Source organism: Python bivittatus, unplaced genomic scaffold (assembly GCF_059951505.1).
Source record: "Python bivittatus isolate LINGU-HERP-01145 unplaced genomic scaffold, Pbiv_v1 ctg000700_np1212, whole genome shotgun sequence".
NCBI lineage: Eukaryota > Metazoa > Chordata > Lepidosauria > Squamata > Pythonidae > Python > Python bivittatus.
Genome location: NW_028277098.1, coordinates 10,804,336 through 10,948,514, shown reverse-complemented (window position 1 = coordinate 10,948,514; position 144,179 = coordinate 10,804,336). Strand labels below are relative to the sequence as shown.

Genomic DNA, 144,179 nt, shown 5'->3' with positions numbered 1-144,179 from the left:
ATGCAACTGATGTAATTATGTATTTTCATCAAGATGTCTAATGCAAGAATGAAACACAATGCCATCATTATGCTCCTGTCATCATTTGCCCTCCCTTGTCCCCCCATGGATGTCTAGGGAATGTGGGGACTAATCCCAATCTCCAGACAATTAAGTTTTGGTGAAAGACATGTGGACAAACCAGGGTGTATGACTTAATTTATGAGCCACTCCAACTACTACAGTTGCCTGAACAGTTTCTGAAGCACCAAGCCATGACCAAACTATGTATTGTGGCCTAAGAGCTACTATTTTACCAGCTCCCAGCAGTTAAAGAAAGGAAAAAAAAAACCCTAGAAAATCCTCTTACTAGGCTACCATAAATATGCTGCTATTGTGAATGTGGATTGCATTTACCTACAGGAGTCATAGCCAACTCAGTTCTTCAATTTTAAATAATTTATAGAGGAATAACTGTGTTAGTCTGTTGCAGCTTGTTGCCTCTTAAAGACTAATGTGTTTTAGTACGGTGTAAGCTTTCCTAAGTGCGTGGCCAATTTTATACATGAACTATGATCTTCATTTGCCAAGTGATCAAAGGGAATAAGGAGCAAAAACCCAGAGCTATTTTACAACAGAACGAACATATTATAAACCCACAAAAGTAGTCCAATAAAATACTATGATTGATGGTAACAAAAGCTACTGTTCCTATTGAATTCTTGTTCCTGTCTTGATAGGATCATTCATCAGGGCAACTAAGGTTGTAGCAGGCTTGAACCTGGATAGAAATGGTTCCTAACTGCATGTGTCTACATAGTCTTTCCAACAACACACACAAAATTAAACTCTGTAATGTATAGACTAAACCAAGGGACTGCTTTTGACTGGTAAGTAGCAAAGTTAATAATCTCTATTAAATGTTATAAGCCTTCATCTTAAGTGCACGCTCCTTGGAAACTTGCTGAAATAAAATAATACAAAGAATGTCTTGTACTCTTATAAATCTATTCTCAGAAACTAACTTGTTTATTTTATTTTAGTTTTACAGTCAGGTGCCTCTCATAGAGAGGATGCAATAATATTAATGCTGCACCCGATGAAATAACCTCATAAGACACTTCAGTGCATCTTAGCACAAAAAAAATAAAATAAAAAGTCTACTCCAGAAGAATTCAATCCGTTCCTGGGAGAACTTTGTGATGTGAGGAAATAATTGAGTGCTTGACATCTAGCTTTATAGGTCAGAGCTTGAAAAGGCAATATCACAGCAATAAACTGAGATAAAATTGTGGAATTTCAGTTTAGGAGGTAGACTTGCATTCTGAAGACTAGACTGAATTTGTGACCTGGATTTCAGAGAGTGCTTAATTTCTCTACAGTAAGAAAACAACACTGAAAACCTAGGCTTCCAAGCATTATTTTAATGAGCGATGTAGCAAATGTTCAGGATCCAATTCAAAGAATGAGTAGTTTATATTTTTAGCTGCATAGAAACATCTCACATATAGAGATACACATAGGTTTACAAGCAGTTACTATGGGATCATACACAGGAAAAAAATAGGATATGGGCAATTAGTCCAATTTTGCAGAATACAGAAGACTGTTCAATAGTCACTTGTTGAGCATTTAAATCGGATGCTTTGAGGAGCGTATTAGATTGGATGGAGGCATAATAGCTGGATTTTGTTTTGAACAGAGAACATGATCAGCATAATATCAGACTACAAAGAGGTTGTTCTGTTTTTGTTTTTTAACTTGGAAGTATTTCTTTCTTAAGCAAACTCAAGATTATTGTTATTTATACACAGTACAAAATGCATAAACATTTATGTTCATTTATTTTATGTGATTTTATGCATTTTGTGCATATATTTTCTCAGGTCTGTACTTTTTCCTATTGGAAAAATGCAATTTCACGTACATTGCTTTCTACCATGCATATTAGTGTGGATATTTTTCCCTTACAGTATGTACTTATTTTCATATTATTCTTTGACCTCTAAATAGTGTCAAATTATCTCAGAAATGCACATTTTGACACCTGCATCTGAGCTTGCCAACTTACTCAGGAGATCTGAAATTAATATTTTGGTAAACTTGTCCTGCAGCAGTAAATTACTCATAGATCCCTAAGTAGTTTCAATTAGAATGATGATGTTGGTTTCCCTGACTTTCAGTTAGTATTGTGCCAGACCTCCACCACCCACATCCTTAAAACAAACAAACAAACAATCTTCACCTCCCTACTAAAGGATAAAGACTTTTTTGACCACTTTAAGGGGTTAAGCGCTTCTCTAAAATAAATCTGTTGGACTTCAGCTGCTGTGCTGCAAAGAATTACTTGGTCATTCTTAAGCAGAAACATGGAAATCAATGGGGCTGACATCATTAATGACAAACTTAAATCCCATCTACTTTAATGGTTCTACTCTAAATCTGACTAAACATTGATCTCATCTGCAATTTTTAATCAATTGCTTTTCATTGTCTTAGATGTTCCTTCATTAATGACATTTTCCATAATACACTATCATTCCAAAAGGTCTCAGGAGATTGTATAAGATGAAAGATTAAATACAGTATGGAGAAAAAAAAGATCTAAAGTTCTTCAGGGGCTTTAAAAGAATCTACGAAACAGAAGTAATGCTTTCTTAATAGTCTTTTGCTGTTTCCATCATCCACCTAATATTTGCTATATGGTCTCCTGTTCCCCTGTTCCTTTGGAAACTTGCTTCAATTGCTATTTTCTCTCCTATTCTGCAGAATCTTCAATAGTATCTTGCTGACATGTGACATTAGGACCCTTGTCCCACTGGAGTAGGAGTCAGCCAGGGCTGCATTCTATCCCCATACCTGTTCAAGCTATGTAGGCTGCAGTTGTTCCAGGAAGAACTAAAAGTGGGAGTCAAAATCAGTTGAAGAAGTATCAGTAACCTGAGATATGTGGATGACATTACCTGTCAGAAACTGAAGAAGACTTAAGAATGATCATTCTAAAAATAAAACAAGAGAGTGAAAAACAGGGCTTTTCTTGAGCATCAAGAAAACTAAGAATACATCAACTGGAAAAGTAGAAGAATTTAAGATAAACTATGAGATGATAGAAGTAGGTGACAATTACAATTTTAGGTTCCAGAATTGTAAACATTTTGTAAACTTATTCCAACATCCTAAAGCCATCAACAAACCCATAAGTATTCATTAACTTGTAAATATGGAAGAAAAGAATTTAGAATTGGAATGCTAGGGCATTGTTACATAAAAGTTCTGAATTTTCTTTGCATTTGGCAGTCAACTGTTGTGTTAACATTCCTCTCTGCAATAAAGAATCTAAACTACTGAGTCATGTCTGGAAGATTTCTATCTAAACTAACCAAGAACTGATTTAAATGCTGAGCATCTGAAAATCTGTGATTTACTTTGGAGCCTCAGTGTAAAGCTGACCAGTGAAATTAATAAAAAAAAGTAATAACAGCAGGAGAGAAGGCATTCATTAGTGAACAGTGGGGGCGGGGGGAGGTAAAATAGGGCTGTCCTTTGCCTTTGGATGTTATGCCAAGAACTGCACTCCAGAAAGTCTGCAGACGGGGTAGGACAAAATTTGATTTAATTAACATTTAATTAGAATAAAATAAAACACATGTCATATTACTTCCCACGTATTCAATAAGTTCCCCCTTCTTTCACATGAAAAACTGTCTGATGGCAACTTTGGGAGGCAGGGTAGAGATGCATGTGGCTTTGAGGCTCATGGCTTTCAGGAGCCATGTCTGGTTTTCAAGCTTCACAGTGTACATTCCTGTTTTATAAGGAAAGGAACAGGGAAATATCTCTTGTGGCTTAGAGGAATTTTAGTCAACAGGACCAACCAGCCTAGAAAGTAGACAGCTGGCTATAACAAAGGACAATACAGACAAGATTGCTTATAATAGGATTTGGAGAAAGAGCTACAAGCAACATCTGCCTTGAATGACATTCCAAGATTCTCAGAACTGCATGATTAGGCAGTGAAGAATGAAGAGCCAGTATTTTGACCCCTGACACACACTTTGGTTTTATATATATATATATATATATATATATATATATATATATATATATATATAATTTTATTAAGACTTTTGATTATAATAGTGAAATCTGATACAAACTAAACTTAGAAAGACAAGAGAAGAGAGAGAGTAAAAAGTGCAAGGGAAAGGGGGGGTAGAAAAGGAGGGAAAAGTAAGAATATAATAAAGAAACAGAAAAGAAATATGTAAAGAAATGACTTCCAACCTTCATCACAATAAGTATAAACAAATTTAGCAACTCTTCACCCCCATCTAAGATTACAAACAATTATCTTTTCAACCCATATCCCATCCCTTATCTATAGGCAAATCCATGAAACATCACCTTTTCAGTCCTGGTGTCAGCAGAAAGTCCATAAAGGGTTGTCAGAAGTAACAACATATCTTGTTTTAACCTTGATCAAACAAACCAACCTTGTATTCCTTCCTTTTACTTCTAAGTCTTAATCTTTAGTTCATTCAAATATTGTCATAGGATTTGATTTCTCTTCATTTCTTCTTTATCCCATCACACAGAGTTGTTCAGGTCTTTAACAAGGCTCATTTGTAAATCCAGTAAGAAAAAATTATCCAGGTCCCTTTCTTCGTTTATCATTTTTATTTCCCTTTTGATTTTTAAAACCTCACCTAGTTTCTTCTGTATATTCAGTGAGACGTCCTTTTCCAAGTTGTTCTTTTGGCCTGACAGTTGTAAACCCACTTACAATACCATCTCTATCTTGTCAGATAAAATTTGTTCTACATCTATCATTTCTTCAATAACATCTTTTGGACATAGTCTATCCATACAGGCAGACATCATGACTGACACTGTTGATATTGTGGCTATTAATTTTTGGCTCCATTCTTCAAAAGTTTCCTTTACTATTTTCAGTGTTATAACATTTTGTAGGTCCCAGTTAATTAACTTAAAAGGAAGGCTTCTGTTTTGTTTTGTTTTTTTTCCTGTGCCTAGAATCTTTAGTCCCCTCTAGTGTCCAGTTTTTAAAATCATAAAATTACTTATCTTTTTTATGTTTGCAAAAACCAAAACAGATCTATTTTCCACAAGAAGCTGTTTGTTCTTTATAATTAATTCCAAAATCTTATTGTAAAAGTTTCTCTATTCCAGATTGATAAACACATTATAACTTTCTAGATGAAGATCTTATTTAGCTTTTTGCTGTTTATTTCAAATTCTTTAAATAAAAAATTAAAGTTTTATTTCATTCAGGGCAAACTCACTTGGCATTTTTAAACTTTCTGTTCTGAAGGTCTCTAATAGCTTAAAATAAGCTATTAATAAGCAATTTCCAAAACTGATTAGAAAGTGAAGTTAGCAAACTTAGTGACCTTTAAAGGCACCAACCAAGGTTGTGAACAAGATGGCTGTTACTGTTGTCTCCCAACACTCACACCCATAGGAGACCGCTGTCCTGTGCTCTCCTCATGAGGAGCAGTTGTCCAGAGCACATGTGGGTGATCTCTCATCCTCTCTTTGTTCAGAGAGGTTCCAAAGAACTAGTCTACTAACTGGTTCTTTGTTCTTCATTGTGGTCATCAGCTCCACTTTCATGGAGATGTCTTCAATCCATGAAGCCTCACACTCCTTAGTTTTTTTACAAGAAGATTTAAAGATGATTTGGGCCCAGAGGACAAGGATGCACAGTCACACACTCAACTCTACATTAGTTCATAGTACAGGCCAGAATATTCAGTTCCACTTCTTTAACATTGTTCTAGGCAGTCATCATCATATAACTTCAGTCTGGTGCAATATAGCATTGACATGTGAATCTACTAAGTATAACCTTGAATAAATTCACTGACCGCAGAGGTTTTGAAGCTTCCAACAAAAAGTTTAAGAAGTAAACTTTTTAATAGATATTAAACATAGCAATATGAAAATAGTTTTGTGTTTCCACGAGAGTTCAAATCAAATCAAATCTTTATTATGGTCATAAACCAGCATAAACAGGGTGGGATACAGTCAATTAAAAAGCATAGAAAATACATCAGAGACTAAACATTTTCTTATGAAAAGCTAGAAGATATAAAAAATATATGTATTTTTAAAATATATATATATATAAAAAACGAGTCTAAAATAATCTAAAAGAATTTGATTTGTGGAGTCTTTGGTGCTCTCTGAGCTTGGTTGTTTGCTTGCAGACTTTTCATTACCCGACTAGGTAACATCGTCAGTGCTAGTGAGTGTGGGGTTTTTTCCCTGTCTATATACAGTAGCTTGCCCTGCCAGTGTTGGTGGGTGTATGGTTTTTTCCTTGGTACTTCCTTAATTAGAGCATTGTTTTCTGCTTGATTGTTTGCCTGGTGTTAATCCTTGCTTATCTGGGTATTGGTTGCTGGAGAGGATGTGTTCTGGTCTTTTTATTTCCTTCTTAGCTTTTTATTGTCTCTTTTGAATGGTGTATAAATGTGGTTTATCTCTGTGTCTATTGATGGCTGATTTGTCTGAATGCCAGGCTTCCAGGAATTCCCTAGCATTTTTTTATTTAGCTTAGTCTAGGATGTTCACAGTTTCCCAGGTGAAACTATGGTTGAGTCTGTCCATGTTTTGTGAGATTAAGGAGTTTTCATATCCATTTTGTTGGAAGATGTTTCCTTTTTCTGGTGTTCTGGGTTGCTGCAGTGCATTTTTACACATCTGAATAATGTTCTTACACAGCTCCTCTTGTGGGAGGCTGGGTTGTTTCCTTGGTAATGGAGCACTTGGTTAGTGTGGGTTGTTTTTCAATAGGCTAGTGTTTCTAATTTGCCATTGTTTCATCTGCTGATGACAATATCCAGGAAGGGTAGTGTGTTGCTGTTCTCGTCTTTCCTTGTAAATTTTATTCATTTGAAGATGTTTGTTGTTTCATGTGTCTTCTCTAGTTGTTCCTTTTTTATTATGACAAAGGTGTCATCTACATACCAGATCCATACTTTTGGTTGTGTGTGTGGGAGTGTGATAGTTTCTAGACACTGCATTATGGTCTCTGCTATGATTCTTGAGAGTGGTGATCCCAGGGTCTTCCTCTGATTTGTTGGTATATTTGTCCATCAAACTGAAAGTAGGTAGTGAGGCAGAGGTTGATGAGGTCCAAGATTCTAAGTATTTCGATCCTAGTGTATTTGGCTACGTTGGGTGTATTGTGCAGTACTGCTGCCATGGATTCTTTTGCTAGTTCTGGATCTATGGATGTAAAGAGTGCTACAACATTGACAGAAACCATAATTTCATCTTATTCTATTTTTAGGTCTTTGCTTTTCTGGAGGCACTATAGTGGGAATTTGATAGAAAATATGCTGCCCTCTGTGAGATGTCCAAGGTTTTTTGTAAGTTCTTTCATTATGCTGTATGTTGGGATCCCTGGTAACAATACAGTTGGGCAAAGAGGTATGCTGGGCTTGTGTATTTTTGGGCAAACACAGAGGATGGCTCCACTACTTTTCATCTACCATTGTTCTTCTTTTGTGATTTGACCTTTCTTTGTTAGGTCATTGAGGGTTTTCTTGATCAGGTTGTCTAGTTTCTGTACTGAGTTGTTGTTTACTGGGATGTAGGTTTCTTTGCCCTTCAGTAATTCTTTGGCTTTTTATATGTATTGTTTTCTGTCCATGATAACCATGTTTCAGCCTTTGTCTGCTGGGAAGATCGTGATGGTTTGGTCCTTCTTGAAGTTTTTGAGGGTTGCTCTGTCCTCTGCTTTGAGTTGGTTCTGATTCTGTGTCCTTCTAGTCTGTGGTACAATCTTCTGCCTTATGTTTTCTTGGGTCTCTGTGGCGAGTCCTGTGGTTTTAAATGCTGCTTCTAAGGCCACAAAGAATTCTAACTGATTATCATTGTCTATGTCGAGGACTTTCTGGAGGATATTGTGTTCTGCGATGGATTGGATCTCCATCCAAGAATTTGATTCGATTCCATCAGAGTTCTAGCTTTTTAAAAAAAAAATCTGACTCATTCCCTAAATCTTATTATCATTATGTGTACTTCCACTTATGTTCGGGGCTCAGTTGATACAAGAAACATGGGGGGGTGGTCTTCTTCCCATTTTCTGAGAAATCCACTTCCTTCCTTATAATCCTTCCTTATAATCTTCAAAGCATAATAGTTACATGGACCATCACAAAAGATAAAGGACCTCTGTCCTCTGCTCTATCGTTCAAGCTCTGTTACCAAATTATGATCTTCACTGAAAAGCACAAAAGACCATGCTAGATCTCCAGCCAGGCAAATCCAATACTGTATTGTGCTGCTTTGATCCATTCCTAGTGTTTAAGGTAATCTGAGTTCAGATATAAGGAAAATGCTGTTGTGACACTAACTACTGGGAAGAAGGCAATAAATTGAATCATAATGGTTCAACCATAATGGTGTTGTGTTTCCATGACTTGTCATAACTGATCGGATTAATATGTTAGTTAATAGCCACGGGCAAAGCAGGTAATTTCAGACATATATCAATGATAAACTGATAGGACCCTGCACCATCTGTTCCAGTGGTGATCATTATGGATGAATATCGCAAGAGACATTCACATGAATACATTTTCATTCACGGAATGGGATTCTGTCTTCCTTTTGTCCTCTGGTACATTCATGGAATCTGCTCTGGATGATTGGAGAATCTGGGAACTGAACTAAAGCTTCCGTTGATGGAATTATTCCCATCTTGATACATAAATTTCGTATTGAATGTGAATTTCTCTAATGAATACATTGGGAACAACTGCTAGAGAAACCAAAACTTACCTAGTCACGAGATGAACAAATGCCTATTCTCCATCCATATCACTTTAATGCATTCATTCACAAGTCCATTCCTTCCCATTCCCATATCACCATTAAATTTCAATTATTTTAAATGTGGTGTGTTTTTTTTTTTTACAGGTTAATATTTTGTATGCATTTACTGTAATCCTAAAACATATATATTTATAAGCATTTTCATATGTTTTGTGCTATGTCGTAAGGTCTAACTCAGCAATCCATGCTATCTTGCATATTTAAGCAACAAAAAATTAAAGATGTCTCTGAGCTGAGTTTGACTTCCAGTGATACATGGACACAGTAGGTTTGTACTTGCTTAGCCAGGTGCTGTCACCTGTAATACTTTGAGGAAATAGAAACCCACCAGTTAACAATGGACAGTTCTGTTTGTGGTTTGTGCCATTTAAACATCTTAGTACTATCTCCTTCCCAGTTCTTTCCATTTTTATATCAAACTGTGATATTGTTACACTTTATTTTATAAATATACCATTGGTATCGGTATTTTTCTTAGTTATATGTGTATTTTCTATCTAAATGTATAACTACAGAAATGTTGCTTTCAAATATTTAAATGCACATTTTGTATATATAGAAACTGCTAAGCACTGTCTTGCAATAGTCAGAGAAGTACAAAATCTGGTAGACAAACAATTTCCAATTTACAGAGTCATTTTGAGAGCTGATTATCATTTGGAGTTAGCATTTGCAAAAATCAAATTCCTCAAGTCTTCATGAACCACACAGATCAATTGCTGATGAACACCCTGTCCCTCCTAAAGGTTGTGCTGTTCACCTGGATACCTGTAAAATGTGTCATTCCAGACACTGGATGTAATGATCTTCTAGAAAGAATAAGGGGCTGTTAGGGAACCATGCAAATTACTTAGCTTGTAGCAAAGGAGAATCACTTATAAAAAGATGCTTGTAGAAAAAGAATATTATTAATTTAAATTAATAATAAAGGGAACATCTGTAATGATATATCTGCCTGATTGTCCCCTGACTATGAGCATTTTTAAAATTAAACATTCTGTGATGAATGATGTCAACCCTTCTGACTCAAAACTAATACATCACTGGTTTCACCACTTGCAGCTTTCATCGGAGGTGTGGGGCCTAGATTTTAGTCACAAAGTCCAGCCTTGCCCCATCATACCTAGATGTGTGGAAGCTGTAAAATACCTGCGTTGTTGAGGACATAACTCCACTTAGTAGCCATTCTCTAAGTTCACAGGTTTTTATAAATTGAAGACCTGAACAGACTAACAGAATAAAGAATCAAGACTTCCCTAGTCTGATTCTTGCTTATATTATAAACTCTGCGTGTGATCACAGCAAGACACTGTTTTTCTTCATTAGTTTCTGCACTTTATAAATGTTTAAGATGACCTCCTCCTCATTATTCTCATTATTTTAATCAATAACAAAATTGTCAGATTTATTTTAACTTCAACATCAGTTTTTCTGAATTCTCCCAGAACCTGAAAATTCACAAAGGTGATTTTGCAAAGAGAATATAGCAATGTAATGAATTACTGGGGAGGTGATTTATCAGGTGATGTGATCAAGACATTATGTTTCCTGGTTAGCTTCAGTTAATCTCTAGCTCTGTCACATTTGTGTGTTTCTCTGATCCCAAACCCAGATGAGAGGTGCTTAATATAATTACATTGACAAACTGATTTACTCCTACCACTTCACTCTTAACATACCCTGAAGTAAAACAGACTCAGAAAGAAGTGTGTGGGAGACAAGTTATCCATTGGATTTGACAGTAAGTTTGATAGGCAACTTAAACGTTTTTGTTACATTCCAACTTTTAAAAAATAAAACTATATTCAGTTAAAATGACACTTACCTATTGTGATAATTCCAGCTCACATCAATAGACACCCACATCAATTACTAGCTGGGTGTTTCTGTAGAATCAATTTTTTATTCCCAGCGTCCACCCACATTTAGCTGTGATCTTACATTTTAGAAGTACATAAAATCTTCACTTGAATCTTCAGCATTATCTCTAATACGCTGTACATTGTTTCTCTAGTTTTCATTCTATTTGATGAAAGAACATTTGCTTCTAAAATCCATTCCAACAAGACAATTTCCATTAACTCGTTGGGAACAGAGTATAGCATTGCACTCGTATAGTACGCAGTGACTGTGGGCTGTGTGTTAATGTCCAATGTTTCATTATAGAATAATTTCTCCACTGGTCTGTGCTACCTTGTCTTCCCATGTTGGAGTTACTGTATATCCCAAGTCATTTAGCTTTTGCAGAATAGAAATTGTGGGCAGCCAGGGAGACTACAGAGTGATAGAAGTATAACAGAAAACAACAACTCTATCAGGAGCGTCTTCTGCCATCTCCTACAATGAACAAACTTCAAAACATAACTGAGAAATCCAAAATTAATGTTCAAGCAGGCTGAAAAAGCTGAAAAACAGAAGTCTCTTTCTCAGAGTATGATATATCAGTGTAAGAGATAAGCCAAGAACTCAGGATGGAGATGTCAGTTATGTCAGCAACCAACAAACTGTCACCTTCAAGGCCATAAAATGCAAGGCAGAGTCCTTTGAAACATGGGAAAAGCAGGAAGAATAACTGAGTTTAAATGCTATGGGTACGAAAAGAAACTGCATCCTCCTACTGACACAAAGCAATCCATGATTTAATATGATTTCAGCCTCATTTGCAATAAAGATTTTTTTATCAGTCTGCATCATGTTGAAGGCATGAAAGAAGAGTTCTGCCATGTTCAAGGCTAGCAGCACAGTCAAGCCATGTGAAATTGGAGATTGGAGATTTGCAACTGACTCCTGATCTGGGGAGCCTGACAGCCAGCCTAGCATTGTGTTGTTGTTGTTTTTTCTCCTGCATGGGGAGAAGAGATACTGTATTGTCAGGTAAGCTGATGATACAGTATCACTACCACAGGATGAGTAGGAGATTCAGTAGAAATCTTGACCTGGGGGCAGGGCCTCGATGGGAAAAAACAGGCTCAAACACAACCCTAGCAAAATGGCTTCAGAAGCTTTCTGATTCAGAGAAGTTACCAAGTTTAGCTCTTGATGGGACTGTGTTTCCCCTGAAACAATAGGCTTGTAATTTTCAGCTCCTCCTGAATTCATGGCTCCTGCTGGAGGAGCAGATGGAGCCATGGCAGGAAAGCCTTTACCCAGCTTTGTCTGGGGTTTCAGTTGTGGCCTTTCCTTGAATAAGATGCACTAAAACAGTTGCTTATGCCCTCGGATTCCTGTACAGGTAGTCCTTGGTTAACAACCACTCATTCAGTGACTGAAGTTATGACATTGCTGAACAAGTGGTACTTACAACTGGTCCCCAAAGTTCTGGTCATCACACCACCCCCATGGTCATGTGATCATGAACTGGGCACTTGGCAACTGGCTTACACTAACAATGGTTGCAGCGTCCTGCAGTCACCTGACTGCCATTTACAACCTTACCTGCCGGCTTCCCACAAGCAAAGTCAATGGGGAAGCTGGTAGTGAAGGTTGCAAATCACTTTAAAATGCTTTAAAGGTGTCCTTTAAAAGGCTCCACCACAGCTGTGAGCATGATGACTGATCCTTTCATCTCTCAGCTCTTAGACCTGCAGGAGATTGTCGTCCTGCAGTCTCCTTGTGAGGTACAGCCATCCAGAGCACATGTAGATAACCTCCCATCCTCTCCTTGTCCAGAAAGTTTCTGAAGAAATGGTCTACTCACCATTCTTTGGTCTTTGCTGCAGTCAGCATCTCTGCTGTCCTGGAGACATGTTTACCTTGCTATACCTCCCCCAGAAGCCCCTCTGGATGTGATTCCATGACATTTATGTGTGTAATTTTCTGCAAAAAGCTTAATCCACCTATACAACTAGACTTGGCCACCCTCAATAAATAACTGATTTGCTAGCTTATTTCTTCCAGCTCATACTGTATAAAAACAAATAGGGTTAGACATGGAAGCCAGTGGTTTCTGCTTTGAGTAGCTGAAAGTAAGCAGAATACTTGTCAGAGCTGGAAGAAAGGACTGTGGAACTGCTGCAATTTGTCAAGGGTAGATGATGGTGATCAGCAGCAGCTACAAGGAAAACTGATACAACCTACTCAACCTTGGAAGAATCACACAGAAACCCAAAGCCTCTACTTTCAGCTAGGCACCTGCTAAACACACAAAGATCAGTTAATGGAGCAACTTGGTCCCTTGGAGATTTTTTTTTTTTCCTTAAAGGGAGCTTGTCAAGTCCTCAATAAAATAATGGTAAAATGTTTGGGTGGTTAGTATATTTAGCATAAAACAACAGGATGCACATTCATTTGTTATGCATTGCACACCATTGCACATTCAGCAAGGATATGATCAAGGCAGGCATGGCAAATTTGGCAATCCATAGCTTTGCATGATGAATCAAACAATGGTGGCAACCTACATTAAATATGTGATGTACAGATAGTTATTATAGACAGCACTATTTATTACAGCAAATTATCATTCAGTACAACATCCTGCGTTACTTTCTGTTGCACTATCCATGCCTTGCTTGACTGCATTTATAATATTTCGACCAAGTGGACCAAACCACTGAACTCATCTTTGCTAATTCATTCTTCATCTCATTGAATGACAGGACATTTATGTTTTCTACAAACATTTCCCTTGTGAGGAAATTTATTTCCATCCTTTAAAATAGCCAAAGGAGCTATTTTAGCTCCTAAGAAGCAGGCAAGCTCCTGGATACTGCTAGTGTTGAAAGCAACATCAATTCTACTGGAAACGATCAACCTATAATTGGTGTCTTCTACCCACCAGACTGGTTTCCTTTTGAGGCATCTATCAGTTCTAAATTATCCAAAACGCATAGACAGCACCAGACTAAGAACCCCAATGCAGCCATTTGGGGAGAGCACCATGGTATATGCTCAAAATTCCAAATATGTCCAGTCCCAAAGATTGCCTACCTGTAATGTCTGAAGCTGGTAAGATGGGAACTAATGATCCTCAGGACAGACAGAACCATTATAAAACCAGAAACAGATGTCTCTGAATCCCAAGGCTGAGTAAAAAGAGCTGAAAGTCCATTGATTCAAAACAACAAGAGAAAAAAAGGCCTAGAATTTCAGCACTGGGGCTGACACATACTCAGCATTTGATTTTTGTGTTCTGCAGCAGGCAGATCTTCTGCATAAATATGACTTCTTTTTTGTCTGTCATGAAATAACTTACCTACCTATATCAAGTTAGTGAAGCTTCTGTTGTTACTGAATGTGGGTTTGAGTTTTAAAAGAATTGGCATTGCTGTTCCTGGCATGGAGTCTGATGCTATCCTATTATAGCAATAATATCTACTATTTATTTGTTCTATTATTTTCTTATTACTAATGTGATCGATAATGTCATTGATGGAGAGAACACTGTTTGGATGCAACCCCCTAGCTTTTGTGTATGTGTGTGTGTGTGCGCGCGCACGTGCCTTTCAGTCGATGCTGACACCTGATGACTGCCCGGTCAGGTTTCTGCAATTTTCTTGGCAAGATTTTGGAAGTGGTTTGCCATTGCCTACTTTCTAGGGCTGTGAGAGAGTGACTGGCCCAAGGTCACCCAGCTGGCTTTGTGTCTAAGGCAGGACTAGAACTCACAATCTCCCAGTTTCTAGCCTGGTGCCTTAACCACTACATCAAACTGGCTCTCAACTTCCTAGCCTAGATGTGCTTAAATCTCTGCTTGGGCTTATTTTTCTCAATATGTAGGCCAGCTCAATACTCCTCAATATGCATCTTAATTTCCTCAATTTATAGGTCAGCTTTTCCTCATAAAAAGAGAAGATAAATAGTCAAAATTCAACCCAACTTGTGAAGCCATTCTAATAAGAAGCAGTTCAGGGCTCAGTGGCTTGAATCAATATACCACTGCTTGCCATATTCTTTCCTCTATTCACTAAGGATTCAAGAGTATATCTCAGATCTATTTGGAATTTCATCTGGATCATGTTTTGCTCAGCATTAAAAAGGAAGGAAGGAAGGAAGGAAGGAAGGAAGGAAGGAAGGAAGGAAGGAAGGAAGGAAGGAAGGAAGGAAGGAAGGAAGGAAGGAAGGAAGGTTAGCACAAGGATCCAAGTGGATATTAAACTCTCCATCTCTGTATTGGAACCTCAATATTAATTAAAATATTTCTAGGTTTCTTGTTAAGGCAAAATCCCTCCATACAATAGGTCTTCCATGGAAATAATGCAAAATATATGAGAAGCTCCACTTAAATGAACAGATTATTATACAGAAATAAGCAGAGACAAAGAATGTATGAATACAATTTCATCTAACCTTGGGAATATCACTTTTCTTTTACTGTACTTTCTTGCCCAGTAATAGTATAATTATAATTGAAGCTTTAAATGGTAGGCGAGGGAGGTTCAAGCTATATCATATAAGCATAATTAGAAACAGGGGTATTTTATACATCAGAACAACCGTTATCCATTTAACTCTTGGAGTGTTTCCCAGATACAGAATTAGCCTGTGTGGAATAAGTTAATTTTATGCACATTGCCTACAGCACATCTCAAAGCATTAATTCTGGAGTATCATCTCTTGTTCAATGATCTTAGTTAAGGACCCATTCAGATGAGAAAAGTCTTACCTCCTAAAGGAAAGCCCCACTCTGATTCTGGAGGCATACTTGGCATTTGTAGGGTGGTGTCTATAAGTAAAACTAATGTTTGCTTATGAAGTCCCTCAGACAATCTTTTCTGTCCCTCTGCCTCTGCTAGTGATGAACCATAGATGGTGAGATGACGTTTGTATGCTTTAGGCTTGTGGTATGTTCAGGACACTTTGAAGATGTGGCAGACAGTGGTGTGGCAGAGTCTACAATTACCATGTGGCTGCTCTTTCCATGTGATAAGTTTTGGGACCACTATGGTACAACTGCTAGTTATTTATATGCCAGGAACACATCAAGAAAGGGGGGGGGGGCTGAATCTCTGCAAGGGTTAGCCACAAAATAGAACACTGTAGTAATATAGCCACCAGCCTTAGTCCATAGATGGACAGATCAGCAATGTTTTCGGTGATTGTGTGGAGGGTGAAAGAGGGAAATAGCAGTACTGAGAAGCTGGCTGGGTAGAGGAGTAAAGGAAAAGAACTGCAAGGCCTCTTTCTCTTTCACATATTTCATTTTGTTTCTTTTATATTCCCCCCACCTTTTTTCACTTTCTCTCTTCCATCTACAGTTAGCCAATTTTAAGCCTGCTAATTTCCATCAGACTCAGACAAATATCTTCTTAATTACCACAGATGAATTTGGTGAGCTACAAAACTGCTTAATTCTGGCTGGATTATGCTGTCCATTCCTCTCATGTTATTCTTGCTGATGAACTCATGTCCTAGTTATTAACTGAGAGTAGCAGTTTAAATTAAAGTTCGTGAGTACTTTGTTCTCCTAGTCACCCTGACCCCTTTGGAATACTGCTTTGTTTTGAAGTACCAAACCATTGGCTTTGAGTCCCAATCATTACTCTTACTTCCATCTTCCTAGTTATAGCATTGTTATTGTCCATGAAGGACAAATTAGTAGCAAACCAACAAGCACATTTGTACTCCTTTAAAAAACAATATTGGATTGATTCAGGAGCTGGTGATGCATCATTACATCTGACAGGATATTTATCACCAAAGATATTTGGAACCAGAGGTAATGTACTGAATGTTGGAATTAGGAATCCTGTTCTCATTATAGACACAGGCAAGTCAACTCAAAGAATCCAAAACCCATTTGGCCAATCAAGGTTACAACATTATATGTAAGGTTTCAAGTTATCATCTGGTGAAAATAGTGTTGGCAGAAAAGTACTGCATTTTCTTTTTCCTACCAGTTCCCCAACAATTTGCACCAACTGCCTATTTCCAGTTATTTCTGGCAATAATACTACGTCACACAGAGTGGGCATGCTCTAGGTCCCTTCCCTGAGCCAGGGTCATCTTGTGGGACCAAGGAGAGGTGTCTCCTTTGGAATGAGCACCCCACTCCTTTAGATTCAGGCAACCCCAACCTTACTAGCCTTTCATAGAGCATGAAGACTTGGTTTTTCTTCTGTCCATTGGGCTAGGATGGTATGTGTGCCTGCTTCCTCCCTGACGAAAGAGAGTGGTTGTTATTCCCAATCTTAGCTATGTAAGTATGGCTGAGGTTTTTTTACATTGATTTTATATTTCTATGCCACACAGGGTATAAATTATAGGTTGGGTGCTCTTATAAATGCTTTGAATAAAATCAATTTCATGAAATAAATTGTCTTTACAAATTCTTCCAAAGGAGAAGAGAATTTCAGAAATCCTTGAACTCTTGATAGTGAAGAGGAATGATTGAATGTCCTGTCTTAAACTGTATGATCCTCTTTCTCTATGTCTACAGCCTCCCGGGTTTCCCACACTTCAAATTCAATATCAAGTAAAGATATCATGAAGCACTCATTCCATGTAACTTTTTTTAGTACAATCCTAAAAGGGAATGCAACTCTTGAATTTCTTTTTATCCTAGAGAAATTCAGAGAAACTATCCATTAAGATTTCCTGCCCACAAATCTGGTGAAGAATTTGAAAAGGATGTATACGTACAGCTATAAGTGATATAATAAACAAATCAAGAGGAGGACACAATAAATTGCTGACACTGAAACCATGTATTCCACATCTTATTATAGCTTTAAAATCTTTTTTCCCCCTAAATTAATAAAAGTATTTAGAATTTACCTGGGAAGTACAGATAAGCTAGGCTACCACACCTGGGTTGCCAAAATCTGGGCATCCAATGGATGGCAGGAAAACTTTGTAGTTATCTAATTGTCAGCCAGGCATTTGCAGCCTTGATTCAGATGTCTATATAAGTGCACTAGCCCTGTTCACTGCATATTTTTTTCCCCATGCAGAAGGCAAATGTTTGTAATGGCAACCTATCTCAGCACATGGAGAATCCTGGGTAGACAGGGACCCTGGAAAATCAGGATGTTTAATCATGTGGAAACTCTTCAGAGAAAGAGGAAGCTTTCCCTGTAGATCTTTCTTCTATTCCTGTCTCACTTGCTCAGTCAGTTGCTCTATGGGGCCTTGCTCAATCTTTCCTGCACTACAGCTAGAGATTTTCCTGATTAGTTTGCAGTTCTCCAATTCCATGTTACCACTTTGAAACAGGCTTCTTGACTAAACTAGAGGGACTCTTACATTTCTAATACTTTTTTTCCCCCTTATCCTATGTTTTAAGGATGCATTTATCAACTCCAAGGTATACAGTTCTATCAAATGCTTTTGTCTCTGCTCCGTTTATTTCTGATTAAATTTCACCTAGGGCTCAAACAGAATCTGGGAAAAGTGATATCTTTGGCAGAGATAAACTATTCCTTTCAAGAGGAGGAACATATTTGGCTATAGAATTTCTCATTGCTTTCTGCTACTGTCACTCTCATGTGATACAAACAGTAATAAACAATCATAGCAAACATGTAAATAAACAGTGGGCTAGCGGGAATGCAGCAGTCTCTAGGGTTTCCTTAAACCATAAACTAAAAGTTTTGTGACATTTCTGAGCAAACTCAGAAGTAAAATAAAATTAGACTTTGAAAACAAGCACCTCATTCTTAATAGCCTTCAGACTGACTTTAATTGACCAATTTAGTTTAGAGGGTAATTGCTGAAGATAATTTGAAGAAAAGTGTTGAGTAGTGACAGAGAGAAATGTTCCAGAAAACTGCAGCTGACAATATAGATAAGAGACAAGTGAGTTAGGTGGAATCAGTTTGTGACAACCTTAGGCCATTAATAGGTTATCACCTTGTTAATGCATCAGATCTATCCATATTTGATGTAGCTTGTTGATCAAGAAATTAACTATTACTGCTGTGATATAGAAACAGAGGTCACTGAAGTTCAGAGTTGACTGGCTTGATACATTTTTCTACATACATTTTCTACATCTGGCATATTATGAATTGTGCAGCATTTCCTACAAAGGGAGTAATTTTATTTTGCAACAAGGGTTCAGTATCTGGGAGCTGTCTACTAGGACTGGAGAACCATTTCTGAACCATTTCTGCATGAGTTCATTCTCCAGGCCCTTCTACACCATCACTGTTTTCATTCCTTAACCACTCAAAAACTATTCGAATATAGTCTGCAATCATCTTCTCTTCAACTGACCTTGTAATACTGAGAACCATAATCAAAGAATCACTGCCTTACAAATACAAAAGGTTATATGTGCAGTAATGTTACAACATACATTTTGCCTCCCCCCCCCCACCATTGCAGTTTATATTGGACACCTTTGTATTCATGAATGTGTTGATTCTTTTTTTTTTCCCCAGTTCCTGGAGTATTCTCCAACCAGACTGCTGAATTTTGGTGGAGTAATTGCTGATTTGGTGCTTTTTTACCATTTTGTGGGGGAGACAGATGGACCCTGTAATGTACACCCTACAACAGATTTTTAATGGAAAAATAAATAAATAAATATTTAATAAAACAGAACAAAGGAAAAAATAGAAAAAGAAAAGGGAGAAAAATAAAGCAATATATCAACATCTACCTATGGGCTTCTCATAGACTAAGGCTTAAACTGGTTTTAAAAGCAACACAATCCTCCCTAAGGCCACAACAACAAACATCTTGGCCTGTCCATTTCCCCCCTCATTCTACCCACTGCAGGTAAGGTCAGTGAGGGGTAGGTATCAGTGTCTTAATTACTCTTTCCTTATCACATGATGTACATAAGCAATGGAAATCCCCATGTGGGCCCTGGATCCATCACCACCAAGTCTCTCTGGTTCTTAACTTCATTATGGCTTAGAAAAAAGAATAGATTTCTGCTCAACAATCAAAAGGTGCAACTCTAAATCTAATGGACTTCCCTTTATATTTATCCCTAAAGAAAATCATTGTGAATTCAATGCACACTTCAATAATAATCGCTTCTACATGATTCAATTTATTTCTTTGATACAAGGAAATTAGTCTGTTAGACAAAAAGATTTAAAAAAAAAAAAGCCATTCTGGAACTTCATCAGTGTTGCTGCATGTTTAAATTATAAGAATGAAATGTGAATTTTAATATTCTATTTATACACACCATTTGAGTGTGCATTTTAAGAAGCAACTGTGTTTAAAGGCTGACTTCACTAACTTATGAATCCATATTTTCTTTCCAAATATATTGTATAAAATTCAGATTTTGAAGTATTAATTACGAACAATTTTTTGAAGTTAATCACTGTCTTAAAAAATATTATGGATCCTTAATGGTGGTTATTAAAGGTTTTTTGGAGTTCAACTCATTTAAGCAAACTTCTATAATCCTCATTTTCAATTTAAGTCAATTTGTAGGTATTCAAAGATCAAGCACATCATAAATAGCTGGAAAAATATCCACCAAATGTTCAAAACAGATGTGGAATTAATTTGTAATTACCTTAACGTGGCAGCTATCTTTGACCTTCTTCACAGTGAGATATTTTGGTTTCTAGATAGGCAGATGGGTATGACAATACAAAGTATACAGCAGTAGATGATGAAATTGTCAAGTCAGCATTTCATGTGACCTCTAGGTCTTGATTAAATTTCATTCAAGTTGGTTGCAAAAAATATTCATATATGAGGCATCATTGCTTTCAACTAGAATTCATAAGATGGGGAAAATCTGAAAAGTGGACATATATTATCTAAATTAAATAATAAATACAATTTTGCACAACATGAGGCAATCACAGAACCAAAATCCATTTTATTTAAAACAAAATCTTGTGGATGCTTTATGAGCTGGGAGGGAGGCAAACATTATTATGTCTGATCCATTTGCACAGTGTAGATATATTGAACTTTTGCCCATTTTTCTACATCTTCATCTCTTAGTCCACAGGACTTGTTGTGCGGGGGGGGGGGGGGGGAGGAGAGAAGTAGATTCCGTACTATTCCTGAAAGCCTATTTTGTTTCAGTGGTAATAACTATCCTTTGTAAACTTCAACCTCTACTTTCCATTTTAGTAGGTTCTGGTCACACCTGTCTCTAGCACTCTATCAGCTAGATTATAGTAATATGCTTTATAATGTGTCAGCCTTGAAAATTATTTTGATGTTTCATGGGATGAAGGAGGTATCACCATGACCTAGTCAAAAGAAGTGTCCTGCCCCCATTCCCCATGTTCTGAGGTCTGCACTGCTTCCTATATCTTTTTCAAAGACCATCTGAGATCAAACCCCATCCTTCTTTAACCTGAGCTCCCCCCCACTCACACACATGCTAAGAATTCTGGGAGTTGAAGATCACACAGCTGGAGGACACCCACATTAAGGAAACCTGATCTAAGATATAAATCCCTAATGAGTTAGCTCTAACATTGTCAGTCTCAGCCCAAGAACAACAGGGAAACAGTGCAGTTGAGTTCAGTTCCTATATTTGCTTACACCTTATAGACAGAATCTTGCCAAACTAAATCTATACCACAGCAATTGGTGGATATACCCTGGGAGATTCTAGGGAGTGGCTACTCTGAACTGCTTACTCTTCTCATGCTCCCCTTGTGGACTGTGTTGTCTTTTGTCTCCTTTCCCCTCCTGGAATGCAGCCGCTCCTTCCTGATAGCCTTGCTCTCCCATATTGCTCTCCTCCTCATTGTGATGGAATGGAATTATGAAGGCCAGGCTCAGGGAGAAACACATTTTCTTAGCTCGCCGGAGGAGCGTGGGAGATACAAGAGGATGAGACTGGCACCTTCCTGAAGAATTCACAATGTTGTGGCTGGCTTACTTGGGAGCTGGGGTTTCAGTCTGGGAAGATTGATGTCAGGCCTAGCCCAAGGAACTCCAAGAGACAATGCAAATTCAGTTCAGCTATGTTTATTAGCTACAACCTCTAGCAAGAATCTTCCCAGACTGAAACCCCAGCTCCCAAGTCAGCCAGCGACAACATTGTGAATTCCTCAGGGAGGTGCCAGTCTCATCCTCTTGTATCTCCCACGCTCCTCCAGCGAGCTAAGAAAATGTGTTTCTCCCTGAGCCTGGCCTTCATAATTCCATTCCATCACGTCATAGACACTTCCCATCACAAACATGTATTCTGACTCATCTCACAACAATGCAAGGAGGGGGAGGGTGCCATTTTAATAAACAAATTTGGCCACAAGAAGATGAATAAGGAAGTGGTAGCGTACTCTGGAGATTTAGAAAGTCCACCTTAACTCAAACGAGAAAATGTAAATTTCTGAAATATTTCCCAACTTGGAATAAAACCTGATCAAGTTCCCAATTCCCTTCAAATCTTTCAAAATCTTTCCCATCAATATTTACTCTTGAAAAAATGCTTATCTCTCTCATTATCTTTTAATAACTGACAGAATTTGTAGATGAGTAGAAAAAATGGCTAGCTTTTTACAAGTTTATCTTCTAGAAGGGGAAAAAAAAGATTGTTAAATTAATCTGAAGTGTGTTTTCAAAAACGTATCCATTGCTGTGGAGGTAAAGATACTCATAGCTTGATTACGGATTTGATAATTTAGCAGGAAATTAGTAACGAAAAGAAAAAGGGTACATGAGGCTGCCTTTGGGGACAGTTTTAAATGATTTCAAGATCCTGGCACTTCAGTCCCAGTGCAAATTTACGACTCTGTCTCTTTATATTGCCTTTACAAGGAAGAAAATGACTACCTGTTTCACTCCTTATCATTAATTATAGCAGTATTCCAAATTTAGGGCTTGTTGTAAGAATTTCTTCTCTGTGGTACTTTTTGACATACAGGCAAATGATTTTTCCATTATTTTTTCTCCTACTGTTCAAACCTATGCAGTACATTTAATGAAAACCATCTGTGAACAGAAGATTCTCTGAACTTATTAGAAGGAGACTGGTAATTGAAGCTTGCCTGTTAACATTCCAGAGAGTGGTTTAAGCATCCTTACTCTTCTCTCCCAAGCTGTTAATCCTACTTGTAAATCAACTCTTGACAGTTTCAGATTTCTACTTTGCATACCCGTTCCTCACAATTTTGCTCTGCATTCTATCATTCCAAAGATTGCTTATTAGAAAAGCTGTAGAAAATGATGTAATAAAAAGCATATAAATAAGAGACGGGGGAGGGGGGGAATAAAGAAAATACCTGAGAGTAGGAAACCGCGTCAGACTTAACTGGGACAGCACTGCCAGTAAGCGTAAGAATAGACTGTGATACTGAGTGTATAATGCAGTTTCTTGACAAACTTTCTTTTTCTTTTTGAATCACCAACTAATTATGGCTACTTCTGCTCCAAATATGTGAGATGGGAGCATCAGTGTGTGAAGATTTTCTTTGTCAGCTTGTTAATGTTTCTAGCCATCATGACCATAAAAGAATTAAGAAAAAATAAACACACACACACATCTATCTATCTATCTATCTATCTATCTATCTATCTATCTATCTATCTATCTATCTATCTATCATCACTGGTTGATGGCAACCGTTATTCTGTATCTACTATTTTTTTTTTTTTTTTTATCTGCGCTCAGTCGTTACCGACTCTGCAGTGACTGCTTGGACGAGTCCTTGCAGTTTTCAAGGCAAGTGTTTCGGAAGTGGTTTGCCAGAGCCTCCTTCCTAGAGCAGAGCCCAGCCGGCGAGCGCAGGAGGCGGGGTTTCCGTTGCTTTGCACCCTTTTTGGGCGCGCCCGGTTTTTCACGCTTACCGGCAACTGCTCCCAACTCCTTTTTGCAAGGCGCCGCCAGCATTTTTCCTCCCACCGGAGTGCGAGTACCCATTTATCTACTCACGTGAGTTTTCGAACTGTTGGGTTGACAGGAACTGGGGAGGAAACAGGAGCTCACCCTGCTAACGCGAAGGCTGGACTCGAACTGCTGAAGCATTGACCATTTCTGGCTGGCAACTTTCAGCGTCATTAAGCCGCTGCGCCACCGTGTCCCCCGTATCTACTATGTGTTTGTTAAATTTTGGCCAGTTTATATGTAAGATTATGATTATGATTATTTTTAATTCTATCACATTAAACTTATAATTTGGTGAAGGGGAATCTGCACTAGCTCAAACTGGTGGGTGTGATCAGGCCATCAAAGCCCTGCCCCTTTTTAATGTGCATTGTGCATATGTAAAAGGGGGTGTGGCTTCAATCTCTTGTTCACACTACCATTTTGAAGCTAGTGACCATCACGGTAGACACCCCTGAGTTAGTGACAATTTGAAGGAGCCACTCTGAAGGAAACATCCAAGGCTTTTGGAGATCAGGGTTGTGCATCTCTGAGTTAGTTAGGCAGAAACATGACAGGTTAAAAAGTTCTGACTCACAGCAGCTCTATACACTGAAAAAAAAATCAAATTAGAGAAGAGAGAACCTCACAAACATAGTTCCTACTGTGCAATTAATGCAATATCAGATAAAGCTGAAGTATACAAATGATCATTCTCAGAATCATTACATTTTAAAAGGGCTCTTTTTCCTCATTGCAAATTAGGGATTATTTTCCCTAATTAAATATAATTTGATTAAATCATTTCTTTTTCCCATGCTGCTGCAAAAACTACAGTCTTTTTTTCATACAGTAATGACATAATTAATTGGGAAGGCATTTGGCGGCTTAATTTATTACTTTTTTTTTAGATTGTATATCTTTTCTTTTAATATATCTTTTCTTTTACCAGTGGAGATGTTTACTCGCACCCAAATGATTCAGTTGTAAACAAAATTGCCTGTGATTCATTTATTCAAAAAATAATGTGCATATGGTTGTGCAGGTTTAGCAGTTACACAAACCATCAGCATAGTGTGACTGATTTGGTGATTCCTGTTGACCCAAGAATCAAAATTATCTGCAATCAAGATACATCCATACACACACATTAAGTTAGAATGACTGCAGTTATTGAGTTAATTTGGGTAAGCAACTAAAGTCCCAGAGCAATCTAGCATTTTTCCTATAACACAGTTCCTGTTTTAAAAATCCTTACGCCGAGCCCTTCATAAAAGTTATGCCACTTCTCAAATGTCCTTTCGCTGTTTGTTTGTTTGTGCCTTTGAGTCAGTGTTGACTCCTGGTGACTACCTGGACAAGTCCTGCAGTTTTCTTGGCAAGATTTCGGAAGTGGTTTGCCCTTGCCTCCTTCCTAGGGCTGAGAGAGAGGGACTGGCCCAAAGTCACCCAGCTGGCTTTGTGCCTAAAGAGGGACTAGAACTCATAGTCTTCCAGTTTCTAGCCTGGTGCCTTAACCATTATACCAAACTAGCTCTCCCATTAATCATTCCCATCCAAAAAGACCAGGAGAACTGCAAATCATTGGCAATTTATCCTTCCTTCAGGATAAGTCAGTGAATGCTACTTTGGATTTCCTCAACATGTATGCTGAAGTGCTATGCTGCTTTCAACTGCATTTGCTAACCTGAAATACAACTTTAAGGCTTCAGATCTGTGACAGTTTTATGGGAGTCATTATGACACCATAGAGATACCCTTGATGATACTAATGTTGACTTAAATAATCAAGTATTACAGCAATTATGGTCAACAGTAATTGTGCCTATATGACTCAGAGCAATAATATATCATAGGAAATAAGGGAATAACACCGGTTAGTCACATTCATAGAGTCAATAGGACTTCATTATCATCAGCCATTGCATCACTAATGGGGCTCATTTCTGGAACTTCAGAGTAAATATTATGTAAGAATCAATTATCACAATGCCATCAAAGGAAAGGAGGATTATAAATCTCATTTATCCATCTACGGATTGCTAACTTTTAATTTGTAGACTCATTAGCCTGAAGCAATATAACAACACAGTGAAAGGAAGAAGTACTCTGACCACTGGTGATCACGCTGGACTTCTTTTCATATTTTAACCATTAAATATGTAGTTGGACAATTGATAAATAATGCTGAATAGCCAATATTTCAGGAGTCATCCTCCTTCCATATTATACTCACTGACCTACTTTGATTCTTTTTTTAAAAAAAATTGAAAGCCCTTTTTTCCTTATTTAAATCATAATTCTAACATCATTAAAAGAATAGACTAGGCCATCTCATAAGGTTTTTTTTTTTTAGATTTTTTTTAATCCCACCTTTATTTTTATAATTTTTTTTTTTAGGCTGAAGTCTCTAAAAATATATGCCAAAATATACATTATTTTGAAATATTAACTGCTGCCTCCTCCTCCTCCTCCTCCTCCTCCTCAAATGTAAGTTTAAGAGTCCTAATAAAGGTCAGGACCAAATATGACAAGTAAGAACCATACACTTTTCCTTACACGCTTGCAATACCACTCCTACAACATGTCTGTAAATTGCATTGCCAAAATAAATAACCTACCTGTTCAGCAGTATTTATTTTCTTATTTGTTAGATTTATATCCCACCTTTCATATAGGAGTTCATACAAACCATTCCCTCCTCATTCTTTATTTTTTTCCCCACAAGAAGTCTATAAATTAGGTTTGGTTGATAGAAAGCGACTGGCCAGAAGTTGCCCAATGAGCTTATGTGACTGAAGGTGGACCAAGACCCAGGTTCTCCTATTCCCCACAACTTGCATCTTGTGGTGGTATTCCCATCTCCCCACCCCCTGCACCCACCAATCCCAAATCAGAACATGAGGAGGAGACTGCAGCAGAGGTTTGAAATATGGCTTTTAATTATTAATAAATCAAGCAATAAATACATAATATATATATATAAAAGCTCTCATGCAACTATCCCAACAGCCACGTATTGTTTTAGCTTACGCAGGAGCCTGAAAAAAGTTGGGCTGCTTTAATGAATAGCAGAGAAGCGCTATCTGTATGTCAGAGATGTTGACAGGAGAAGCGGGGTCAAAAAAATCAAGGTGCCTGTGATTCTGTAATCAACCGCCTTTTTTTTTTTTTTTTAATATGCTTTACTGGCTCAAAAGTGAAGGTTGAAGTCCTTATTCTGAATTATCTTCAAAGGCTGTACAGCCCTAATATGTGGGATCTTTTGTCAGAATAAATAGCATTGGCAAAAGATCTGAAAAGGTCAACCAATTCCTGGAAGTTAAGAATTTAGTAAAGTTGGTTTAGTGTTTTTTCTTTAAAAAAAGGCTGACAGAATCAGAGAATACCGGCAGAAACTTAATAAGAACACACATAAGAAGATCAACACCAACTACATTAGCTTCATCATCTAGTTGCTAGGCAACATGGAAAGTTGACTCCTAATTACCTCTGCATTCGGACTATAGTTCCATGACTTTAATGAGAAATTAAACCTTAACTGACTTTTTTGGTATAATTTCCTGCCAACACTATTTCAACAGGAACAAATACTTGATTCTGTGAACATTTTGCAACAGTATACTTCCATAAAGCATATAATCTTACTCTAAATAAGACTAATGGGAAGGAAGGAAGGAAGGAAGGAAGGAAGGAAGGAAGGAAGGAAGGAAGGAAGGAAGGAAGGAAGGAAGGAAGGAAGGAAGGAGCGAGCAAGCGAGCAAGCTTGATTCTATGACCAGGGTACTATCCAAGGATCATAGAGTTATGTACATTTTTTCTGTTCAGAAAAGAAGAGGGAAGTTCATCCTCAGAGGTATCTTTCAGATGCCACAGAAAGATGCAAAGTTAATCCTCTTTGGCCATTGATGCTCCAGTAGCAGAGAGGTAAGGAGGATGTTCTCAGACAATTATGGAGCTGAACTGGGTACCTAATTTAAAAAGGGATCAGTCAAAGGCCTGATGGGCATGTCTCTAAACTGTCATTAATCATATTTGCTCAATGGAGTCAGCATGGTCAGAAACTATCTCTCTGCAAAATAAACAAAGAAAAAATATATTTTTAAAATTCATAAAGATCATTGGCAAGGTGTGCCAAGTCATGTAAATATGAAAGCTATCAGTTTAGAGTTCAGCTGACTTCAGAGGCAACAGCCAAAATCTGTCCATACACTGTAAGTTTCTGTTTGTCATTTTATGTAACAGCCTCCCACCTGAGATCAGAAGTTTCCCTATCCTTTTAGCCTTCCAGAGGACTGTGAAGACCTGACTCTTCCCTCAAGCATTGGGCTAGGATGGGGGCTCAGTTATGAGAATGTTTGGTCTGGTGCCTACGAGGAAGGGCACCTTGGTTTTTAACTATGTTTTATGGATCATTGTGAGCCACTTAGAGTCCTTGTATGAGATAGACAGCCATATAAGTCCTGTAAATAAATAAATAAATGCCAGAAGTATAAAATCCTATTCCCATTTTATGCATTTGCAAAAAATATATAAAACAGGAGTTTATAAAATTCCATTCAAACTCAGTGGATATTTTGTCTTCATGGGCAACACTTCCTTCTATTATGTATGTATGTATGTATGTATGTATGTATGTATGTATGTATGTATTCATTCATTCATTCATTCATTCATTCATTCATTCATTCATTCATTCATTCATACATAGACTTATCCCCGCCCATCTCCCCACAATGGGTAATATCAAATTTGTAAGGCCATCCATCTATCTGACAAACTCTGGGTGGCAAACATACCATATAAAACATCAGCAACAAAACCAACAAACAAAAACCTGGGTCAAGGCCATCTCATTAAAAGCACAAGACACTTGTGCCATGCACCCATGCTGGAAGTTCCCAAGGTAACAACCTGGCCCCAATCCCCTATTAGTCTGTGAGACTGAGGGGGTACTGTAACTTAGCTCCAAAAAGTAGAAGCTTATTGGATTGTAGGACAGGTTTCAGGACAGTACTAGACTGTACCTTTGGCATTCAACCAAAGTTCCTTAAGTGGATGGATTCAGGCAGCGATTTGTCGGCTGCACCCAGGCCATCAGAGATGGAGTATTTTATTATCCTTTCTTGAACAAAACACCACTCTTTCTTAGCAAAAATGAAAGCACCTCAATTATTCTCCACATTCTGTAAAATGAAGGACAGCATGCAAAAGGAAGAGATGGACCACCAGCACCAGCAGCAGCAAGAAGGGCTTGTCTAACATTTACTTATTCATACATTAAGAGATTATCACTTTTGTATATGCACTGAACTTGTCAATTATTTAGGTTTTCTTTTTCAAATGCTGTTTCTTAAATCATTACACTGAACATAAATAAGATACACAGAGGTTTCTCTGGTCTTGTTAGGTAGACATCACTAAACCCTATCTTTGGGGTAAAATAAATACTCTGAAAATCAGTGTAATTCCCAGGATACTTTATATTTTCCATGGAATTCCTCTATGTATCCTCTATCTATCTATCACTGGAAAATATTTTTAAAATGTCAATATACTGTTTCATAAACTTCTATGGGGTTCTTCAATTCTTGAAGCATTTTTCAGAAAAAAATATGTAATCGACACTTAAATATGGGGTTCTAAAGTTAAATTATGCACACCTTTTGACTGGATCATTTAACTTAGTGGAAATTGTACTTCCTGGGCCCTTTTGGAATGTACATATATAAAACTTCAGTTATTTGGACTGTTCAAAATATAAGAGTTCTGCTATAACTCTAGTTGTTATTATAATGATTAAAAATTGTAGCAGATTATTTCTGGAAAAATGTGTTTTGATCCTTTTTCTCATGCTAAATTGATGCTATGGGGTAATCCATACCTTAAAATATGTTTGTTTGTTTTTTTTAAAATAAACAGTTTTAGAGAAGATTTGGATGGATGCTGGGATTCTTACATTAGAGCAATTAGTGGATGATAATAAAGTGTTTTTATTGTTTTCTGTGTTAAAGGATATCCCCCACTAACAATATTTACAATTACAACATTTATTGACATCTTGATTTGGACCACCAGCAGCATTTTCAACCTCAGAGACATCTAAGTTATTAGAAGGGATCATTCCCAATCACTCCTTTTAAATAACTGTTACTGATAAATCAATTTGATGTGCACATTTTAAAGACTGAGTGGAATAAAGAATAGAGTAACCCAATTTTTATAACCAATGAGAATATATATATATATATATATATATATATATATATATATATATATTTCTTAATACCAAAAACCTCACTAGATTTCCAATTATGGCTTAACAAAAGAATAGTACTTCGGAATTATTGAACTCCTTTTAATTGTGCAGAAAGGAAATGAGTAAGTCATTGTGTTACTGGAGATACAACCAAAATAATGCTTCATTAAAACACAATATCCTAAAATTATTATGTTCTGGGAAGAAGGAATTACATAAAATAATAGGATTTTAAGACAAAGTTTAATATTTTTGGATGCATACATTAATTTGACCTACATACCTGCTACATGGAAATTGACATGGATAACAGAAAGGGATTCTTCATGCCCTGATTATTCCCAATATATTTAATATTTGAAAGAAAAAATTGATGGCCCAATTACCCAGTTGAGGATGATGCTGATTTAGGAACAAATTGCCTTAAGACATAGTTTATGTATGAAAAATTTCAATGAAATATGATAATCGTTTATTGAAATACATACATATGTTAAATTTATTTTGTCACTATTGCATTTTTTTCTTTTTCTTTTCTTTTTATTATTCTTTCATATATATTTTTCTTTTATTATTACTTTTTTAATCTCCATTCGGTTTTATTAAACAAATAAACCAAAAATAACGCAGGTGATAAGTCACTAGTCAGCGGAGCTGACTGTGGTGAGTTGTTTTGGAATTTGATTCGTTTGATTTATGTCTTCCCTTGGTTTTCCTTCTTTCTCTTTGAAACCTAAATGTTTTTTTCTATTTGCCAGTTTAGCAGCATTGCCTTCATATGACACTTTCTCATTTCTTGAGAAAACAGCTACCCTTTTGTGTTTGAAAATTGGCATAAGGTTTGTTAGAGACCCAGTTTGGTGCAGAGATTAAGTCACCAGGCTAGAAACTGGAAGACCCTGACATCTAGTCCCGCCTTCAGCACAAAGCCATCTCAGTAGCTTGGTAGTTTTGGACCAGTCGCTGTTCTTTCAGCCCAAGGAGGAAGGCAATGGCAAACCAATTCAGAAAATCTTACCAAGAAAACTGCAGGGACTCATCCAGGCATTCACTGGGAGTCAATACCAATCTGAAGACACAAACACACACAAAGTTTGTTAAGTTCTATATTTCTAAGCATTGGGAAGGAAGACCCAAAATACCTTATTTTTCAGTTTTCCTAGGACTCAATTGAAGGGAGTAATCCTAGGTAGAAGATCTCAACTCTCAAGCTAGACAAACAAAGATATTTCATTTTGACTGGTGACTGCTTAGAAGAAAGGTTTTAAATTCTCTCTCAGGCCAGTTTGTGAAAATTCTAAAACCTTTGAATGTAAAAATGGGCCTAATTATTCTTGCCATCTAGCCACCTAGCCTAGAAAGATCTGCATCCCTTGGTCCATGCTTTTTGCCTCCCTACTACATGAGAAGTAAACATTTCTGTGTATGCTTCCCAAATGACAGCTTCTGAAATGACATGTATCCATACACGCCTCATACAATCTACCCTCCATAATGTCACTTCGTTCTCAAGGACCCCATTTAATATTTATTTTAGATATTTTGCAAATACCCTTTTATTACCCAGGCCGCTTCATTAACATAATTTTCTGTCACTCGTGAATGACAAAACTTTTGTGCCAATGACGATGTGACAGTTCTGAAGGATACCTTGTTCATGTGCTGCATATAAACATTAATGTAAGAAAATTGTTTTGCCAAGGGCAAGTCTTTGTTCTGGAATGAATGTAGCTATTACAAAGAGGGGAGGGAAAAACAGTTCTCTAGTGTTTTCGGTGTGATGTGCAGAATTTCCATTATCCAAAGGTCCATTACACATATCTCCAAGGTTACATGCTCTCGAAGGTATGTTGCTAAACATCCATAAGGTTTCCATTATCCTGACAGAAACAATTACAATGGCCATGCAAGAATAACTTCCCTCTGAGCAGCAAAGCAACCATCAGACAAATTCTTGGGTAAAAACGGTAAAAATGTTGAATCTAATATTGCCATTAAAATTTATTAATGCATAATAATCAGTTGCTGCCCATAATGACCAGAAGAGTAAGAAGAAAAATAATACTAGCAATAAGAAAACACATTTTTATAGGAAGGCATTTTGGCAATGCAGACACATATCTCCATGCCAACTCGTATGCTGTGCTACTTTTGGTGCAGTATCTATTGAGACATCAAGTCATCACCAAGTTCCAGGTTCACTTTCAGTTTTTAAGGCTGAAGGAGATGGACAAAATCTTGTAGCTGTCCAGATTTCCATGTGTTCTCTTAATCCCGCTCCATTCCATCTCAAGAGAGGGATTGTCTGGAGAGATTTGGTGAATGGTTAATTTATCATCAGCCTTAAAAACAAGGCGATGGTTTGGCCACACCTGGAAAATCTTTCCCTGGACAATATACAATACCCCCTTTTTTCAGTGTGTGGGAGGAGCAAAGTGCTTGGGAGGGCAGTTTCTGGGCAGCTGTTAACATTCATGAAGGATGTTGATTACCTCAACCCTCTCCAGACTGTGTTCAGACACAGTATGGGGACAGAATCAGCCTTGGCCATCTTGATGAATGATTTTATGACTTCCTATACGATAGGAATACAACTCTGTTGATGCTGTTTCACCTTTCCATGGATTTTAATAGTGTTAACCACAGTTTCTACTGAACTATCTCCATAAATTCAGAGTTGGCAACATTGCATTTCAATGGTTTCCACTCCTACCTATACAAGTGGATTCAGGGAGCTGATCTCTGTCAGCTGTATTGTGGGCCCCACAAGCACTGTTTGTCCCAATGTAGAATTTTACATCTATATGAAGCCATTTTGGAATGAGATGAGGATGGTGATAGCTCTTCCTCTCTGTAACATCTGAATCAAGACAAATTGCATGTCTTGAATCAGTGTCTGGTGGTAGGGATGGAGTGGATAAGGGATAGCTTCCTGAGATTAAACCCTGACAGAGATACAGGAGTCAGGAAAAATGCCTGTTCCAAATGGTGCTGCATTTCATTAGAAAAAAGAAATACACAGCTTGAGATACTTCTAGAGTCATCATTATTGTCAGATTCAGCCGGAGCGGCATGACTAGAAACTTGCTCAGCCGCGCTTAGTCAATTTCACCACTCAGGTGCTAGCCAGGGAAAAGGGGAAGTGAGAAACCGCGAACTGATTATAGCCAGGTGGCGCCGCTTGACTAAAACCACAAGTGGGTACTTTCTATCAACGCCAGCTTGCCTCGAGCACTGCAAACAAAGGGAAGCAATCAGCATGTGATTGAGAACTCCTGGCTTTGCGCGCAACAGGAAAACCCGACAGAGGCAACCACAGCACAACCCATAGATGGCAATCAAGACCACAAAAGAATCGGACTGAATCTGCCATTAGTATGGGGTGGGGGGGATTACTGCGGGTAATCTGTAACGGGGCAAGCACGGGAACGGGGGAGCTATAGATTATGATGCAAAGTGTGCCAAGCCAACCCTGGCTTTATCTGTACAGTGGTACCTCGGGATACGAACTTAATCCGTTCCGTGACTCTGGTTGCAACTCGAGTTGGTCTCAAGCAGAGGTAAAGTTTCCCATAAGGTTCAATGTAAATCCGGTTAATCCGTTCCGCCCTCCGAATTTGGTCGCAACCCGAGGCAAATTTCCCCATAGGGTTCAATGTAAATCCGGTTAATCCGTTCCACCCTCCGCCCGAATTTGGTCGCAACCCGAGGCAATTTTCTCTTCAGAGCCTTACTCCTGCCAAGCCTGCTCTGCATTTTCTTTGGAGCCATGCTAACACGCACACCAAAAACCTTCGCAAAACACCACAAAACACACCACAAGCCTCACCGAACGTCTCCTTGCTACCGTGACCTCGCCCACAGGAAGCCGTGACCACGTGGCAGCAGGGAAAATGGCCGCGGATCCGGTTCGTAAGTCGAGGCGAATTTGTAACCCGAGGTAAATTTTTCCTGCCGAAGCTGGTCGTAACCCGAAATGTTCGTTAGTAGAGGCGTTCATAACCCGAGGTACCACTGTACTTACTTACGTTACACTTGAGTAAACTTCTTTGCTGAACACACGTGTCACAAGAGTTTCTGTGAGACGAATGGGGTAAACCTTACAATTATATGGGAGGCCCAAAATGACCTTTGGGTCCAGTTTCCTGTGGTCAGCTACCATTAATATGCCAGCTACATGCTTTCCTAGACAGAGATAGCCTAACATGAATCTCATGTTTCTCTTAATGTGATGAGCTACATGTAGAGCTACCTTTATGTTCAATCTGGAAGTTGTAGCTGAAGCAGAATACAATAGCCAAGTTGTTATATCAAGCATTTAGCCACGTCCATATTATGCCAATATTAAAGCAACAGATCTGCCTCCCTATTAGCTGCTAAGCCAAATACAAATTTTTATTTTTGGCACATAAAACCCTAAATATCTTGGGAGTAGGCTATCTGTCAGATAATAACAACCTTCTCCTCCTTCTCTTTTCTTGTTTTAACTCTGTTCAATCCTTTGAGATTGTTTCAAAAATTGGATTGGATAAAATGTTATTAAATAAACAGATATATCAACAAACATATAGCTAATTTTATATAATGGGTTTTTTTGTTTTGTTTTGTTTTCATTTGTTTTTTGCTTAGAAAAATATAAAGAAAGGGACATCATGATCAAAGTGATTAATATTAGACATTCTGCAGAGAAAGTAGATTTTAAGAACTGTGGATTTTTTCTCTGTCTTATATAAAGAGATAGGAGAGGTTTATAATCTGTTTGTGGAGGTTTATATAAACATGGCCTACTTGCAATCCTGAACCTATATGCATATTGGAAAGTTGTTTACAGAATATTGTGATGTAGTTTGCAGTTCAAAAAAGTGTACAAAAATCCATCAAATGCAGGTGGATGTTATCTAGATTCAAAGCTTTTCTTCCTCATCTTTAAAAAAAAAAAAAGTTTTATTTTAAAATCCATATTCTTCCACCATTTTGTTTTCTCTCAGGAAAGGGACACAAGTTAATGATTCCAATTTTGCATGGTACTCTAATGCACATAGGAATAAAGATGTAACAGTCATGGACAAGGTAATTTTATCTGTAGCAAACAAAGCCCAGCTAGATTAGATTAGATTAGATTAGATTAGATTAGATTAGATTAGATTTAATATTAGATTATATTTGTTTACAGTAGTTTAGTTATTTTTACAAATTTATACACTGGTGAAGGAATTAGGTTGGTCATAAATGTGCCAGTCCCTCCTTAAAATGCAGACGATAATCTCCCCCCATTAATTAGCTGTGGTATTTCACATCAAATTCCTTCTGTCAAAGCCAAATCAGATTCAGCTTTATTAGCTCTTAACATGCCCAGTTCAGGGGACTACTATGTGACCAGTAACCACCCAAGTTTTGCTTCATGGGACATTTCACCCACTGCGTGAAAATATGTTAGGTTTTTAATCTTCTGCAAATATTTCAGATAGTACATTCTACCCACAGATACCATCTGTACTTCATACTATATTTGACAGCTAAATGTAGAATTTACAGAACTTGTCCCCCATAAAAAACGTCCTCTTTACAGTTATACATTCTTTAACTGACTGATTGCCAATCAGAAGTTCAATTTATGTAGAAAGTACACATAAGAACACAGATACTAGGAAAACTTTCCTATAAAAATACATTATATTAGCAAAAACAACTTGCTAGGTAATGTATTTACAAAGTGCATATATTATGTATAATACACCCAAAACTGCAAAACCAAAATGGAGATTCTTCTATCATTTTTTTTACTGTAATTTCAATTTTCACCCCAAAAGAACACCTGAGGTTTAATTAGAGATATAAAAAGTAACTTAATATAAAGTGCCAGGCTCAAACATTATTCATTGTAATTTTAATATTCTGTGATGAAAAGTGTGCTCTTTTTAACTAACATTATTTTTACATCTTTAATTTTCAGGATTCTTCCATTCCTAAATCTGTTGGCTGCACTTGTAGCATAATGGCCAAAATATACCCAAACTGACCAATATTGTGCCCTTACAAGTAGCAGGGACTGCCATGTGTGATGTGGGCACATCTAAGGCTGTTTCTCTACTCTTTCTCAGACTTATTCAAAAGTGTACTATGAAAGACTTGACTGACCAAAGCCATGCTGGGGGTGATCAGTCTCTGTAGTTCATCTGATGAAACCAGGTTTCTTTTATCTCCCACCTGCAATCTCTGACGATTCAGAGATTTATACTAGTCTTTTATTGTACTTTTTATAAAATTGCTTACCCTGGAAGAGAATTGCATGAAAGGAATGTAAGTATGTATGTTAAAAATAAGAGGTCATCAGGTAAACTGCAGCTAAATCCTGTTGCTTATGTATTGTGTGTGTGAACATTCACAGCTGGATCAATGGGACCTAAATGGACATATTCCTACTTCAGTCTCCTTAGCAATCTAGTTACAAATGCAAGCCAGACTTTTAGAAATGCTGGATTAATTCCTTGGTAAATATACTTTGCATAGCAGTATATAAAAACAGTAAAACAGTAAATAAATAAAGCAAGCAAGCAAGCAACTGGACAAGCAGAACCAGCCCTACTACTAGATAGAACATAAAACAGCACCCTTAAGAAATGTTGGCTATCATGAAAGGGATTCCCATGTGCAGAATGATCCGGAATCATTCTCAACAGAAGTTCCTGAGAATACTTTTATTTACTTAGTTTTGAGACTCCCTTTCAAAACCAAGCTTTCCCAGACTACCCATTTGTGCAAAGAATCCAGTGCTAGATAGACCAATGAACTAACCAAGTACAACACAGGTATAATTAGGCATAACTTTTTTCATACCTACTTGATTTCTCAATCATTGAAGCTTTCCTCACAAAAACAGCCCTATGAATTATTCTCTGAAGTGAGTGGCTGAGAATTCATTCTTACTGATCTCCCCTTTCTGCCAACTCTGTCCAATGCGTACAGAACCAGAACACTCTGGGTTCCCTTAGAAAAAGAATTATTATACAACTGTTTCAAGTTTCTAGCACTAGGCCCTGTCTCTTCCCATCATGAAATTAATGTCTTTTCATATCTTTATGGCTCCTGCTTCTTTCAAAATGAGACAAGAGGTCCTCAGCTGAACTTTGATCAAAAGGTAATGTCCATTAAGAAAAGACAATACCTATAACAGAGCATAAGGAAAGATAAGGAGAACAACATCAAAAAGGCAATTGGGTTTTAAAGATTGGATTCAGACAAAAGATGTCAATTACATGGTGCAATTGGCAGTACTGTGCATTCTCCTTCACTATTTTGCCTTATGGCTCTTATGCCCCTGGCTAGACATTTATTTCTAATTTTTCCACAGACAACTCAGAGCTGATGGCTGTCACTGGAATCACATCTCTTTCTTGGGATGCTGCACCTAAAGAATGAGATATAATCAAGGGGAACCGCTCTTTATTAAAAGGCAGAGAAGTGGAGCAACAATACATTGAAGGAAACAGATTGGTAGTCAGAACTCGTTTGGCTGTGCAGCTTTTTGTCATGATGTTTGGGAATACTGGAAGGTGAAGATGAGATGGATCTCCTGAAATTAATCCAAAACTCTTTTTCATAATCAGCTTCCATCATCAGCCTCAGGTCCTACTTAAGATTGGTGTGGAGTAACCGTTCAGACCTTGCATCCATCACAGTGGAAAAAAGGTAAATCAAAGAGTTAGGATTAATAAATCACTACTTAAAGAACTCCAGCAAGTTAATCATATTTGGGAATTTTAAGAATCCCATCCATCTTTTGTTTGTGAGTGTCCTTCCATCAGCTTTACCATTTTCTCAGATTAAAAGTGGATGCTTTGGGAAACTATCAGAAATCCCTGAGACAAATCTAAGCAATTCCCTTTTATTTGTACATGCTCATAATTGGCTGACCTTTCTTCCACTATCCTATCTTAATTCATTTAGCCCTTACCCCAAAGAGTAAGTAGCCACTAACCCTCACAATCATTTCCACACACACCCAGAGACATATTTTGTACAGCTACCCATTCTGGATTGCTACACACACCTTACATTTGCTCAACAGGCCTAAAATTATTCCCATTCCTGAGTACAAATGATATGATGCATGAATTTTATTTGGTTAGGAAGTCCAGTCCAGGAATTTTGTGCAGATCAGTTCTAGAAATAGTTTATTCATCTGTTTGGAACCAGAAAATGAAAGAGGGTGAATACATCCAGGAACAGCTCTTGAATAGTGGTTTTCTACCTCAAGAACCATGACTGAAGGTTTTTTCAGAAATTTGATCTTTGCGGAAATGTATAGATTCACAATTTTTGGAGTTATGTCTCCCCACATTTTTTACATTTCGTTGAATGCTGTGCTTCAGTCTTTGAGAGTTTGAAGATATTATAATATGTGTTTGATATATTTTGAGAGGAAAGTATAAATTGAAATGTGTTAACAACCAGCTCCATCCATTTTGATCTTCAGCATATATCTCTGCTTGAATCTTTTCCAAAACTCGATGTATTTATGTTTTTTAAAATTATTATTTTTATGCAATAAACAACATAACTTTAAGTGGGTGCTTTCTTACAGTGAATGTCTCCTTTAGCATTTGGTTCAAATAAGAAGCAAAATGCAACTGGGAGTGCAAGAGCAGTGCATTCCTCAGTGTTAAAAAGGAAACTTCCTTGAGTTTAGATCATCCTCGAAGAACCTCTTATTTAATCTGCAGTAAAATGTAATCCGAGTTTTACATTGCAGTGCCCTGGCAAAGCTCACAAACACCATCAGTCACATAATCGAAATAATTAAATATTTCCAAACTAAGCAGCCTGCTTTCTGCAGATAGGAGGCTCAACATGAAATTGTAAAAGCCTCAAACGTTTAAATCAAGCCACAGAAAGGATGGTAGGCTTATTTATTGCCAAATGCAGTTAGAAACAGGATCACATCATCCATCACTTCTACTGACCTAAGTTTTCCAGTGTTTGAAATCATGAATTCAAAATGGAACTGGGGTGGAGCCAGTCATCTAAGTCAAGGGACAGTATTAAGTAGATCCAACAATGGCCAGAAAGGGATTCACTCCTTTTGGCAGATCTGGAAGTAGCAAATATGTGCTGTTACTCAAGTCATGGGTAAGGGAAAGGGTTAGTGTTATATATTTATTTTATTTATTTTATTTAGCAGACTTATCCCCACCCATCTCCCCCTAATGGGGGACTCTGGGTGGTTCACAACAAATTAAAACAAATAAATACATAATTAAAATTTATAAAAAAGAAACACACACACACACACATACATACATATACATATACATTACTATAATTCCTATAATCACTGGCCACTGGCCATATTGACTGCTGTTTATAGCATTCGTCCATATGAATGCATTAGGTATACTTCTCTGATTGAAGGTATACAGCTGAAGGTGGAAAGGTCTGGATGGAAGAGGTTTTTGTTTTGTTTTGTTATAGATGAGTTTCTAACTACATGTTTACTTTGAATCTGTATGCATTCCTGCTAGAACTGACCATGGTCCCTATATTTCACTTGCATGAATGCCTGCCCCGTTGAGAAGCTCCCTACTGAAAAAAGTATATTTGCTCCTCTCCTGCTCTTTAGCACCCTGAGGCCTATAGACCTGCAAGGTAATGTCTGTCTGAGCTTGGCTAGAATTGATATCAGTGATCACCCACTTTCTCATTTCTGAAGTGTTGGTCTGCCTGTTCCTTTTATCATGGAACTTGCTTGTCTGTTGTCTGAGAATGATAATAATCAGGAATTCTGTTTAAGTGTTCTGAATGGGGAAAACCATCAGGTCTGAAAGCAAGTTATACCTCCTTCCCAATCTATTTTAGATTAATATAATCCAGGTTTGCTTATATATACCGAGGTAGTCATCATCCATGATTTGATTGTGGATAAGGAAGCCAACCTGGCACTTATAGAAGGGCCTGGAGGGGGGTGTTCCCCCCTCAGAGCTGTGCCAACCTGGATTTCAAGTCTGATACCACCCATAATCTGGGGAGTAGGGTGAAGGGTGGCAATTGTCAACCAAAAGCATTGATAGCTTTTAGAGGCTCTGCTCCATAGATAACTAGATGTGAGACCTCTAACTGAAGTTGGGCTCTAATTGAAGTAGGGAACAGTCGGCTTTGTTGCTGCTTTACTAGCCTCCTGCTGCACAGTGACATCTCTGCCTGAACTGTTGCTGAGACTAATAGTCCTTGATAAATTCAACCTTCCCCCAGCTACCATAGTCTAGGGCAAGAGTCTAGGGCAAGAGGTCATGGTCACCATGATCCTGACCTATCAAGGGGCATGATGAATTACATACCATGTGTTGCATGTCTTGGTCAAATCACCTTCTGATTGCCTTTTGTGACTTTCTGGTGTTGCCCATCTTGGGGGAGTAGGACCTATTGCTTTAATCTGCTTCAGGTGATTAATAAACCCTAATGAGTTCCAGAGAGAACTTGGGGTTTTCTCCAAGGATCTGGTAGGCAGTTCAACTGGGACCTTAGCTTGGAATGGGTATGTGATGAGAGCCTCAAATCAAATTGTTTCTATGTGGTCACTCAATGTGTGTCAATCTCAGGGTCCTCTCTGGTTTTCTGAGGTATCTTGGGAGATGGAACACCATAAAAAAATTCATAGAGAGAAATTGGAAAAGACAATGAATCCAACTAAACATGAGTAAGAGCCCATATTAGGGAATTGCATTGTTGTGATAAGAATGACAAACTGTATTTACTTTCTGCTCTTATTGTGTGCACAGATAGCCACCCAGTGCCCATCCCCCTTCCTCGCTGGGGAGGACAGTCCATAAGGCCATCTGAAGGGCCACTGTGAAAAATATTCTAGGCAACTGGTGGATAATATCACTGAACTTCCTGTGGAGTTGAACTCTAACTGGACGCCTCCTTAAAGTGACCGAATCACAATCTTGTGTGGCTAGCTAGGGTGAGTTTTCCCTTGTAACTCATGAGGATGTGAATAGGCCCTTGGCCTATTAACCCACCCACCTATTTATTAGATCCCTGCCCCTCCTGGCTATTAAAGGACACCCAGGAGGTGATATGTGATTGGCTTGAGTTGCCACCCAGTGGCAAGCTGGAAGCTAAGAGGTTCTTTAGGATTTGGAGATAATATACTGAAACCAGGGTGAAAAGCCCAAAAAAGGATTTTATTGGGGGGGGGGGGGGAGAGACACAGAGAGAGAGAGAGAGAGAGAGAGAGAATACCAATCCATATCCTTGCCAGGAATACACAAAATGGCAATGCAGAGTCTCCCTGGAGCTATTTGAGTTGTCCAGGACTCTTTTGTGGCTTAGAGTCCATGCCAAGGTTCAAAGTGTCTGGAGCTTTTTGCCATCTTTTGATATTTTTTCTTAATGGACAAGAATATAAAAATAACACCTGAAAACGGCTTAATAGTGACTTAGTCATAACTTCAGACAGTTGACCCTCTGGCAAAGATATTTTAAATAAGGCATCACCTCTAGCAGACACCACCAGGAGATGGTCTAATGACCAATCTTGTCAATAACTTGGGAATTCAGGCAACTGACCTTTTGCTAAGAATATTTTAATGGGAAACTTTACTTCTAGTATGTAGCTGCTCACCACAGTCTACCACCCCAGTTCTCAGTCCTGAAAGTGTTAGGCTAGAGAACTGTATTCCAAACAGGATAAAAACCTCAAAGGTGATATTGATTTATAATACGACAATGCAATCCACAAAGCTTGCTAAATAACTTAAGTGCAAACATGTGGAGAAATTTACAATACAAAGTTTGCTACGTTACACTCATATTGCCTTAGTTGGTAAGTAACCCTTTCTACACAGGTATATCTTATATGCGCAAAGGGAAAAAGTGGTCCACATAGTTTATCTCCTCACTATGCTTCTGCAATGCCATCTCATGGGTCCATGCTGTTGTGTCATCCTCTCTGAGGGATGGAGTTGCCTACCTTGAAGGAGGTGGTGGTACACCCTGTCCTCAAGAGTCCATTGCCTGACCAAACAGTCCTGGACAATTTACATCCAGGCTTCAACCTTCTCTTTCTAGGAAAGGTTCTGGAAGAGATGGGGATGTTCAATCCATGTCCTGGCTCTTCTTAATCTTTCAGTGGCTTTCAATACCATTGATCATGGTATCCTTCAGGACCACCTATATGGTTTATATGTTGCAGTAGTCCTCCTCCTTTCTCTCTTTCAGCTGCTGTTAACAGTGGGAGAGATCAAACTTGAGGCCTCTGGTGTGTGGGGTGCTGCAAGGCTTGATGTTTTTCTTCCTAACATCTGCATGATGCTGCTAGATGAAGTCATCTATCAGTGCAAGGGTCAGATATGATCATACACTGAAAATATCCAGTTGTATGTCTTGACCCAGAGCCAACCAAGTTATGCTGTCAAGGTCTTGTTCCAGTAGCTGGAAGCTGCTGGGGTCTGGATAGGAAGGAACAGGGTCAAGCTCATCCCTAGCAAGACTGAGTGGCTGTGGATATTTGAACCACATAAAACTGTGAATTTTCCATTTTTACCCTTGAATGAGGTTGCACTGCTCCACTTAGGACTGATGCACAATTTGGAGGGCCCAGTGGACTTGTAGCTCCAGTTCAAGGAACAGTTGGTAGCTATGGCCAGGAGGGCCCTGCACAAATTCATCTTGTGCACCAATTGTATTTGTTCCTGGACCAGAAAATCCACCTGTCACTCACACTTTGATCACTTCCCAGCTGGACAATTGCAACGTGCTGTACATTGTTACCCCTGAAAACTTCTCAAAAGCTGCAGCAGATCCAGCATGTAGCAGCACAAGTATTTATGGACATGCCACATTAAGCCCATGTAGCACCTTTCCTTTATGAGCTACACAGGTTGCTAATAGGCTTACAGGTACAATAAGTGCTGGTTATTACTTATAAAGCCCTTTGTGGCATATCGCCTATTTATTTGAGGGACTGCCTGTCTCCTGTGGTGTCTACCCATCCTATGTGCTTTGGGTCCCATTAATTAAACAGTGCCACCCTGATGGGACCAAGAAGTGGCCCTTCTCTGTCTTGGCATCTGCCCTCTGGAACAGCAGCCCCATCCCCCACCCCCAGATAGCCATATCCATATGGACTCTATCATGATTTCATTTAAATGGACCCTAAAAGCCATTTTACCCCAAGCCTTGAACTAGAGTAAGGAGCTGACCTCATATAACAAAGTTTTGTATTTAGGCTGTCTTACTGGACTTTTATCATTTTATTTGCTATATATTTTCCAATTCTTTTTTTTTTTTTAATATTGAATGCTGCTCAGAGTTCTTATGGAGTCAAGTGGTGTTAGAAATTTGAGGAATAAGCAAATAAATAAATGTAAATCATGAATTATTATATTTGGAAGCCATAGGCTGTAGGGGATGGATACAATTATTTTATGGATAGGATAGGATTGATTTTATAGAACTTAGGAGGGAAATTAGCCTTTCCAAGACCCTTACCCACAATACTTTTCTTTTCTTTTGCAGTGTAATTCTTTAGGGGATCTGGGGCCTCAAAATAAGACTTTGAAGGCTGCATGTAATATAAAGGTTGTTAGTTGTCTACCTCTGTTATAAACTAACTGAGACATTTGGGATGGGTTAATGAATCAAGATATATTACTTCTGGATGAGTTCTTCCATTATTCATAGCTTTCTTTAATGGATGCTATGAATACATTTTAATGCATTAATCTGCATTTTAAAAGCTGCATGAAACTTCACATTTAAATATATACTTAAATACTTACTTCTAAACCTATTTTCTCTCTCAAGCTGGGAATTTTTAATATATTTTTGAAATGTGTCAGAACATTCAGGAAGTGCAAAAATCAGACCGTAACAATACTTGAGCAGTACATTAATTTGGGAAGTGCAGTCAGTTCTAGCCATTTGGGTATCACAATAAATCACTCCTGCTAATATGTAACAGTATTTCATATGGATTGGACCAAATTGCAATTATCTTGCAGTATTTGGGGTTGTGAGGGAGAAAATTATATATCTTGTGATTGCTGTATTTACAGACGATGAGTATTCTCATCCTGCATTACATGCTCATGTAGTAGCTGTGATTTGTGCCTGAAATTTGTGCTGGAAGAGTACCTAAGTTTATAGAAATAGCACCATTGAAAGACAATCACTTTGATTTTAAGGTGAAATAAGGGGCTTAGATAACATTAAAGGCAGAGCTTTTCTCAACTCAAGCTTGACTCCTGGTGACATAATGGCCATCTCCATGGATTTTTCTTGGCCATAACAGAGAAGTGTTTTGCCATTGCCTTCTTCCAGGATTTCTTTTTCTTTTCCCTTTTTTCCTTCCCAATCTAGTCTACTGGCTTGGAATTTCCCAATGGTCTCCTACCCAAGTACTAACTGGTCTGAGCCTGCTTGACTTTTCAATATCAGTCAAGGCCACTAGTAGGAGGGGAGGACTCACTTGCAATGGAAACAACATTAGGAAAAGCATCACAACCAACTGTGAGGGAGGAGGTTAGTTCTTAATCCTTCCTCTCTCTCACTCCATTGCCAACAGAAGTTAATTCGGGATGAGGGTTTTAATGGCAAAAACCTTTTGTGCTAATTCCAAGAGAAGTCCAGATACAATATGAGGTAGCCAGAATGGAAATGGCCCTGTTTCATTGCTAGAAGCTCTGTTGATAGCTAGAAAAGCTGAGACTGAGATAGATAGCCCAGTAATATGACTCAGGCTACAGCCTCACATAATTAAGTGAAACTAAAATCTTAAAGATGGCTAATGAGTCCTTGGATCTAGTTCTCAGTGAAGTGGTACCACAGTCTGAACTATAGGTAAAAGGAGCAGGAGATTTAATTTTGCATGAGTGAAGTCACTGGGGTCATTAGAGGCATAGAGCATATTTAGCTTCCACTTTCATATTCTCTCTCAATTAAATGTTTATTTGCTCTCATTAAAGTTCATGATTGGCAAGTCAATCTTGGAAAGAGTAGGAAAGGAGGCGAAATTAATTGCTTTGTAGGTAATACAAAGTGGCCTAATTTATGCTCCAAAACTAATATGTGCCTGAAGCACAGTTATACATACCTTAGTCTTCCTTCTCCTCTGAATTTTGCATGCAGTCCTCTGATAACATGAAATATATATATATATATATATATATATATATATATATATATATTTACTTACATTGTATAAAGGTGGTTCTCACTTAATGACCACAATAGGGAGCAGAAAATTGGTCATTAAGGGGCAGTTGTTAAGTGAGTCACCAGATGACCAGACCCAATTTTACGACCATTTTACATTGTTGTTAAGTGAATCACTGCAGTTGTTAAGTGAATCATGTGGTCATTAAGTGAATCCAGCTTCCCCAATGGACTTTTTTGTCAGAATTCACTTAATGACCACTAGATTTGCTTAATGATTATGGTGATTCGCTTAACGACTGTTGTAAAAAAGGTTGCAAATCTCAATCATGTGACTGCGAGGGTGGTGGTGTGATGTTTGCAACAGTTGTAAGTGTGAGTACAGGTTGTAAAGCACTATTTCCAAAGTCTTGGTAACTTTGAAATATTATTAAATGAACAATTGTTAAGTGAGGATTACCTGTAGTCACATGGCCATTCCAAGAAGCTTCAAAAAAGTGCATGCTTTAAATCAATGAATGAATATGGATACATTTTATAAACTAAGTACCCTCGCCCTCTCTATATCTGATGTGAGAAATTTTAGTACAGATAATTTAAAAAATCAGTACAAAAATTGCCAGAACCAAAATCTGCCCCTTAATACATATTAACAAACAGAGCAGATCTTTCCCAGTCTGGCCATTCATACTACAGACTAGTACCACCACTGGAAAATGACAGCATGAAGTTAATGTGGGTAATCTCGGAAAAGAAAGTCATGGTCTGAGCTAATAAGATGGGAGACCACAAGAAAATCCCAGGTCTGTAGACTAGATTGGCAGTCAGAGAAGTATCCTACAAGAGGCCAAAGACAATCCATTTCCATATTCTTTCCAAGAAAACAATATGCATCTATCCATGTGCTCCAGAGTTGAGCTTGATTTGAGGGAGATACACTTTTCCTTAATCCCAGCATTGAAACTTGATGCCATCTCTGTTCTTCACACCTGCCTCAATGTGGGATATTAATCTATGCAGCATTGTGACTAATTGATTCAGAGGCAGTTTTGAATTGCAATTATATGGAAAAAAATAATGGTGCTTTCTGAAGAGATATTCATTTATTAGCATTTTTTCCAAGTTGTGCGGAGATTGCATTTAGCAGGCAAGGATGCTTTGTGTTAACTGTATTCTGTTTTTAATAGACAGAACAAGGCTGCCTAATTCTCCCTGTTGTAACATCAATATGGAAATGGGGAAGTAGCTGGCATAATGAACATCATACCATAGCCCATAAACGATAGCATGTCACCATCAACATCTCTTCAACGTCCTGAAACACAGATGCAATTAATTATTTCTTCATCCTCAAGCTGGAGAGGAAAAAATAAATGGAGGACAAAGAAGACATAATTTATAATATAAAGATTAGTTGTGCCATTATTTTACCCAGTTTTTTGTAAGTGCAGATAATCTTTTTTTTTTCCCTTGCTCTGGAAGATCAACAATTAATTTATAGCTTATGATATGTAAGCTGGTATTCTTTCCTACTATCAATTACTCCAATTACTCTACAAAGATAAACTATAAATACTGCATGCATGCCAGCTCTTCAGAGTCCCCATACTGCTCAAAGCTATTAATCAAGTAGTCTCTATTGTTGATTTTAATTGTCAGATGTAGTTACATCTATTAATTGCTTGGCATCAAACTTTGGCATTGGAAAGCAACAGACAAAACTGATTCCAGCATTAATAACACCTGGGATCTGTTGTATGTTAAACTCATCTAAGGAAGCTATTTCAGAATAGAGATATACATTATCTGGCCATGGAAAAATGTGTGAGTTATATATGAAGTAGTAGTCCTCAGTCATATACTGTATCTTGGCAAGGGTGTGATGCATATGAATCTGCTAAATTTGGTTGAGCCAAAGCTAGCACTAGGCTGAAACCTGTCTTCCATTTCCCTCAAAGTTTTCTTTCCCTGAAAAAGAGACTGCTGTTTCTCTAGATAATTTTCAGAGTGATTTATGATTTTGTGACAGCTTCTTTTGAAGGTCTTCTACACTTGCCTTATTATGGTGATCCGTCTAGCTCAGTATTGTCTAAACCAACTGGCTGTCATTTTTCAGAGCTTCAGGGAAGAGTCTTCCTGTGGCTAAAGACCTGCTGTGAAAACATGTTCTCAGCCACTGAGCTAGGGTGTTTCCTTCTGTTGGTTTAAGATAAATGAAATATTCTAACTTTATGTCAGGAAAGTTGTAACAGGAACCTTGATGTCCTATGTGGGCAACAGAACCTCATGTCTGCAATTTCTCAAATTAACAGCAGGTGACAATTATTTCTGACTTTCTCTCTTAAAATAACCCTATTCTAGTACACCTAAAGAGGTACAGATGAATGTAAGCGATCAACATTTAAAAGGGCATAGATTTGGGGAATAAAACCAAGAATGAAATGTTAGACAATTACATACACACACACACACACACACACACACACACACACACCAGGCTGTAATATACCCTATGGTTCTGCAGAGATTTTGAAAGAGTAGTTTCATAATGCATGGAAGTATGCACAGTGCATACAATTTTGAATGCAGATCAGATGTTAACATCGCCACATTCTAGCTATTTCATGTTGCGCATCAAGAACACATTTTATACACTTTATAGTATCAATCACGTATAATAGTTCCCTGTGTCATTCTTATGTCAAAATTGGGCTAATACTGCAGTGAGTCTGTGTGTCTTTTAAATATCTATTTAGAAAGGGAAAAGTATTTTCACAGTTACTCTTTCTTTCTCTAAATATGATTTTAAGGTTTGACTCTCTGAATCCCCTTTTTCCAGCAAGCTGTTTCCTTTGCTTTTTCATCTGTCATAGTCTTCATATATTTCTCATAGCTTTGGCCCTGGACTATGAATTTTCAACCACAATGAAATTCTGGAAATTCTATTTCGCCTTCCTTTGCCTGCTGCTTTGAAAATAACATGCAGATCAAAGCAGCATGAATAATAGGCAGGCCATGGGTAGAACAAAGATGTCTTCAGAACCAATTAACATCTCCTATAAGATAATATTAAAAGGAATCATTGTTATGCAAATTTCCTACAAGTGTCCAACCCCCCCCCCAAAAAAACAGGCAGAAAATGTAGTGACACCTGCTGAGTAGCATCAGTTGCAGGGGATAGCAATATGGAATTAATATCTCAGCTCTCTTTTCAAAGCATTTGATTTTTACATTGCAAGTGTAGCATATTTTTTTAAGGAGTGGTACTGTCCAACAATTGCTGTCAGTTTAAAAAAATAAAGTTTTACTCTTGTTGAACCAAAACCAACCAGCAGAGGACAGTGTTCTGTCAAGGGATGGAGAGAGAGAAGGAGAAATGAATGCCAGTATATAATTTTTAATGTTCTCTATTATCCACTTTTACGCTATTTCTTTCAGTTAGAGCTGCACTTCTAATTGGAAATGAATCCTAAGGTTTTTTTTCTGGATATGTCTACCTTTGGTATTCAACAGAACCATGGAAAGTCAGGGAGGTTGAAGGACACTAAGCAATGGTCCTATGAGAAATAGGACATTCACATGCAATATTTGGTCACCATATACCTAAATAAGTATAACAACACACTCCACCCCATTATACCCATTAGAATTTCTCCAATATTCTTCTCTTTTTCATCAAACTGAATGAGGACTGATAGAAAACTGCAAGAAAATTTAATTCCTTATCAGTTGAAAGTGTTTCCTCTTTGAAAAAAAATCTTCCTTTCCATTCAGATATTCATACAATCCCAAAAACAAGAACAATTAAAGGTCTAAAGTGAAAGAATATTCCTAGGTTGTTTTCTGAGCAGGATCCCACAATACCAAAGGGCCCTTGTGGAAGAGGGTAAACAGATGCCCATAATGTCCAGCAACCAGAAATGCTTGCTCCATTGCATAGTCCTAATCAAACTGGAGCAGAAGACCTTGAGTTGATAAATGTTTTTAAAAATTTTGGAAGCCAACTGGACCATTTATATCTTTCCATGATCCAGCTATTATTCAGCCTTGATTCTGTTTTCTGTAGTAGAGATGTAGTTGTTTCAGAGGCAGTGCTGATATCTGCAAAGGTGTCCACCATAGTTGTTGACTGTGGAGAGCCAGGTGTCTTGTAGGAGGCTTTCAAGGGCAAGAATAGTTATTCTTGGAGATGTTTCAAAATCCTAGTGAGGTAATGACCGTGAAGTGTTGAGGGAAAACATGGTGACAAAATCTAAGAGCAGTGCCACAATCTGTCTCTCCTGGTCTTATCCCATGTTGTAATGCTCCCAAGGATTTCAAGTGCTAGGGCTCCATTGGGTGTTCAAGGATCACTCCTTCTGAATCTGCGTTCTGTTTACTTTCAGAGTCAGGGGACAGTGTTAGTTGAGATCTGTACAGACATATATATATCTAGAGCCAGAGCCAAAGAAGTTTTATATAAAACATATTCAGTGATTACTACAATATTAAAACAATAAATGTAGTAATGTTGGGAAGGAAGGAAGGAAGGAAGGAAGGAAGGAAGGAAGGAAGGAAGGAAGGAAGGAAGGAAGGAAGGAAGGAAGGAAGGAAGGAAGGAAGGGCCCCAGACGATTCCTATAGACATAAATACATAATTAGAGGAGAACATTCACACAAATAAACTGAGCTGGAGAAAAAAACATTTTGCAAAACTCTAGGAACAGTATGTATAAACAATGGATTGACACATTCATTAGAAGTCGGTATGTAGAAAATGATAACTTTCCTCCCCGAATAGGTAAAGAACTTCAGCCAAATTAAAACAATCATATTGCTCATCTTTGTCCCAGATCTTTTAATGTACAAGCAGGCTGGAATAGGAAGAGGCACTCCTTCAGTTATTTGGGCTCTGAGTTATTTAGGATTCTAAAAGTAATCATCTTGGTAGTCATAGACAACAGATGTGGTTACTTCAAAATCGTTCCTTTGCATGGTACCCTCCAGATGAACTGAGGTTTCCCAAGGATGGGGAAAAGAATATGTCAGGTATTAGACGCCATGTCTCACAATAACACATCATACGATGCCATCAGTGGTGATGGGAATACCCATTGCTTACCAATTCAGGCAGCCAAAAGTTCTGAGATTTGTTCATTCAGGGCCCTCTTATACATCCCCACTCCCTGGACCTCAGGGGGTACAGAAGCAAGCAAACATTCAGGAAAACAATGGATTTTTGAACAACTGCAATTGCTCAACTATATCTAATGGAAAGGTTCAGAACAAGGGGCAGGAATGAATAATGGGGGAGGATGTGTCAGTCTCCACACAATAAAATCTCTCAGTGTTTACCTTGGAGGAGGAAGCCAACCTAAGAATACTAGAATGCTGTTGGGCTTCAACATGAAAATATGAAAATAATGAAGCCTTGTTATTCTTGGAAAATTACTGAGGGTGATTTCCAGTTTAATTTGCAGCCAGCACACTCCCAATCAATTCTTATGTTCAGATCAGAGCATGCACACACACCACTCAGTATAGCTAGCAAAAAAATCCAAACAATTAAATGTAGTTTAAAAACAAGATAAAAATCAGTCAAAAGCAGGGAAAAAGAGAGTGTGTAATGGTCTGTGGGAAAGTACTTTCAGATTTACAAGATTCTGTTCATGTAACCTTACAATGAAGTGGAATTAGTACATCTGGATGTGCTTCTTGTCTGGACTATCTCACAAGGCTGACATCAGTCTTGCAAATCTGAAAGTTCATGTCTTGTGACGGACTGGAATGGAGGAAGTGGGGTGAAAACGGTGCTCTCATCTCCAGACCAACGCTCTGGAGATAAGCAAAGAAAGCTGGCACATCCCTAAACATTCCAGAAGATAGTAGAGACTTGTGCCTGGGAACTACTGGTCAGTCTGAGAAGATTCTGTAATCAAGCGCTAGCTAATAAACCTTGCTGATTGAACCTGCACAGTCTCCAGGAGTTCCTTGGGCTAGGCCTGACATGTCTCCCTCATCACCTTTACAGCCCAAGAAACTAGGCACGGTCCCTTCTGAATGTTTGCCACACCCACATTCCTGCTGTGGGCTCAGCTACTTTTTATCTGACCATTGTCCTGGCTGTAGCTTTACTCCCTGTTTCCCAAGGTCATTCCCACACACCATTACAGACAAAGACATAAAAAACAGCAACAATTTCCATTATCTCTATCTATCAAAAGGACACAGAACTTTCCAAAGCCACTGAAAACCATACTGTGGGTAATTAGCATGGACAGTCCCAAAGGGAGTGGTCTTCAGCTGTCCCAGCTTTAATCTTTTTACCATCATAACAGAAGCAGAACATAGATGGAAAGTAAGACTTCAGGTAATCCCTCTTCTATCGTGTACCATGTAAGAAACAATTTGGTGGACAAGGATGATGTACTTAACAATTATTTCAATGGAGCCAGGTGGCTGAGTCTCTGGGGGAAAGACTGCGAGTCCAGATTACTCCCTCTGCCTAGCTACATATCACACCAAGAGCAATGACGTTGTGATAATCTCAGACCAGATCAAAAGTAGTGTGACACACAATCAAAATACAGTAGACTAATAAAGTTAGTAACTGTCATCTTCTCCTATATGATATTGTCTACCTGATCCCATGGAGGATACAACATTACAACAGGTTCTTGCTGCAAAAAAACAAAATTTTACAGCTGACTGAATTAATCTCTGGTTCCTGTCAGAAAGTAAATAATCAATATAAAGTCTGTCTGCGTGACTGGAGAAATTGATTAAGAGAGGCTGAATTAGCCTTAGCTGAAAATCAGCATAGAACATGCAGTGTACAAGGATATGTTTGTTCTTCTCAATCTTCCCTGCATTGCAAGGGCATACTGTAATCTCTGGGAATTGCAACTTCATTGTATCCAGCATCTATGAGATAAAAGAGAGGTAATTAATGGAGCTTTGGTGAATGCCTATCAGTACTTTGAGTAAATAAGTGAAAACAGATAAGCCTCAGGGAAGATACTGTGGGTTTCCATGAGAGAGTGATAGATCCCTGTAATTTGGGATATGTTATTTTGCCACTCTATGTACCCAATGCCCAATACTTCATAGCCACTTTAGCCTTATCCAGCACTGAGAACAACCAATATGGAGTCTTGGTGCTCTCTGGGCTTGGTTGTTTGCTTCTCTTCTCTTCTCTTCTCTTCTCTTCTCTTCTCTTCTCTTCTCTTCTCTTCTCTTCTCTTCTCTTCTCTTCTCTTCTCTTCTCTTCTCTTCTCTTCTCTTCTCTTCTCCTGGAATAACCAATAATCTAGGGAGGGACAATATGATCTCAATTTGTTCATAGTACTTTTCCATTGTGACTTATGATTATCAGATATTAAAAAGGAAAACAGTCCAATAGGAGCCAGATGGGTCTTCAGCCACACTAAGATAGCTTGTTAAATTTTAGCATCAATTCTAATCACCCCAACTTCTAGACTCAAGGCCATGTTTGGAACACATCTGGGCATCCTTAAAGTGGGATAGATTACCACGTCAACAATCTTTTGACTGTTGTTTTGTCTCTTTGAGGGTAAGGCTTCCTAGATGTGGATACAAATAACATCTGACTGCTCACATAAACCTGCCAGAATTCCTGATAATGCTTCCTTATATTTATTTCTCATTTCAGTATTACCTGCCCCATTTTCCTCTCTTTGATTTTTTTCCTCTGTGTTCTTGTAACTTTCATGAAATTAAGCAGTGGGTTATCTCTGCTTTTTGGGACACCTGCCATGCATCCCTAATTTAGGACTTTCATTAATCTACCTGCTAGTAACTTATAGCTAAGCCTGCTAATTTATAATATTTCAAAACTTAGACTTCAACAATACATTAACATTCACTTGTATAAAAAATGAATGGAAAAAATCAGAGTAGATAAATGGACTTGTTTTATCACAAAATTCCACCCAATTATCTAAATTAAAATTTTAAGACAAGGTAAATGGCAGCATTAACCTTTTACAAGTATAATTTAATCATTCTCTGCACCAATGTTTATACTGATGCATTTTTCCTTTGAAATTAATGTCTTAGTTGTTTTAATTGCTTTAATGGCATTATGCATGTTGATTCCAATAACTTTAATGCAGAAGCAGTTTCTTTAGAAGAATGTGAACCTGTTCAATCAACTCCCCTATCCTTTATAATAATGAGCAAAAGCTGAGATGTTCCAATTGGTTTTTAAAAATTATTTTCAATTTTAAAAATTAAAAACAATAAAAGGGAAGCATACTAAAGAGGGCAACAACACAAGTTTGCTTCTGTGTTTAGCTGAATGCTTATGGCATGTAATATAATTCTTGCATATAAACATTTGATTGTGTTGGACTGTGGTCATGCACAATTCTCTTCTTCAGCCTCACAACTTGGTGAGCCAGCACCATGCCCACACTTAGGATTTTCTGTATCTGTGCCAGTGATGGGCAGGTAGGTGGGTTCACCCAACCTGTGGGGCCTCCAAAGCAAAACTCCTTACCAGACCCATGACCTCTGACCTCTGTGTGCAGGATAAGTTTTTTGGTACTGCTAGCTTATCAAGCAGGGTAAAATATTCCCTCTTTGATGGAAACAGTAAGAGTTAAAAAGAAACTCCATGTCATCCCTTTGCCTTTCTCTTGATTCTTCAGTCTTTTAAGGAAGATTGGGAGCCTATTAAGAAAGACCCAGTGGGGTACAATGGTTAGGGTGCTTTACTATTAGTGGGGAAACCCAAGCTCTGCCCTCCAGAGTCTCTCAGGATTAAGTTACTGAAATGTTTTTGCTGATTAACCCACCCTCAGCCATGGCATCTTACCAGATGACTTTGGGGCTGATACTTTTCTCAATAACCTACCTCACAGGGCTGTTATTGTAGGGAAAAAATGGAAGGAAGAAGTGCTGTGTACATTGCATTGAGCTCTTGAATGAAAAACAGGATACAGCTCTAATAAATACACAGATTTAAAAACCAGTGCTTTAAATTTTAACATAACCCAGCAGGAATATCAATAACAGACACTAATATTGAAGCATTTTACTGTACTGAGTGGATTCAGTTAAATTTGCCATTTGCAGCAGGCCCAGGATGGATATGCCATACTCTGATCACAAAATCTCGTAAATGATATAAATGATCCATTCTGGGAATGGAGTGGACACTCAACTCTCAGAGTCCAAAATATTCTTCCAGCAGTTATCTTATTCATTTGAAATTACAAAGAAAGGAAAACTAGTAGCAGTCTCATCCATTCTGCTCAGCAGGCTTAATAATCTATGCTGTGCTGAGCTATTTCATATTAACCTAAAAGCCACAACTCTTCTTCAGAAATTATCATCTGAATTTCGGCATGCAATAGCTAAAATGGCTTTATTAAAGCTACTCACCGACAGATCAGTGCTCTCTTCTAAGCAAAATTTGGTAGCAAGGGCTGAACAATAGTTAGCATCAACTTCCCTTTACCTCTTCTCAGTTTCACCCTGAATCATCTATGTAGGGAAAGGTAATCTAAAATGTTTATTTGTTTGTTTAAAAGATTTGTATGGCTGCCCATCTTAAACAACTCCAGGCGGCTCACAACAGCAACGAAACAGGTAACTATAAAACATAACCATAAAGCAATAAAACAGTAAAATGATTTTTAGAAAAACCAACAATCCTGGGCCTTAATCATCCTCTTAGCAAGCTTCAATTACCCTCATTCCATTCTTACTGTTCTGTTCGATCCTATCCCAGCGCCTTGGTAAAAAGCCAGGTCTTGATGGCCTTCCAAAAGGCTAAAAGGGTGGGGGCCTGCTGAATCTCTGGGGGGAGGGGTTCCATAAGGTAGGGGCAACCAAGGAAAAGGCCTGCTTCTGAGGTCCCACTAGGTGGTAGAATTTCAGAGAAGGGATCTGGAGCATGCCTAGCCTGTCCATTCTAGTGGGATGGGTGGATATTCTTAGGGAGAGGTGGTCCTGCAAATAACCAGGTCCTGTGTCATGTAGGGCTTTAAAGGTGATAACCAGCATCTTGAATTGCACCCAGAAGGAAACTGGGAGCCAGTGCAGCTCACACAATAGAGGTGTAACACGGGTGAAACTATGACGACCCAATACTGTCCATGCCACTGCATTCTGGACCAGTTGTAACTTCCAAATGGTCTTCAAGGGCAGCCCCACATAAAGCACATTGCAGTAATCCAAACAGGAAGTGACTAAGGTGTGATTGATCATGAGCAAGGCCTCCTGGTCCAGGAATGGGTACAATTGGCATATAAGACTGATCTGTGCAAAGGCCACGGCTGCCATAATCAGTGCATCCCCCAATATTTTATCTGTTCTCCAGAGCCCCTCAAGTTTAAATCCCTGAAATTTGGGGGCAAATCACTAGTTTTTGCTGATAAGACTGTTTAGATTCTGTTTGTTTGTTCTAAAGCCCCAAATTAAACATGTTAAGTCTTCAGGTTTTGGGTTGAAATGATATTTTCTGAAGACAAACAAGTCCTTTAAAGGTACTCATGAAAACTCGGGTGTAATTAGAAATCTAGACCTCTTTGTCACTCAACAGCTTCCTGTTTTTCCTTTTCTTAGTGTTTTATGGAGAAACAAGCTCGGTGTGATGGAATGGTGTTATGAAGGCCACGCTAAGGAAGATAAGCGTTTCCTTAGCCCTCAACAGGAGTGTGGGAAGTTTAAGAAGATGAGGCTGGCACCACCCTAAGGAATTCAGGGTATTGTGGCTTGCTGGCTTGGGAACTTAGGTTCAGTCTGGAGAGATTTCTGTATTGAGGTGAAGCTAATAAACACAACAGAACCATACTGCACTGTCTCGTGGAGTTCTTTGGGCTGAACCTGACACTCTGGATATAGTTTCATTGCCCATTGACAGAACTGAGAAGTTCCAACAAGGTTCAGCAAATTTCACCTTGGGAAGGTCCAGAAATTAGCCAAATGTTTTCCATTTCTAGCCTAACTCGAAGCAGCTTTGTAGGATCTCAGATCTATCAGTAGATGCCAGTGAATTAATCTAGGATATTTGGCAAGCCAAACACGTGCATTATCACTGAGTGACAGCTTAAAAATTTTATGGCACCATAATATAAGGAAATCTCTCTGATGACCATGTATATTACACTTTCAGCTAACACCATCTGATTATAGCCTGTGGCAAAACAAAATCTTTGTTTTCCCTTCAAGCAAAAATAGCTGTAAATGGTTCATCTCAGAAAAAATCTTCATAGCCATAACAACTCTGGCATAATGATACAGCACAATTATAGTGAATGCATTCACTTCTTTAAACACACATTTTCAGGCATTGCTCTGGTAGCATATGAATCAGGTTTCAACCTAAGAATGCAGCTGCAATTGTTAAACAGAGAACAGTCTTTTGAGACAGATGTAGATAACATAACCTATGCTAATAAAATATCTTGCTTGCTGCAGCCATAAAAACAATCCAAACTTTTCCACCAAGAACATGGTTTACAATGAACATATCCTTTCTTACTGACAAATTAAAGGCTTTAGGACAGTGCTTCTCAGCCATGGCAACTTGAAGATGTATGGACTTCAACTCCCAGAATTCCCCAGCCAGCATGGCTTGCTGGGTAATTCTGAGAGTTGAAGTCCACACATCTTCAAGCTGCCAAGATTGAGAAACACTGCTTTAGGAAGTTATTGAGTTAAACCACAATCTTTGGCTGGAATGACAGGTCTTTCCATCTCAATGTTGTTTAAGTCTTGTTTTCACAGACTTAAAGCTGTTGGTCAAGGTTTCAAGTGGATATTTTTCCAGATTTATATGCAAATGCCAAGTTCTGAACCTTTAAACATTTGTTTGCACATTAGGTGCGCAAACGCTAAACTCTAGACCCTAACTTGCCCTTGGGTTCCTCCTCCTGCCTATAAGAAGTTTATCCTATCTCACGTAAAAACATGGTGATCAACAATGTTTTTGGTAGTACCCTGTTATGTCTAAATGTCTAAGAGCATTTCACCTCTCCACTGCATTCCCAGATTTCTTATCTGGGAAAGAAATGTGACAAATTATTCTCAACACTTAGCCAGGCAGCTTCCCATATGGATATATTTATTTGATAAGAGGCCATTTTGTAAATGACCAAGGATGCATTAGGGATCAGCTAAAAAGAAGTAAATTGCAAAATGAAGTTTTGTTTTGTTTTGCTTCCTTAAGGAAAACATTTGCTAGCTATCTTCAGGTTATTTAACAATACTTTATAAAAGATGCACTTGTTCTTGTTCAAGCTGAGCAAATGTAGATTGAAAGAATTAATCATAATAGTTCAGGCTAATGGAAAGAGAGCTGTGTGACTGGAACATAGAACAGAATCCTTTATGATTCTAAATTGGCTTATTAGAATTCAGAGAAAATGCACAGCTTCAAATAGAATTTCTCATGTCCCCACCCCCCTCATAACAAACCAGTATAAAAAGGCATAATAGTTGCCAATGGCAGCATTTCCTATTACAGGAAAACATTGAGTATATCAGTATGTGAGTACTATTATGTTATGTCAAACAAATTGATTATTATTAGTAGTAGCAGTAATAGTACAAGTAGGACTCTAATAGGAATTGCCCTCTTAAAGGTTTCTATGGCTAGCCATGGCTCTCTTCAGAATCTGCTATACCATTCCTTTTCTTTCCATGCCACTCCGTGCTATTATTCTTTTCCAACAGATATGTAACAATCTACTGTGCTTATAAGTTCTAATTGGCTGATTTAGGGTTTATAGGTAGCCCTCATTTAACAATGCTGATTGGGACTGGAAACTCCATCTTTAAGCAATGTGGTAAGTCGAAAAACCATGTGACTGTTCCAGCTTAGCAACAGCAGTTCTGGCAGTCCTAGTTGTCATTATTAAATGAGGACTGTGTGGGTCATTAAACGAGGACCTCATGTGACCACAACTTCCAAATTTCTGCCAGTTTAGCCATTGACTTTGCTTCTGGGAAGCTGACAGGGAAAGTCACAAATAGTGATCATATGACTGCAGGATGCTGTGAAGGCCATAAGTAAGAGGTCCAGTTGTAACTACTATTCATTCGGTGCTGTTGTAAGTTTGAACGTCACTGAACAAGTGGTCATTAACCAAGGACTACCTGTATTTTAAAATGTTAGTTTCATCTCCTAAAAACCAAGTGTATGCTGACAGGCTGTGTTGTCATTAATGTTTTCTCAGTATCAGTACTTCTGTTGGCACCCACTTATTGAATTAAATATTATAAGGAGTAATCACAATTAAAACTATAGGTGCCAAAGGATTAGATGGTTGTATTGTACAAGCCCAATGTTTTGGAGGAAAAAAAAATCCCTCTTCCTTCAAGTCAAAAACAAGAGTGTGTTTTTCCTCCTTTTCAGAACTGTATATACCAGTGATAGCTGAACTAAAAAATAGATGGCAAAGTCAAAAATGGATCAGACTCTCTTATTTTCTTTCATATGTTCTGGTCTTTCCCAGGAAGCAGATAGGAAAAAAAAATAATAAAGGGGAAAAAAATAAAATAAAGAACCCTCTCCAAGAGTCTGTGCTCATCACTTGCAGAGGTATTTGATATCAGATTGAGATCTTCCTAAAATTAGGCCTCGATACTAATTATAGACACTCTGGAGTGTCTCTCAACCAGCATGGCTGCCTGGGGAATTCTGGGAGTTGAAGTCCACACATCTTAGAGTTGCTAAGGTTGAGAAACACTGCTCTGGAGGAATAGTTTTAGACCACTTGTATCCCTGGGGGAGGCAAGGAAAAGCAAATGATGCAATCAATGCTGCGACATCACAGTGCCACATGACTGACTTACTTTAGTGGGATATAGAGAGACACCACTATGAAGGAAGATTAATAGACTTCATAAAATATATCCCTTTTAAGGTTCCATTCTGATTTTATTTATCACATTTATAAGGCCGCTCAACTCCATAAAGACTCTGAGCAGAAATAATTTCATTTATTTCCCCAATCACAAGTAGAAGTTATCACTTATTTTGAAGATCATGAAGGTGGAGACATAAAAGATTGGCACAGTCAAAAGACATAGTTCTGTCAATGTACCTGGGGATCCAGTTATGGTTCAGAGCCTGTTAGATGGTTGTATTGGTTGACGCATGACTAGCACTTGCCTGCTTATTATGTTTTCTGGTTTTAATCTGGTTTTAATCTGGTTTTAAAGGAGTTATTGTTTTTATTGATTTTTGTATCTTGTTTATTGGCTTTGTTGTTTGGTTATTTAATTATATGAGCCACCCAGAGTCAAACTGAACAAAATAAATGGCAGACCATGAAGATGAGGTGATTATCTTCAGTCCAGAAGCAAAATCAAAGCTGGTATAGAGAGGACCTCAGGAATGCTTTTGCCTCTCTGAGGCATGAGAGGCAAAAGGTTTGAATTTTGTGATGAGAAAGGTACAGGGAAGGCTTCAGTAGTTACTGGCTGTGTTCACATGCAATGCAAAGTGAGAGCTTTTTAAACCATGGTTTGCTGAATCACTTAGCTTTCACTCAAGTAAGAGATGGGTTCAACCACAAACCAACTACATCATGACCTAGCAGGATGTGTAAACCCAGCCACTGGGAGACAACTGACTCAAACATCGACCAGGGTTTTTGCAGGGGGAGGGCAGCAAAATAATATATTCCTACAGCTACCTAGAGAGAAGCTGTCTAGCTCTACTCACCCAACGAGTGATGGTAGGAGGGACTCAGAAGTGAGTAGTAATACCTATATCTCCCCTCCAGAATTAAGACCAGTCCTTCCTTGTTAATATTTAGAAAATCAGTGAAAACTTGTTTAGGGTAAACTTTTGGGGTTAGACATGCCATGGAAGTATGTACCAATGACGTCCATCGCTATGTGTTAAAAGTATTGCATAGTTTATTGTATGCCACTTTCGTAAGTTTCTTAGATTCTTTTTTTTTTTTAATAGAAACGGGAACGGTATAAAAGCACTAGTAATAAATAAATGTTAAAAAAAAAATTGCTTTCCATGATTATCAAGGGTGCTATTGCTACGACTGCTAATACAAGTTTGAAATAAGCAGCAAGGGATAGGAAATCTTTTTTACCACATCCTTTAGCTGCATTAAGTTCCTGCCTGCTTCTCCTTTGTCGTCTGGTAGTTAGGAGGATGGATGAGTATTAAAATCTATTAAGAGGTAGGCACTCTGGCACTCTGCACCTGCTGACTGGGGCTTATGAATGATGTAATCTAGAAGGTATAGAGGCTGCTTGGTTGCCTGTTTTAAAGGAATTGATCTTATAAGACAGCATCCTGGAATTGCTCAGGGAAGCAGAGAGCACAAAACAATGTTGTTATAATGCAAGCAGCAGAGATCCACCGTTGTTTAGAATGTGCTGCGCAATGTTATGCAAACTGACATTATGTTTAAACAATGCTGAATTTATTTAACTGGAAGGCCTAGGGAAGGGAAAGATAGGCTTCAACTAAGCCACTTGGCACCCTTAAGCATCTTTCATCTATGTTGTTGATTTTTCCCCCCCTTTCATGAAACAAACCCAGAATCACAGTATTCTAAAAGATAAGTGGGGATGACAATAAAATAAATCCTAGCACGTTTATTTTATGTCATATAATTGCTTCAGCTCAAGAGGGCAGTTGAAATTAACATGCAATGTATTAGCAAAATAGACTTTAAGAAAGCAAAGAGGAAAGGGTTATTTATAACAGCTGCTCAAATGGCCAGCCATTAAAGGTGGGTCAAGATTCGGTTTCACTAAAACTGAGTGGAAACTCCCCTCACTGCCTGCTAAAATCAAAATTTGCTAAAGCAGGATAGAAACACAGACAAGGGATTGGAGAAAATAAAGCCACTAGGCCACCAATGCTAACAAACCCCTGCAGCTATTCCAAAAATGAGAGGAAGCAAGTAGCTAGTGAAAACGTTGTCATCTTTTTTCTCAGATCATGCACCAGTAAGAGCAAAACTATAGTAAGGATGCGTTTTATTTATGAATGGTAAAATCAGACTAAAAGAAAAGAAGCTGGCATTTTTTTCTCACTGTTTGTTTGCTGGGAAACCATATTCTGCTGTGGAAGGCACAGAGGTAGGTCTAGAAATGGGGGCCAAACTATACAATAGAAGAAAAATAAATTTGTTCAGCCTGAATCCAGAGAAGATTACTGTAACTTTAAGGTAATGGTGGACAACCTGTCTCTCTAGAGCAGTATTTCTCAATCTTGGTGACTTTAAGATGTGTGGACTTCAACTCCCAGAATTCCTAGCCAGCTGCCTGGGGAATTCTGGGAGTTGAAGTCCACACATCTTAAAGTCACCAAGGTTGAGAAACACTGCCCTAGGGCATCACACAATTCCCAAACTCCTTTTTTGCAGTCCCTTGAACTACTACAACTATGACTGCACCAGTGGTGTGGCTTCTGGCCATTTTGAAGTCGGAAGTCCCAACAGCAGTTGGGTAAGCCTTGCAAACCAAGCACAAATGACTCTCCAATATCTAAAGGAAAAAATGTAAAATGTTCAGCTTGTATATGAATTATCCACCCCACCCATTTCATATAATCAGCCTGGCTCTCAGATCCCAAAACATTAAATCCAATTCTGGCCTTTGAAAGGTTGCTTATCCTGCTTTAAGGAAACTGTAGTTCTCAAGTTTCTACTTACTTCAAAGCCTTTTAAAATCTGAGACTGGCACAATTGCCTTTGTCTGTTCACTGAGGACTACAGAGCCATGCATTCTGGGTGTACAAGAAGCTGCAATCTTGCTAAACCATACAAGTTCTCCAGTTGAATGACTGAAATGCTGATACAAATTGCATGCATTAGTGCTAAGGCAATATGCTGCGACTGAGTGGAATGGGTAGTCTCCAGTCCATCTGATGCATGTGTAACTCAATAGGCCAGTCAGGGAAGAAAAAGGAACAACTGCCAGTATTTCAAATTATTTCAGCAACTGTTTTTAACCACAGCTTAGTCTTGTCACAGAATGCTTCACTTACTGACTTCTATAGATCAAACTGCTCTACAAGTTTTTAGATCCAGTTGGCAAATTCATTTAGGAGAGACATGCATAATTTCCATTTTCCTCTTAAAATATGCACAAAGAAGCATGCTTCAAATACAAATAATTCTTAACCTGATGAGGACTTTAATATGCAACGGTATGCAAAATCTTTGATTTCCTGAATAAAATAAGAGTGATATCTTGATATTGTTGGATTATATTATATTAGTATATAAACCTGACTGATTTCAATTCTCTTCTGACCATTGCCTCTCAAGCAAACAAATGAGGGCTTGGTGAAGTTTCAAAGGAGTGTTTCATTTCAACAAAATTTCAAATGAAGCATCCCCTTGAAAGCGGTTCCTTCACATCTAGGACTGAAGCAAAGAAACCACGCTGCTTTGCTTTGATCTACTTAAAGCTGTCTCAGCCATCTCCTGCAGAGAGAATGGTAGAAGACTGAGAAGAACCTTCTTTTGCACCATGAACTTTGTAGTTATCCAGGCTGGATAACTCCAAAAAGAAGCAGTTAGCTGAGAAAGTTCTTAGAACATGCTAAGATATCTCCTAGCTTAGGTGTGGCCAGTTTGAAGCTGGGGATCAAACCCTTCTACCTCAAGTGACCAGAAAAATGGTAAAATGATCAGGAAGGAAGGAAGGAAAAAATATAGAGGGGAGAGTAATTAAAAAGGTTTCTGCTGAGTTGCAATCCAGCTACCTTCTATTTGCAAGAATTACAGCCATTGTAGCATCCATGAGTTTTTAAGACTACATTAAAAGATATTAGACAGTATAATAAGTATTGACTCAGTTGAAGGGGCATTCCTTCCTTTGCAGTGTAGCTGACAAACTGCTGGGGTTAGCATGAAATTAACTGATAGGATATCTATCCCAATGATTTCTAAATATTATTTTTTGTTGTATAATTTGTAGTTTAAGGTCCATTGACACTCTTGCTATAGAAGTTAAGATACTCTCCCAATGTCTAAGTAATATAGGAACCTCTAATTCTTCATTCCACTTATATTTAGAATTTACTGGACTCTATTACATTCATATAGAAAAGGACTGTCTAAGACAGCACTTTGTTGGAGATGTCATAAGAATGATGCTTCTTTAAAACACATGTTTTTATAATGTCCTATACTTACTACGTTTTGGGAGAAACTAGTGGACTATATAAATATAAGCATGTGGCAAAAGCTAAAATTTTCAGAGGATAATATTCTTTTGAACTATATACCTAGTACATGGAAATTGACATCTGGACAACGTAAATGGATTCTCCATGCCCTTACTATGGCCAAAAGACTGATATTGCAGCATTGGAAAGATAAATGTATCTTTACTCCCCCTTCACTCAATGGATTGAAGACCTGATTACATTTGCCACATGTGAGCGGATTGCCTATAGACGTAGACTTTGTATGGACAAGTATAATGAAATATGGGACTCATTTATACAAAACACAGTAGGTTTAAAAAAACAATAGTTATATAAGTGTATTCAAAGTTGATATATATGCACTTGAATAATGTTTACATCAGATAAGTATATTTAGAATTGTAACTGTTAACTGTTATAACGATATATTCTATTTTGTTTCTTTTCTTTTTTCTTCTACTTGTTGTATTTTTTTACCTTTTTACAGCACTTTTTATGAGTTGTTTTTTTTCCTTATGAGAATGTATGCATTTGCATAATGATCTTTGTCTTTTGTTTCTTTTCTTTTTCTTTTTCTGTTATTATTTTAAAAGCAATAAAAATAAATAAAGAAGAAGAAGGATAGCCTGCTACCCCAGATGGGCAGGAGTTTCAGGATAACATAACATGGAAAAAAATGTACTTTGGGAGCAGAAAACCTGCCCTGGAGTTTCTTGGAGGATGAGTGGGGGATAATTCATTGTGTGTATAAGACTGATGTCATCTTCACGTAAACCCTAAGCACACCCAAGCTTAACTTTTTTATTTGTTTTGTTTTTGCTATCTCTAGCTTTGTTTTAAAACCCGATGTTAAGGAGAAAATGCACCCAAAGATATGTTTAGAAATGCACTGCAGATGTTTGTTAGCATTTTTGATGCTCCTCAATTTATTTATATAAATGGTAAAGTAAGAGGATTAATTTAAGATTTTCCCCCCCAAATGACTTTTTTTTAATAGCTAAACTAATCCTCTGCAGAAAAGTATGTTTACTGTACTGATTCAGATAAATCAGTTATTGGAAATCATTATGGTGATACCTCCTTCTGCTCCTTCTCAGTGCAAGGAAAAATAAATCTTTGTTTATGGTTTAAGCTCCAATAGTCACTCAAGAGAAGAGACCAGAGTTCATCTTTTCTCACTAAGGATGCTATGTAACAGGGAGCTGTAAAGATGGCAGAAGGAAAAATAGAATTAATTGGGGGATAGAAATCCTTTGAAAAAAGTGAAGTGGTTATGCATGCAAGAACAAGGACTGAAGCAGCCAAAGAGCCTGAAAAAAAAAAAAAAATACAGCCGATTTAACAATATCGGAATGAGCTCCTCTAACTAAGCAAGCTCTGGAATTCTGCAGAGTTCTTTACTGACTGTGGAACAATCCTTTCTAGTTCTAGTAAGGAAGTTTATGAGTTGTCTAAATCCCCAAGCAGGCACAATTCCTACCCCTCACCCTTTAAGGTTAAATAGTGAAGGAAAAGTGGGTGGGAGGCTTGTTGTTGATGTTCTCCAGGAAGGAAGGAAGGGAGGGAGGGAGGAGGAGAGGAGAAGAGATCTAATCCCAGTCCAGGAATAGAATCATCAAATCCAGACTGCAAAATTCAGAGTGCTATTAATGGACAGCAAATAGACATAGAAAACTCTAATTTTTTGGTCATATGATTTGTTGCAAAGCAGATCTAGTAGTTCTATTGAAGAAGGAAAATCACTTAACCCAGATTTATAGATGCAGTGAATGATCAGAGTTGTGTTAGGGTTGATTGTATTTTGTTTGAGGCAAATTGTCTGGTTTTTTCCCAAGTTAGCTTTTCTCTGAGGCTTAATGTCCATCTTGGATGAGCCTACCTACTGAACTTTTGTCCACGCTTCCTCCTTGAACTGTATTTCTTTAGTTTAAACCTAACACTCATCTGTGCTTCTCTTTGCCGCTGTATAGCTTAATAATCTTCAAATACTGTTTTAAACAGTTATTTTGATGCCAATTCATTTCTTGGGGGGGTATAATCTGGGTAATATGCTTCAGGAGGCCTAAGCCTCAACAAACTGACTACCAATATATTGTTAGTTCAGGTATTTTGCAAGTAATAGGAAGGGGAAAAGCACCTTCCTTGTTCCTGATTAAGGCTACCAGATTTGGTCACAAAAAAGCCAGACAACCACTTGATGGTGGCAAAGAATTAGTTTAATGCAGTGTTTCTCAAACTTGGCAACTTTAAGATGTCTGGACTTCAATTCCCAGAATTCCCCAGCCCCAGCCAAGCTGGCTGGGGAATTCTGGGAGCTGAAATCCACATATCTTAAAGTTGCCAAGTTTGAGAAACACTGGTTTAACATGATGTTATGCTACCATCTAGTGGTCATCTGGCAGCTCTACTAAAGTTGTGATTGAGGGTTGGCCATGAATTCCATGGGAGAAGCAAACCATTTCAGATTTGGAAAGAAATGCTCAGCACCTACTTCCACATATTCTAAAGCACTGCTTTCAAAGGCTTTGCACAGTTCTGATGCAATATATGATAACTTTACTTGTAATGAAGCAATCTCATGAATAAGACCATATAATGATTGTGTGCACATGCAAAGTAACTACCATCAAACTATGCATGTGGTGGAAATACAGAATAAAACACAGGGAAGGGAAGCTCTTGCAGAATGATAAACTACTGGCATGGAAGAAATTCACTCACCCCTCTTGGCTAGGGACATATCCATTTCATTTCACAGCTGCCGATAGCCTAATACGACAATGAGTAAGGCCTCAGGATCTCCCTCTTTCTGGATCCCCACATAGAAAATAGAAGCACGTCTTCCTGCTATTCCGCATGGACCAAACACACCTACATTCAAAAAAGAAATGCTATTAACACCTAATCAAACCTGACCTCAAAAAGTTGAACAAGGTTGGTCCTGGTTCATGAGATACACTAAAAAATCCCAGGGCTATAGGCTAGAACTGTGAAGTCAAAATAATTCCTGGGTCAAGGCAATGGCAACCCATTTGCACATTGCTGTGATGAAAACTCTAGGGACGTGTCCACAAAATCACCAGGAGTTAATTCAACTCAAGGAAGAGGCAGAGAGGATGAAGAGGAGGACAACTTAATGAAAGTAATGGGCTGACTCTTCCTCCAGCATTTGTACGATGCTTTTTCCAACACTGAAAGGAAACTATGGATCCAGACCACCTCTCTGCTGGCAGTCAAATAAATAAAAACACAAAATGACACATGGAACTATACTTCTTCCCAGGTAGAACATAGGTGTAAAATAGGAAGTATATATACCCAGTGTGCTTATTTCCCTGACTATATTTTGCTTGTTCATTGTTTTTATTCTCCTCCCTTCTTTCAAAGTCAGCTCAGGCATGATTCTTCCCAAGCAAATTACTCTCCCAGACTGATGAGGTACATTAGGCTAAAACAGAAGTGACCAGCTCAAAACTGCCCTGAATGTTTTGTGGCTAAAATGGCATTTGAACCTGACTCTCTCTACTAATCCAATACTCTCCTCTTTACACCACCTCAATTTCCCATCATTTGTCCCATTACTTCTGCTTTTTCTCAGGAAGTAGGTGAAAATACTGCCCCATTGGAAAGGGTAAGTGAACATTCAGATAGCCAGACAAATGCAAAAGATTTGGAAATAGCTTACTTACATTCATACTTGTATTAACTCTCTTGCATGAGGTATCTACTTGCTTCGTAGAAGTAGCATGAATCCACACAGGGGATTTTGTAAAAATATAATGTGTTGATTTCCCTTGAACTGGCATGTAGTATAAATAACAATCTTTAACTGTCCTTTAAAGAATCAGAGACTTTTATTAGAAAAAGTCCTCACCACTTCCCCAGTCCATATATGGAATTTATATTCTATGTAAACATTATATGAATTCTTTGGATTTGTTTGCAGTCTACGTCTTCATACTCATTAGAAAATTGTGCAGAATACTGACTATAGGTTTTGCAGGATGACTTTTATAGGAAAATTACTGGCACATTAATAACACAGTCTTGTCTTTTAATCAACATGTGTTTTTTTATTGCTTTTGTTCTTCAGCAATTACATTTGTAAAGGCAGCTGTACAGCATAGCCACTCTATGTTTTTAAATGACATATATTTGGTCGTGAAATGATTTGCTGCTAATCAGATTATGCTCACTCTTAAACAGATATATAATACTTTAGATCTGCCTGAAGAGAGTTTGAGGATGCTGAAACATCTGCAGAAATCTGACGAAACCCCCTTTTCCTCACTAACAAGAAAATCATCAGAAGGGAATACACAGAAGTATGAGGTGCCATCAAATTTCTCACCAAGAAGAGTATTGAGGCAGATTTGAAGATTTCAAGTGGATCCTATTCATTGGGTCACTTTGTGATGCTTTATGAACAAGGAACAATGATCGGGCCTATTGAGGTCTGGAATAAATGAAGCCTAAGCCAAAACCAGATTTATGGATGCTGTGAACAAAGAATCAGATCTGCTAAAAGACAGAACCTATCACAACCTAAATCAAATGAAGCCTGACTCAGACTTGTTCTGGACTAGGGTAGATAACTCGCAGCCTTAGTTTGGAGCAAAAGATTGCACCAGATGGACTTGCTCTGAACAGCCATGGTCTGAACCAAAAAGAGGCAAAGTTCTGTAAGTAAAAATTGGCACGTGACTTAATTTCATGGAAAGCTTTGAGAAACAATAAATCAAAGTGATACTGAAGGAGTGAAAGTAATGCACCTGCAGTTCCTTATAATTAAAATGAGCAATGACATTTACCCTTGCCTACAGCAACCCATTTGATATGCATGAATATAGAATTTAGACCTTATTTGAACTTATAAAACTAACAAATCGACATAATGTTAAGAGAAATTTAGTTGAACTACCAGATCTAGGTTTCATAACTATTTACAATCATAGTAATAAAGAATTAGCATTTTCTTTGCTCCTTACTGCCAGCTAATGGTTAATTTGGATTTTTGCAGCTCAGCTCTAAATTTATACTGCTGTTACTGAATGCATTTAATTATAAGCTACTGTTGTTAAATTATTCCTTTTCTCATGTACCTCTGTTATAATACAGTAAAAAGAAGCAAATTTTAGTTTTATAATATACAGAAAAGTAAGAATGATTGAATCTAGCTTTAGTAATTTTGAAAGTTAGCATTACCCTTGATTAGTTTTGCAATATAGCAATAATAATCAATACATCTGAACTGACAAGAGTTCTATATGTTGATTTTTTTTGGTATATTGTTGTTGTATAGAATTATGTTTATTTTTTTACTTTTGAAGAAAGGGTTTCTGAGACTTCATGTGAGAAGTACGGTGGATCCTAGGCAAACAAATAGGTGAGGTTTGAGTATCAAAAATAAAACATTTGGACTGAAACAAAATTACAATTTGGCTATCTATAGGAGAGTCCAGATGCAAGAAAGCAAATTAAGAAATATGGGATCAATAAAATTATTAATGTTTTGATCTAAAAAACTGTCAGTATAATGTTAAGTTTAATCTCTAGGCTCTGGGGTCTAACTAAGAATCAATGACATGTCCCTAACAGATACATGTATCTATTAAAATGCTAATACTGAACAACAACAAAAAGAAATTCTTCCAGTTGACTTGCTGATTTCCTTCTTTAGTCTCTTTGCCCAAAAAGAGAGGAAAGCCATTCAACTCTTTGACTTTCTTCACCTAAGAATTTTTGTTTCTTTTTCAGAATTTCTTTCCTTTCTTAACTTTAATGATTTTTTTTCTCACTGAAGATGTGTTAATTAGTTTTTGGTTTACCAATTAAAATTTAATCATTTAAGTCAATGATACTACAATTACTTCATTTATAATGTCTTATATGGATCATTTCATATCATGCTGTCACTAGTTTTATATGACTTGTCACTCATCTATTATTTCAAGAAATTCTAAATTGAATTTATTTTTATTTTTTTTAACCCATTTTAATTCATTGGTCACTCTCTGTCAATTCACTGGAACAACATGGGATAAAAGGAGAAAATAACCCATCTTTCAAACTCAAAGGTATTTTGATCGAGGATTTTAAGTGCACATAAAGTTGTTTAAATAAAACAAAGGAAAGAACTGTGTGTACATGGCTATGACCAGAAGAAAGTGTTCATATAAGTAATTGTTATATAGATAGTGGCATCATTAGAAAGGCTATATTTCCACATTTGGATAGAGATTAAGGATAAGAATACTGTATGAGCAAAATACCTCCAGGAGACATTCCCACTTCCCCACTTCTGGTTTGTGTGTGTGTGTGTGTGTGTTTTTTATAATAACTTTATTAAACTTTTAAAAACAATAAAAACTAACAAAAACTAATATTAAGAAAAGGAATAAGGAGAAAAAAAGAAAATTGGGGGAAACAAACAGAAAAGATCAAAAGTGCAGAAAAGAAAAGAAAAAGAGAAACAGCAAAAAAAGAAAAAGGAATTGCCTTCTGACCCTCTTTGAAACAGATATAAGTAACAATATACATCAAACTCTTGCTCTAAACTTACAACATAACTCCCACTTCCCCACTTACAACTCATTACCCCCTCCCCCGGCACCCTGCCCAAACCCACTGTTTGGAGGTCTAACCTGGCATCTTTTTTAGAAGCTGGGGGAATTTAACATAATAATGAAAACGGTTTGTCTCTGAATGTTCCCATTCCTATTCCCAACCTTAACTTCTCAACTATGGAAGAATAGGCTCCAAACACACATGCCCATAGCAATTCCAGATGTTTGGAGAAGTCTTAAGACAAAGAACAGGGAAGAAACACTCCGAGGCATCATGGTCCCATTTTCACCCTTAATTCTGAGGATAATAAAAACAAAAATAAAATTCACTGCTGAAATTCAGCCACTTTGTTGACATGATCTCAAAGCACTGGGATCTCAATGTGGTCCATAGGCTATGGTATGATATATACCTTTTGAAGGGGATGGCAAAGCAAACAAATTACTTTTATATTATACACTTATTTTCTACTGTAAAACTTTCCAGTAGTTTTCCAGGTATTGCATCCAAATTATTTTACCAACTGTAGCAAGGTGTCATTAATCCAAGCAAAATCCCTGCTCATTAAATCAATATTTTCTTCTCAAACCCATTTTTTTCCCTCCATTATGCTCCATGGGTGAATGCATATCTGATTATTAATTAACCACACATGAACCCAGCAACCTCATCTATATAGGTGCTTTGGAAGCCAGAATAATCAAATGTGCTGGTCACAAAACCCACTGAGCTTTACTTGTCTCTGAATGAATGAATGAATGAATGAATGAATGAATGAATGAATGAATGAATGAATGAGGGAGGGAGGGAGGGAGGAAGGAAGGAAGGAAGGAAGGAAGGAAGGAAGGAAGGAAGGAAGGAAGGAAGGAAGGAAGGAAGGAAGGAAGGAGAATTTCTTATGTGTTATTTTTCTTTCCCCCAAAGCTGATCTTAACTAATGCACTTTCTCTTACTCTGTTCCACTTTCTCTTTGAAATGAAAGTTAATCACATACGCTTGGCCAGAGGAAGAAAACCTCTTAATAAAATCAACAAAAATGGCATGCTTATGCCTGTCAGGGAGGAAAGTTTCCCACATTGTTAGATACTTTTTAGCAGTCAGCCAAAAACACTCTAATAAAATTATTCTCCTTTTTACAGAATATATCAAAAGGATAACCCCTCCAGCTGTGTGCACCTGTTTAAGAGAATCTTTCTCTACATAAGGACAAAGAATCTATGCAGAATTTTCCCCTAACTGCACACAGTCCAAATTACAGCTGTTTGAAATTCTTCTCATTCATCATCACCATTTATTTAGGGTTGCCAACATGTTGACAGTTCCCTCCTTGTTCCTGTGTTTTAATAGCAGCTTAATCTTCTGATATAATCAGCTGGAAGCATTTATCTCCATGCTATGAAAAGCATTACTTGTTAATGTTTACAGCTCAAGCTGTTGTTAGGAGAAAAACAGACCAGGTTGTTCTGAGGAGTTATCAATTAGATTTTTCCCCCCAATGTATTCATTATTGTCCCTTTTTTCTTATGAGATTTTATAGTGGCTCCCAGAAATCAGCATCTTATGTTCACAACGGTGAGTATTAGAAACTTCATACTACATATAAATTCCCCTCTCACCCCTATGGGTGGTATGTGTCTTCCTCAGTCTTGGGTCCTCTACCAGAGGCCTGGGAGTTTGAGGGTTCTGTGCAGTATTCCTAGCCCTGCAGTCTTCTGGACAAAGAGCTCTGATGTTGTTCATGGGATCTGCTGGAGCCACTCTCCCAGCTTAGGAGTCACGGCCCTGAGTGCTCCTACCACCACTGGGACCACTTTGGCCTTTACTTTCCACATCCTCTCTAGTTCTTCCTTCAGACCCTGGTACTTCTCCAGCTTCTCATGCTCCTTCTTCCTGATGTTGCTGTCACTTAGCACTGCTGTCTTCTGGTCTTTGTCTACTACCATGATGTCTGGTTCATTGGCCAGTACCTGCCTGTCCATCTGGATCTGGAAGTCCCACAGGATCTTAGCCCTGTTATTCTCCACGACCTTCTATGGAATCTCCCATCTGGACTTGGGAGGGTTTAGCCCATACACTGTGTACAATCTCTGGGTATTGGACTTGGGGTAGAAGCCTCCGTACATTGTGAGGAGCTTCCGGGTCTTCACATCGGCAGCATCCATGTCCTCCTTTGACCAGCTCACTATACTGGCAAGGTATCTGCTGACTGGCAGGGCATACGTGTTGATGGCATGGATCTTGTTCTTCCCATTGAGTTGGCTGTTCAGGACCTGTCTGTCAGGTTCATGCCAAGAAAAACAGCAAGACAGTCCAGAACAGTTTAGCTCCTTTATTAGCTTACATCTAATAGACAGAATCTCACCAGACTAAATCTACATCACAACAACAGTAACTATAACCATGAGGCCCTAGGGAGAGACCTGTCTCATTCTTTTGGCTTTCCCACACTCCAGCTGGGGACTGAGGAGGTGCTTCCCCTGGAATGTTTCTCCCCCCTCCTGGCAACCTTGAAGCTCCATTCCAGAACCTTCCCCACTCATGCCTTCCATCACACTTTCTTATCCTTTGGTAATACTTGGATGTTGCTGTCTTCCTTGCCTCCTCATCATGGTTCCCATGTGACTGTGGGATTCCAAGGTACTTGTAGCTGGTTTCTATGTCTGCTATATGGCCCACTGGTAGTTCCACCCAGTGGTCTTAACTACCTTCCCTCTCTTTACTATCATCCTGCCACACTTCTCCAGTCTGAATGAAATCCCAAAGTCCTCACTGTAGATCCACGTCTGGTGGATCAGTGAGTTGATGTCTCGTTCACTCTTAGCATACAGTTTCATGTCATCCATGCAGAGAAGGTGGCTGATGGTGATTCCACTCTTGAATTTGTACCTGTATCCAGTCCTTATGATTATCTTGCTGAGAGGGTTTAAGCCTATGCAGAACAGCAGCAGGGACAGTGCATCACTTTGGTATATGTCGCACCTGATGGCCACTTATGCGAGCTGTCTTGAGTTGATTTCCAGTGTTGTCCTCCACATTCCATTGAGTTCTCGAGGAAGGTCCTTAGTGTCCTGTTGACTTTGTATAGTGCTATGCATTCACAGATCCATGTGAGTGGCATTGAGTCACAGGCTTTCCTGTAGTCAACCCAGGATCTTCTCAGATTGGTCTGCCTAGACCTGGAGTCTTGGGCGACTGCTCTATCTATGAGCAACTGGTATTTTGAGCCGCTGGTGTTGTTCCCAATGCCCTTCTGAGCTGTGCTCATGTACTGGCCCATATGGTCTTTTAGCTTGGTGGCTAGGATGCCTGATAGGACTTTCCATGTTGTGGGGAGGCAGGTTATTGGCCAGTAGCTGGATGGTGCTGTTCCCTTTTGAGGGTCTTTCATGATCAGCACTGTCCTTCCAGGCCAGGTGCTGTCCAGTTCTTCATGTTCTTGACTTGCTGTTAGATGTCTGCTACTGTGATGGTGACTGGTTCCTGTTCTGGGAGATTGCTGTGGTCTGCTTTCAGGTACTGCAGCCACTTTGCACTGGTGTTATGCATCTTCTCTTTCTCCCATATGTTCTTCCAGTACTGTTCAGTTTCTGCTGGTGGTGGCTCTGCTGTTACTGTGTGGTTGCATTGCAGTTGGGAATACACTTTGGATGGTTCTTTGGAGAACTGGGCATTTATCTTCTTGGCCTCTGCTTTTCCAGTGTATCTTCTTAGCCTGGCAGCCACTGCTGTGAGCCTTTGTTTAGCAGTCTCTAGGGCTTTAGATGGAGTCAGGCCCTTGTATTTTTTCAATAGCCAAGTCTTATCCTTAATCTCCACGCCCTTCTGTAGTTCCACCAGCTGACTAAGTTCTCTCCAGGTTGCCTTGATCTTAGCCTCCAACCTCATTTGCCAGGGGGAGGGGGGGTATGTACTGCTGTTCTTCTTGATTGTGTAGCCAAGCATCTCCAGGATTACAGCAGCTGTAGCATATACCAGTTCATTGGTTTGAGTTATGGTGGTAGTAGGGATTGTCATGAGGGCTCTATTGGCATCCTCTAGTATACTGTCTGATGGTACTTCTCCACTAAGCCTTCGTAATCGGTCTTGAAGGTTGACTGTAGCTAGTTTATCCATGGTCTTATGCCTCATATCAGCTGCTGTGCTCTGTAATGGAGGGGGTGGCAGTGACGTTCTAGCGCCAGGTGTTGGCTGCACATCCAGTTGTTCTTCCAGCTCTGCTTGAGTCTGGGTTGTAATGTGTAGTTGGTCTATCTCGTTGTGAGAGCAGCTTCCTGGGTAGTCCTGGATAACTAGTTGTTTCTCAGTTAGTATCGATGTAGGTCTTCTGTCCATCCATAGTTCCCTCATGCGTTTCATATATCCCCTCTCATTGGGTCTACTGTTGCAGTAGCATTCCACCAATTTCAAATTCTCTTGTCTCCTCCACGTATGGTTTGTTCCAGTAGTCCACTTATCGTCAGATTGTCCTGGTTCCCCAACACCTGACATGGACCTTGTTAATCTGAGTGACATCCAAGCTGGCATGATTCTCTTGGTTCATGTCACTCTCATATTTGAGGTAGGCAGGTAAAGCGTTAGGGGGTCTTTGCCCAAGACCCTTACTGGTAAGGTAGGTACCAGCTGGGATTTGAACCCCAGTCTCCCAAGTCAAAGATGGTGTTCTAACCACTACGCTATCCAGACGCTCCATTCTATATAATCTAAGTATGATAAAGTATCTACATACTAACAAGGACATTTGTTGGGTTTGTTTAGGCAACAGTACAACACTTGAGAGCACACCTACAAAAAATACACACTTACTCCATCTTTCAAATGCTACTTGGTACATGGATTTGCCTCTAGAGAAATCACTATCCTAATCATTTGGCACCCCCGAACCCTTCTTCGTAAATGATGCCTTATTTTTAAATATAACAAGACAGCCAAAGAACAATGGTTGAAGGGTACAGCAGGTGAAGAATATAAGGCAAGAGCATCAAATGAAGAATGGCAAAGGAATATGGAAACAGATGTAGCTGCTGTAGTCTTGTCAATCCATTGAAGCTACCGCTCCTGGATAATAATGCAGCTGCTGCAACATCATTATAGACAGTTTGTGGAGAAATATTTCAACAGAGCGAGTTTGGTGTAGGGTTAAGATATCAGGCTAGAAACTGGGAGACTGTGAGTTCTAGTCCTGTCTAAACACAAAGCCAGCTGGGTGACCTTGGGCCACTCACTCTCAGCCCTAGGAAGCAGGCAATGGCAAACCACTTCTGAAAAACCTTGCCATGAAAAATGCAGGGACTAGTGCAGGCAGTTGCCAAGAATCAAAAACAGACTTGAAAGCACCAAAAAAAAAAAAAAAATTAAAGAGAGAGCCCCACTGTAAAATGTAAAATGCCCTAGAATAAAACTGTAAATAATCCATTATGTTTTAAGGCCATCTGGATTTTTTTTTAATCTTATCCAGAGACATAGATGTGCCTGTGAGCAATATGACTTGTGGCCAGTGTAAATCCTGTAGAAAGCCATACTTCACTTTAGTGAAGGTTCAGATGAGCATTCAAGGTGGTTAACACCATGAAAAACAATATAATTTTAAAAAACCTAAATACTTACTAAAATCAATTAACAATTGAAATCCTGACAAAAAATAGGTATCTTGACCGACCTTCTAAATGCTGAGTGGGAGCATATACAACTAAGGGAGTGGTATGTGCTCCTGGGAGCAACACAGGCCAATGCTTTTTCCCACAAGCCAGATCAATGAGTCATTGACAAGAGGGGCTTCTTAAAAAGGGCCTCTCCTACAGATCTTAACAAAGTGCTAATGCTTGATAGGAAATCAGGAGTTTAGAGTCCTATGAAATATTCTCGTTTTTTAATTGTCTGTAGTTTACATCAGGTTAAAAACATAAAACAAGAAAAGCAATAACAGGACATCATAATATAGCTTAACTAAGGCTGAAGCACAATATCTTCCAACTCTGAAATCATTTCAGATTAGGCTTATCCAAAATAAGGTAGCCTTTCCTTTTCTTCTTAACTAGTGATAACTGCCTTCTTAAAAGGTAAAATTGTCTATATAAAAATACTTTATTGCTGAAGTTATGGGTGGGGTGTTTTAGAAAGTATGCACAAGAGCCAGCTCTGCTTTTAGACAGAATATGACTGCTTCAGGTAGCAGATAGGGAGGGGTGTAAAGATGTTATGAGGCACTCAGGGTTAGAACAGTGTGTGTGTGTGGGGGGGGTCCCCTTGTACTCCTTCCATTGATGTCAAAATCCCTAAAATGGTTCCTGTCTAGGAAATATATGTGACTTTTTAAGTTTCTGTATTTCAACACCACAGTGTGGTGTCTAGGAACTCGAAATATTCCACCTCTGCTCCTTTCCCCTTTTCTGTTTTCCTTCAGAAAGTCACATAAATGTTTGTCACATCTATATGTTTTTTTCCAGCATGCACTTTCCCTTATTCATTTATATAGCAGCTAATGTGCGATGGATGAGTGTTATCCCTCATCGGAGCTCACCACTTTTTAATTAATTTCCCAGCAGTATATTAATTAGTCGTGTAGAGTATTCCAGAACTCCTTGCTATTTCCTTAATCAGATTAAAGATTTATTGTGTGAGTATCTATAATACTACGTGTCAAAATCATTTAGAAAAGAATGATCTCATGATCACCAGAAATTACACTATTCTTACACTATAAAAAAAACAAAACAAAACAGAACGATAACAACAAAGAATAGAAAAGATTAAAGATTAAAAAATAAACCCTTGTGGTTTTCTTTATCATATTGTGTGGACCAAGGCCAGTTCCCCCATGAAAAAGACAGAGTTCTTTACTTTCTTAGGATATGATATGGAAGGGAATGTTGCTATTGCTAACACAACTCACTCTAGAGTTTTGATGTATGGGAACGTATTTTCTGATATTCTTTGTGAACACATAATGAAATTCTACAAAGACTGAAAGAACTTAGACTCCAAAACCAACATTTTATGGAACTGATTGATAAATTCAATCATGAAGACAGAATATGGTATTTGATTTTGTCCCAAGTCAGAAAAAAGCAAAGTAAAACATGTTGATGGGTACATGTGACTATTGAAAAAGACACTTTGAAGTAATCTGCTTCCCTTCCTGTATTGTGTATTGTACAGTATATAGTAGTGTAGAAATATGTTTAGTCCATGGACATCGCTTAACATTGCATATGTCCCCCTTTTCCATTCCCCAGACTACTCCAGCAGTCAGCACAGCCAATGCTTTTAGCAAATTTGGGTATTTTGTTTCATTTAGGGGCAAAAATGGATACTTTTTGCTGCTTCAAACATCCCAGATAGCCCAGTTCCCCCGTGGCCTCTGTGTAGTCCACCATAGCAAAGACATTCACCCTTGCTTAATACAATGTTTATCAAATACAAAAATTCAATTTGTTCTATCTCTCTCTCTCTCTCTCTCTCTGTGTGTGTGTGTGTGTGTGGAGACCAAGAGCGAGCGCGAGTGTGCTTAGAATTCTGGATGCATTCAACAAGGCTGCATTTTTAAAACTAGGGCTAAAGCTTTAATGTGCATCTGTATGTAAGCCAAAAATTAGCTTGAAAGTGAGAGTATGGCCTTTATGGGCACACAGTACAGAATAGATGGTGATCAAATAAGTTGTATGCTGAGGAGAAGTAATGTTGTCTTTCAATTCTGTATGTTTTCTGTGGGTTTGGCTGGCCCCCAGGACCATTGAGCTAGTGTGGAAACCCTCTGGTAATAAGAAATTCTACAAGAAAAAACAGATAGGTTCAATCAAAAAACCTATTGAATAAAAGGACCTCAGCTGCTGCAGTTAGAGCTGAACTGGGAATTTATACTATTTGTTCTTTGTCTAAAATTATGTGTTCACATAGAATAATTATTGGTGCAAAATCAATGCTATGGAAACTGACAGGCTCCCAAAATTGCATCTGATAGAACAGACAAAATTTCAATTAGAGACCTCTTGGACTGTACAACTGACGAATTATATCAGGAGCTGTGGTCTCCCTGTTTCTTGTCCAACTGTCTCAGGAAAACAAGTTAAAAAGATTGCTGTGCAAAGAATTTTGGATGTAGAAACTCAGAGAGATACAGCTACACTCAGTAAGGCCGGCACATTGAAATGGAGGAGCCTCCATAAATGTACCTTCCAAATTGCCAAGTATTTAAACACAGAAATGCCCAAGCATCTTAGAGGGGTATTTACTCTAGTGAGATTTGAGCAGCTGGACACAGTGGTTAAATATGGAAGGTTTAATCAAATTCCTTTAATGAACATACTTGTATCTGCAGAGCCCCAGAGACAGAAGACAGAACACATATATTATTTAAATGTGGACTATATAAGAAAGAGAGAGATCAATGTCTTGAGCTGCATGTTAGATGAACACCCTACTGGGATCCTTACATTAAAGCAACATATTTCATGTGCAGTCACAGCCCCAAAATTACATGTAATATGGCCCTTTATCTGAACAAAACAGTACAGATGTCATTGTATGTAGGAATGTTCTTGGGAGACGGGGGAAGAGCCACAGCCAGGAAAATGGTTGAACAAGAGGCAGTTTAGCCTGCAAAAGGAATGTGGGTGGGGCAAATGTCTCAGAAGGGACCCTCCCTAGTTTCTTGGGTTGTAAAGGCAACAAGGGAGAAATGTACCTTCCGACTTGCAAGATTCTCTTAAGGTAACCTTACAATGAAGTTGAATTAGTTCATCTGGCTGTGCTTCCTATCTGGACTCTCCCTAGGCTGACATCAGTCTTGTAAATCTGGAGTAAATTGTAGAGGTGACACAGAAATATGATTTGCATTTTCTTTTACTTACTGTATGTCTTTTACCCTATTTTGTAACATATGGTCTTATTATTGTGCTGTATTTTATATTTTGTATTCTAATATAGCCTAATGGCTATATCAATATATTATTATTATTATTATTATTATTATTATTATTATTATTATTATTTTAAAAAAACCTACTGAGCAAAGGGATTTGAAACTCTTTAGGATAGGCAAGACAAAGTGTAGTTATGCTGACTATTACATCCAAGCATCCTTGTTTCATGTTTCCCACCTTCTTAAACTGCTATCCCTGTTTTATTGTCTTTTGAGAAAAACATAACATGCCATAGATTTGGTGCCTTCTTTAGGCTCTGGATCCCTCAAGCAGTTAAATCTTTGCTATTCTTTTTCATTTTATTGTTGCAGCTTTTAAAATGTAAGCCACCCCAGAGTGGTCTGGGAATCAGACAGTCCCTAAGTCCAATGAAATAAATAAGTGCATACTTAATTGTGATGCTAATGTAATATGTAGTGTGATCACCAAGGTTCCACTTGGGGACACCTGTGTCCACAGTTGAGAAAGCTGCTGTCCCCAGCTCTCGTCGGTACTGAAGGCTGTGAGCTTATGGGAGTCTGTGGTGCCTGTGGCTTGTCTGTCTTCACTAGAGTTGAAAGACAGCCTGCTTACCACTAGGAAGAGTTTTCAGTAGCAACTATGATTAAAGATCAGGCTGGAGCCAACTCCAGAGTTCCTCAGAGTTCTTCTGCTACCAGACAAGCAATGGCTTTAGGTAAGGAAAGGGATCAAGGACGGCTGGTTGGCGGGGGACGGAGGGGAAGAGAAGTGGAAACTGATAACAGAAGTTAAGGCAGAGAGAGAAGGTCTGAAGTTATTTTTCTTTTTTCCTCCAGTGTGAAAACTAGGCCTTTATTGTGTAGCTTAACAGAAGGTCAGCCCCACCCTTCTCCACATGTCCCTTGCAATTTTGTTCCTTGCATTATTATTTAGGATCAAACTGCCTGGATTTCCCACCCAATAATCAGGCTTAAATATGGATAGCAGAACAGTTCCATATGTTGTAACTATTCACTTTCATTATGAAATGTCAAATATGGTAACAGTTTAGCTGGCATTATCAGCACAGAACAGACTTAGAATTATTTTTATAAGGGAAAGCCTGTCTTTTTATGTTTTAAGCTTCCCATAACTAATGCCCTAACTAGGCATGTTGTGCTGGTCTGCCAAGGGGTGCTTTGTTTTGATGGGTATCAGAGCAAGGCCCCCTTCAAAATGTGGAGGCAGTAAGTGGCATTCTGGTTCTATTCAGTGGGGATGGGTCATTTTACTTGGTCAGCTGATTTCTACAATGGCATAGGAGCTTATTCTCAAGGTGTATCTGCAGCCTTAAAGGACATTCTGCTATGCGGGGTTTCTCCACCCTGAGGTGATGCAATGTGTTTCTAGGATAGAAAGACAGATTGCTAAAGGCCTCACCGGCAGTAGTGTGTGTGTGTTGGGGCTGGGGTTATAGCAACTAGGACAAATCAAAATCAAAATGTAGAGATGTGTCCATTAATCTGTGTGTCGACCACTTAATTTAGAATTTGCACGACTGACACCAAAGAACAAGAACGCTAAGGGAGACGCCAGGGCATTAATAAATCTTTAAAAAAATATATTAAGAAATCGTCCCTGAATACTTACAGCGTCAGAAGGATACGGCCCCAAAACAGTCAGATACGACCCCCTAGTGATGTGGAGAAGGTTACGTTCCGAACCTGACTCATGAGGAAGCTGGAAAAAAGGGGTGAATCTTATAGTCCCTTTTCCCCACTCCCCCACCCCCTGGAATTCTCACCCTTTGTTCTGGAATAATTAGCAAGGGAAATTAATGTTTGTAAGCAAGCACATAATGGGGAATACCCATTGAAAGGAATGCCTTGGCTGTTTGCTTAGCGTGCTGTCAGCTGTGATCCCGGAGCCACTTGAAATAGCACAAGCAAGCCTTTAGGATGAAACTGAGTAAGGCCTTTGCCAATTTCAGATAGCAGCATAAGCGGCCAAGGGTGCCAATTAACTTGCAGCTAGCACTTTTTAGAGAAGCGCTGCGGTACAAAGAAAAGCAATTCAGGAAGAGATGGCTTCTTTAAGCAATCTCTCCCTTCTGCAAAGGGAGAAAGGGAAAAAACAAAAATACAAATTAGGCAGTCAGGCACAGGACAAGGGATAGGGAAAAAAAAATTGCTTTTTTCCTTCTGCTGTAATTCTACTATGCCACCACTACCTTACTACTCTGTAGATGCTACAAATAGAAACATTAAAAAGAAAAGCAGCAAAAGACCCAGTTTATATTATATTAGGCTTGTAACAGGGAGAGAAGTGTTAAGCCTTACCTTCCTACATCCCTTCATTCCAGTTGAAAGCAAATCCCTGATAAGCACACTACTAAATTTTAAAGAAAAACCTCACTTAACTCTACAGATGATGCATTTAATGTCAACATGGATAATTGAGCCTCACTACCAGAGTCCTCAAATGCCTGACCCAGGAGTGAGCTCCAATGAATTCAATGATACTTACAGTGCAATCTTATATAAACTTTATAGAAGTACAATCTGTTCAGAGGTAAGTAGGCCAATTTATCAGGCAGTTGAATTAATCCTATCTGATCCAGAATTACTTCAAAGTAATTGAATTAAAACACTCAGATGTACTCAAAATACCTGGAATAGTAGTGTAGACTATTGTCTAATCTCAATTAGATCCTGATCTGACCTCTGTACCAAAGGTTGAAACTGACTAGAGGATGACTAGGCATAATGACCACGTACCTGCCTCCTCATAGACCACCTGTCCTGGCTTCTACTCTACAGTCTTCCAACCAGCTGGATAGTCTGGAGGGCAGGTAGAATCCATTTTGCTCAAATGTGAATATAGCACCTCATATATGTCTGGAATTTGTTTTATTACTTACTTACATTCCATGCAAGGAAGTGGGAAAAGCAAAGAAGCATGATGGACCTTGGAGGTGTAATTTACTGCCCAATTTTGTGGCCTCATGCATTCAGACAAATTTCTGAACACATTTCTAGTGTTCCTGCAATAGAGGGTTCAAAGCAATCAGTTACAACCATTTGTAACCAGTCCCAGATATGCAAACCAGGAGGCTGGAAAACAGATGCTTCATGGAATCAAAATCAGGTGAATTGGAAGAACTCAATTGTGTAAGATATTTGAAGAGAGAAAAAGTGGGTAAATATCAGTCTCCCTCTCCACAAGTGATGTTGTTCTGGCTAATTGTGGAGGAGAGGGGATGTTCCTAGGAGAGATGAGTGAAGAATGCTGGGAGTATATAACCCCAGCAGGATCGCCCTAGGCATCCCAGCAGCCTAGTTTAAGCAAGCAGGGACCTATATCATGCAGCACCAATATAGGAAGATGCTGGAGGTAGGTGATCACTTTAGTGACAATAACAAAGGCATTATTTCAGACTACACAGGAGGAGGTGATGCTAAACCACTGCTTTATTTCCCAAGAAAACCACATGGTAAAACAATCTAAAATGATTGATGATATAACCTATATGTGAAATATAGATTGAGGGAAGCTAGATTGGAGGAAGATGAGGGTGGTTTTAAAACTGGAACAAGAAACATTAATACCTGGGCTATCCTGGTAACATTACTTTGATAGCTGAAAATGAAAATGATCTGCAAGCTCTAGTAATTAAAGCACAGTGAAAAAAATAGGACTAAGATGGAATATAAAGTAGACCAAATGAATGACAACAGGTACAGAACCAGCCTTAGAACTGACAATAAAGACATTGAAGTGGTAAATGGTTTCTGTCTATTGACTATCAACATTAAAAAAAAAAAAAGTAATCAAGAAATGCACCACAGACTAGCACATGGTAAAGTAGCAATGAAGGCTTTGGAAAAGATATTCAGATGCCAGGCTGTGTCTGTACCTACAAGGATCAGATCTGTACGGGCAGTGGTTTTCCCTATGATACTCTACGGAAGTGAAAATTGAACTTTGAAGAAGCAGGAGAAAAAGAATATTGATACTTTTGAACTTTGGTGTTAGAGAAGATTCCTAAAAATACCATGGATGGCCAAGAAAACAAGCAAATGGATCATCAAACAAATCAACCAGAACTCTCACTTGAGGCGCAAATGACCAGGCTCAAATTATCATATTTTGGACACATTATGCAAATACCTAGCTCTGTTGAGAAGTTTATAATGCAGAGAAAAGTAGGAGGAAAGAGAAGAAGAAGAGGATGACCGGCAGCAAGATGGATGGACTCAATTACAGTATTGATGGGTGTACTGTTCGAAGACCTGAAGGGCCATGTCGGGAACAGAATGTCCTGGTGGGGGGGACGGACGGACTATGTGGTTGCTAAAGATCATCATCAATGTGATGGCACATAAACAATAACATAAAATGACAATCATGTAAGATAATCTTCATTTTGTTAAAGGTCAAGCTCTGTTCCCCAACAGTTTGGTAGCTCGTATGGGATCTTGGCTCAGAGGATAAAGCCCATCACTTTTCTGCACGTAAGGGGAAAAAGCAAAGCCAAGGAAAGCATAGATACCTTTTGTATAGTTGCTATTTAAGAATTACTCTATTACTGTGATCTTTATGTTCCATTTCCAGGCCCCATCATTTTTGTATGCTGCTAATTGATAGCTGCGTGGGGAAGAGGGAGAAGCTGAGGATAGCAAACAAATTCATGATTCCCATTACAGGAGCTCTAATCATTGCTCTGCTTATTTAGCATGATGTAGCGTAAAGCATATTATCATCTACAATAAATACCTATAAAGCCATTCAGTGTGGACACCTGGGATACAGACAACCTGTGCTATTAAACATGAGGCTCCTATAATTTTCTAAACATGCATTCAAAGGGTGGTAATTTATATACTGTTCTAAAGTTCAATTTGTGGTATTTTCCTCTTATTATTACAAACCTACAGACACAGCTAGCTTTTTTTTCCAAGTTGCTTCAACAAATATAGTGGATTTATCACAGTTCTGCTGCCATCTAGCCTCTCAATCAAAATGCTGCAAAACTGAAGCAAAAAAAAAAAAATCATAATGTGAGCAGGAAAATGAGATTTCATGCTCATGAAATGATAGAAACAACCAATTAAGTGAACACTACCACTGAATATAAGTTGGCAACATCAAGTTAATGTGCTGACACAATGTGGAAAATGCAGGCATTCTTGACATTATTTATTTTTTTATGTGTTACTGTTTTTCCAGTCACCTGTCATAGGAAAGTTTAACCCTTAGTATTTAAAAAAAAAAAAAAAATGAAGTGTGCTATCGCAAATGGACAGGAATACTCACAGTGACATAATGTGGAAAAGAGTGCTTCAGAACAATATAAAAATGCCCCCTGACAATGAGTGGGAGATTAATAGAGGGCAGTATTGTTTGATTCTGACCTCCAGAAATGATTGCTTCCCTATTCTAGTGACAGAGTAACAGTGTAGATAAGCCCAAAGTCAAGTAGGATTTTATTACATAAGTAAAATAGGAAACAAATATGGCTATAGTTCACTTTTTTTTTTTTTGGAGGGAAGGGCAGAAATTGCTTTTCTGTTCCTTCAGATGTCTTTTCAATGTTGTCATTAAAATGTTGATGCCTGTGATTCGCAACTAGATAAGTATTAGATATAGAACATTTCCAACATGCATTGCACTTTGAGAAAGGGCTGTAGTCTGGAGCTATATTTTATGTTATGCCTGGAGATTCTATTTTCAATTTTCCAGGTATGGTATGAAAACTGCCATGACTTAAACCATGTCTAGTCATTAACAATCAATGTAGAAAATACTGAGTTGTATGAGCTAACCCGATATAACCCAACTTCTTTTGTTTCTTAAAATAGGGGTTCCCAACCTTACTTGCTAGTAGACATATAAAATTTTGGCTAGTCACAAAGCAAAAAAAAAATCAAGTGGGACAGAGACTCTAAAGGGCACCAAAGCGGGACTGTCATCATAGATGCTACACTAGAACTTCAATCCTAAAGCAATATAGGCAAAGCCAATGAATGAATCACATTGCTCTCCAGTGGAGCTGGGAATATTGTCCTTTCTCTCCAGCCATCTTGTCCTTAATATGAGCCAATATTATTTCATTAACTTTATTTACACATCTACTTATGTGACTCACTGCTTGTGATCCCTCACATGAGATGAATTCTACCATTCCAAAAACTGTTTTGCCTGCTTTACTATTCTAGGAATAAATGAGAAGACAACCCAGGAAGGGTTCACCATTGGTGAGTTGCCATGTCATACATGGCTGATTGGTTGCATTCAACAAGTTGACTTTATACAAAGTTGACTCTGAATGAAGTCAAACTTGACTTGTGGAGTTTTGCTTTGTTTGTCTCTTATTACACAATAATCATATGTGAATTAATTGTTGGCAAACACTATTATTACCCTCAAAATAATGTAAATCTTTTAAGCATAGATTTTATAGTTGATTGGTATGTTTCTTCCAATCTCATCATATCAAAGACCAAATGAAAGGTAAATACATTGTAGGATCAAGCACACAAATTATGTCTTCCTGAAATATTGTCCATCAGTGGCTTTCTTAGACTGGTTATTATCAAACTGGAGAAGCCTGAGGATAAAGAGCAATGGAAAATAGAAAATTTAATACTTTTGTGAGCATTCTTGCGTCCTCACATGCTGAGATCTGCATAGCCAACTATCTCTATACTGTCACAGATGTTTGTTTTAGCACATTCATCTTGCAAAGGTATGCCAAGAGAAAAGTGTCAGACATGCTAGAGTGTCTGATCTGCACAGCTGGAACAAGACTGCTAGTGAATAACATGGAAATGCATTAACTTTTGATGAGGCAGGACAATATTCTAGGGGGAAAAAATCCCTTGCAATTATTTCCTTTTGTTGTTACAATCTTTAATTTTATTTTGACCAAGTTTAGGCTAGGTTCACACATAGCCCTAAACAAGGAATTATTTAATCACAATTGCTGAATCAGTCATAATGGGTTGGTTAATGTAGGATTTCTATAGATCTGGCATCTAGTTTCAGAATGCCCTCTTTAGGTGGAAATCTAAAAGGACCAAAATGTCCAGGATTGCTCAGATGTTAAGCAGCCTTGATCCACCATTTCTAAACTTCCTCCTCCTCCTCTGTCAGGGCAATATCCTGTGGCTCTCTGGTGTTATTTCCCTATCTGTCTGCCCCTCCCCTCTTCACATACTTGGTGTTTTCTTTTGGACTTTACTTCCTCTCAAATCCCCACAATATCTCACTCCACTTCTGATTTAAAAATCAATGTGATGTGGTATCTAGGTGGCATAATGCCTAGAATGAATTCCTCATAAGTTTGTTGTGAAAATAAATTGTTTGTAAATTTAGAAAAATCATATATATGATCTGAACTTCTTGAAGGGAAGGATGAGAAATAACATTAAAAAGTGATACAGAGGAAAGTGGGTTATCAGCACACTAAACATCCTTGCTCAGAGCAAAGGTGATATAAAGATTAATGCTAAAATCCTTACTCTCATTGTAAGATCATGGCCTATCTCTTTATATCTGATTAGTGATGACAGTTTTTCTTAGAGTTATATCTCCCCTTTCTTCCAGAAACTCAAGGTGATTTACATGGGGTCTTTCTTCATATTAGCCCCATGGCAGCTACCTTGTGAAGGGTTGAGAGACAGTCACTGGCCCAATGTCACCCAATGTACTTCCATGACTGAGAGTAGATTTCAACTTGGGTCTTCCAAGCTGTAGTCCAATATTTTAACCACCAAATCACCATATCACAGTGGCCAATTCCAAAACCATTATCCAATTAGGATGGTAGGTGTGATTGAGTAATGCTCCACAGATTGGTTACTGCCATCACTTGCAGTTTCTTCTCCCTGAATTCTTACTACCTCTCATTCCTTTATTCCATCTACCAATTTTACCTTTGCCTCCCTGTTATCTTCCTCCAGAACTGCAAATTCTCTAGGATTGCTAGAGCTGGAAACCACACTGGGAGGAAGTAATGGAGGCAGACAGTATCTGTCAAATGAAGGTAGATATAAACTAGTTTGAACTAAGTTAAGGCTGACTCTCTATGTTTCAACGAAACCACATCCCAGGTGTTTCAAGATCCCAAACATTTCTTTATTTTATTAATGATGCTTATAAACCTCCCAAATCCTGAAGGACTCTGGGAGGCATACAGCAGCAAAAAGGAAATAAAAAATGATGTAACAATAAAATCACACTCAAAACATTCAAGTTAGGTTTGCTGAAACAATAGAAATTTAACTTGTTTATTGAATGTTAACAAGAGCTGAGGAAATGAACAGCTTCTCCCAAGGAAAAACCAAGCACTCTGGCAAGAGTTAAGTTGACTCTGTTTTAACAATGATCATTGGGCATTTCTCCACCAGGGAAAAGGGCACGTATGTGGACATATGGACACAATATATATGATCCCCATGTGCACATGCATTTAACACATTTTCATATAGTTAATTATGAATAGGTAAGCAAGGTGACGTCATGGTCAAGCACATGTGTTCATCTAGATCAGTGTTTTTCAAATGTGGCCATTTTAAGATGTGTGGACTTCAACTCCCAGAATTCTGCTGGCTAGGGAATTTTGGGAGTTGAAGTCCACACATCTTAAAGTTGCCAAGTTTGAAAAACATTGATTTAGAAGATTCAGTGCATCCGCTAACTACATAAACATTTTGAGAACATATAAGAACTGGTTTTTACCAGCCTGAGGCTAGCAGGTCATGCCAACTTATTGTGTCAGCTAGCATTTACAGCAGGAGATTTCTCTAAGGCTAAGCACATCTCCTGCTATTGTTTGCATATTTTACTTGTTTCATATTCTCTCTTTGTTAGCCAATCTGCCTCCATACAAGGTAGCAACTACATGTACATCTGGGGAGAGCAAGTTCCACAAAGTTGGGGCAAAGGCCTCATCTCATCCATACGCCACATAACCTGCAAGGGGTGTATGCATAGAGTAGGGGAAATCTTAACAGGCCCTTTCTTAATTACTGGACAATTTGGCCAGATACAATTCTTTATTGGGGAATGTTAGGAGAATTAGATTTCTTTCATACGTCTAAATTTTGACATGGTTTTCTAGCAGAAGAGGAAAATAAAGCCCTTATTGCAGCCATTTTATGATGTCCCACAGAAGAACACGTTGCTGAACCATCTTTGATACTCAAGGATCTGTCATATTCTATTATAGTGAAGTGTACTTGTATGTTGGTCCAATTTGGTATGAGGTTTGTGTTTGTTTCTTAGTTTGTGTTTATATAAGCCAAATTATAAATCAATGGCCTATTTTTGGTTGGGATAGAGACACTATCAGGACAATTTCATCGAATTTCTGCAAAGAAAGGATAAATGTTTCAGTTTCTCAAGAGTCGCTGTTAGCAATGGCAATAGTTGTTCATTTATTTTCTCCTGGGTAACGTTGCTGATGGTACTTTGGTTTTTGCTATCACTGCAATATGCAGCAGCAGCTGTAGCAAACGTATTGCATCTTCCACAGGGCTCTGGAACTACCATTATTTCATTGCGTTCCGATGGAAAACAAATCTGCCATGAAAAGGAAACAAAGGTTGAGAGACTCTTTTGGGGAGGAAGGAGGGACATACTTCCCCACACCCCACCTTAAAACATATTCTTAGAAATTTCAGCTGCACTAGATCGCACGTGACATCAATAATTCAATAAAGGGCAGCTATTACGAAAGCATCACCTTTTAACCACAGGAAAGGAAAGGAGCTCTCACTCTCAACACTTGCTGACTATTCCTTTAGTATGTGTTGGAGCACAAATGTCCTCTAAAATTTCTCCACCAGATTTGTGGGCAGAGAAACTGAGTGTCCTCCTGGACAGATCATTATACAATGAAAAACACAACATTCACACCCAGCCTTTGGCCACAGCCTCTCTAAAAGGTTGAAGAACGCCATGCTCCCCTTCTGAGAATTGCTCCAAAACCATCTCCTCTGAACGAAATTCAATCATAAATTCTCTTTCATCACTTGCATGAGAAATGGTAGAAAAGATGCAACACAGCTTCTCTGCCCAACATTAGGTTGCATATATATATTTGTGTGCTTAAAAAGATTCAGTGAGTAATTAACTGCCTGCATTGGATGGTGGCTTGCCCTGTGGAAATTTATACCTCCATTTGTTGTAGTAGAGTATTGTGTGGTTTACAGCCCAGGTAACCGCCAAATCCCACTTTTATAATCGAGAGAATAAATCTATAACATTTAGGCATATTAAAATCACTACCTTTTTTGTTGTTTGTTTTTGGTTCTTGTTTTCCAAATGCCAGACTAATGAACTGTTTGAGTCTGATGCGCTGCAAAAGCAATTACACGCTGTGATAAATGACTTGTTCGGTTTGGTTCCAGGTGCTGCACCTGATGCATAATGGGAAAACACGGAGAATAAATGAAGAGTTTTCTTTGTACATAGGTTATGTGTGAACAAAATGATCACAGCCATCTCTTCTCATTCCTCCAATCATTTTGCATCTGCAATTAATGGGCCTCAGATGCAGCCATTTCTGTTACAAGGCGCAGCGAGCAGGGGATGGGGAGAGCATCAGCTTAATGAAAATAAAGGATTTCTTCGGGGAAACCATTTCCAAGAGGGACTTACTTTAACGATGCTTGCATGAAATATTGCCATCATTCATGCATATAAAGGGAAGTGCCCCCACGCTTACTGAATCCGATACAAACGTGCAGTAAAAACTGGAATAACAGTACCTGCAAATAACATTATAAAATAATCATACTTGGCAATGCACCTGGGCTTATTTTCTTTAATAACCCATCTGCCTTTCGATTGGCTCTGACAGGTTTAGGTTGTCCATTTAATTTAGATCATGGGAAGGAAGAAGTCAATTGGCATTCAAAAAAGAAATCTGGATGATTTATGCTAAATCAGTTCTATTTTCAGTTGTTAAACAATGGTAGCAGCAACATTACTTTTTCCCCTATATTATTGAAATGAAAATATCTGGGAAAGGGACGGTTCCAAGATATACTTTTATGTGAAAGAACTATGAGAACCTGTGAGTTCTATTACTCAGTGACTGCTTTAATTCTAACTGGAGTCTCTTTTATATATATCTAAAGTTTAATAAAATATTATAAAAACAAAGTCTAATTGGATTCTCTTGCACAAGGCAATGATTGGCAGATTTTAGGATGTTTGTTAAGCATGCACACAGACAGCCTTTGGTTTCTAGCCTCTAGTTTCTAGTTTCTAGTCATAGAGATGTAGAATTATGTACAATCTACAATGGTCCCACCCCAGTTTATGAGCATATAGTCCCTGGTACCCTGACCATATGAAAGTATGATGAGAACTCCACTTCCATGTAACACATCCAGTTATAAGGCTATTTCTTTATATCTCCCCTCCCTCCAAATTACTCAAGGCAGTAATCACAATTTTCCTCCCACCCATTTTACCCTTGATCACTGCTGTGGAAAAAAAAAATAGATTAGGTTTATAGAGGTTTCTTTCAGATGACCTATCTGGACATCTTTGGAGAGCCTTTTAACAGATATCCCCCATTTTTAGAGCTGAATTTATCAGGTAAATTGTCCTCCCTGCTCACTCACATCCTATGGAGCCCCTTCTATGCTACGTTCAGACTCCACTCTCTCCATCTTTAGAAAAGCATTGATTAGGCAAGCCTTGAAAACTAAATATTTTAGAATCTGTGATTTGACCCTACTTTTTGTTTCCTCTTGTTTTACTGTTTAGGGTAGAGTTTTAACTCTATGTATCTGTGTCTATCTGTCTATCTATGTTGTTAGCCTCCTTGAACTTTCAGTGAAAAGAAATGCAAGCTATAAGCTAGAATAGATCAATAAGTGTTCGATACAAGGTATATTCAGCCAGTATCCAATCATAGAGAACATGAAAAATATTCTATTACACATACATTTCTAAATAAATAGACTGAACTCTTTCCATCATGCAAAATTTGCACAATGTTTAAATCAGTCTCATGCTGAGTTGGGGAGTGAGTTTGGTGTCCATCAAACATATGATATTTTCTCTAAGACAGTCAAGGGCTTTTATTATGTTAAGTCTGACTGACAGCAGTTCATCCACAGGAGGACTCACATTACAAGAGCCTATTTTCATTACATTAACAGAGTTTCTCCCTACGTTCAATAATTGCAGAAGGAATGGGAGTTTCTTAAGTTGTATTATATGTTAGGTATCAGGAAAAACATTGCAGAAAGGATGGATGGTATGCATTTTGATATATTTCTAGATTCTGCCTTGTAAGCAAATGGCCAATGGGTGGGATTTAATTCCTAAATGACAGACTTTGGGAGGTCAATGGAAAAAGGCAAGTTCATGGATTTTAGCAGGTAGAAGGAAGAGGAGATTAAAAGATGAGCAGAAGAAAGGCAGCTAGACAAAAGAATAGAACAAACTGCCATGAATCCTTTCTCTTTAGCAATAATGGTTTTCCTGTGCTTCTCCCAAGAACTTCCTGATCAACCTTCATCCCAAAGCGCATATGCACCTTTTCATTTCCATCAGAGATTCTTCTCATCACTTCTTGGCAAGCATGAAATTTTTTCCCCTAATCCATCATCTGATCACATCACATGCCCAAAGTATGATCTGCTTGCTGATCATTGCCCTATTGGAACTTTTACTTTAATTTGCCCAGGCATATTGATTTTTTCTTGAAGTTTGTGATACTCTTAGCAGCCATCTCCAAATCCATAATTTGAAGGTGTTTATTTTCTTTCCCACGGTGTTTCTCAACAATCCCCTTTCACAACTGTAAACTACCACTGATAAAGCAATTGCTTTAATATTCTGATTACTCTTGTCATTGAAACGTTCTCATCTTACACCCTGGGTTTAATCTCTTTATTTCTCCAATACACCATCCATCTTTAGCTATTCTTGAACCTAAGAAAACAAAACTATCTCCTGGTATTTCATCACTGTCAACTATAAATTCACCAAGCATGCTGGTTTTAATGTTCAACGTTATCCCAGATTGTCCACTTTTCCTTTATACTTTTATAATTGGTTCTTCTGAGTTTTTTTTCATTTGTGCCTAACAATATAGTGCTATCTGTGGATCTCAAATTATTAGCATTATGACCTCCAATTTTGTTTCCAGCTGTCACCTCTTCTAATCCCTGCCATTCATATATTTGATGCATAAGCAAACAGATAAGCAAATAAATAATACCTATCTTTAACTCAATTCTAAACTGGCCTCTTTCTCAAAATTCAGTGGTTACTATGAACTGGAAACTATTGCAATTATTTCACTGATGAATAATCAGCTGTTCTGGCTCACCTATTAGTCTTTATATGTTCCTGATCTGACATGATCTATACAATCTACACTATTCTCTTTTACTTCTCATTATCTATCTTTGTTAGTTAACTGATCCTGAGTCTCTCTGGTTTTTCTGAAATGGGTCTGTTCTTTTGACATTTCGCTCCTTCTTTATGATCCTATTTTTATAAGATTTTTAGCAAAACTTCACTTGTGTGAGGAATTAGTGCTGTATAGATACTAAGCCACACATTCCTCTTCCATGTTGCTGACACAGACCCATTAGCAAATTTGCCTCTATCAGATTTTTTCTCCTGATTAATCTTGGTTATAAATTTTCCTCTTGGTTTTTTTCCCCCTTGTAGAAATTGCTGTATTGTTGTATTTTTTTATACAATTACATAAGGCTTTCAGCTTTCTTTGTATGTGTTCTACAAGCTACCTTGATCTTTCCCTCCCTGAAGTTCTTGAAATATATATTTTTTACACTTTGTTTTTCATGGTATCTCTTCCCTGTTATACACTTATACCTCTTGTAATTTGCCATATAATTCCTAAACATCTTTCTCCATTATATCTGTAGCAATTGCATATATTTACATAGCATTAATGCTTACTGTATATCCACTAATACTTTTTTAAATATAATTTTTACTAAGAATTTAAATTACAATAGTAAAAACTAATACAAACTAAACTTAGAGAAAGAGAGGAGAATAGAAAAAAAAGAATAAAAAGTGCAGGAAAAAAAAGACAAAGAATGAAAGAAGAAAAAGAAAAGAAATATATAAAGAAGTGACTTCCAACCTTCATCACAACAAATTTAGTGACTCTTCACCCCTGATAAAGTACGAACAGATACCTCTTCAACCCATATCCGATCCCTTATCTATAAGCAAATCCATTAAACATCAACTTTTCAATCCTGGTGTCAGCAAAAAGTCCATAAAGGGTTGCCAGAACTTTCGGGGAAAAAAAGTCTTATTTTAACTTTGATCAAATAGACCAACTTTATATCCTGTCTTTTTACTTCTAACAATCTTAATCTTTAATTCAATCTGATATTGTTGTAGGATTTGATTTCTCATCAATTCTTCCTTATCCCATTGCACAGTTCTTTTTCAAGGCTTTAACAAGCCTTTTTTGTAGATCCAATAAGAAAACATTTTCCAGGTCATTCTCTTGGGTTATCATTTGTATTTTCCTTTTAATTTTTAAAATTTCAGTCAGTTTCTTTTGTATATCCAACAAAGTGTCCTTGTCCAAGTCACTCTCTTGGCCTGTCATTTGTAGTTCCACTTTGGTACTTTCTCTGTCTTGTCAGAAAAATTTGTTCCACATCTGTCATTCCTTCATTAACATGTTTTAGACATAGTCTATCCATGTAAGCAGACACCATTTCTGACAGTGTTGATATTGTAGTTACTAATTTCTGGCTCCATTCTTCAAGGAACTCCTTTAATATTTTCGATGTTATAAAGTATTGTATCATTTTATAAGTCCCAGTATTAAATGGCATCAGGCTTTATATTTTTTTTCTTCTGCTTAAAATCTTTAGTCCCCTCAAGTATCAAGTTTCTAAAATCATCAATTATCTTTGTTATGACTTACAATAGCCAGGATAGCCAAAATAATCATGTTTCCCACAAGAAGTTATTTATTTTTATAGTTAATTTCAAAATCTTATAGTAAAAGTCAATATTCCAAATTTAACTGGACCTTTATTTGAAACTTTCTTAGATCAAAATATTATTTAGCTTTTTGCTGTTTATTTCAAATTATTTAAGTTCTTAAGCTTATAATTAATTTTTCTTTTGTTCAAAGTTGACGACATACTCACCCAATGAAGACTTTTCAAACTTGTCATTCCAAAGGTCTTTAATTGCTTTAAGATGGTTAATAGGCAATTTCCTAAAGTGATTAGAAAGTAAAACTTAAGTGAACATCCAGTTTGGTCTATTTAATTTCCTCTTTAATTTCAGATGCCTTAGTTCATTCTATGTTCCAGCTCTATGGACCTAAAGCAATAATGACAAACTGAGTGACAAACTTCCTTGCATCTTTGTTCTGATCATATCATCACTTCCAGAACAGCTTTTGAAAATGTGATACTTTTTCCCAGTAACTGGAGGAAGGCCCTTTGACGTGAGATCTCATCATCTCACTCCCAGATTTATGTAAATGTATCAGACATATCCATACAGTATATTTGTAAAGAATGCAGTACTTTGTCATTTCTTCCTTTTGGGTTCGATTTTAGAGTTATTTCTTCTGTGTGGGTTGACTTCCTTCATACTAACCACCACCACCACCACTATCTGCCCTCATCCCCATTGTGGATTATGTGTAACTTCCCTTCTCCCTTTCAACCTTATCCACAGAGCAATTTGACAGTCCATTCTATAAGCAGCTCCTCCCCATCCAAAATGTAAGTACGCTGCCTCTTTCAGTGGCATAGTTTCCTGACATATAAAGAACGTGTCTTTAATAATCAGTTCAATAGTTTTCCTTTTCCTAGTCTGCAATACAGTATTGCTGCTCCTTCAAAGATTTGTTTCCCATCTGCTGAATAAATAGGAGTTTTGTCATTCATGTTCAATTCAGTAAATCTCTCCCTTTCTTTAATTAAATTACTGTTTGCTCCAGAGTCCGTGCGGATCCTTTCATAATGCTTTTCAGGGTTAGCTCCAAAATTCTTCTCCGTGTCAACCATGATAAAGTTTCTGTCTGCCAACTTTATCACAGCATTCCTTCTATTGTTCCTTAATAAGTCATCCTCTCTGAAATACAGGTTGACTTGTTTTGTGCCAGCAAGTCGCTTTTCTTTGGGGGCACTTAATTTGCATATGCAAAGTCACATCTCCTATATCTACCTAGTTTTAACAACAACTTCTCAGCACTTTTGCATATACTGAAATATTCTAAGTGGTTTATAATAAGTGGCAAGTTTTATACCTTCCCTTCTTTCTAGAGCATTCATAAGAATTTCCAAACATTCTGGGAGGATACTTAGCATTAATCTACTTGAGGTTATTTCAGACAGAGTCACTCTTTTTGTATACATTTTTATTAAATTTCAGAAAAAAAGTAAAATACAAAAAGATTGAAAGAACAGAAAAAAATAATAAAAGAGAGAAAAATACAAAAGAAGAAAAGTAACTTTTGACTTTCTTTGGTATAGGCATATAATAAATTCATCTCTTAGTCCAATATCTAAAAATTCAATAATAAAAATTATCCTTTACTCTAACATTTTTAAAAAATACAAAATAAGTCTACATCAGCAAAAATATAAAAAGAATAATACAAGATATTTATGTAGTTATAGAATAAATCAGTCATCGAATCCCAAAATCAAAATTTCATTTTTGTGTATATCAAGTAAAAAGTCCAAGAGTGGTTTCCAATTAGAAACAAAACTAGGCAATGTCCTTCCTTTCATTAAAATAGTCAGTTTTGCCATCTCCACCAGTTCCATTAATGTTAACATCCATTCTTCAGCTGTAGCTGTTTGTAGATCCTTCTATTTTTGCGGGTATAAAAGTCTTGCTGCTGTTATCATATAAAGAAATAAATTTCCATATTTTCTTTCTATCTGCTTGTCCATCATACCTAAAAGAAAAGTCTCTGGTTTCAATTGTATATCCATTTTTAAGATTTTTTGAGTCAAAATACATATCGTATCCCAATATTTCTTAGTTTTTCGCAAGTCTACCATAAATGTAAAAAGTGCCTTCACATTGATTGCATTTCCATCATACATTTGAGATTTCTTTATACATCTTAGATAGTTTATCCAGTGTCAAATACCAATGATACATCATTTTACTAAAAATTTATTTTAAGTTACAATTAAGAGTAAACTTCAAACCTTTATTCCACATATTTTACCATTGACTCAGCATTATGTTATATCCAAAGTTTTTTGCCCATTTAAACATACAGTCTTTAACATATTCATCTTCCAAATTCATCTTTAACAAAAAAAAATTATATACTTTAACAATAAGATGTCCATCATTAGTACATACATTGTGGGGAGATGGGCGGGGACAAATTAAATAAATAAATAAATAAAAAATAAATAAAGCATATTCAAACTCTGTTGTTTTATATATTAAATCACACTTGAAACCACTGCTTTTACTAACAGATGAAAATGGTAGATATGTTGCAGTGGAGATTAAGCTGCAAGGAATTAAATCCATAACTGTTGGGTTATATGTTCCTAATGAAGATAAAGGATTTTTTTAAAACATCTTATGGATCAGCTGACACTTTTACATATGAAAATTGGTGCTTGATGTGAGATTGGAATGGAGTAACTTCACCTCAAATGGATAGAACTTCTGGAAAAGGAATTAAATTTAATCAAGGGAAATTGCTCAATTGTCCTTTTTTGATTTGTTTGAAAATCTGATTTTGATTGATTCCTGGAGACAGCAAAATGGGAATTCTAGGACATATTCCTTCTTCTCAGAGAGACATACAGTAAATCTTTCTCTAGAATTGATATGATATGGATTTCAAAGACTCTGGCAAATAAGATTAGTAGAGTGGACATTTTACCAAAAACCTTCTCTGACCATAATCCAGTTACACTGATACTCAAGAGGAAATCTACAACATTTAGGTGGAGATTAAATGAATCATTATTACAAAAAGAATTGGTGGTGAAGGAATGTAAAAAAAAGTTAAATTAATAATTTGATAACAATTTGGATAAAGGAACAGAGTTAAAAACTGTCTGGGATGCTAGTAAAGCAGTGATGAGAGGCTATTTCATTCAATACAGTTGTGAACTATTTTGATGCTATCTTGTATGGATGAAAGAGTGGGTGACTTTAAAAAAACAAGAGGTTATTGGAGCTAGAAGGACATGTTTTAAGATTTGGATGGCATGGATATTTATGGTATGATAAAATGAAAGTGAATATTGATTTCAAGCATTTTATTAGATGTGCCATATTGAAAGTCTGGAACAGAAATAAGGTAAGATTGTCTTCAAAAATCCCTTTGTGGTTGTCACCCCAAGAAGCTTTCTACAGAAGAGAAATGACACTTAAAGAACCATGGTTGACATATGCAAAGTATTATCTTTTTCTGATGGAGAGCCTAATCTGAAGAAGAGAGAAGAATTAGAATTGGAAGGTCATAGTTGCCAATGGTTTACCTATCCAAAGCTTTTGGAAAGATTTAAACTGGATAAGAAAAGTTATGAATTTACCTAGGAGAAAACAGAGTTTGAATATGCTTTATGTACTACAGATAGAGTCACTGTTGAACAGTGCATGATATCTCTAACATCTCATTCCATGAGGATATTAACTTTCTCTTTTCAGTCACATGAGCTTAGAACAAGGTAAACTTTAGAAACTATAAAACTTTTGGTCTCTTCAGCATTTCCCAGTGCTTTACTAAACGTTCTGCCATTACCAGAACTTATGGCATATGCTATATGCTATGTAGAAAAAGTAGGTCCTGAATCTCCCTGTTTTTCATTTCAATGGATGATTTCTAATAGCTCTTTTTTTCTGTGTTATTTATACCATGCATGATTTTCATAGAACCAGGGAATATAAAGGCTGGAAGAGCCCTTGTACATAACCTAGTCTAAATCCCTAGAAATCTACTACTGCAACATTCCTGAGATATGACCATCTGATCTCTATTCAAATACCTTCAGTGAAGGATTGTCCACCTCTACATGAGGCAGCCTGTTCCATTGGGGAACAACTCTTACTATTAAGGTATTTTTCCTGATGTCTTATTGACATCTGCCTTGCAATTTGATTTTTTTTTTTTTTCTGGAATATCTCTGCCCTGTCTTCTACATGACAGCTCCTCAGATACTTGAAGACAGCTATCATGCTTCCCTGCAGTCCTCTTTTCCAAGTTACAAATACCCAACAAAGCCTCATTTTCATTTTCCTTCCAAGTCACTTATCTCTGGGAACCATCCAGTTTGTCAATGTTCTTCTTTAAATGTGATGCCCTGAACTGGACACAATATTCTAGGTCTGGTCTGCCTAGACCAATAGTCTGCACAATAGTGAGGAACAGTAATGCATGAGTTTATATACTTCTATCTCATCTCCTTCTACTTTCTTCCATTCCAAGGTAAAAACTCCCAGATTCTGTAGTCTTTTCTCAAGGGACAAGTGCTCCAACATACTAATCATTTTGGTTGTCCTTTTTTTTCCACAATTTGTACCTTTGTAATATGCTTCTTAAGGTATGGTGACCAGAACTATGCACAGGTTTTGGCATTTATTTGTATATGGCCATTATATCAACAGTTTTATTTTAAATCCTTTTGTAGTTGTTACAAGCATGACATTTGTTTGTTTTTAGCAGTGGCACACTGGCTTAACATTTTCATTCAGTTATCTACCATGACTACAAGATCCATTTTCTGACTTGTCAATGGCGGCTTAGATCCCATTAATGTATAAATGAAGTTTGGATTTTTTGTACAAACCTGCATCAAATTAGGTATGTTTACATTGAACTGCATTAGCCATTTTACAGCACATTCGCTCAGTTTGGAGAAATCCATTTGGAGCTCTTCAAAATCCCATTTTGATTTTAACACTCTGAACAGTTTGGTATCATGAACAAACATGAATACCTTACTGCTCATTCCTAACATCAGATCATTTATATTCAGATTACAGTATGTCAGCATACTATGTACATCTCACAGTGTGAGACATGCCCATCTATTCCGAGACTGTTTCCTGTGTTATAATTAGTTGCCAGTCAATGAGAGCACCTGTTATTTTAGATGATGACAAATGAATTTGCTCAGGAATATTTGGTGAGGCTTTTTGCCAGTCCAAGTATACAGTATCTTTTGGGTCATTCCTGTCTACATACTAATTGGAACCATCAAAAAAGTCTAGAACTTGAATGAGACAAGGCTTACCTGTAATGGGCTTCTCTTCTCAGCTGGGAATGAGAATGGTGGTTTGCAACCTATGTAAACCCAGAACATCTACATATTCTTTCTTTATCAGGAAAAAGGGTAACCTCCCCAGTGCATCACCAGTTAGGAAGAAATCTCTGCTCTAATAATCTTAGGTGTTAAAGTAAATTACACTAAAGTAAATGTACCCAAGATTTCTGTAACCTAATCCCTTTTCTCTTTAAATAAATCTGATTAAGGAAACCTGTGTGAGAATCTTGCTTTTCAGTTGTAAGTCGCCTCTGATATCACCTTTGTGAAAACCATGTTCATCAGCAAGGCTTGTTCTCCTATGTGTTTCCTTGCTTATTTTCTCTTAAATACTTTCATCCATTTCCTTTAACTATTAAGTTAACTGGTCTGTAGTTTCCTTTATTACCTTGATTCCCTTTTAAAATTATGAGTTGTGTTGGTTGTAGGAGTAGATGCTCATGTTAAAGAAAACATTCATATTTTGGGGGGGGGGGGACCCTGCACCTTCATTTTAAAGTTATACAAAATTTTTGAGTAGATACAGTCTGGATCTGGGGACTTATTTCCCTTTATTTCCCTCAGTTCATCTGACCTTCTTCCTGAAAAAGCCAGCCTGGGTATGGACATCAGTTCCACCTCATCAACACAGAAGACAGAAGCAAATAATTGATTCCATTTTTCTGCTCCTTATTCTTTTTAGCAAACCTTTAATGCCCCTGCATTCCAGTTGCCTAAAGTTTCTTTGATCTGTTTCCTGTTTCAGATATATTTTAATATCTTTTTCTTGTTTGTCTTAACATGTTCTTCAAATACTTTTTTTCAACTTTTATTTACTATTTGCATATCTTATGCCAGAATTTTTCTTTTCATTCTCATTTTGGCAAATTTTTTGAAGGAAGTCCTCTTCTCCTTTATAGTATTTCTTACCCTTCTAATTAATCACTCTGGTGTCCTCTTGCTGCCTGTCCTAATCAGACATATACATCCTAACTGAGATGTTGCTATTGCAGTTTTGAAATATTCAAACATTCTTTCAATTTTTTATTTCACTAACTCTCTCATCTTTCAGAAGTCACAACAGAGATGGATTTTCTTGGTAAGGCTCCAGTTACCTACATCTTGGCTAAAGCATTCTGATCAATATTTCCAATTCATTCAATACCTTTTAGGTCTTCAGCAAGCTTCTGGACACTGGTTAGGATTAAATCCAGTGTGGTGTGTCTTTTGCCTTTCCCTTATTCCTTAAATAAACCAAAATGAAATCACTTATTACCAGGCAAATCATTCCAGTTGCTTTTTCATCATTTCCTTTCCTCCTGGTTCTGCCAAGTTTGCAACATAGTTCTGCCTCCTTGACTTCCAAAACTTATTTCTACTTTATAGAATCACAACTCAGATCCAGAACCTTCCAATTTATCAGTTGCCCTGGGTCTCTGTACTATCTCTGCTGAATATCCTTCTCTTTCTCTCACAAATCGTTCAGTTATGTGGACAGATCATCCTTTTATAGAGAAAAAGTTAAGATAAACCTGGTTGGTCAACTTCATTCACTGGCTCTTTATTTAGCTATGCGTATGTATGTGTGTGTATGTATGTATGTGTATGTGTATGCGCACACATACACCGAACTAATCCCATTAAGAGTTCTAGAGGTAAGGTCCAAAAGGCAACTGCAATTTATTAAGACATCAGCAGAAAGCCATCTGCATCTGTGAGCTTTCTGTCCTCCTAATGGAAGGAAAGGAAAAGAAAAATGTGCAAATTACTCTGTTGAGTGAGGCTGAAGGAGAGACACTAAGCATTTTTTTATCTTGGAGAAGGAGACCAGAGACAAACAGGAGCAGAGAGGGAGATCTTTGCTTGCTATCTCTCCTCCTAATTCTGTTAGTGGTTGATAGGATGAAAGGTACAAAGTGTTGATGCTTCTGAAACTGTTATCTTCAACAGGCCTATCTCAAGGATGGTTGAAAAGGATGCGCATCTGATATAGAAGGGCCATGCAATGCACTCATTGTCAAACCATCCATCTATGTATTTATGCACATACAGAGTCGCTGGGAGTTGGGTGGCCTATACATTTAATAAAACTCCAGAACAACTTATTGTAAGATTGCCACATCAGAGTTTTTCACATAGATAACACAGCCCCGCATAATGCATCATGTCATTTATGGCTAGTATTTCTTGCAGCTAGTATAGCTGGCATTTTAGTTTGTCACAAATGGCTTAGTAATTAATAATTGTAAGAGTAATTAGCAATTATACTTCTTTTGAAAACATGACTTAAACATTTTTGAATTTACCCATTTGGAATATGAATTCTCCTCCTTCCCCCATTCCCCATAATTATCTGAGAATTGAAGAAAGGGTTCATCTTAAAGACACTGAAAAGAATAAAATGAGATATTGAAAACAAAAAGATGAGTGAGATCCAGAGCCAAATACAGAGTTCATGGATTTTGCTTCAAAACTAAAGGAAGCCCTTTAAAAACATTTTCTATCTTTATGAAATGTATGGAATAAAGGTACAGGGAGGGGGAAGCAGCTCTTTATCTTCCCATTGGCTCTGCATGTTTTGTGTTTCTATTTATTAAAACATTACTGTGTTCAAATTGTAGATTTTTGATTCATCGAAAGACAAGTTCACATATCATCACTGATACACACACCAGGCCATTCTGCTCACTTTAGGTCACATATGCTTTCTGCACAATGATTCATAGCATACCATTTTTAGAACTTCCCTTCCCTTCCCTTTCATTTCCAAAAAAATGTTTCCAAAGAAACTGAACAAAAATATAGCATGTTGAAGAAAAGGAAGGTGAAGACAATAAAGTTAGAAGCAGAGAAAAGCAGTCTCTGTGTTACATTGCTTTCTGGCATGGCTTCATCCTGTCCTAAGTTCTAGCCTGCCTCAACTTTGCTTGAATTGTGAGGATTTTTAAGTAATTCTGAAAAGAAAGTTTCCACAGTGTTATAATTCCTTCAATTTATTTATATAATTTGTCCTGACATATTTATCATTGTATATGAATATACTGCAAGCAAAACAACTTTGCAGTGATTTGAAATATTATTTTGGGGATGAAAACTGAGTTTTGTACAGCAGTTTAAAAATATATTCCTCAAATTGCTTTGTTTGGGTAATATAGTCACTTTTATCCTAGATAGTTTGATGCCCTTGTTTTCCCCCACCACTGATTCTTGGTTATCTTTCCCCCACTGCCAGTAATTGCTTATTTCTTTTTCCAAAAATATTTTTATGCATTATATATTCCATCCTCATATAACAAAATTATGGATAATTAGAAAAAGGTCAAAATTACAGTTTGTCCTCTCCAAAATAATTGTTACCTCAGATTTCAACTTCACCTTTCAGGACATTACCAACTTACTGATACAAAGAAATTTCTACAATTCACTCCAAATTGTTGATGGATTGATATCATTCTTTACAAAGTGATAAATAGCATTGTGGACTTTGAAAGTCCACAAGCATCAATGAATTAAGTGCATTCTTCCTAAGATACTAGATTTACATGATACTGGCATCACCATGGCAACTGCATATTTGAGTTCAAATGAAAGAGAATGATCATATCTCTAGGCTATAAAAAGGTTTGAAGTGAAATATGAACACCTAGTGTGTATGAGTAGAAAGTTACTTTATAGACTTTCGATAAAGAATTGGAAACTCCCATATAGGCAAACTATTTAAAAAAAAAAAAGCTTTCTATCCATTAAAGAAAAAAGCCTGCAGCTAAACTGTCTGCTGTGATCCAGATCTTATGAACTAAGCAAGGTCTCTGACAAAACATGCAAGCAGTCAGTCATTTAATGGCAACTCTGGTACTTAAATCCTGTTTCCAATAAATGCTGAGGGCCTCTAATGAACAAATGGTTTGTGGATTTCATTGTTGGAGGAAAGCAGTAGGAACTAAGTAACAGTTCCCTTGTGCTTTCTTCCCATTTGCTGTTTTCCCTATACCATTTGCTCTTTTTTAATACCAGCCACAGGGTATTTTGCTGCCCGAAGCAAAACCAAAGCAGCACTCCCAAACATAAGTTCTTTGTACCATTTCAGACGCCAGTTTCTGCCTGTATTGACCTTCTCTGGCAATTTGCTGCCTGAAACGAGCCATTTCCCATTGCTGAAAATTCAGGGCATCAATTATTTATGTGGAGGAGTTTTGCTCTCTGTTTTAATTTAGAACTACACTTTGCAGAAATACAGTGCCTGACTGAGTCAGTATCCAGTAAGCACCATGACTGAGCACAATTTTTTACCATAAATTAACATGAGACATTGTGGGGAGGCTGGGAAAGGGACAGGAGGGAGGGTAGATATAACAATCAAGATATTGATGGCGTGTCCATTGTCAGTTTATCTCAAAAACAGCAACCCAGCAAGGCACATTTGAAATCATTCAAAGAGACTCTCCACCTTAATGAACTCACCAATAACAAGAATGAGAAATTCCTTTTCCAATTCCCAAGATTTTTAAAAATTATTTATTTATTATTAAATTTGTATGCTGTTGATGCCTGATGATTCTGGGCAGCTCACAAGGAAAAATATAAACAACAACAAAAAACCCAATCAAAACAAAATAAGAAATAAAAGATAGCAAGATGACAGAACTGGACTGGAACGGAAAAAAGAATCCAGGGGGGCTTCGCTAAAGGCCTGAATGAAGAGACAGGTCTTCATAGCTCTTCTAAACAACAGCAGAGAAGGGGCCATCCAGATCTAGGGAACCTCATTCCAGAGGGCAGCCACTGCTACAGAGAAGGGGACTTCTGCAGTCCCAATAAATGGCATTGTTTACTCGAAGGAACCTGGAGTGCACCAACCCTGCCAGACTGAATCAGCCAGGAAAATAGTATGGGAGATAGGTGGTCCCTCAAGTAACCAGAGTCTATGCCATGTAGGGCTTTATAGGTAACAACCAGAACCCTGAATCTGTATTTACTCCCCATTTAACCTTAAAGATAAAGGCTCAAGGCATATATTTGTTCCTATGAACTCACTTTTTCTTCTTTCTTTTAAAACCCCAAAAACTTCCTTCTTTTTTACTTCACTTTTCCCCCAACATATATTAATCTACTCACTGCAGTCACTTATTTCTATTTCAGGATCCCCTCTAAACTGTCCTCTTTCTTGCTGTCTTTTTCCCTATTTTGCACATGCATACACAGCTTTCTTCCTTCATCCTTCATCTTACTCTCTATAATCCTTCACATTAGTGACCCAGATTCCTCCCACTCTGCTGAATGGCCCTCAGCCTTGAAATCAATACCCTGCTTTGGGGTAATAGCTTGGTAGTTCCTTCTGCCATTACCTTTCCTCTGGGTATTTCTCACCTGGTGCCCAACTCATACTTCAATGTGCCCTATGCTATCTTTCTGGTGATTAAAATGTCATAATTCAAAATCTGAAATTATTTTGAAAGTAGAACCTCCTGGCTATGTAGCATAATGGCATAGTAACTAGAGGATTCAGTCTTTCCTTCCCACCCATCCACCCCGCCCCCCTTGTGAGTTAAGGCAATTTCACAAGGTAAACAAAATAAATTTTACTTTAAAAATATAAAATGTACACCTTTTAAAAAAAAAAAAAGTTAATGACTAAAGTGCAGACTTTTAATGCAGAAAAAATTATAGAGCTGTCCAGGTCATTGTAATACATCAGCTTGTAAATTAGTTAAGAAAGGAAAAATCCAAAAGAAAATTAGCAATGTTCCAGATAGAGGAGAATGTGGCTTCATGTACCTCTGTCCAAAGTCTTTGATAAGATTAAACCAATCCTGATCGCTGGACTATTCTTATGAAAAATAATTATATCATAAAATAGTAATAAAAGATGGAAGTAAACACCCAATTCCATATACAGAGGGATAAAGAAAAAGAGACATAGCACAACACATAAAACCAAAATTAAAAACCTTATGGAAGTTCCTGGCTGCATATATTTATGTATTTCTACAGAAATAGACATCTTCCTCCTTCAGTTTCCTTGGGACTTCTCCAGCTTCTATGAGATTCCCAGTGCTGGGAATGATTGATCCCCATTCTTTACCCAGCACCTCTTCATTGAACTCTCCCCCCACTATAGTGGACATTATTTTCCATAATATCCATAATAATAATAATAATATCCATAATAAAATAATGAACATTATTTTCCATATTCAGCAGAAAGATGGATTTGAGTAATCTGGGTCTAGAATCATCATGGGAATGTAGACAATGAGTCAAGTCTGCAAACGGTCATGGAGGCTACATTCACAACAGGAGCTAATAGCATTTCAAAGCAAAGACCTGATTTCTAGATGACAGCCATTTTTCACTTTCTAAGAGAATAGATGAGTTCCAAAATAATTTATCAAAAAAAAGGTAACCGATGGCAAGAAGCCAGTACATAAACTGGAAGTCCACTGGCTACTATAATTTTGTTTTATTACTTTTTTTAAAAAAACCCACAGGATTGGGGGTGGGCTGAAGAGATAGTCCATGGACACATTGCACTAAATTTGAAGTGACTTTTGAGAAGCTACAGGATTCTATAAATAAGCTCCACATTGGCATCTCCCATATGACAATTAGTTTTTGTTTTTTTCTAGTGTCAAGCATGATTTTTTTTGCATAAACATTTGTGAGTAATTGAAATGTGGAAAAAGTTCTTGAAGAACTGAAAAAAAGTTTTTGAAACAAAGTGTTGAAGTCCCCTCTCCCCTATAAATAGGCATCCTGTGGACTTAATGATTGTTTTAAATTCTTTTAAGCTTCTTTTCATGGTCATATTATGTTACATGCTCCAGAGAAAGAGAATATAAACAAATTTAAAGGAAATTTAAATTTAGAATTTAGAAAATAAAGTTAAAGAACTGTTGAGTAGATAAGCAGACTTATAGGCCAGACCAGAATTTTATCAAGCTTTTATGTCTGCTAATCAGGAACTTAATTCTGTCTATGCATTTAATATTGAATACTTATTAAATGTATAAAGCCAATATATGGATATCATGGGGAAAAACCTGGTAACCTATTGGCCAATCAGCTGAAAACAGCAAATAATATTATTTTTACTATTAAGAATGCTGAAGGTAACATATACAATGATTCTGAGTTAATTTAATAAATCATAAATTTAATTAATTGATTATGCAACTTGTATTTTGTCTCAATCACTGGAGTAATTCTAGGCAACTTGAACATTATGGCTTCACTGACTTTAATATATCAGAATTCTTTTACAAATAAATTACATTTGACTTTATAATACCAAGTCAAATGCTACCAAGAAAAAATAATTTTTTAGACAATATAGCGGTCCTGAAGTTTATGCATGATCAAGCTGTTGATCTTTGCTCATAAGTCAATAAAATAAAGTAAAAAATCTTGCCATAACCTTTTCAGAAAATAATAAATACTCTGAAACATATATATATATATATATATATATATATATATATATATATATATAAATAAATAAAAGGAAATGTTCCTGATCCTAAAGACTATCCAACTGAATGCATAGATTGACTTTTATGCCCCATTATTATTCAAGGTTTATAAATATGCTTTTAAAATAAGTTTTTCCAACTTCATGTAATGATGCATATATAAGTTAAGGGTTATTATGATTGTGCATCTTATCCTATGAATTCTTTGTTAACTGTCAGTGCTAGAATTCTGAGAGTGACCCTCGCAGATAGCTTGCAGATAATATTACTTTTGATTGTTATCCAGCTCACTTTGGTTTTATAAAAGGCTATCAAGCCTCAGATAATATTAGATTATTAATTGATATTGGTAGTGGTAATTTTTAGTTGGAGACAGGAAAAAAATATGTACTTGTTGGCCGAGAGCCCACATAATTTGAAGTGAATGTTCCATAGATTGGATAATGCAACAATAAATATCAATCTGAAAATTATTGCATCAAAGATTAAAATAGTTGTGTTTGACAGAGAAAATGGAGGTAGCAATTACGAGTTATAAATAAATCTTGAAAAACAGAGCAAATAGATGAATTTGTGTACCTTGGTAGAATGTTTACAAAAGGAGATAAAATGGAGAATTTTAAGAAGTTTAAATGTCTGTGGAAAAGTAGCAGATAGTATGCGATCCAATGCAAGAAATGAATGTTTTTCAAATGAATATATAAGGGTCATTCTTCTCATTTTGTTATATGGAAGTAAGAACTGGGTATGTCAAGAGAAACATAAAAATAAATTGAATTAAGTGGAAATGGGATTCCATTCAATGTTTGTGCGGAAAAACAAGTAGCAATATGATGAAAGATGAATGGGTGCTAAGTTAATATGGACTGCACACAAAAGTGAATGACTATCAAAGAAATATATCGGGGCGGTTTGGTCATTCAGAAAGAAGCTGAATGTGGATTGAATTCTGGAACAAATATACTGTATAAAGAAAAAGAGAATGGGTTAAGGGGAAGGGGGAAACCAAGAAAGTAATAGTAGGATGTGGCTGATGACATCTTCAGGAAGAGAGAGAGGAGAAGTTTTATGAACGAAAGGCGATGTTTGTCCCAGTGTATGAACATCGTAGAAACAAAGATGATTTGCAAGTATAGAAAGGAGAGGTATAATGAATATTGATGGTATAAGCCAGATTCAACTGTATTTCCTTTCTTTTCCAGTAAGCTTTTAATTTCTTTCGCTTACTATTTCTTACTTCCTTTTTTCCCTTTGCATAATGCTGCTTGCTCCAAAAGCAAGTACTGAGATAGGTATGTACGTATGTAACAGAGAAATGGTATTTAATGTTATATGACAAACTCTGGATTTACCAAGAGCCTGGCATTGCTATTCTTATGTTGGAAAGATAATACGATCTTTTATTTATAATCATGGATTGGTTATATGTTCATTTTATACTGAAAAACTGGCTGTTTTTGACATAATGGAAAGACTGACCAATATTATTTGATGTTGTCAAGGTTTATAAACTGGGCTGCTTTCCATGTGGATTTTTATGTGTTCTTACTTCTGATTGTTTTTGTCTTTTTTCTTCTTTATATGGTAAAGCAGTAGGAACTTTAAGTATTAACTGATTTTTATTTATTTATTTATTTATTAATCACATTTATATGGCCACCACCCCATCCAGCAACAAAGATGGCATAGTCCTAGAACCAGCAGGCCCCCAAACCCAGAGCCGCTCAGTCTTGCCAGGGTTCAGCTGAAGCTTGCTGTTCCCCATCCAGACCCTCACAGCCTCCAGGCACCACAATAAGATGTCCACAGCATCATTAATTCGCCAGGGGCAGAGATGTATAGCTGGATATGATCAGCGTACTGATGATACCCCACCCCATGGCAATGGATGACTTCATCTAGTAGCCTCATGTAGATGTTGAATAGGAAGGGGGAGAGTACTGAACCCTTGGCACCCCACATAGCAGGGGCCAAGGGCGGGATCTCTCCTCCCCAATCACCACTGACTGGAATCAACCTGGGAGAAAGGAGGTAAACCAGCACAACACCATGCCCACCCCCAATCCTCTGAGCCAATCCAGATGGATACCATCACTGATGTTATCCAAGGCTGCCGAGAGGTCAAATAGGGCAAGGATGGATACACAACCCCCATCCCACCCTCACCAGAGGTCATCCAAAAGTACAGCCAATGCTGTTTCCATCCCATACCCTGGCCTGAATCCTGACTGAAAGGGATCCAGTTAATCTGCTTCTTCCAAGGCCCTCTGAAGCTGCTGTGCAACCACCTTCTCAACCACCTTCCCCAGAAAGGGGAGGTTAGATACTGGATAAAAATTGTCCAGTATAGTGGGATCCAGTGATATCTTCTTGAGGAGGGGGCAAACCAAAGCCTCGTTAAGAGATAAATGAACAATCCCCTCACTCAAAGAATTAACCACTGCTAGAATCTACTAACTCCTGAGGCCGCTTTAACAAGCCAGGAGGGGAATGGATCTAAAACGCAGGTGGGTGAGCTCACAGTCCTAAGGACTCTGTGCATTTTCTCAGGTCCAACAGGTCAATATTTCCTCCTACATACAAACATGTACATTCAAGTATCCACCTCTCAGAAAATATACAGGTAGTCCTAACTTAATGTCCCAACTTAATTGGGACTGGCAACTCCATTGCTAAGTGAAGTGGTCATTAAGCAAAACATCATGTGACTGCCCCGCTTAGTGATGGCAGTGCCAGCAGTCCCTGGTTGAGGTTGTTATGTGAATCATCCACAGTCATTAAGCGAGACATTACATGACCACAACTTGCAACCTCCTGCTGGCTTCCCCATTGACTTTGCTTGTCAGAAGCCAGCTGGGAAGGTCACAAATGGCAATTATGTGACTGTGGGATACTGTGACCATTGTAAATGCACATCAGTTGCCAAGTGCCTGAATAATGACCACACGACCGCAGGGACTCTGTGGCCGTCTTAAGTGCAAGGACCAGTCATAAGTCATTTTTTTCAGCACTGTTGTAATTTTGAACAGCCGCTAAACGAATCCTCGTTAAGCAAGGACTACTTGTACTACTTGGTATAAGGTATTTGTAGTCATGCAAGGTCATAGTTAATCACCTGAACTTTATATCACTTTTTAAATAAAATTTTATTTAAAAAGCCACATACCATGATTTTATCTCAGTTCCATTTATTTATTTTTTAATTCAAATTTCTTTCAAGAAGATCAATGACAATATTAACCACATAGCAAAAAAAAAAATCAAAATACCAAGTGTCTCCTGAAACTTCTGCATGTCAACTCCACTCACGACTTCATAACAGTTTAGGCAATATGTATCTTGTAACTAGACAAGATATAATTTAATTCTAGAGAAAAATTTTCCAGTGAGGCTAAAACACCAACCAACTATCTCCCATGGGAACTTAGTTTCCAGCACTGCAAGACAGCTCAAATCTTATTAAATTATGTTTACCCAACCTAGGATGAGGGCTTGCTGAATTAGCCAGGTGCCTTTAGAGTGACCTGCAGAGTTCAAGCCCAGGCACTGACAGGAATGATTGGATTCAATCAAAGTGTGGAACAGAGTCATTTTGGCTTTTGATTGCACTAGGCAGGGGTCATGATGAAAAACAGTAGCTGTTCATTGAGGAGAAATTCAAAGAGATCACCTCAACCCTGCAATACCTCTTAAAAGCACTTTTATTAGAATTCTAAGGGGAAAAATATTTAAAACAAAGAAGACCACCAATATTTATGTTATTGCTTCCAACCCAGGCAATGGGACAGTTAGTTTGTCAGCTATAGGGGTGGAAATACTTAGTTCCTCACATTTACTTGGACAGATGAGAGCATTTTGGACTCATTCACAACTGGAGAAGGAACAATATTGGCAACAATATTCAAATTCTGCATCTGTTACCATTCTCTCTAACATATGGAGTGCATGTATATATCTTCCACTAATATATATAGTTATTAACAGTTTCCAAAGAAATTGTTTTTTCCTATAATGCAAATTTCCTTGTCCTTTGTCAGGTAAATTTTCCTTGTATAATTCTTTTATATGTGACTATTTTTTATACACAGCTTTTATAGACATATATTCTTTTTCAGATGCTTATCTCACAGACAAGTGTTTATCTGCTTGTGTGTGTGTGTGTCTATACAACCACATGCACATACTTTTTAATCAGAGGAAGACTGATCCTAGCATTCAATATTACTATTCATTATAGCAGATCTCACAAATTGTCTTCCATGGAAATCTGGTGGATTTCTTTACATCCATCCTAAAAAGATTTATTCTAGAAACATCTTTCTCAGGGCAATAAAGGCTCCATTTAGCTATCCAATTAATTAATAAAGGAATATAAAGCAAAATGTCAAAGTCATTGTCCATTTCAAAGAGAGATTTTTCAATAGTGCCAGAGATTTGTGAAATGAGATGGGACTTTTCCTTAAGAGACAGCAATGCCAATTTGCTTGTTTTTGGAAATAGGCTTAAAGCTCGATCTTCTTATGTACGTTCACATGGAAGTAAATCCCTCTGAGTTCAGTGGGGCCTAGTTTACTTGGGGCTGTAGCCTTGTGATATGACTGAAACAAACATTTTTATTTACTGGATGACTCAAATCATTTCAGAAAGACTTTCATCCATATCTTCTGGCCAGGCTCACGAAGCAGATCTGAACTTGCAGATAGAAAAAGAGTTCACTGTCAGTCAGTTGATGGCCACAAAATCCTGTGAAAGTTGACAGAGCTTGTCAAGCCTCTTCTCTTAGTCTAAGGAGAGGGGATTATAAAGATAATTGGAAATGGACACCAGACAGCTTACCAAGTGGCATTTCTCAAGTGCTGGATGACAAGGACGGGAATACCCTCAGCTGCATGTTATCACCTCTTTGATTATTTCATAAATGTGATCTGCTGCATCTTGAGATGTTTGTGTAGAACAAACTCAGGCTACAGCAAAAGAACTAGAAAGTACTTTATATCAAACTCCCTCTCAATATGATGTCTTATTGTAACATTAACATTGACCTGACAGAGATGGCTACATTGATACCTCTAAAGTTAAAGCTTGAAAATAGCACAGGCATCTTTGTATAACAACATTCAGATAGCTGATTTTCTTCCCGGAAAAGCAGTTGAGAGGGGAGATTTGATATGAAGTTACAGTATGGAGAAGGGGGATGCTAAAACTTTCTCTGCTCCCTTTTTTTTTTTTTTAATTGCAACTTCCTCTAGTGTGCTGGCATACAAGTTTCCAGGTATATTTAGAAATTCAGGTGGAGGAAGGAGAGTAGCTAGGAAGATATTTGGTCACACATATTTCATAGTAAACATGAATTTCACCAAATGCTGAGTCCAAATGTCATTTCCTTTTGCCATCCCATCCACAGGTGGCAAAGTGGGAAGATCCAAGTGGGATTATTTTAATGTCAGGGTTGTGGTCAATTTCAGAGGTGGGAGGAGAAACTGACTATGGCCACCCTGTGCTCATCTTGATCCCTGCCAACGATTGGCCCTTTTGGTAGTTGCTTAATTTTCACCCTAGAATTTCAGCTATCAATTCAGGCACAAAATGTCTTTGCACCCATTGGCATAAAATATTATGCACATGTACAAACTTCATCCCAAGATCCTGAAGAGGAGGGATACAAGGAACACCTTCCTCACTTGACCCCCTCCCTCTTTTATTAGATAATTACCAAATGGTTGCTGAACTATAGAGAGTGTCTCTGTTTTGGAAAAAAGGTCACAGAAGAATTCTCGTATGTCCTATTTCCGGGCATAATTATGGCACAACGATTACAGCTGGCTGGGGAAATCTGGGAGTTGAAGTCCACATGTCTTAAAGTTGCCAAGGTTGAGAGACACTGGTCTAGAGTAAATGTAAATGTAAATTTTATTCACCTTGTTCCAAATACCTTCTAACTGTCTTGCTCCTGACAGTTATTTTCCTGATCTCTTCTGGATCCTCCACCTTGAGAGACAGGATGGTTATTGGGTTAGGAACAGGGAGACCCAGGTTCTGTTCCACCCTCAGGCACAGAAGTTCACTGTGTGACTTTGGGCCAGTCACCCTCTTTAAGTCCAGCCTATCTCACAGGATGGTTGTTGTGGGGAAAAATAGGAATAGGGAGCACTATGTATGCCAACTCAAGATCCTGTTAACCAAAGGCAGGATATAAATCAAATACGTCTAATAAATAAATACCTTTTGGCATCACTACCAAATTATTTATGCCCTTTATGTTTTTTTCTTAGAATTATGTTTTATACTGACTTTTACATATATATTTGCAAATTGGAAAAAAAAAAAAAAACCCTACACCAAATTGATTGGCAAATGACAGGTTGCTAATACCATGTTTTTTTACTTGGTAATGTTTTCCTTTAATTGCTTGTCTAGGAAAACATGTTCATCCTTATGTTAACCCTGTTTCCACTCCTCCTTTTTCAAAGTTGGTGCTTTGATACTTATTTGCATAGATTAGGTTTATTCTGCTTTGGTAATTGTATATCTCCAGATATGGATGGTGCAGCTGGCCAATTTCAGTTCCTCATTTCCTAAGTTTACATCTATTCCATCCCATTTGTTTTATTAGTTTCCATTAAAAACACAAAACAAAAACCTCTGCATGAACATTTGTATGCATTTTGGTGTACATATCTTCTAATACATGCATTTAGTTGTGACATTTTGCATGATCCTCTGCAATATAATATACTTTTGTAAATTATATTTTCTAACATTTGCATTACTCCCTCAATGTTGAAAGATAATTGTATTGTGGCATGTGTGCATACATACTGTTCCAATTTCTTTTCAAGTGGTAAACAAAAAGGGTGCTAAATGAGAAAGATGCTAAATTCTTAGCAAGACTTAATAATCCCTAATATTGATATGTGTAATGGTATGTGGGAATGACCTTGGGAGACAGGAAGAAGAGCTGCAGACTAGACAACTGTCATGCAAAAGGAATCTCAGCCCACAGGAGGGATGGGGTGTACGAAGGATTTCAGAAGGGACCTGCCCTAATTTTCCAGAGTAAAAGTAAAGGAGGGGGGAAATGTTTCATTTTTAAAAATAATTTTCATTAAAATAAGATTTTACAAAAATTTAAGCTGCAGAAGTATAGAATAAGATGTAGAAAAAGAAAGAAATTATGAATGGGTAAAAGAAAAAGTGAAGGATAACAAGAAAGAAAAAAGAAGCTATCTAAAGAAGTGACTTCAGATCTTCTTTGCTGCAGTTACAAACATAGCAATTACCATCTCCACCTTCCCATATTACATATAATGGTTCCCTTCTTCCCATAAGCAAAACTTTTTAATCAGTAAATCCAAAAATCAGTTCATTTTTATCCATTTTAAGCAAAAAGTCCATAAAGGGTTTCCAGTCTTTTATCAAAGTAGTTTTAGTTCCATCCCTGATCAAACAAGTCAGTTTAGCCATTTCTGCAAACTCAACCATCTTCACAATCCATCCATCCATTATTGGTGTTTCTATAGTTTTCTATCTTTGTGCGAATTATAGCCTCACTGCAGTTACCAGTCGTCTATAAGCCTCTTCTAGTTGTGTATCCATAAGTCCCCTATTGTAGTCAGTCAATCTTTATTGATTAGCCTTCTGGCCATTTCAATTTCATAAAAACAATCTAATACCATATTAAATATAAAATCCAATATACAGTTAAAATTATAATTATAAAACCAGAACTGTCTTAACTCAGTTCATCATCTTTACAATTTATGACATTGGTTGCTCTAAATTCCTCTCTAATTTTTATCGCTTTATTAATGAACTTAGTGATACTCCTAACCACATGTTGATTGTAGCCTGACAATAATCGGTCCAATATAAAATCACAGGATATATAAGGTCTAACTGTAATATACTGCTTTATATACTTCTGTCTTATTTGTTCATACAGATGACATTCAAAGATTATATGGACTAAATTTTCCACTCTACTTTTACCACAAAAACAAAGTCTCTCCTGATATGGTATGCCTGCGTACCGGCCCGTTACTTCCTGAGTTTCCAGCTGGTTAAATCTTAATTGTGTAAAGATTTTGCGATACATTAAGGGAGTTGGGACTGTCAAATACTTTTCTATACCAAAAATAGTCTTAATTCTGGCTAAGCCAACCGACTTCGTAGCAGATAAGATTTCAATATCTTGTTGAGCACTAATATCTTGTGCTCTTTGTCTAATGATTTTAACTGCCTGGTCTCCAAGGGGTTGAAGTAAAAGGGGGGAGAGGCCCATAGTTGTTGTAGCTTTATACAAAAGTCCAACCCAATTGGTGATCTCGGGAGCTGACAATTGTTCTAAAAAGCATTGTTTTGGCAGTCTAAACTCCTCCATCTCAATCAATCGTCTCCAATATTTTACTACTTTTAATAGGGCAGATACACTTAATGGGAAAATACCTGTTTCTGCCCTAACGGCACTGGCTGGAACCGTTGGTCCAACCAGAAGAATTCTTCTTAAAAATTTGTTTTGTGGTATTTCTAAGGACGGGGTTGCCAAAGAACCCCAAATTTCAGCTCCATAGGTTAACAATGGAATGATCTTGGCTCTATATACCCTGAGCACTGGAAGTATTGTCCCTATTGTAGGGGAGATGGGCGGGAGAGAAATCCAATAAATAAAATAAAATAAATAAAATAAATAAAATAAAATAAAATAAAATAAAATAAAGTCCTAATAAGAAAAGTTCCAGTTTCATCTAAATGTTAATTTTGAAAACTCTCTGCATCACCATATGTACTTGTGTCCAGTGTCTTTTCATTTTTCAGAAGTCCACCACGCATGATAAAATATCCCTTCATGCTTTGTTCACATTTCCAACAGTGATTAGAAGTACCTTTATATTTCTTAGACAATTTCTCTGGTGCCATATACCAATGGTACCTCATTTTTAAAAAGTTTCCTTTTAAATTGTAAGACAATGTGAATTTCAGACCTTTTAACCACATTATCTCCCATTGATCTATTTGAATATTATAACCAAAGTTCTTGGCCTGTTTTACCATACATTCTTTAACTTGATCTTCCTCTGTTTCAAATCTCAGCAAAAGTTTGTACATTTTAGCAATCACATGTTCATCATTTGTACAGAATTCATTCTCAAATTCTGTTTTATCATATTTTATTTATATTAAATCTTTAACTTTATTGTGCATATGAGAACTGTTGAAAACCAAATCTCTCTGCAGTCAATTGTTCTCTTGATTTCATCTTAAGCTCCCCATTTTCCTGTACTAACAAATCTTCATATGTTAACCATTTGTCTTTGCCTGCTGTTTCTTTTCTATAAAACACTTATGCTGAGGCCAGCAAGGTATTTCTGGGCATAGCCTGAGTTTGTATCAATTCCATATTTGTACTATGGCATTCCTAATATAATTATTTTTAAAGTCTACATTAACTTTACAATACCATAAATAAATATGGGAGAAATACTTTCAGACTTGCAAGATTCTGTTAATGCAACATTACAATAAAGATAGTGTTAGTAACCACAGTTTGTGCTTCTTGTCTGGACTACTTTGAAGGGCTAACATCAATCTTGCAAGTCTGAAAATATTTCTCTCCTCCTTTCCTTTTACTCTACAGAAAACTACACAGCACAACCTATTTTGTGAGGTTGCTCTTGTGGGGATAAAATGAAGACAATCCCTATGTAAACTACCTTAAGATTCTGAGGAATAAGCAGGATATAAATCCATCAATTAAATAAATACAAAATTTAAAAGCCTAATGCTATATAGTGAATTCATGGAGGTTCAAGATTTAAACTGAGGGCATGTTGACTTACAAATTGTTTCTCTTTTATTGTAATGGTGTTTGAATTGCAGAAGTACAGATTATAACTACATGTAAGTACATATATATTACAAGTATATGTACTTGTAATATTTCATGCTCTTTTTCTAAACATGAGGACTCCTTTCTCTTCTCTTCCCCATGTGCTCAGATAAGAGCATGTGAAAGAATTCAGAAAAAAAAAATAAAGCTCCTCCATGAGGGAGATTAATTCTATAAATTTAAGTTAATTCTATAAATTTAGGAACTCTACCTGAGCAGACTTGAATGGTTATATATTCTCTGCACCAAAGGTTAACTGCAATTAGATTGGAGGAGAAGGTGACTTTTCTGGTTCAAGAGCCCATTTGTTGGTGTGGTGGGTACTTTCATAACACAGCAGAGAGGCAACATATCACCTACCCATAAATTAGGTATTTCCAGATGGAACTTCTTCTGTCAGGCGATTCATAAGGGAAACAATTCTGTTCCATTACTGATATGATATGGAAAGCTCCAAATTGTGCAAAATTAATTGTTTGGGGATGAGATATTCCAGTGAACACAGGAATATACTACTTTATTCAGGATTATGCCTATCTGGCTATTCAGTTGTTTTCTGGAAGCAAATCTTGCCCAGCAGATAATGGTTCAGATGTGATCTGGCCCTGAAACATCTGAAATATCACACACACACACCCCAGCATCTTCCAGGTTTTTAGGGCTAAAAATTATAGGAGGTTTTAGGGCATTTTTAATATATGTTTTTTAATTATTTATAGATTTTATCCATGGTTGGAGGGACTTGTGTTTTTTCTTCTTTATTATTGTGAGCCGCCCAGAGTCACCCATTGGGGGAGACGGGCGGCATACAAGTTTGATAATAAATAAAATAAATAAATAAAATATCTGGAAAACCACCTGACCACTCATGGAACTGCAGGATCAGTGTGGAAATAATTCAGTTCCAGAGGAGTAAGCTTTGTACATGGCAAAACAGCAAACCGAACTCCCCCAGAACAGATTTTGAAAGCGCATATAGGGAAGAATCAAAGCACATTATACACGGACAGAAACACATGGGAGGTGCTGCCGGTCTTTCTTACAACAGTTCCTTATGTTGCAGCATAAGCAGTTCCAGACTGCTACATAATAGCAGATCTATATCTGCCTTTACTTATTACTTTTCTGCTTGGGAAATCTTAATCACCAGAATGAATTTTCATATTGCCGTATTATTTGTTTGACATTTTTCATCTCAATAGTTCCACTGCTTGTAATATATATATTTTTTCCTTTAAAAAATAGAATTTCATGGTATCTCAGCTCGCTTTTCTCACATGGATAAGTTTGTGCAAACTTTGCTGGTTGATTAAGTTATGCATGAAGAAGTGGGGAAATGTAAGACAATTGTATATTCAAATGGCTGCTAATTACACCCTCCTGACATAGTTATTGTATGAAGAACACATTTAGAATAAAACTGCCGCATCATCTAATTGAACTCAAAAATATTTCTGACATTTTAATGAACACACCAATTAGTTTTATTTTACAAGTCTTTCAAATGAACCACAAAGGATTAGAAAATGGCATTCAAGGTCTGTGTGTAATTAAGTTGCATTAACGCAGGAAGGTGAAGGAAAAGATAATGACACCCAGGAGTTAAAAACAACGTAAGGCATACATGAACATTTAAAGCTGGCTTGGAGTAAATAAAATGTTCTCCCTTGGAAACATTCATTGGGAATTACCTTGATTGTGCTGGAGTAAAATAGTGACATCTGTAACTAAACAAATAGTTTAACCTATATCTTTGTGGCACTTGTCACCACTGAAGTTCTCTCAAAACTTGTATGTAAAATGATAGATAAATATGGAAACTGCTCCTTAGAAGAAATACATGAATTCCATAATCAGACTCCCCCCACACTGTTACCTGCCAACCCCCACCCCCACTCCCACCACACACACACGTGGATTTGGGTTGTAACACAGAGGTAGAGTTTTAAGTCTTTGACTCCACAATGCAAGCCTGATTCAGACTGCTTCCTCAAGCTGCTGTTAAGCACAGAAGTAAAACTCTGTATGTAAAATAGTCACTTTGGAAGCATTTTAGTTAGGGAATTTCTGTGGAAGGAAAAACTAGATCATAACAATTATTTGATATTGCTGAAATGTTTTGAATTCTAGCTCCCATAATCTCTGTTGGCCTTGCTGGATGGATGTTATAGGAGTTGAAGTCCAAAATGTCTGGGTATCTTACCAGTTGCTTACATCAAATCCAGAGATATATAACTTAAGGCTGTAGGTCTGTAGCTCCAGAAGTTTTGGATATTGCTATCAAATTATAATTTTTATTATGACATAATGGGAAAAGTATTAAAGAAATTACTGAAAAGTAATTCAATGATTTTTTATTATTATTTTTATTTATTTTGGTTCCTTCAAGTCAGTTTTTTTGACTACTGCCAATTGCATGGGCAAGTCCCTGCAGTTTTCTTGGCAAGTTTTCAGAAGTGTTTTGCCATTGCCTCCTTGCCAGGGCTGAGAGAGAGTGACTGCCCTAGGTCACCCAGCTGGCTTTGTGCCTAAGGCAAGACTAGAACTCATGGTCTTCCAGTTTCTACCTTGGTCCCTCAACCACTACACCAAACTGGCTCTCAATATGTAATTTTAAGTAACTCTAAATGAAACAAAAAAATTATCTGGGCAACAAAAATTCAAAAAATACCCTTGGTCCTGGCCCTGCCCACTGCTTTTTGGAGTACATTCCTGAAGAGCATGCCAGTAACAGGGAAAATGCAACTCTTAGCCCAGGAAAGTTCTATAGTTGTCCTGCTTCCTCATATATTTCTTTATACTCAGAAAAACAAAGGAAATGTGGTTCTTTGTCCTATCATCATGAATCTTGGCTTTCCCAGTATGGACACATTTTAGGGAAATACATGTAACTATGGTTATCCCTTCTTTTTGCACTTTTTATCAGCACAAAACTATATCCTCCCCATATCTACTCAAAAGTCCCATTTTTGTTGAATAAGATAGACACTCAGATAAGTATGAGTAGGGTTATTTTCTAAGACTTGTAACTCTCTATAGTCATTTCCAAGGTTGTTAATTTCTAGCAGAAGAGTAACTTTTTATTCTGATCTATTTAAAATGCTTAGATTGTTGATGCAGTTCTTTTTTTATTGTATAGGCTATAGGAAATATATATTACTTTGCTCATTCATGTGGTTAAATCATTCCATGAAGATGTGGAGAAGGAAAAGTACAGTATTTTCTAAACTTTAGAAATAAATAACATCAACCAGAGATCATTGTGTGTCAAACTTTTTCCAAAGTATTTGTATTACCAATATTAACTGTAAGGTAAATTCTTAATGCTGTGATTTATTGCTTAGGTCTCTGGATTTTTATAATCCATAACTCACACTTTCAAATTGATTTGCTGCTGATTCCCCAAAGTCATGTAGGGAAGGATGTATAGTATTGTAATCCTCAACATACCTTATAAAATTTCCCATTTACATGCATAATCTCCGAAGCCATTAAGTATCATAAATGTAGAGTTAATGTCTCATTTCTAAAAGTTACATATCTCAGTAATTACATTAAAAGACTTTCAGAGCTGAAATTTCTAAACTCTGTTGACAAAGCAGTCAGGAATATCTTTAAAGAGACTCATGGTTTATGGGCCCTTGAATGACTCATCTGCTAAGCAAGGCAGGGAGAAGTAAATTCCCCTGTTTGCTTGTAAACAGAAACCTAAAGATAACTCTAATGAATTCACTGCAGCCTCATTCACTCACATCTCTGTTGCAGTAATAAGATCAGCTAGTGGAAAATAAATATGTATTGCCAAAATGATAATTAGGAACTGTGTACTTTTCAAGTTTGCTATAATGTCAAATTCTGGATGTCTTACTTGGCTTTTGAAATTCAAACCCAATTACACTTAAAAAAAAACTGAGGATATATATACTGTATATGTATATGTATGTATGTGTGTGTATATATACAGTATATAGTGTATATACACACACATATTCATATCTAGGAGAAAGTCTGAACTCTTTTCATACCTTCCTGTTTCCTCTCTCTGATGATGCTGACCAGTCACTGGAAGGATGTCTTTCATTTATGCACTTAGACCAGTGTTTCTCAACCTTAGCAACTTTAAGATGTGTGGACTTCATCTCCCAGAATTCCCCCAGCCAGCATTAATTAAAGTTGCCAAGGTTGAGAAACCCTGATTTAGACACTTGTCCACTCCTCAAGACATGTTTACTTGCTTGATGCTCACTCAAAGCAAAGAAATGTAATAACTAACAAGCTTATTGAAATTAGGTTATAAACTTGTTATTAGAACTATATTTTGAAAATAGGAATGCAGTAGGCTCTTTCCTGTTTTATATTTACTTTATATTTATACCCTTATTTAACCCATCCCAAGGACTAAGATAGCTAACAGGCATTTAATCATAGACTGGGTCTGTCTTTTAGGTTTACAATAAAGACAGATCATATAGTTGAATCTAAAGGAGAAGCAGGACTAGCGAGAATGCAACAAGCAGAAAGAGATAGAGTGGAACCTCGAGTTACGAATTTAATCCGTTCCGTGACTCTGGTTGCAACTCGAATTGGTCGCAACATGAGGCAAATTTTCCCATAAGGTTCAATGTAATTACCGTTAATCTGTTCCGGTGTCCGCAGACCACGCGTCAGGGGCGGAAAAACGGCCGCGGACCATGTGTCAGGGGCGGAAAATGGCCGTGGACCACGCGGCAGGGTGGAAAAACGGCTGCGGACCACGTGGAATGGGCAGAAAATGGCCGCAGGCCACGTGGCACGGGCGGGAAAATGGCCGCAGACCACGTGGCACAGGCAGAAAATGGCCGCAGGCCACGTGGCACAGGCGGAAAAATGGCCGCGGACCACGTGGAATGGGCAGAAAATGGCCGCGGATCCAGTTCGTAAGTCGAGGCGAGTTCACAAGTCGAGGTACATTTTTGGGGCCGGAGCTGGTCGTATCTCGAAAAATTCTTAAGTAGGGCCGTTCGTAACTAGAGGTACCACTGTATAATCAGTTGTGACTGTCCCTTTTCCCCTAGAGTTACCCATGCAGACCCCAAAACTACTTCAGGGAGTTAGTGGACAAATTCTCAGGGAACATAGCATTTAGGTACAGAGCTGTTAGCCTTAGTATATAAGTTTTAAAAAAAACCATATGGTCTCAGAATGTTGGATATAACCAAGAAATGTCAAATACCTATTCTAAATGGCACCAATTCCAATCTCAGACAAAGGCTTGCAGGACTGGCAAAGAACAATCAATAAATTTATATGGAGCAGGGAAAAAAACAAGGGCATGTTTTAAAATGTTGCAAAACTCAAAAGAAAGATGTGGACTAGCATTTCCTAACCTTAAATTATATTATCAAGTAAGCTGTCCATAATGGATAAGAGAATGGATACAATCCCAAAGAGGAGAATATCAATTACAGAAGGAGCTAGCTCAGCCAACTGACTTCATAGGTATTTATAGTATAAAGAATCAAAACAACAACAACAAAAATGTAGGGACATAAGACAAAGTTTGTTAAGAATATGGAATCTTCTAAAAACAAAGATAAGTCTAGCGATCTCACCATTACCAGCACCATCAAATGTTCTTTACATCAAGGAGAACTACAGTAAGAAAGATTTAATTACATATGCTAATATGGTACACCCACATGCAAAAAATAGAATAAAGGCACAGCAAGGACTACTCAATAAAGGTAGGAATTTACCATGGTTGGTGTATTTACAAACTGCTGGAACAATAAAAAGTGATCTTGTGAAAGAAGGAAAGACCTTCGCAAATATGAGAGAATTTGAAACACTTATACAAAATCAAAATCTTCTATTAGGACGAATGTATAAACTGTTATTGAAATATGAAATGGAGGTGGAACAAATTAAACACTGCATGATAAAGTGGGTGCAAAACTTCAAAGAAGTCACCGCAGAACAATGGGATTCGCTATGGGGAAAAAAATCAATAAAATTTACTCCAAGCTATAATTTGAGGGGAAATTGGTATAAAATCTTTAATAGATGTTATATAACTGCATCAATGAATACTGAGATAGACAAATCATATAACAACAAACATTAGACATGCTACAACAAAGAAGGAATATGTTACCACATGTGGTAATGCAACCACCCATCCTCCCCAAAAAATACTGGAAGGAAATGCATCAAAACATTCAGAAAATTTTAACATAAAATTTGAACTGAAGCCACAATTTTTTTTATCAGAAATAATTCCAGAAAACATAAATGAAAAGCATCACAAATTACTAAGATGTATGTTGCTGGCTAAAAGAACAATTTGGCATAATATTTGATACAAGATGGAGAGACCAAAAATGGAATATGCAGCAGTGGCAAAACTGACAGTATATATTCATAATAAAAGCCTAACTAAATTCAAGTAAGAATGGCTCCCTTATGTATGACAGATTACATAGCAAGACACATTTAGACATTTTGAATACGTTTCTTGGGAAAAGTGTTAAGAGACCAATGAAAAACAATAGATGAAATTACTTAAATAGATACTAGAAATAATCTCCAATGTTTAATGTTCAAAGTATAGTACAAATATTTAGGTAGTGGTTAGCAGTTGGGGAAATAAATGGAAGGGAAAGGGGAAAATGCATTACTAAAGGTGTGCGTGTGTATGTGTGTTTACTTGTGTTTTATTAGTAGATGTTTTGCTTTTTGTATCTTTATTCTTGTGCACCTTATGTTTAAATAATCTGCTAAAGCTTATGCAATAAAAAAAAGGGGAAAAAAGAAATGTCAAATAACCAAAAGTAGAGGAATCCTCACATAAGAAATATAATTAATTATTCTAAACAAGATGGAAATAATATTTTTAGGTTACTTGCTGGGCTATTTTGGCCATTTTTTTCCATGTATTTCGCATGTGTATTGTAAGTTTCTTCAAGCATCCTTCTTGGACAGAAAAATTGGATTTAACTCAAATAAACTATAAATGAATAAGGACAACTGAGAAGATAAAACAATTCCCATTTGATCCAAGGAGAGGTTCCAACGATGTCTGCTTCCTTCTATTGATCTTCCTCTCAATCAAAACCCAACTGTCCTCTAGATTCTGCAAATGCCTTACCCCAGTTTGCCAGTCCAATTGAATGGTACAAATTTTATGGTGAGGAGTGGGAGGAAGATCTTGATGAACTCAGATGAGCAAAATGTTCTATCCCTGTTCTCCAGACCAAAAGTATTGCTTCCTAACTTCACATTTAACTTCAGAATTAGATGTCAGCCACGGGTAACAATTAGGAAGCAATGTTTCTTATGTGGAAGGAAGAAATCATAGCCCATAAAGCAATAAAACTGCCTACAAAGAGCAGAGGGAGGTCCAATGGAAATTGGATGTGGGGAGGGGACAGGATGATTAGTGTGGAGACATCACAGTTTCTTCAAAACTTCTTTTTGTGAGCATGGGATTATACCTGGTGCTACCCCTTTTATCCCCTCCAAAAATAACGATCAGAGTTTTCTTGTGAAATAAGACAAAATTAACATTTACTCACATGAAGTAGGGTTTTTTTTCAGGAACAGCAGTTATAGTAGCAACAATTAAACAGCAAATTTAAAGTATTAAGTGAATTACAAAATTAGGCCATAATTAGTCTCTGAGCTGAATAGCTCAGACATGCGCTCTCCTCTTGAGAGCATGGTGAAAGAGGAAGCGGAAGTGACCTCACAGAGTCTCCACCTCCTTCCATGTGTCTATCTAGGAATACAGGAACTGTGAGGTTTTTTTGACTGCATTATCCTACACTTTTGAATTCCATATTCCAATGTAAAATTCCTTCCTAATTTTGGTCCAGCTTTAATTTCTAATATCCATTTTTTTTATTTCCTTGTTAAATATAAGATCTTGTCAAATTAGCCCAGATCCCTGAGTATTTAAATTCAGTCTACAACTTGCAGTGAGGCTAAGACACTTAATGCGTAAGGCAGTTTATCCAGTGATGTAGTTGCATTTACTTCCTTTGGTTATTTCCGAAGAAAGCTCATCACTTGGGCTGAGGCAATGACACAGTAATTCTCATGTGTGTTTAACACTGCCCTGGCATTATGATTTAGTAATCCATTTACTCTCACTGGACACAAAGCCAAAACACCACCTGATCAATGAGAATGAAAGAAACATGAATAACTGCAACAGAAAGCAAGGTACTTCGCCCTTAGAGACTAAGGTACTTACACACACACGCACACACACACACACTTTGCATTTATATACACCAATTTGATTGGTGTATATAATATCAACACTCGTGCTAGGACAGCTTCTCTACTCATTGTCCTCCTTTATGCCTTCTGCCATCCATCTGCCCTTGGTAACTGCTATCTTATTGTACGGATAGCTCTGCTAGGACTAAATTTCCCAGCATCCCCAGGAGCATGGCACCATACTGGGGACTGCTGTATTTCACTCACCACCTGGAGCACCTAACATTTTGGACAAAGTGGGCAACAAGCAGCCCTAGATCCTCACATACTACTTAAACTAATGTCTACCCCCTTTGCCAGTTATCATTTTAGGCTGCTGGGAAGGTTTGTCTGCCTCCTTAATGAAGATTGCTGTTTGGAAAAGAAAGATAAGAAGGTATTAGAAAAAAGGGTATCCAAAAGGGTCCCCACTCACTTTGGACATGGCTTTTGACCATTGTTTCCTTCAGTTCCACCCATCTTGTAATCCTTCCCATAGATTAAGAAATGAGGCCCTCAGGAACAAATACGCTTAGCTCAACTGTGGATCTTTCTTTTCTAAAGCTGTACTTTTGTCATAGGAGAAAATGATAATTATTAGCTACTCTTGAGTCTAAATTGAGACTAAATTTGAAGTTCTCCAGTACTTCCCTCCATTCAAGGAGAAAAAAAAAAATTAGTTACAGAAATCAGTCTCAGCATAGCACCACTTTTTAAATCTCCAGTCAATAAAACTGGAACAAGTCCATTTAACAGCTAGAGAAGGACATAAGAAGACTGTGACTTTTAATAGGAAAGAATGATAATTAGATTATTTTAATATTGCTTTATTTAAGTTCTACAAGACCAAAATACCTGACATTTCTGTATATTTTGCAAAATCCAGCATTTCTTCAATGCAGGTAGTCAGGAAACCAAAAAATATACAGTAATCTATTGCTTCTTTGGCACTGCTTTTAAAATTGAGAAGGAAACAGAAACTAACAGATTTGAGGACTGTGATTACAAGAAGTGTTGTTTCCAGTGAAATCAAAATAATATTGCTGGGAGCCAGCAAAATATTTCCTCCTTCTATTCTCCTCCTCCAAAAGAAAAAGCACCAGATGCTTAACTTCTATGGGAGACCAAAATGAAACATTCAAGAAACAATAACAATAGTTGGCTGGTGTGGGTCTTCCGGGCTGTGTGGCCGTGTTCTTGAAGTTTTGTTTCCTAACGTTTCGCCAGCACCTGTGACCGGCATCTTCAGAGTGCAGGAGCACAGACAATAATAGAAGAAAAAACCCTGCCTAATCCCCAGGAAGATACACACAGGTTCTGACACCAAAACAAGCAGCCACTCAGTAACTCAACCCCCCCACACACACACCCAATCCCCCCTTCCCCACCCCCCAGATCCCTATAAATACCCACAAAAGGGTCACATCACCCTGGGCACAGAGAGAACTGCTCCTGTCTGTGCTCCTGCACTCTGAAGATGCCGGTCACAGGTGCTGGCTAAACGTTAGGAAACAAAACTTCAAGAACACGGCCACACAGCCCGGAAGACCCACATCAGCCATCGTATGCTGGCCGTGAAAGCGTTCGACAATACAATAACAAAAGTTCCTTGAAAAGCTTTTTCAATATAACTAAATGAAGAAATCAGACAAGAAAATGACCAACAATTTAAACAAATATAAAAGGAGATTTAACAAAGTCATAGAGAAAACAGCCTATCGGTGACACACCTTAAATACCGCAGTAGCTGCTAAGGAGGAGCAACAGTGGTAGAAGGCTACCTTCACTTCCATGTTTGTAGGGCTCCTGAATTTAACTAGCTGGCCACTGTAGAGCACAGAATGCTGGACTTGATGAACCCTTGGCCTTTTCAGCAAGTTTTTTTATTGTGTTCCTATACAGCTTTGGTGGGTCCTCACTGCACTAAGCCAATATGTGGTTTGCTTGTTGGTAGAATAGTGTGTTTCATGAATGCAGGCAATTGTGCTTTATTTGGTAAGCCATGGTTAAAAATCAGCACAATATGAGAACCTAGTCACAATAGTACACTGTACCCATGTTTAACTAACCTGCAAGAGAGGGAGAAAGAAAAGTTTCTTTAAATCAAACTGGCAACTTTGTGGATACATCCAAGTCATTTTTGGGGGCAGCTGTTCAGAAGCAGCTGCCTATTTCCTTCTTCCTTGATTTTTTTTCACTTCTCAATCTACCTTACAGCCTGGGTGTTCCTTAGAGTGTCTCATCCAAATACTAACCAGGCCTACCCTGATTAGCTTCCAAACCCAAGGTTGACAAAGTTGGGCATGGATTGAGCCTTTTTTCAAGAGAATATGAAAAGAACTGGCCCAAGGGCTGGGTCATTTGGTGATTAAGGATCATACTGGATGCACTGGTGACAGTGGCAGTGTCACATCTAATGAGAAAGGAAATGTTAGATGAATAAAACAAGGAAGGATTTTGTGTTCCACCCCTACTCTCCCTACTTATCCTGGTTCAAAATACAGAGAAGAGAATGCTGTGCTAATGATGTTCATCAACAGTGCTTGATGGAGAAAAAGACACTTCAGCCACATCTAGCCCTCAGGCGTCAAACTGCAATAATCTGCAAACTTTAATAATCTGCAAACTTTATAATACAACAATGTATTTAAATTTAACCAATTGCTACATTAATTAATTAGTTTTATAAGTCAGAAAATAAGTTTAAAAACTTCCATGGAACAATGGAAGAAAAAATACAAGCTGTGCTGTTGTTTAGATGCTAGTTTAGATGCTGAGAGCTAAATTTTAGGATTGCATGCTGCTTTGGATGCAATTCAGAAGTCCTTCAGAATGCCTAGGAGCATGAAAGCAACCATATCTTTTTCCAACGTTAGATGAACTTCTTCCAAATTAAATCTAAAACACTGCACAAATTCCACTAAATTTCTAAAGCATCCTTTTAGAAAAATCAGGAATGGGAAATGTAAGAATATGATGGGTCATATGGGGACATGAAGCAAAACTTGACACTGGTGTAAAAGGTAGACTAGACATGGTTTATACAGTAATGATAGACACATAACCCTTATTTAGAAGTAATTGTAAGTGTGCAAGTACCCTGGAATAGACTATTTGAAGCCCATTTAATGAATGTAGATACTAGCATATTCTTGGCAATTTATGTTTGGCTGCAAAATCTTATTTATGATTACAATTGATAAAGTATTTGGTACATTGTAAGATCCTGAGACATATTCTATAATGCATATTTTTTCATAATGAACACAAACCAAGTCTAAGGAAACTGAAATATTATTTAGAATGTACTCGACTTTTCTGAAAAAGCTTTATGTAGTCTTTCAAGAAAGGTTAAATGGAATCAGATGTCATCTTCTTTTCAGGTCTGGATGAAAAGGATTGGGATCCAACCGTGCCCCTTCTATTTTAAAATTAATTGCTTCAAAGCCATTCCACATCCTTTTTTCTCTCCCACTTGGTGTGAAAGTTCATTCTCATATGGCCAAAGAAAATAATCTGAAACTACTTCTAGCCATGACCCAAACACGAAACAGATGGAAACTGTATCTCTTGCCCCCCCAAAGAATTACTTCTGGCTCTTTCCATAGAATGGGCAGGAGGAAGAAGGAAGAAGGAAGAAGGGAGGAGGAGGAGGAGGAGGAGGAGGAGGAGGAGGAGGAGGAGGAGGAGGAGAAGAAGAAGAAGAAGAAGAAGAAGAAGAAGAAGAAGAAGAAGAAGAAGAAGAAGAAGAAGAAGAAGAAGAAGAAGAAGAAGAAGAAGAAGAAGAAGACTGAGTGTATAAAGAGATCACATATTTTATATACTGCCATCACTGTAATTCTTTCATAATGGCTTCTTAGCTTTTCTACAAAAAATTAACTTAGCCAAAGTTCCTGCATACTTATGGGAACAGTATGTAGTCCTGCTAAAGAGAAAGTGCAAAACTAGCCACAGTAGTTTTGCTTTCCTATTCTCAGGACTATATCAGCAATTTCTCTCTGTTATTCCTAACATTACTCACTCAGTTATATCACTAGAAATGCAGCAGCAGGACGATAACATGTATGAGGAGAGAGGAAGATTGGTCTTAACTATTGCAAGAACCCTTGGCAACAAGGTACAGTTTTCACTTGTATACAAACAGCTGCCTTTATAGGGTTCTATATGATATAGGAACATAACAACATATGGTCAAACTATCAGCCCATTTATCTCAGCAATTTATATGTTGATTGGCTCATCATGATTTCCAACAGGGACCTTTTTCAGTCATACTCAGATACAGTGGAAATTGATCCTGGTGTTAGCTACTGGGCTGGCCAGTTTCACAAGATAGAAGGCAGATTTTCCCTAAATGCAGTTTTGTGTGGACTGTTTTGCCTCCTAAATCACCACCCATCTGTCAGTGCTACCCATTCACATGTATGGGGAAAAGAAAAAGTTAAATTTAGGCACTAATCAGGTGGATTCCTTCTCTTGGTAGTGCTTATTATAATGACCCTGAGAGTTTGCTTGTGCTTGGCCTGGCCCTGTAGAATTAGGAATGAAAAAATACTGTATGGCTGTATCCTAAACTTTCACCTGCTTTCAGATACAGCCCTGAACTAAAAGAAGTGGTTCTCAATATTTACTAACGTGACAAGAGACTGTACATCACTGGTAAAATAGGAAATACACGATCAACAAGATGGTTGGGCTGATAAATATATTTATCTTCTTAATGAGCTTTGTTGAGATGGTTAGGATGATTAATGAAAACAAAGGTGCCATCAGTAACCTTGAAAACCTAAAAGTCAATATTAGGGAAAATTCTTTACAGAGCAGTGTGTGAAACGTGAAGCTGCAGAAATCTCTTAGGGATACCAGAGAGTTGATGAGCTGACACATTTGATATGGTGTTATTTAAAGAGGATTTAATATTATGAGGGAAACGATAGAGGATTAATCAGCTTTTCCCAGCCTGGCATCTTCCAGAAATATTGGGACTACTGACAACATGCCAACTGCAAATTCTGGGAACATTTACTTAGGAGCTCAAGTTTCCTACTCTGCCCAACAAACTTGTTTGTTTGTTTATTTATTTGAATCGCTAAACCATTGCCAAATCTCTTTCTCTCTCTCCCTCCCCCCACTCCCCACCTTGTTCAGGACTTGTTCAGAGACACTTCACCTTAGTTCCTTTTGGAGGGACACGTTGAGAATTCAAGAGTTGCATTGTGCAATTCAGTCCCTTCAATGCTGGTTACCACAGTGGGAAGGTAAAGATATTCAGTTTTAGAAAGCAGTTATGCTTGGCATGTCTTTTATTCTCAATTAAATTATATGAATGATCCTAGTAAAACTATTGAGGAAAAAAGGTGATGTGAGTTATACAAAAAACCTTTAACTGGGAATGTAATTTTTTTGTGTGCTATGCCATGATATCATTTGCTCATACATCATTGTAAGATAGGGTTGGGGACTCTGTAGAACAAGCTAGTGTTATGTGTTCCCTTCACTATTAAATTGCAAGTCTTGTTATCTCTCAGTATTGGTCAAGCAGGTTAGTGTTGCGGGAATTCAACATCTGCAGATCTGCTTAATATCCATCTCTGTTGTAGTCCTAAACAGAGGCACCCACAACTGGAAGGTTACACAAGTCAAGGTGGCAGATGTAACTATGTGCATCAATGTTGCATGCATGTACGAAGGGGTGGGGCTTTAATCACACAACCATATCCTTTTTAACCTTCCCTTGCAGATACTCTTGGTCCCAAAATTTTACCCCATTCCCAGAGGAGAAATCAAATAATAGGGCTAGAAACTCTCCTCCTTCAATTACCTAGTTTTCATCAACATAATTTCAATGAAATTAAAAAAAAAAAATCAAATCCAGGACAAAATAAGGAAAATTACTTCAGTATGAGGATTATTACAGATATGGAAATAGCCCTTCTGCTAACCGAATTTGTTGGTCCAAAAAAAGAAAAAGAGGACTGAATAGAACAATTCAAAATTATTTCTTGAGGTGAAGGAGGGGGGCCAGTGGAATTTTCAAAGAAATTAGATCAGCCGGTACACCTGCATAATAACCACTTGGAATGTGAAAAATTGTTCCTATTATTTCCATAGATACGTCTGCCTCAGCAAAAAAATGACATTGCATGTCTGAGACAATTATCCACAGAGGGCAATATGTAACCTTTTTCTAGGTTAAGATTTTCTGAATGATTGTTTTGTATCCCAGGAAAAGTACCTTGTATATAAACCTTTAAGCATTAACCAATTTGCTATTGCTCTGGATCATTGCATAACATGCATCCTCAATTGCATTTTCATTTACATAGGGAAAAGGCAATTATTGACCATACTCTGTTTTATATGTAGGTAGCCATAGTGAACCCTCCTAAAGGTCCTCCAGTCCCTAAGTGGAAGGGAGAAAAGATAAGACAGCAAAGATAAAGTAAAGTTGTGGTCCACTGTTCTCAATATGAGCACTAATCAGTATCTACTATGAAGGTTCTGATATCATATGTATATAGCCAGAGTGAAATTGGCTACCTTCTGGAATGTCTTGAAGAGCAAGCCATTTTCCCCATGGATCCTTGCACCTACACTAATTAGGATGGGTATCAAAAGCTGCAAAACAAGCACATTTATTTATTTTAGTGATTAGAGAATGAAAAGCCATGAATATCCATAGTGTCTTTAATGAACACATCAAAGTCAAAACAATGTTGATATCCTGCAGGGTTGACATTTTTCCCTCACTTTTCAAACCTTAGATCTCAGTACAGAACATATTTGGATTCAAAAATCTATATACTTTGGTAGGAGAGCTTGAAAAGAGCTCTTATTAATCTTTGGTGTAAAATACACATTTATACTGGTCTGAAAAGCAGCCAGGAAAAGCAGAAGCTGTTATCGGTGCTTAAAAAAAAAAACCTAGAGAAATGCAACCAAGTTAGTAAGTTATGCTGAAGGACTTTGTAAAGGAAGTTCATAAATATCTTTGCTTACATCTTTTATCAAAGCTGTTAGATTTAAGGCAAGTATTTGCTCATTAGAGGCAGTTCAGAGGAAAGCTTCTTGTACAGTTCATCCCAAATGTATTTGCTTTCAATCATTTAATTATGCCAAAAGGGCAAGTCCCATAGGAAGCAGTGGCAGAAAATCTGACACTTGTGCAAGTATCTTTTACAGCCAAAAGACGTGTGAGCATCTATATCCATCTCAGATATAAGTACTGACAGTCAGTGGAAACGATATACTCCATACAGATGAACATTTAGAGTAACAAGTAAGAACTGTGAATAAAATAGAAACAGAGACAAGATGAAGGAACCAAGAAAAGAAGAAGACATGTAAATAGTTAAAACTCACTGTTTAGTTAGAAGGAAACCCTGTTTTTAAAAAATTTTGTGTTTCTTTTTCTTTTTTCTTTTATTTTCTTTCCTCTTCTCTTTTTTCTTTCTTTCTTTCTTTTTTTTTTGTGGCTGTGTGGTGTTAATCTTTAGGGTTTTGTTTTGTTTTTTCTATCTGTATTTGCTCTTCTCATTTTATGTTTGTTAGGTATTTGTGTGTGTTAAATTTTATAAGCCAATAAAGATTTATAAAAAAAATTAAAAAAATAAGTACTGACAGTCAGACTATATATCTCAGATATATAACAGAGGGCTTTGGAATCTAGGCTGAAACCATTATCTCTTTCTGCCAGCTACTGGTGGTCCAGAATGTTGCAGTTCAGCTCTGGATAAGACAATGGATAATACTTGGCATGCTTATGAGGAACTCTTTTTTTTCCCCAGTGGATCATGCACTACATTGCTACCTGCTTCTTTCTTCTTCTACGTAAGGACTATTTATTCTAGAATGCTGTCTCCAGGAATAACCAGCCAGATGCCTCTCAGATGCTCAGATTGAATCCTGTCTTTTTTGTGACCTTCATATCCTGTTCTCAAAGGTCTAATTTACCAGCTGCATTTGCACAGCATATTTATCTCAAGACATAACCCCTACTTTTGGATCTTGCAGCACAAAGTCACAGCATTCATTCATTCATTCATTCATTCATTCATTCATTCATTCATTCATTCATTCATTTTCAATGCTGCCTGACTCCAGCTTAATGAGTGACTCACAAAAATAAAGAGCAGTGTAAAAAACAACAAAATGCAATAGTCAGAAACAAATAACAAAATTAGCTACAAAGTAATTGCAGGATATATCCAGATAACATACCAAAACATAGAACATCATAAACAGAGGAGTCCCATCCATCCTGTCCCAAGGCCTAAGCAAATAGGGAGGTCCTCAAGGCTTTCCAGAATGTCATCAGTGTGGGAGCCGTACAGATCTCAGGGGCGACCTCATTCTAGAGGGCAGGTACCACTACAGGGAAGGCACACTTCCTGGGTCCTAAGAGATGACACTGTCTAATGAAGAGGACCTGGAGTGCATCTACTTTACTGGATCATACCAGATGGGCAGAAACCATGGGAAATAGGCAGCCTCTCATATAACTGGGTGCTATGCCATATAGGGCTTTATAGGTAATAACAAGCACCTTAAATTGCACCTGGAAGCACACTGGCAACCAGTACAGCTTACAAAGCAGATGTGTCATGTGGGCATGCCAAGGCAAGCCTGTCACTGCTCACACAGCTGCATTCTGGACCACTTCAAGGGAAGTCCCATGTAGAGTCTGTTACAATACTCAAACCATGAGGTGATAAGGGTGTGAGTAACTATCTGGAGAGCAGACTAATACAGGAAAGGGCCAACTGACACACTAAGTGGAGCTGTGCAAAGGCTCTTTTGGCCACCAATGCCACCTGCTCTTCAAGGAGGAACTGTGAGTCTAAAGGAACCTGCAATTTGTGCATCACTCCTGACTATGGAAGTGCAACCCCACCCAGGAGTAAAGATGGTAAACCTCCAGATCTAGGTGGTCCCAGTAGCCACAGTTGTTCAGTCTTTATAGGATTGAGCCGGAGTCAGTTTCTTCCCATCCAAGGGCACACAGCCTCTAGGCACTGGGACAGAATTTTGACAGCCTCATTTAGCCAGCCTAGGGTCCAAGATATCCAAGGTATAATTGGATATCATCAGCATACTGATGATACCAGACTCCAGACTGGCAGATGACCTCACCCAGTAGTTTCATTTAGATATTAAATATGAAGGGAGAGTATGTCAAGCCCTGCGGCATCCCACAAAGGAGAAGCCTAGGGAGTGACCTCTCCCCTCCACCATCACTGACTGGAACTGGCCATGAAGGAAGGAAGAGAACCAGCATAATACAGTGCCCCAAATTCTCAACCTCCAGAGTCAGTCCAGAAGTATAGGTAGCTGATGGTATCGAAAGCTGCTGAGAGATCATAGAGCACAAGGATGGATCCACCACCTCCATCCCAGCCCTGCCACAGATCATCAACAAGTATAACCAAGGGTATCTCCATACCAAATCCCAGCCTGAGCCCTGAATGAGTCTACATGATCAACTTCCTCCAGGGTCCTCTGTAACAGCAGCCCAACTACCTTCTCAACAAGGTAGGACAGTAGCTGCCTATAACAGTTGGGTCTATGGATGGCCTCTTGAGGAAGTGGTGCATCACAGCCTTCTTCAAGGCTGCTGTCACCACCCAGTACCTCAAAGAGGATCACACCACTGCATGGACCCAACTACAGATGACTTCCCTGGCTTCTTGTTGGACTCATTAAGAGTCTGGGTCCAACAAACAGGTTGCTAACCCTATTCAATTCCTCAAAAGACACTGACGTAAACTAATTCCAAATCACACCACCAGACTTTGTCCCTGGCACCTCAGCTGGACCTTTCCAGAGTGTATCTGAGTGACTTTATCTGCCAAATATCCAAAATATTTCTCACAGTGGTCCTGCAGATGATCCAGTTGCCTGTCCCTACCGAACAGGGACTGGGTATCCCTAAAAATGGCAGCTGGATGTCTATCTGCAGATGCAATAAGGATGGAGAAATATTGACAGTTCACAGTAACCATGCAGAGGATGATATTTTGGAGAACATAGTGGCCCACTCACTTTCTCCAGTTCTTTGTGTTACTTCATGTATCATTATCTGGGACAGTACTGGCAAAGTTACCTTGCATCAGCAATACAACTAAACAGTAAAACCTCCAAAACTCTAAAAAGACCTGGAAAAATACTTTGCAATCCTAACTTTAACACAGAAGGGGCCAGCCTCAGATTCAATAGCATTTAATCATATAGATATTAAATAACATGGGAGACAGAATAGAATTTAATTGAATCCTCCATTCAAAACATTTCCTAAGAGGCCAAACAGATGTTTTCCAGAATCATCTGGGAAACTACTAGCATCTTATTCAAGTGCTCCAAAAGGTCAATGATACCAAAGGCTGATAAAAGATCTTAGTTATTAAAGTTGGATTTTAATTATTAAATAGGAACATCTTCAGTGGCTGTTTGCCAAACCTGGGTCCCAATACAGACTGAAATGAGTCTAGTTAATCGTTTTTTTCTAAGAGTTCTTGAAGCTGGAGCACCATTTCCACTTCCATCACCTAATATAAATACAGACTATTTAATACTGGCCAATAGTTATTCAGATTGGCCAGATATAGATATGTTTCCTTTAGCAATGGTTTCACTGCTGTCTTCTTTAATGGCACACAGGGTTTTATAAACTGGAGAACATGACTAAAACACATTTAGATTTACTATCATATATAATAACAGTACCCTTTTAATTTTCATGTTCATCTATGTAAGATGAATATTTCATATATTTGTGAAAGTTCTCTCTGCACTTGCTACTATGAATGTTCACTCAAATATATATTAATGGCAGCTTTTCAGAAATGTAAAGAAGCCAGATGCTCAGGTTGCAGCAAAAACTCCTTTGGAAGCCTAGCATCTAATATGAAAAGTAGGCCTAACCAAAAAGAGTGGAAGCCTTTAATGTAAAAATATTCCCTGTACTTCTGCAACCAGTTTTAAGACAGTTCACTGAAATGGTTAAAATGTTTCAGAACCAAGATAGGAAATTCTATTCCATAACTGAGATCATTGTGGCTTTCAGGTTCTGTAAATGAACATGAATTCCCATCTGCTGCTCTTACTGCTGGAGAACATGAAAAATATCTGAATTTTTATAGATTATATAAATTGTATAATGGCATTATGGTATATCCTGTTCTATTTCTAATGAGAGATGCTTGAGGAACAATTCAGAACAGGCTGAGTTAATCCACATCTTATCTGTAAATTGGAATTTATTTATACACCCAGTTTTGTACTTCCTGAATTATCCAAATAAAATTCAAAGCAGATAATTAACTGTAATTAAGATACAGTTTCAAAATGCATGTGCTTCATGAAATATATATGGTCAAAATGTCAGTTTTGAAACGGTATTTGTAGAGGAAGCTGTATTTTGTGAGAACATATGCTTAGAATAAATTCATTTTTAAATACTAATACTCATGAGGATTTAAAAATGCAATAGGTTCATGTGGAAATTGGTATGGAACTGGCTTAGGAGCAAATATGAAAATGTGAGACAATAATACATCTACCCTATTTCTAATATCTTTGCTAATAATAGCCAACAGTAAGGCTAGATTTTTAAATTTAAAGTTATCTACACTCCTTCTTCAGACAAATAATTGAAAGAGAAATAGGTAGAAAGAATTGCTAAACTGAAGTTTATAATCTAAATAAATATAGTAGATTTAAAAAAAAATGGGGGTGGGAGAAAGTAAGGTAAAATTGCAAGGCTACATGTGAGATCTGTTGAAGCATTCTCCATACTGAAAAGAAATTCCAACAGGAAACCACCATGTGGAAGAGAAGACTGAGACAGAATACCACATTTTTTAATGAATAGGATTTTTTTTTCATAGAATAAGATTCAGTGCTTTAAATGCTTGGCTTTATTTTTATTTGTCTGTTTGTTTGTTCTTACCCAATATACATCCCTTTGCACTTTTTGACCTTAAATCCCATGTTCTTTGCCATTCACCCAGCATGGTGAGATCCTGAGGAGAGCTGGTTACAATTTATATATGTACAAATTAGTGCCAGCATTTCTAGGCCATTTTTTTCAAGCTACTTCACTTTTCTATCCTGAAATTGAGGTACCAGATGGCCATGCTACTAAGACATAACATATCTTCAATTTTTTTTTTTCAAATCTTGTGGGCCAAAGAACTTCCCCTGGTATTTACAAGTGTCCACTTGATACTAACAGGTTTCAGATTAATGGACTATATTGGTACTTTTCCAACAGATGACAAACATTGGCTTAGTGAGAGCAATGAAACCACAGGATGGAGCATTGAATCAACTCCAAATTTTCCATTGGTAGAAGAGTTGAAATTATCTGCCAAAATAATTACTAATTTGCACACTATTTACTGAAGGAACAAAGCGTTTATACGAACAAATATGACCTTTCCAGGAAATGACAGCAATTACAGCAGAGAGAAAGAATGGCTTGAAAACCTTCATTCCTCAAGCCTTTCCGTTCAGCATGTCAATAGCTTTAAAATGTTTTAACACAACTGGGAACATACTGTGACAATGGATACATCATTAGGCAATTTGGGAAGTAATCTAGGGCAGCATTCCCCAACCTGGGCCCCCTTCAGAGGCATGGACTTCCAGAACTCAGAGGTGGCCTAAGACAGAAGAAAAATGCTTGCATAGGTGTCTGCAGGTGGGGCAGGAAAGGGTAGAAGATGAAATGCATGTCACAAGGTGGCGATGCAAATCCTGTAATTGATACACTTGCAGGAGATATCACAATGCAAGTACAAAATACTGAGGTTTGCATTGTGAGGTCACAACATGCATTTTATCATACTGGTTGCCTATGGCTTGCCCCCACCTAGTTCCTTATCTTCTTCATAGATGGAACTTTTGGGGAATATTTGAGATATTTTAGAGTCAAAGCCTTATTATTCAAAAAATTCAGGAGCTTACTGTCAGTGATAACAGCCGTAGTCCTTTTTTCCCCTTTCCCAACTGAAGCTTTTTTTTTTAAGCTGCAACAGTTCATTTTGGCAGCTAAAAGCTACCATTTTCTTTTTCAGAATAATATGTTTGTGACTTCTTTTGGTGCCATTTTCAAGGGGCAGGTAAATTGTTATATAAAGGAAATAAATAATAGAGCAACCATTTTTCCTCAGAATACTCTGAAAGGATGTTATATTCATAGCATTCCAGAAGAAAAATTACCACTGTCACTGCTAGGAGCGATGATGATGATGATGATGATGATGATGATGATGATGATGATGACTACTGCTACTTTTCTATTATTTCTGGTGCTTGGCAACTTAAGAAGTCACTCCTTCCATCTGGAAATAATAACTGTGGCCATAATTTATATTTTTTACTTTCCCTCTCCTATGTCTGAATGTTGTTGTATGGACAACATAGATTAGTGCTTTCCATTCAGGTGTCACAAGCATTTTCCATTTGGTTGTTGACCAATGTCATATTGCTGTCTGCCTGCCACAAGAAAAATGTAGCAGAAAAATTTTGAAATGGGCAACTAAAATTATTAAGGAACTGGAGGGGAAATCACTTTCGTATGAAGAAAAAAATAACCTTTAATTTCTCTCATTTAAAATTGTGCACTTGTAGCTTCTTGAAATCTTCCATATTACTTGGGGGGGAGACCACTTCCACAGATTTCTCCAAGAAAAGATGGTGTCCTACAGCTCAGCAGTGGTTATGGTGACAATGGTGCCCCTTTTTCCATTTTTCTGAAGTGGTGGTTGCTGCATGATACATTTGTTTGGCAACCATCAGAAATAAATAAAGAAAATAAGAATAAACAAAGAAAGTGTCAGCCCTTTGAGGTGGGCCAAGTAAGCAAGCCACAAGGATTAATGGAACTCTGTTGTTGTAGGGTATAATAACAGAATCTTGAAATCTTGACAGTTTCCCTCTGTCCCTCTTATACCAAACAGACTTGGGAACAGGGGTATTTTGAATTTCTTTCTCATGCCTTCTATTTTCCCAGGACTTGAAGTCAGTGATCTGTCTCTTTATTTTGCCTTAACTGTTCTTGTATACCTTTTTCAAGGTTATCTTGCATACCTTGAAACTTCTCAAGCAACTTCTGAAATTGGTTTTTCTTTGCCTAGGGAATGATGAGGGGGAAAAAAAAAATCTAATTTTCTCAGAAAAATGCTCACTTCATTTAAGATAAAGGTCACAAACCTTTCTGGATGATGACAACAGGTTGGAGAACGTAAGGAGTAAAGAAGATGACCATGAGAGAGATATGTAAGCCATGTTGCCAAAGTGATGAGGGGGTGAAATACGTCTTAATTCCACAACAGACGCATAATATTTGGAAGAAATTCAGACAGACACCTCCCTAATTCCCAAGAGTATAAGAAGGGGGAGGAGATACAGCACAATCAGACTTGCAAGTTTTTGTTATTATAGCCAATCTTAATAAAAGTAATTCTAGCCTTCCTGTGATTTCCTGGTCTGGTCTACCTAGTGGGGCTGACAGAGAAGGAAAAAAAAAATCTTTTCCCCTCATCATTGTTTTAGAATAAACTTATTAGAATTAGTCTCAGAACAAACAAGAGGAAATCATGATAGAATTGGATTAATTTATTGATCCAATCATATTGTTTATATTGTTTAAAGGCCTGGGATATGAACTGTTGACCACACTGCTACAAGGATAGCTATTTCCATTTGTCCTGGAACCAAATTAGCAGGCAGTGCAATTGTTGGAAAATCAACCCAATATGTTTCTTATACCCATTAGGTATCAAGGGGCAAATATCAGAATTTTTGCACTAGCTATATCTTTTGAGTCATCTTTACAGGCAGCTCCAGAAGGAGCACATCCATTGTCTAGTCTTCTATGGGAGAGTAGAGTAGAACTGATTATTTCACGGAGCATCTATGTGGCATTAAGATCCATATTAATCCGTTATATGAATATTAGGACATGAAATTAGTACAGGAAATAATAATAATAAAAAAAAACCTGACGCTTTTATGTATATGTTAGAAAATTTATGCATCCACCTTTGCTCGCTTGATTCCAAGGGGAGAATTTTTCACAGCAGGACTCAGTTGCTTAATTAGCACAGAATAATTAGAACTCACTGCAGGGAGAAATTCCAAAGTTCAGCCTTAGTTGCAGAAGATCTGATTCTTGCGTTTAGGAGCACGGAACAGTTCAAAACAAGAAATGAGTAGCCAGCTTGTCTAGCATAAGCAATGTGTTCCAAGAACCCTTTAAAACAAAACAGAATTCCACAGGGAAAACATGTTCAGTAATTACAAACCAACCAGTCTGCCCATACATTCCAACAAATGGCAGTTTTATTCCCTTTTTTCCCTCAAGCTAGCAACTACCTGAGTGCCCCTAACTTGACCGGCTGACTAAACACGCTTCAGTTAAAATATTCCACTGAAAATAATGAAACATATACCCCACATCTACCCAGCTAAAATTTTTCTTGACATTTTTTTTTTAATAATACACTGGAAAAAAAAAAGATGTATTGGAGTGATCAAATTGTTGATGCATGACATGGACATCCCTAATAATGGCATGATGCATTCACAATGATACAGTTCCATTTCATTTGACAAAAGGATACTTGGCAAAATTCTTGACAAAAGAATTTCTCTCCATGCACATAGGTGTGTATGCATGGGTGTGTGTTGAAAAGTAATTTTGGATCAGATTAATCTGATAATATTATGGATAAGCACTGCATTACTAATTCCGCTAATTCCAGAATCGGCTGAAAAAGTGGGTAAATAAGCTCAATAAAAGAAGAATAAACAGAATAGAAGGAGACACCATTTTTAAAATGATTAAACAGGAGGAAAAGGTTTGGGAAGTGGGAATCTACCTAAAGCTTTTACTTTAAGTTGATATTCAGTGCTAAGCAGTTAATATTTCAGCACAGCAATGTCAAGGGAACTGAACAAGTGTAATTGACCTCATAGAGTGACTGTCTGCAACAGTCCAGTATTATGGCTTCAGACTGTTATATTAGTTCACTCACAAAGTTCAGGAAGCTCTGAACCACATATTATGTGTCAAAGAGAACATATTTATTTCTCCTCACAGAAAATAGTTTCATACAGGTTTATGCCTCCTAGGTTTTCTGCAACTTCAACCAAGTTCCTGTTCTGAAGATAACATAAGAATTGGAAGCCAGGATGTGCTTTCATTTCCACTGTTCTTGGTCCTGGAGGTTAAGTTATTTTAACAAGGCTCAACTGATTCCCCCTCCCCCCCCCCCGCCCCGAATATCATGATAATTTAATGGGGAATGCTGCAAAAGACAGTGATGAAAGCAAGCAAAGAGCCATTGAAAAAGTATCAAGGAGAGAAGACTACAGATGTTAAGCCACAGAACAAACCAGTAAAGGGAAGTGGGAATATTGGTAACTGTTGCTTCCCTTCCTAGAGTGAACAGATTACAGATAACGTAGAGTCATAGGTGTAGTCTGTAAAGCTATGATATGTAACCTGCACTGCAAGCTTTCAGTAGATCAGTTGATACAATGAATTAATTATGACCCTAGCAGACAATCTTAAGATTCATTTCTGAGTCCATTGTTCCCAAATATCCTTGAATTCATCCAAAGTTAAAGTAGTTTGCTCCATTCTGTATTAGTAAGTTGAATGTAAGTGTTCTTCTCCTTTAATTATAATCTTTAGTTTTTTCTGATTCCCTCTAGTGTCCAATCTTCAAAATCCTATCTTATGTTTTTTTCTAAACAATACCATTTTCCCACAGGAAGATTTCTGATAATCAATTTCAAAATTATTTCAAATCCCTCTAGACTCTTTAACTGTTTTTAACTTTCTGAAATCAAGATTCTAATCACACTTTTGCTGTTTATTCCCCGCCCCCAATTTTTTTTAAAAAAACTTAAAACTTCTTTCTCCAAGAATTGGAGACTCATCCAGTGATTGTTGTAAAGCTTGCTGATCCAAAGGTTTTTAATAGTTAAAAAGCATTTAAAAAGCAATTCCAAAAGTGATTAAAAAATGAGGCTTGGCTGAGCTTTTTGTCCAAATAGGCTATGTTAATGACTGTGAGCTTGGTGCAACTCCCTCGACTCCCAGCCGCTCCACTCATGAGCTGACTCCAAAAAAACTCAGTTCTGCAGTCTACTTGTGAAGAGCAGTTGGCCAGAGTGGATTTAATATACATGGCCACACACTTATTGCTGATATGTTTCTATAATATTCTCTGTAACAAATACTTGTGGGAGAGATGAGTCAACTACCTTGTGGTCAGATTAAAGTGGAACAACTAAAAGTAGCATTAGTCAACATTTTATACTTATACAAATCACTGCAAGCACTACTGTGAATTAGCTTAAAATTACTGAGCATGCCCAACTCTTTCATGCAAGGGATGTACAATCCAAGGAACACTAAAAAAATCTGATACTGAATTGTAATTTTTACACTTGATTCACACAACATACATCCTAAACCTGAGCTAACAAAACACAATTGTGTTTGTGCTCATGTATTATTTATTTATTTATTTATTTATTTATTTATTTATTTATTTGACTTGTCCCCGCCCATCTCCCCACAATGGGGGACTCTGGGCGGCTTACAACAAACTAAAATCAGAAATACATAATTAAAAGTTATAAAAAACTTTTGTTTTGTTGTTGTTGTTGTTGTTATTATTATTATTATTTATTTATTTGACTTGTCCCCGCCCATCTCCTCACAATGGGGGACTCTGGGCAGCTTACAACAAACTAAAATCGGCAATACATAATTAAAAGATTATAAAACCAAAGTACAAAGAGAAAGATAAAAAGGCTAAAAAATCCAAGAGGCCGATAGAGGCCACACCAGGTTGCTAAGGGGCCAGCCAACCCCATTTTTGATATCCTCCCTCCCCGCCCCAGGCCAGATGGCAGAGCCAGGTCTTCAAATCCCTCCGAAAGGCCTGGAGTGAGGGGGCCTATCTCACCCCCAGGGGCAAGATATTCCAAAGGGTGGGGGCTACAGCAGAGAAGGCCCACCTTCTGGACCCCGCTAATTGAAGTTCTTTTACTGCAGGGATCCGGAGCATGCCCTCTCTGTGAGATCAGGTGGGACGGGTTGAAATCATGGGGGTGAGGCAGTCCTTCAGGTAACCTGGTCCCATGCCATGTAGGGCTTTAAAGGTAATAACCGACACCCTGAATTGGAGCCGGAAGCAAACTGGTACCCAGTGCAGCTCACGAAGCAAAGGTGTTATATGGGTCCTTCTTTGGGCCCCAAAAATTGCTCGCACGGCCGCACTCTGGACCAGCTGAAGCTTCCGGATACTCTTCAAGGGTAGCCCCATGTAGAGCGCATTGCAGTAGTCTATCTGGGACATAACAAGGGCATGAGTGACTGTTCGCAGGGCATCCCGATAGGTTATGTTATACCTATACAAATAAATTGATTTAGAGTTTCTCATGAAGCTGTATGATTGACCTGCTGAATCATATAATAATCAAGAGCTTTTTAGCCTAGTTTGGCATGTTTAAAAGCAACAAGTTCTGTTTAAGACTGATGGATTGAATGAATGAATGAATGAATGAATGAATGAATGAATGAATGAATGAATGAATAAGTGCCATCAAGTCGATGTGGACACTTAGTGGCCACATAGATAGATTTTCTCCATGACAATCTGTCCTAACTTGGTCCTTCAGCTCTTTCAATGGTGCCCCCATCGCCGCTGTAACTGAGTCTATCCACCATGCTGCTCATTGTCGTCTTCTTCTCTTTCCTTCCACCTTTCTCAGCATTAGAGCCTTCTCCACAAAACTAGGGCTTCTCATAATGTGTCTGAAAATATAAAAATTTGAGAGTTTAAGATTAGACTCTTGTATTTCATTTTAGTGAAAAATGCAACCAAAGATTATATTATCTCACTTGTAGTAAACAGTCGAGATTAACTTTAGTTTTACCAATATTTTTCTACATTTATGTTTTTGGATAAACTTCACTAAGATTAATCCCCTTGCTGTCTCTGCTAATTATTTTAAGTTATTTTAAATAGCTAAAACAAAGGAAAAGAAAACCTACAGCAAATAATAAATAGCAGCATATTATTCAGGAATGGAGATATCCTGTTCATTCCTATATCCTCAGGTCAATTTCTGTTACACACAAAGCTGTAGATTTTTTAAGGCAAATTTTAATAATGTAACTCATCCATGTTGTGGTTTTAGCCCATCTCCCTTCCTATTTCTGCAAAATATACCAAGCTTCAAAGAATGAATTAGCCATTTGACCAGCAGGTATTTAAAAAAAAAATACTGCAAGTTTCAATTTAATAAAAAACAGAGAAAGAAGTAGATGTTTTAGGCAACTGTGTCTGTTCCAAATCAGTGACCTCCCCTGGTCTGTAAGAATAATTTCTTTGTCTGCTTTGGCTCTTGGCAGAGTAGTCTTTCAGTCATGCAGATGTACTGTATTTCCTAGCAAAGTCTCTTGTGGCAATCAGACTTTGATCAATACTTTAGTTTTGTAACTAATCAATCAGTTGGATAGATGGGATATCAGTCCTGGTGAAGATGTTTAGGTACAGACAAGTTCCCATCATTTCAAAGCTGAACTTCTCCTGGTAATCCTACAGCATTTCCCTTTCCTCTGATCACATCTGTAACATCTTCTAATCCCCTCACCTGCCTGTTCCTGATCCCTTCATCTGATTCCTGTGAGCTCAAGATAATTGACAGGCACTGAATTAGATGTAACCTTGTGGAAAGAAAAAGTAAGTCTCTGCTGTAT

General features: G+C 37.7%; 1 long non-coding RNA gene across 2 annotated transcripts; it reads right to left on the bottom strand.

Moving 5' to 3' along the window:
* Positions 1-87,175: 87,175 nt before the first annotated feature.
* On the bottom strand, positions 87,176-123,837 carry LOC112540636 (uncharacterized). 2 transcript variants are annotated; one of them, XR_003084718.2, is made up of 4 exons: positions 123,706-123,826; positions 93,701-93,771; positions 88,812-88,942; positions 87,176-88,103 (listed from the first exon to the last, which is right to left on the bottom strand). It is a non-coding gene; the product is annotated as an uncharacterized LOC112540636 (long non-coding RNA). The 2 variants fall into 2 exon arrangements; XR_015798515.1 differs by lacking the exon at positions 93,701-93,771 and having other exon boundaries at positions 123,706-123,837.
* Between the last annotated feature and the right edge of the window lie 20,342 nt (positions 123,838-144,179).